Source organism: Nycticebus coucang, chromosome 7 (assembly GCF_027406575.1).
Source record: "Nycticebus coucang isolate mNycCou1 chromosome 7, mNycCou1.pri, whole genome shotgun sequence".
In the NCBI taxonomy this organism is placed as follows: Eukaryota; Metazoa; Chordata; class Mammalia; order Primates; family Lorisidae; genus Nycticebus; species Nycticebus coucang.
Window position 1 is genome coordinate 7,975,451 of NC_069786.1, and position 144,179 is coordinate 8,119,629.

Below are 144,179 nucleotides of genomic sequence, written 5' to 3' on the forward strand. Positions count from 1 at the left end.
ACATCTTTTGTATTAACCTAGATAGAGATGGAGAACATTCTTCTTAGTAAAACATCACAAGAATGGAGAAGCAAGAATCCAATGTACACAATTTTAATATGCAGACAATAGATGAGCTAATACGTGGTGGGGGTAGTGGAATGAGGGAGCAGAGAGAGGGGAGGATGGAAGGGCTGGGAGGTCACGGTGTACAACATTCCTCTTGGGGGCAGGACACAATTATAAGAGGGAATCTGCCTAACAAATGCAATAAGTACAACCCAGTTCTTGTACCTTCAATGAATCCCAAACAATAAAAATCAATAAATAAATATCTGAAAGAACCGCAAGGACCAATCAATAAATCTACAATTACAGTTTAAGGTTTCAGTGCCCCTTTCTCAATAGTTAATGAAATAAGTAGATAGAAAATGGGTTAAAAATATAGATGATTTTGAAACATGCTGTCAACCAACTTGACCCAAAAGATATTAATAGAATACTCAGCGCAACAAAAGCAGAATATACCTTCTTTCTAAGTCCACTCAGAACATTTACTTAGATAAGCCATGTTCTAGACCAGAAAGCAAGTCTGTATAAATTTAAGAAGAGTCAAGGAATATAAAATCTCTCCTCTGACCACAAAGGATTTATGTTAGAAATCAATAACAATCAATAACATTGGTACATGCATGTAATCTCACCTTTTTGAGAGGCCAAATGGGTAGGATTGCTTGAGGCTAGGAGTTTGAGGCTAGTGTGGACAACATAGCAAAACCCCATCTCTAAAAATATTTTTTTAAATATCAGCCAGACACGATGTCACATTCCTATAGTCTCAGCTCCTTGGGAGGCTGAGTATGGAGGATCTCTTGAGCCCAAGAGCTCAAAGCCATAGAAAGCCACTGCACTCTAGACTGGGTGACAGAGTGATACCTGTCTCAAAAAAAAGGAAACCCCAGTGACAGAAAGATATCAGGAAAACATTTAAATATCTGGAGACTAAGCAACACATGAATAGCACACGAAACAAAAAATAAGATGAAAATACATTAGACATGATTTTGAACTGATGAAAATTAAATCATAGGCACAGTAAATCAAGATTTGTGGGATACCATGGAAGGGGTACTGAGATGAAATTAAAGAACTAAACACCCACATTTGAAAAGCAAAATATTCTCAAATCAGTAACATCAGCTTCCACCTTTTGAAATTAGAAAATAAGAGAAAATTAAACTCAAAGTAGAAGAAAGGAAATAAAAGAAATAGAAATATAGAAAACTGAAAAAATAATATAAATAAACAAAAAAAAGTTTCTTAGAAAGATTAATAATATTATTAAACCTGTAGCCTGAAAAAAAGAGAAAAAGAGAGATCACAAATTGCCAAAATCATGAAGGAGAGAAGTGACATTACCATATACATTAAAAGGCTAATAAAGAAATATTATTGCTCTGGATTAAATAGTATTTGAAAAACAATCATGTCTACCTACAACCTGGAATGAGACATTATCCGGAAATAGTATCTCTGCAGATGTAAAGAAGTTAAGATGAGTTCGTGTTGGATTGGGGTGGACTTGAAATCAACAACTGGTGTCCTTGTAAGTGAAGAAAACTTGGGCACAGAGACATGCAGGGAAAACAGCATGTGACAATGAAGACTAAAAGGACAGGAATTCTGAGGATTTCTGTCAACCACCAGCAGCATGGAACAGATTCCTTCTCAGAGCCTCTGGAAGAAACCAACCCCGTCCACACCTTGATTTTGGATTCTAACCTCCAAAAATGTGAGACAATACATTTCTGTTGCTTTAACCCATGAGTTTATGGTAATTTTCTCTAGAAATCCTAGGATAGTGATATAATTACAAATAAATTTATGCATATAAGTTGAAAACTTTGATGAAATGGACAAATTCATTAAAAGAAACAAACTACCAAAGCTCACTCAAAATTGGTAACCTATTTATCCCTATCTCCATTAAGAAAAAATTTTACCTAAAAATTTTCCACAGAGAAAACTCCAGGCACAAATTTGTGAATTCTACCAAACATTTAAGGAGTAATGTCAGTTCTACAAAAAAACTTATGCCAGAAAACAGACAAGGAAGGAGTACTTCCAAACTGATCGTGCAAAGCATTATCACGACACCAAAACCAGAAAAAGAGTTTACAAAAAGTAAAACTATACATTAATATAAATGTAAAAAATGTTTAACAAAATTTTAATAAACAAATCTAACAATATGTAAAAAGAACAGAACAGCATGGCCAAGTGGGGTTTATACAAGGAATACAAGATCAGTTTAGCATTCCAGATCAACAAGGTAATCTTCGTATTAACAAACTAAAGCAGAAAAACCATTATGTTTAGGGTGGCACATATGGCTCAAAGGAGTAGGGCGCCGGCCCCATATACCAGAACTGGCGGGTTCAAACCCAGCCCTGGCACAAAAAAAAAAAAAAAACATTATGTTTATCTCAATAGAGGCAGAAAAAGCATTTTAAAAAATCCAACATTCGTTCTTCACACAAACACTCAGCAAAGTATAATTAAAGAGGAGCTTCTTCAACTAGATAAAGAGCGTCTTTTAAAAAACCTAGGAAAACCTCATACTTAATGCTCTGAAACTGAACCCATAAGATGAGGAACAAGACAAAATGTCCCCTCGTCACTTGTGTTCTTTTCAATATTGCACTGGGGCATCAAGTCAGTACAACAAGGCAAGAAAAAGAAATAAAAAGCATCCAGATTGGAAAGAAAGAGGCAAAAGTATCTCCATTTACAGATGATAAGACCACCTATGTAAGAAAATTCAATGGAAATTGTTTTTAAATGACTCAAACTAATAGAGGGTAGCAGGTTTACAGGTCACAGAGTGCCACACAAAAACAAAAAGGTATTTCTATAAACTAGCAATAAAAATATCACCAAATAAAATTTTTAAATAACATAAAAGTAGCATCAAAAAATATGAAATACGGGCGGCGCCTGTGGCTCAGTCGGTAAGGCACCGTCCCCATATACCGAGGGTGGCGGGTTCAAACCCGGCCCCAGCCAAACTTCAACCAAAAAATAGCTGGGCGTTGTGGCGGGCGCCTGTAGTCCCAGCTACTCGGGAGGCTGAGGCAAGAGAATCGCTTAAGCCCAGGAGTTGGAGGTTGCTGTGAGCTGTGTGAGGCCACGGCAATCTACCCGAGGGCCATAAAGTGAGACTCTGTCTCTACAAAAAAAAAATATATATATATATGAAATACTTGGGGACAACCTGACAAAGGTTTGGAAAGTACAGAACCCTGTTGAGAGAAATTCACGGAGATCTACATCATGTTCAGGGGTCAGAACACTCCAAAGTTGTTACGATGTCAGTTCTCTCCAAATTCATCTACAGATTCGACATGATCCAAATCAAGCACATCTTTTATACATGTTGAAAAAATAATTCTAAAATTTGTATGTAAATACAAAGGATCTAAAATATGTAAAACAACTTTGCAAAGAAAGACAAAGTCAAAAGAACAACATTTTCTGATTCCAAGGCTCAGTTTAAAACTACAGTTATTATATGACAGCATGTCATTGTCATAAAGACAGACTAATAAGTTGCAAGAACAAAGTAGAGGTAGAGCCACTCCTGAGAAGCTCCTTGGCAGCAGGTGCAGGACGGCCATGAAGCCCTACTTGACTCACACCAGCATATGTCTGTGCCCTTGGCCCAGTCCAGACAGTCTCTGGCCCAGGTACAGCTCAAACACCTCGCCCAGGGCATCCCTGGAGGCCAAGGGCAGGGACTGAGCTCTCCTCCCTCTGTCATTTGGTCAGCATCCTTGACTAGGTATTCAGGAGGCCAAGAGACCTGCCTGGGTAGGTGAAGCTCCAGATGGGCTGGTCTAGCCTACCCCAGGTCCCGTAACAAGTGATAAGGGTGAGCAACTGGCCCTGCTCCCACACAACCTGTTTCTGGTAGATGCAGGAAGAGTGATGGGGACACGGCCACAGTTATGCAGCTAGGGCAGGTCACCTGCCTCAGAGAGTCTACAGTTTGGGGCCATTGACAAGGCTGACAGGCATGTGCTCTCGTGACACCCAGGGTGCCTCACCTGGCCTCAGGTACTCACAAAGGTAGCCCAGAAGAAGTGGCACTAAAATGCATCCTGAAGGACAAGTAGGAGTAAACCCAAACTATGTCTAACTCCTCTGTCCAGAGAGCTACTCTGGAGGTTAATAACAAGGATGAAGATGAAGTCCAGGGGGTTAGGGGTAGGGGTGAAGCAGGATGGTCTGGTTCTAATATAAGAGGTACCCGCATCCTGTGCCAAAGGAGATGCGGCTATAGAAGCAGAGAACTGCCCAAAGAAAGCAGCACAGTGACCTGCAGTGCTGTCCAGACGGCCCTCCAGGGCCACTGTAATATGCCCTGTGTTTCACTGCTGCCCCACCTGGGCAGTCATGCCCCAGCTGCAGACCTGTGCTGGGACTGACACCAGGATGGCATTAGGGCTTGAGTTAAGGGCACATGGCCTCCAGAAGTGCTCCCCAGTCCTGCCAAACTCAGGGGGATTTCAACAGGCCTGGTAAGTCTCTGCTCATCCAGAGCTTTTGACCCCCTGCTTAGCCTTTGGAGAAGGCCCTGAAGTAAGCCAGCCCATTAGATTCTGGGTGCCACAAGCTCCCTGGGGAACACCAACATTCCAGGGTTAAAAGGAGAGTGACTCTGCTGAGACACGACCATCCTTACTGTCTTGCTGGCTGAGACTCACACAGGCTCTGGTAGGAGCCTTTGGCAGGGAGCAGCAGCATGGGGGTGCTTGAAAAGCAGAAGCAGGGCCTTTTGCCTGGGCAATGCCATCTCCCCATTTAGTTATAGTATGTTCCCTTAGCACAGGCATGAGGACGAGCTGTCACCAACAGAATCATGGAGCGGAAGCCCTGAACTGCTCCCAAACCCTGCCAATGTCCCGGACTTGAGTGAGCAGATGAATGGTACTTCTAGGGCCGTCATTTGATCTTCATTAAATTTGAGAATTGAGCTTACCAGCTCAGTCAGAAATAAAATACTGTTTGCATATGGCTAAGTTCCTGGAGATTGGAGTCTGGGATTTCCTCTCTCATCCTCTCCTGATATCAGGTTTACATTTTGGGAAAGTGAGTTATTTTCTACCTGCCCTGGAGCCCTGGACAACTGAGGAGGCTGCTCTTCCCAAAGGCCGTGTTGTCTGCAGCTACCACTTTTGGTATTTTATTATTTGAACATAGTAGGTCCATTTGTAGATAGCCTTTGAGTAATATTTGATACAAAATTTCAATTCCACCTCTGTGGGTAGAAGCTTAAGATTGCACTGGGAGTCATGTAAATGATTATTAAATATACACATATACAAGCAGCATCATACTAGCAAAATACTAGAAGCAACTCTAATGTCCATTGCACAGGGAACAGATACATAAAACATGGAATATTTGTTTAATGAAACACTGTTCAGCACACAAATAAAAACTAGATCTGTGAATTAACATTGATACTTCTCAAAAATATAATGTTTCATCAAAAAAAGAGGGCTGCAAAATAAAATTTTAGTACAATATCATTTATATACCTTCTTATAATAACAGACCATATTCTAAATCACTAATGGACACCAGGACATAATATACAAGCCAAAAAAAAAAAGATACAAGTTGAATCACTATGGCTGTTGGAACGGACTGGAGTGGGGGCGGTATGCTGTACGCCATGTTTTAATTCTTTAGAAAATAGAAAAGGATTGCAAGAAATGCAACCTATATTAACAGTTGTTAATTCTACATGGTGGAGATACAGGCACTTGTTATATTTGAAGCTTTCTGTAATTTTAAGTTTTCTGTATTTGAATTTCTATATCCTATAGAAAAGTTTGAAACAGCATACGTACAACATTAAAGTCCTCTGGGTGGTAATGTTATGGGTGGTTTTTGTTTCTTCTTCAGGATTTTCTGTAATTTCCAAATTTTACCTATTAGAAAATATAACTTTTATAATCAGTAGACAAATAGACCCTCCTCCCAATTTTTCAATAGCAAATGCATTTCTTTTTTTTTTTTGTAGCGACAGAGTCTCACTTTACTGCCCTCGGTAGAGTGCCGTGGCGTCACACAGCTCACAGCAACCTCCAGCTCTTGGGCTTATGTGATTCTCTTGCCTCAGCCTCCCGAGCAGCTGGGACTACAGGCGCCTGTCACAACGCCCGGCTATTTTTTTGTTGTTGCAGTTTGGCCGGGGCTGGGTTTGAACCCACCACCCTCGGCATATGGGGCCGGCACCCTATTCACTGAGCCACAGGCGCCGCCCAGCAAATGCATTTCTTATTTCTGGGAGTTTGATACAAGGCAGAGCATATTGCTGGAGCCAGGAATAGTGGAAAATCAAGAAGTAGATAATGATATGTGATAGAAAAGGGTCTTTTAAAAAAGAGGAATTCAGGAGGTACAAACTTTTGAGGGTAAAGGATTTTAGCATCACTTCTCTATCCCTATTCTTTTCTACGGTAAGTCTGTTCTGTGGCAACGCGCAGGCAGGAACCACTTCCTGTACTTCTGGATGCTTCTCACACGTGGCATAGTTCATCTTTAACTGTTAGAGATCATCTGGCACAGCCCCCTGTGTTACCAAAGGAGAAACTGAGTCTGGGCACCATCAGCTCAGAAGACCTGCGTCTTGTGAAACTTCACTGCTCCGAGTGCTGTGTCCCCAAAATGGGCAATAAGATAAAAATGCTAACCAACTAATGAACTAATGAACTGACATTATCTTTAAAAGCAAACTTAAATGGTGTCAGATAAAAGCTAACATGGCTGTCTTCACTGAGGTCCACATTGATATTTCTATCCTTAAAGGCTAATTACTTGAGCAGGAGTCTCCTCCTTTACTAAATGTTTGGATACTGACAAGCACGTGTAAATCCCCAGCTGCCGTCTCCAGCAGCGCTGTGGCATCCCATGCAGTCCCCACCCCCAAAGACAGGAGCCTCACTAAAGCCAAACAAGAAGTACCTCTCAGTAGCCGTCACAGGAGAGGCCTGGTCCACCAGCCTGTGCTTGTTCTTCCCTACAGGGCCACCTCCTGCACCCTGTCCCCTGCGTGATCAGCTTATGGTCAATACGTGAGCCCAGCCCATTTTCAAAGGACAGCAAGGGAACGGGCCCATGTCAGTCACTCGGGGGCGCACCCTTACAGGCCCATCTCACATCCGTGCACTTACTCTCTTCACTGCCCCTGGCGCCAGAGTCACCCTGAGGAATGGTCATCAGAGTTGGAAACCTGTGGAGAGCTGGGAGTCAATCTCCACCTCCCAGCCTCCTCTGCCCTCTGTGCCCTACCTGTCAAAGTTAAAACACAGGACCCCGACTCCAGGGTCCATGCCCTCCTCATCAGTACCCTCCCCCAGGCCACACAGCCCCCAGCATCCCCCTCCCAGTTCCTCAGGCACTGGCCCTACCAATGAGAGGCAACTCAGCCTCCTCTCCAGGGACGCCAAAGTCCTTCAAGCCCCACTCCCTGCTTACCTCTCCAACCTCATCTGCTAGCACACCCATCCCAAGCACAGGCAAACACTCTTAAACATGCACACGGATGTGCACACTCACACGTGCAAGTGCACACACTCATGCCTGCGCATTCACACTCATGCGCACAAACACACATACACATAAGTGCATTCACAGTGCACACACACGTATGCACAAGCATGTGCGTGTGTGTACAGCCACACTTGAGCTCAAATGCACACAGGTACACACACATACACATTGGCAAACTCACGGGCACACCCTCATATGCACGTACTCACACACGCGCACGTGAACAGGTGCACACACACTCCTGAAGCCGGCAAGTCTCTGAGTACGCTCTGCTCTCCAACCCCGCCTGGCACACAGGCCACTCCCTCTGCCTGACTTCTCCCTCCAGGCCTCACCTGCTCCTTCTAACCTGCCTCTGGCTCCCGACTCAGACGTGGCTGCACCAGCAGGAGTCACTCGCAGAGACCAGGGCTGGGGTGAAACCCTCCAGGGACCCCTCCAGTTCTCCCAACACCCCCAGCAAAGGGCCCGATGCAGAGCAGACACAGAGCAGATTCCCAGTGCAGGAATTAATGAGTGGACAAGACGTGTGACTATTTATTTTTAAACCCAGAACCCATAAATACAGAGCCAGAAAAGTGGCTTTCCTCCCAGCACTGCCCGTCCAAACCCTGCCACACCTCCTCAGGGGCTCTAGGATGAAGGCCAAGTCTTTATCCAAACTTCCCACAGAGGCACCGTTCTTTATCTCATCCCACGGCTGGTCAATGAAATCAGCCCCCAGGGGCCTGAGGACATCCCAGGTACCTTACGGTTGCACACATTTTGCACCCAGAATCACAAGGTTATATCATTATCGCAGACATTGTTGTTGATGTTTCTGCTGTTATTTTTTCTTTCAAAAATCTAAGTCTAGGGAAGGCAGCTGAAGCACTGTAAAGCTCGTGCCCATGTCCCTGAGGCAGGCTGAGAGATAAGGATTCACTGTCCTGAGACTGACCCCTCCAAGGTGTCCCCAGGGGCATTGGGCCTGGGACAGCAGCTAGGCTGTCAGCACACACCCCTCCCCTTCCCAGGCCATGCCCCTGCAGGCACAGAGGAGAGGCCTGACCCTCTGCAGGACCCTGACCCATCCAGTCCACAGACATGAGTGGGAGTCCCTCTCAGCCAGGTCCCAAGGGGGCACCAGCACATTGTTTCTACACTGGGAGCAGGCAGGGAAAGAGGACGTGTCACTGTTTTGCTCATTGAGTAACCAAGGCATCAGAACCAGGAGCATGAGCCAGATACTCGTGCAGCTTAAAGTTGTTCTTTATTACCCAGATTCAGAATCCCAGAAAGACAAGGAGGTTCTTCTCAAAGCCTGCCTGCCTTTGACAGTTCCACAGTTCTTTCACCCTTGCAAAGTCACTGTCCTCAGCTGCACGTCAGCCAGCCCTCTAGCTCCAGCTGAAGGACTCGGTGTCTGTTACTGTCCCCAGCTGCACATCTGGTGTTTGTGCTCATCCCAGTGTCATCCCATTCCTTCATGGTGTCAGAGCCAGGGGAGGACTGGCTGACATGACTGACCGATATCTACTTAGACCACTAAGTAACTTTTATAGCTAACGGAAGCCAGCGGGGTTGAAGCTGCTTCTTTTCTTACGAATCCACACAAGACACCGGGGGCAACTGCTATTAGTATTTTCATAGCTGCCTGGGAGTTTAAAGGAACAAAATAATACAACTATAGCTGCAGCTTCTCTGTACCTCCCCGGTCCCTTCTCCTTCCTTGCCTTGACATGCAAACCTATCCTGCAGGTGGTACGTGTTTTTCCTGTCCTGAGAATAATACTTCACTCTGTGGACCTACGTCAAAAGAGGGCAGAGCGATGCTTTGTTTATTTTTACTATTTACACAAAGTCACATGGAGTTTGTAATTTCTTCACTCACCATTGTAACTTTCAGCTCTCTCAGAGTGGGTTCTTATAAACTTAGCTCATTTGTGGTAATGGCTGTTAGCATGTGTGCACAGGAATGTCTCATAATTTATTCATCCGATGTGAATCTTTCACTGAGAAAAGCAGCGCTCCCAAAGCCACCTTGCTCATAGCCAGGTGCGCAGGTGGGTCCCCTCTCAGCACTTCGCCCATCATCTTCTGAGCTTAGACAAGGCCCCCAGGAAAACCCAGGTGGTGGACTCCATCCAGCTCCATTAGGATTCACCTGACCAACCTCTGAAGGCCGGACTGTGTCCGTCCTCCCTACAGCAAGGGGCCTACGCTCTGGTCATTGCTGCACCCCATCTAGTGCTGCCCTGTGGCTACATGAATGCACAGCCAGGGCAGCTAAGCATCTTTGCCTATGCTCATTAGCCACTAAGGATTTTTCTTCTGTGAAACTCGGAGTCATGTCCTGTGACTATTCTCAAAGATTGCACACTTTCTTCTTTCACAAAGCGTCCCTTGGGTGAGAGGCTCATACTGGAGTGTAGGACACACAGGGCTTTTTCTCTCTCCCTTCCTGTCTCTACAGATCCCATGGTGAGCCCCCCACTGCTCACCACACTGCAACAGTGTCCCAAGGGGCCTGGGTGTGAGCACTGTCCCCTCGGGGTGGGGTAAGGGCAGCTCCATGAGCATCTGTGCCTGGCATTTAGAGCTCTGTGGAGGTTCCCCTGTTTGTGGATCTTCAGATATAGGTGGGATCACAAACATCTCAGTCCATCTGAGCAGCTCCAGGGGGCTGGGACTGCTAGAGTGGGTCATCAAGCCTCATTGCCATCCCTCTCTCGTTGACAGCAGCAACCGTGGCTGGCTCGTGTCACATCCAGCAACTACTGCATGAATTTTTATGAAGTTGAGGTATCTTCAGCATGAATTTCAGAAAGTAACGGTAGTAAAAAGAGAAAAGCAAGGTGAGTTGGAACCACCCTGGGAAGGCGGGCACAGCTCTGTGTAGCTCCTTCCCAGACCCTCAGTGGGGAGGAACAAAGACTACAAAGTGCTGAGAGGGGACCCACCTGCACACCTGGCTGTGGGACAGGACACGGAAGAGAGATGTGCAGAAGAGCCTGGTAGAGCAGCGCTCTGATTTGAGTTACAGTTTCCTGGAGGAAAAATCTCTGCAACCAATCTCTCAGCGCAGAGCAAGGCGGAGGCAGGCTTAGGCCCACGACCTCAGCGCAGAGCAAGGCGGAGGCAGGCTTAGGCCCACGACCTCAGCGCAGAGCAAGGCGGAGGCAGGCTTAGGCCCACGACCTCAGCGCAGAGCAAGGCGGAGGCAGGCTTAGGCCCACGACCTCAGCGCAGAGCAAGGCGGAGGCAGACTTAGGCCCACGACCTCAGCGCAGAGCAAGGCGGAGGCAGACTTAGGCCCACGACCTCAGTTGACTACAGCTGGCCACCCCCTCGCTCAGCACCCACCCTATAGCCAGCTCCAGGAAATCACACCGAACATGACGTGCCTCAAACTGAAGCTCTGAGGGGAGGAAAACATGAGTGTTCAATAAGCAGAGAAATGCTCAGAGATGTGTCCAGCATCGAACTGAAACCAATAGGAAGTCTTGATCCAGCTACATATATTAAAAGGAAAAGAGTTGGCATAGCAGTTGTGGTGGGGTCTGGGAAAAGTGTATTATGAAAAAAATATGCATGATTTCTATTTTTTGGACCAAAATAAACTACTAACTTGTCATAACATGTTTGAATAGGATCTAGTTTTAGTCACTAAAAAGACAAGACATCAGTTTTTAAAGGGCATCATGAATTCTTCTTAAATTAAAGTAAGAACAAACATTAAAATTCTGCTAAAACTTAGGAGCAAGAATGGTGACATCAGTGATGCTTTATGGAAAGTTTGTGGGGACAGTGCCCCAAAGAAATCTGTAGTTTGCAAACAGATAACTTGTTTTAAGGAGGGACAAGATAATGTTGAATATGAAACCCTCATTGGCAGACCACCTACATCATTTTTTTGAGGAAGAAATTCAACTTGTTCATGCTCTAATTGGAGAGGACTAATGATCAATTGACTTATGCATCACGTTCCATTATTGGAATGGTAGCGATGTGGGTGTCATTTATATCCTACTATTCAAGGTCATTGCCAAGGTCTGATTTTTTTTTTAATTTTTACATATATATGTGTTTATTAGGTTTCCAATTTTTTGCCTTCACAAAATTAAAAAGGCTTAAAATTTAGTAACAATAACAATGTTTAAGATAAGGACTAGAAACAAAAACCCGATAAAGAACGAACAAACATAAATACATTCAGAAATGGAATCAGACAATTGCTACACTGAAATATTAAGCAATAATAATAATAATAATGCAAAGAAAGCAATATTCACATTGTCAAATAAGAGTATGTCTATTATGGAATGCTCTGACTCTGAGATTCAGTATGGAGTCATCAGTTAACTTCTTCTTATTATTTTTTTAAATAATTACTATATTTTTAAAAATATAATACTTATTATATTTAAAAATATTATATTTTTAAAAATATAATAATACTTATTAATATAATAATACTTATTATATTTTTAAAAAATAGACAACTAATATTTATAAATAAAAGTAAAAGATAATTTTGAAAAACAGATCATGCCAAACTTTATAGACAATAGAAAAAGACAAAACACTTCAAAAGCATTCTACTTGATCTGGGTACACTTGATATTAAAATTGGAAAAAATATATTATTATAAGGGGGAAATTACAAACATATGTCTCTTATAAATGAGGATGCAATATCCTAAACACCATATTAATAAGTTGAATTAAAAATTAATGTTTAAGTAATGTACTTTGGTCAAAGTTAAATCCAATTTATGTGAGAATTAGTCACTATTTTCTTTTCTTTTCTTGTTTTGTTTTTTTTCTTCTTTTCCTTTCCCTCACCCCCTCCCTCCTTCTCTGTCTGGTCTCCCCTTCTCCAATGCCCCACCGTGTCATTAATTGTCATTAACTGCTCTCATGTCAAAGATGAATACATAGGATTCATACTTTTCCATTCCTGTGATGCTTCACTAAGGATAATGTGTTCCACCTCCATCCAGGTTAGTACAAATGCTGCAAAATCTCCATTTTTTATGGCTGAATAATATTCCATGGTATACATGTACCACAGCTTACCAATCCATTCCTGGGTTGAAGGACATTTAGGTTGTTTCCACATTTTGGCAATTGTAGATTGGACTGCAATAAACAGCCTAGTACAAGTGTCTTTATAATAAAAGGGTTTTTTTTTTCCTGCTGGGTAGATACCCAGTAATGGGATTGCAGGATCAAACGGGAGGTCTAGCTTGAGTTCTTTGAGGGTTCTCCATACTTCCTTGAAAAAAGGTTGTACTAGTTTGCAGTCCCACCAGCAGTGTAAAAATGTTCCTTTCTCTCCACATCCACGCCAGCATCTGCAGTTTTGAGATTTTGTGATATAGGCCATTCTCGCTGGGGTTAGGTGATATCTCAGGGTGGTTTTAATTTGCATTTCTCTAATAACTAGGGAAGATGAGCATTTTTTCATATGTTTGCTGGTCAAATTCATCTGTCATCTTTAGAGAAGGTTCTGTTCATCTCTCTTCCTCATTGATGTATGAGATTGTTGGTTTTTTCCCAAGGTCTGATTTTTCACATGTCTGCCTCCTGAGACTACATTTTATCACACTGCACAGAGTTAGTCACTGCTGCAGATACTGGCAAGCTGGGAGCTTGTCAAAAAGTCATGCAAAAAATTCAAAAATCTCTACCTCCAGCATAATTGGGTTAACAGTTGAAACAAATTGAAGTTGAGCACATTTTGGCACTTGGTGGGTGTCAAAACTATGGTTCCCAGATTAGCTGAAGACAAGAGCAGAGCCCTCAATGGGAAACTGAACCAAGTGGGATCAAGATCCTGAAGCATTTCCTCAAAGAATTGTACCAGGAGATGAGACCTGGCTTTACCTGGATGCTGAAGACAAAGCACAGTCAGAGCAAGGGCCACAAGAAGTGGCAGGGCTCAGGCGAAACAAAAGCGGAAACCAGTCAAGAGCAAAGGTCATGGCAACAGTTTTGGGGGGGATTCTCTAGGCATTTTGCTTATTGATTTTCTGGAGGACTAAATAGTGATAACATCTGCTTATTATGAGAGTTTTAAGAAGCTTAGCCAAAGCTTTAGCTTAGCCCAGCAAAGTTTCGCCAGAGTCCTTCTCCACCACCACAATGCTCCTGATCATTCTTCTCATCAAACAAGAGTAATGTTGTGAGAGTTTCAATGCACCATTGTTAGGCATCCACCTTACAGTCTTGATTTGATGCCTCTGACTTCTTTTTGTTTCCTAATCTTAAAAAAAAAGACTGTAAAAGACACCCATTTTTCTTCAGTGAATAAGATCAAAAGACTGCATGACTAAATTCCAAGCATCCTCCGTTCTTTAAGGATGGATGAAATAGGTGGTACCATTTCTCATAAAAGCATCTTGAACTTGATAGTGCTTGTGTTGAGAAATAAAGTTTATATTTTTATTTTTATCTTTTAATCCCATTTTCAATGAACTTTTTAAAGTTCTCTCATACAAGATCATAAAAATAGATAAAATTTTAAAATACACCAGGCCAAAGGAAAAAAACAAATGAGATGAATAATCTCCTCTTGGGCAGAGAGGAGGGAAGGACAAGAAACAGTAGGAAATTCTTCAAGAGTGCTTCATGTTAAAAAAAATCTTACACAGAGCAGAACAACAATTGAAAACAAACTCAGTAATAAATGATTTTGCTAAGTGTTTGGGGGTGGGGGACGTACACTGATGTCTGCAACTTTAAACCCACAAAAATAAAAGAGATTAAAGGACAGAAAGAAAGGGAGGTGACGGGGCGGCGCCTGTGGCTCAGTGAGTAGGGCGCCGGCCCCATATGCCGAGGGTGGCGGGTTCAAACCCAGCCCCGGCCAAACTGCAACCAAAAAATAGCCGGGCGTTGTGGCGGGCGCCTGTAGTCCCAGCTGCTCGGGAGGCTGAGGCAAGAGAATCGCGTAAGCCCGAGAGTTAGAGGTTGCTGTGAGCCGTGTGACACCACGGCACTCTACCCGAGGGCGGTACAGTGAGACTCTGTCTCTACAAAATAAAAAAAGAAAGGGAGGTGACAAGCAAGAGTAATAAAATCTTGAGAGTTTAGGTGGTAGGAAGATAATTGTATTATCTTTTCTGTATAAGAAAATGTTTATAATAAAATGTTAAAGAGAAAAGATAAAACCCATCCTTCAAAATTACCATAAGGATTAGATGAGATAACAAATGTTTGAGGGCATCGTACACTATAGTATTTACATGTTTTAAAGATGATTAAGATAGCATAATGGCATAACAAGGGGAGATTAAAGAGCTAATAAATAAATAAATAGGGAGTCTTTACAGCACTAACAAGTAAATAAGGACTAGAAAAGACCTGGGTGGTAGCCAAATTTCTGGCATAGAGGAAATACTGAATATAATCAAAATGGATGCAGCATGCAAAGTGCTTAAAAAGATTTTTTTTTAAAAGCGGACATAAAGAGCAAACAGTCAGTATCCAACTTACAGATAATTGGTATACCTAAAACAGGGACACTACCAAGTGTAAATTTAAATAAAGTAAATCAGAAGAAAGCATTTCTGAAAAAAGGAAGAATTATATCAAAATATTGAATGTGTGCGTATGTATATACACACGTTATATGCGTACACACAAATGTGGAAGTAAATCCTGTCGTTCATGGCAACGTGGATGAAACCGAAGAACATCGTGCTAGGTGGAGAAAGCCAGACTCAGAAAGAGCAGCAAGGCACAGTGATCTCACTTCCACGTGAAGTGAATCAGCCAAACTCACAGAAGCAGAGAGGAGAAAGGTGGTTACCAGGGGCTGGGGTGGGGATCAGAAGATGTTAGTCAAAGGGTATACACTTCCAGTTATCAGACAGATAAGTTCTGGAGATCTAACACACAGCAGTGTAACTACAGGGAAATTTGCTAAGAGGATAGGTTTTTTTTGTTTGTTTGTTTGTTTGTTGGAGAAAGAGTCTCACTTTGTCACCTAGGCTAGAATGCCCTGGTCTAGCTCACAGCAGCCACAAACTCTGGACTCAAGTGATCCTCCTGCCTTAGCCACCTGAGTGGCTGGGACAACAGGCTGCCAACACCACGCCTGGCTAATTTTTCTCTGTTTTTAGTGGAAATGAGGTCACGCTCTTGCTCAGGCTAGTCTCAAACTCCTGAGCTCAAACAATCCACTCACTTCAGCCTCCCAGAGTGCTAGGATTTCAGGTGTGAGCCACTGCACCCTGCCTAACAGAGATTTTAAGTGTTCTCACCACATACACTCACACACACACAAAGTGTCACCATGTGAAGTGATGAATATGTTAACTAGCTTAATTGTGGTGAATGTCACAATGTATATGTACATATATACATATCAAATCATCATATATATATATATATAATCAAATCACCTGGAAAATATACAATTTTTAATCATCCACTATACCCCAATAAAATTAGGGGGGAAACCTCAGTAATGTAACATTAAGAAGATAAAAGTAAAACAAAGCTTTCTAACATATTAATAAGCATACCTAGATAAACTCACATTTTAAAAATTACTTTTGAAAAATTTGCTTACTGAAAACAAAGAGATCCAACTGAAACCAAGTTGCTAAGAACCTGAAGGTAAATGTCCAGCTGAGGCTGCCCCAGACCAGCCATGGCAGACAGAGCACAACCAGGCTGTAACAGGGATGTCAGTCAAGGGGTGGGTGTCGAGGGGAGCCCCACATAGTGATGAAGAATAAAATGCAATCAGTGTAACCTGGCTTATTGTACCCTCAATGAATCCCCAACAATAAAAAAAAAAAGTTAAAAAATAAATAAATATATATATATATATATAAACAAATGTTTTAAGCCAAAAAAAAAAAAAAAAAAGAAAGAAAGAAAAGAAAGTTCTAGCTGGCAGGAAAGTCTATGTGCCAGATAGTGGTGCACCAAATTATGAAAGGAAAAAAACTACAGTAACTCCGAAGACAAATAGAAATGTAACAGTAGCAAAAATATTTGACTTATCGCTCCTGGCCTGTGAGCAATAAATTCTTATAAACAGCAAAGAAACTGAGGGTGGGGTCCACATGAAAAAATGAATGAGTGTATCTCAAACTATGCCCAGCAAGCAGAATAGGGTCTCCTTTCCAAAGCCCATGGGCCCCCGACCCCCATGGCCAACCTACTTGCAGAGCATGGGCAAGGTTGAGGAAAGTGGGAAGGGAAGTTTAGGCACCTGAAGACTGGGGCCAACTAGAAGCCATCCCCTACCCTAGGACTGAAGACCAAGGAGAGGACATGCTGCCTGAGCCCAGGGAGGCGAGCTGTGCTCCAAGAGGCCTCCCTTTCTCTCCTGAGCTCTGCTCCCTTCCCTCCTGCTGGCAATCGGTCAGTCCTGGCAACCATGCCCAGGTGACACAGCCACAAAGGGCAGCCTCCTGGGGCCCAGAACAGGGCAGAAAAGGCTAAAACACAGATCAGAAAGGGCAAATGGAGAATTTGCAGCACATTAATTCCATCAAATCAGAAAAAAATAGTAATAAATGTATCAAAAGCATATTTTGCTCAAAGCCATGTAAATGCAATTAAAACTTGGAAGAAATGAATGGGTTTCTAGGAAAATATAAGTTACAAAAGTTGACTATACGAAAAAATGTGTAGAATATAGGGAAAAAATCAGATTAATTACCTTAGGAAAATATTTGATACATCAGTTCCATTATTTTTACTAAATTTTCTTCTTTTTCCATTAAGTTTTCAATAGATTCTCCTACTTATTTCAGGTATACAATTAAGGTACCAAAAAATAATGATGATTTTGCTTCCTCCTCCCCAATTTTTATGGCTTTTTTTTTTTTTTCGGTTTTTGGCCAGGGCTGGGTTTGAACCCGCCACCTCCGACATATGGTGCTCAGCGCCCTACTCCGTTTAGCCACAGGCACCTCCGTTTTATTCCTTTTTATTTCCTCGTCTATTAGTTAGTCCTTCTCACATAGTGTCAGATAATTAAGAAATTATTCTTTTTGCCTCATTCCTGCCTTTGAAGGCATGCTTTTAGTGTCTCCCCAGTCAATGAAAAGCTAGTTTCTTGTTTGAGTTTGCCTCTCTTGATACATTAAGGAAATTCTTGGCTATTCCTGTTTTAGATGTTACTTTACACTCTTATCAAATAGCATCTTTGCCTTAATTGACATAATCATAGTGACTCTTTTTAAAATTTTTTTTTAGAAATGGGATCTTGCTCTGTTGCCCAGGCATGAGTGCAGTGGCATAATTCATTATAACTCACTGTCACCTCCAACTCCTGGGCTCAAGAGATCCTCTTGCTTCAGCCTCTCAAGTAGCAAGGACTAAAGACATGAGCCACTGAAACCAGCTCCAGTGACCTTTAAATATGACAAATAATTACCCCCAAATTTTGAATATTAATTATATCCTAAGAGTAAAACATCTTTGCATTTTTAGAACAAGCCCCTCCTGGTTATATTACATTATTTTTAAATTTTACTTATAGATTTGATTAGCTAACATTGTATTTCAAGTTTTTGCATTGGCTGACGTAAGTTTTCATTTTTGTGCTCTTTTTGTCAGGTTTTGGCGTGAATTTCATGCTGACGCCATAAAATCATTTTTGAAGTTTTCCTTTTCTCTCAAAATTCTAGGAGAGCTGAAGTATGCCCTCAAATTCAATACTTTGATGATGCAGAATTCAATTTGGGCCTGGCAATTCGTTATACAAATTGGGAAGAAAGAAGTAAAATTGTTATTATCTGTATATCTGGAGAAACTAGAATCAATTGAAAACTATTTGAAGATAGAATTGATATCCAAAAATTATATCCAGTGAGATCTCTACTAGTTAGAAAATATAAGGGAAAGAAAACGACAGCCTTTCCCACCTCCACACTACCCACCACTCAGAGAACCCAGGACCAAAGAGGGCCACACAGACGCAGGCTATTGGCTGATCAGGATGAGCTAGGGTGCCCACAGACGCAGGCTATTGGCTAATCAGGACGAGCCAGGGCGCCCACAGACGCAGGCTATTGGCTGATCAGGATGAGCTAGGGCGCCCACAGACGCAGGCTATTGGCTGATCCGGACGAGCAAGGGCGCACACAGAAGCTGGCTATTGGCCATTCACAGAAACTTTTCCAAACACTGTGACATACAATCAACATGTGTCTGAATTGTCAGATAAACACCATTTAGAGCATTGTGTAAAGATTTGTGTATTTTTAAATCTATTTTTAAATTCCTTAACAATAGAAATACATAAAACCTGACTAGTTAGCAGTATTTCTACATCATGTGGATGCAAAGAGCGTCCCTGCTAGGAGTCCCCGCTCCACCACTTCTTGCCCCTTCTGCTTTCATGATGAGCATTATCATCAATCTACACTTCACAGGCAGAAATACTTCTGAACTATTTATGCATATCATGGGGAAAGCTTGATTAAACACCGTTAATATCACCTATAAATCCTTTTAACTAGCTCCGTCCAGACCACGGAGACCCATACTGCCTTGAGGACATGGCCCTGCAGAAGGGAGGGTGCCCACGTCCACTTTTCAACAGATTATCCCTAAATGTGTTCCCCATCCACTCTGGTTCTGTGGCCCAGCACACTGCAGCAGCCCCCTAACAGGTTACCTCAGGCCACTTATGATTTCCATGTGTTTGTTACTGGGAGGGTTTACACAGGGAATTCCACCTGTGGGAGGGCTGGAGTGGGGTTCAAGGAGACCACCAGAAATTATCTCAGAAGCCACAGCACCATAGCAGGAAGCTCGAAAAAGCCACTGTAGACAGCCGCCAGTGAGTATGGGTTCCCTTTCTCCTCCACCTTCCAAATCTCCTACAAGTGCCCCTTGTTGGCTGATCTACACGGGCCCCAAGCAAGGGAGTTCTGGGAAGTGTAGTTCTGGGCTCCCCCACCCACAGCAATGCAGAGAATGTAGGCGCCATGATGCCAAGTGACCCACAGACAACCTGACACCATCTAGGCCTCCACCCCCTGGGCCTCCCTGCACCTGCCCTAGACCTCCAAACGAGAGTGCCAGCAGTGTGCAGCCGCTTCATACAAGGCAAGCAGCCCTCACTCAGTCCTAAGTAAGCTCACGCTCTCTTCCAAAGGGAAAGACACAAAGACCTATAAGCCAGGTCTCCATCTCTGTGGGATGTTCGTCCCATTTCCAAGTGAGTCACAATCCCCATCTGAGGTCCTGTGACTTACATTTTGTATTAGCAGATACAAAGTGTAGATAATCAGAGAGAGAGAAAAGAGAACCTGGGAAATACATGCAAAGAAGAACTCGCAGAGAGCTCTCACAGCCCGAGTGGCCTCGGCAACTTTCTTTTCCCACTTTCATATCGTGTCTCCTTTGCCCTCAGCCAGCACTTGGCTGATCACAGTTCTTTATCTTGGATGAATGTCCCCAACCTTCATTCTGAAGGAGCTAAGCTGTTCCCTACATTGGATGGCTGTATTCTTCCATTTATTTGTACCATGTACTAGCACAAAGAGGCACCCTATGTTCCAGGCATGCTTTTCTCAGGGACCAAGCACCCCAGCCAATGTGGAAATCTCTTTGCTTACAGGGGCAGTGATGTCGTAACCCCAAAGTCACCAGGTGCCATTCCCAAATTAAATTCTATAAAGTAATAGCCATGTTTCTTCCTGAAGATCAAGACTTCATGAAAACAAGAAGGGCCCCAAACTGTAGGAACCAAAGCAGATGTTTGAAAGACGGTCATCAGTGCTGGTCATACCCACCTCTGGTTCCCGGACACAGGTGTCTGCCTCTGGAAGAAACTCCATCATGAATTGGCCATTCTCAAGGAACACTTCGCATCCTGAGAAGAGTACCCAGCCCTGCAACATGCAGACTCAGCTGGCGCCATTCCTGAGTTTCAGGGACCTCCTCGGGTTCCCTCAGGCTAGCTGCCCTGGGCGAGCAAAACACAGTGAAACCAGTGCATGCCATGGCAGTGACCCCAGTCCTCCTGGATGCATGAACGTGAGCCCGCTCCTCCTGGATGCATGGACGTGAGCCCGCTCCTCCTGGATGCATGGCTAAGTGAGAAAGCATTGCACACACCCATGCATGGTGCTACTGGCAGAAACTTAGCAGACAGAGAAGGCAAATTGTATTCAGAAAATATCCATTCCAGGGAAGATAGTCACCGTGCTTTCTGTGATGTGAGGAGTCAGGTGGCTGAGGGTCATCCAAGGAGGAGGATCACATCAGGGACAAGTGTTGTTCTCTGTAAAGCAGGTGGGCCCCCGCAGGGGTGGCAGTCAAATCGGCTTCAGGAGAAGAATGTCCTGTTGTGTCCCCTCCAAGACTCAGCTTCCATGTCCCCTGTCCCAGTCTGGCCTGAGGTCCTGCTCTTAGTGAGCTCCACTCTCCTCCTGAGGATCCGAAGCTCTGTGGGTAGCCAGCTGTCTCCTCCTTTGGTTGTTAGTTCAGTCACTCAAGTGAGCTCCGGCTCCAGCCTCAGCTCCCAGCCAGGCCCATCCCATGCTAGAGCACTACCATGGCCAAGCCGTGAGCTCCTTGCCACTCCTCTGGAGCCTCTGTGCTCACACAGGCTGCCGGCTGGACCCTGCATCAGAGGAGCCCAGTCAGAGTCCCTGGGGTTCTGCATGCCTCCTCTCTTCTCAAGATCCCAGCAAATTGGTAGAGGCAAAATATTTCCGTGCATTCCTGCTTCTGGGCCTATGCTCATTTTCTAGAAGACTCTACAATATTCTTCCTTCCCCTCCCTCTCTTCTTCACACAGGTAGAGCCCACTGGGACTCCATCTACCCAGGTTTTCTCTGCAGATGAGCAGACATTTCAGGAAGGTGCCCCAGGCTGGTGGCTGCAGGAAGGACAAGGCCCACAGGGAAGGCCCAGCATCTTCTCAGCCTTCTGGGTCCTGCTGGATTTTGAAATGTCTGGCTACCCACAGAGAAGCCTGGCAACCACACTGATACCTATTAAGTCACTCTCACCCAAGACTGCCCTCCCAGAGGCCACTCTTACCCATGGACATTTGGGTGTGTCCAGATGCTACATGCACAGTTAGGGTTCATGCCTGAGAACACACACTCCTGCTGGTTTTACAAGGACCAGGCACACTGCATGCGATGCTGATCCTTCATTTTCCTCATCAATGTATCTTGGAGACTGCTCATATCACCACATTTAGAGCTGACTCATTTTTTCCCATGGCTGTATAGGATTCCATTGTATGGGAATCCTATGATCTAATTAACAATTCCTCTCTTGATAGATAATTAGGCATTTTTAGTCTTGGGCTACTGTATGATTTCTGCAGAGAACATCCTTGGTAAATGAGACTTTCCCCCAATGGCCTACCTGTAGAGCAGTGGTTCTCAACCTTCCTAATGCCACAGCCCTTTAATACGGTTCCTGTGAATCGCAACCCACAGGTTGAGAACTGCTGCTGTAGAGCAAGTTTTCAGAAAATGTACAGCTGATCAAAATGCCCCATGTGTTTTACATGTTAGATCAAGCAAATTGCTTTACAATATCTCCCACCAAAATGTCCTCCCAACAGGATACAAGTGTTTTTCTTCCACATTCTAAAAAATGCTGTATATTACCAAACTGTCTCTTTTTAGTAATCTAATAGATTAAAAGCTCTGACACATTGGCTTTAATTTGCCCTTTTTAGATGAGTGAAGGAGCCAGAACAGCTTTTCATGTGTCTATTGGCTGTTTATATTTCTTTTTCTCTTTTTTTTTTTTCCATTCTTACGACATTTTATTAAGAAGAATGTGTTCCGATTCCATCCAGGTTAATACAAAAGATATAAAGTCTCCATCTTCTTGTGGCTGACTAATATTCCATGGTATACATACACCACAGTTGGTTCATTCCTTCCTGGGTTGAACTGACTATATATATTGGTTTATTTTTCTAGTGGTATTTTCGTCTTTTTCCTATTATTAAGTAAATTGTCCCCTTACCCATCATAGGTATTGCAGTTATTTCATCCAATTTTAGTATTTTATGATTTTATTTTATGTTTAAAATATTTTCTTGGCCAGGACTTTAAAAATTATTTTGAGAGCCAGCTGTAGTCGCATAGCCCAGCTAGTTGGGAAGCTGGGAAACAAGGATCTCCTATGCCCTTAAGTTCAAGGCCATGTAAGCAACATTTAAAAAAAAAAAAAGTGGGCAGTGCCTGTGGCTCAAAGGAGTAAGGTGCCAGCCCCGTATGCCGGAGGTGGCAGGTTGAAGCCCAGCCCAGGACAAAAAAAAAAGTGTAGTCCTGATGATCAAGACTTTTTAGCGTCAGGATTTTGTGCCTTGCTTAAAAATTCCTCAATGTAAACTTAATTTTTAAGTTTTTTGTGTTTCCTACCAGCTTCCTAAGAAAGAAATATAAATAGGCAATTTACAAGCAGCTCACGTGAGTGGATGACATAGTCCCCCATGAGGAGGGAACTGAAAGTCACACATGGACCACAGCCCCTTAAACATCACCCTGTGCCTCCACCTGTGGTCATCCACTTACCAGTTTCCTTCCACAAAGAAGCCCATCAACCACTGGGGCAAGAAACCACCAAACCACCAGTGGCAGCACCGTGTGGTGTGTGCAGAGCTTGGGGGTTGGAGGGGACGCAAAGTGATTTTCCCTTCCCTGTGCCTAATGGATTTTGATTGGCAATGACCTCCTGGGTTACAGCATTGCACAGTTTGCAAGGCGTCTCCAAGTTCAGCACTAAAATGTGGATTGATTGAGAAGTCTGAGCAAGGGGGTTGGAGGTGGGTATGGAAAACTTGGAACATTTTTTTAAAAAGATTTTTTATAAGTAATGTTTCTAAGTGACTTAGTAGAAACATATTAAAATCTAAAAGCCAATTCTATGTAAATTTATCTGACATTATGTTGGCAATGGATCTTTTAAAATGAGATCTACTACAATAACAGGCTTAACAGGCAAATATGACCGGCCTAATATACCTCCCATTCCAACAGACCATGTGCTTCTTTAGTAGAGGCTGGAGGCCCCCAGGGGCCCCCTTCATTGAGAGATGGGTTGCCTCTGTGTTCTCTCTGCCCCAATAAAATTCGGAGGGTCATTTCCTAACAGTGGACTCCAAGCAACCCTTTGAGGTCAAATATTAGCTCACAACAGAAGGAAGATGAGTTAGCACAACTTTTCAGGGAAGCGATTTGTCAATTTGTAACAAGAGATTTCACAGTCACCCACTGCTATTGCTTTCGCAAAATCTCACAGAGATGTGGCTAAGGACATACACACAAAGAGGTTCATCAAGCCTTCTCGTCATAGCAAGAAATTAAAAACAACTGAGCTGCAGGGAGTAGGAAAGGCATACATTTTCATAATGATGGAATATTATGCAATGATAAAAAATGTTGTTTACAAAAAGCTATTTTAATGATGTCAAGAAGTGTTTTTGACATACTACTGAATCAAAATCAGAATGCAAAATGTTATTTCAAAGATAGCTCAATTAAGAAAAGCATGAAAGCAAGTTTAAAAATACTGGGAAGAAAAATATGATGATGTTCACAGCAAATGGCAGCATTGTGGCTGAGTTTTCCACATCATTACGCTTTTGATTCTCCAAATTGACTGCAATAAGCAGCATCAGACAAAATTTAATTAAAAACTTATCTTAAAAAATGAAGAAGGGGTGGAGACAAGATGGCTGACTGAAGCCAGCTTTCCACAGAAGCTCCTGACCAGAAGTAGAGTTAAAGGACAGAAATTTAGCAAGTAACCTGGTGGATTTGAGCTGCACCAGAAGAGACAGTTGAAGAACGCCTATCAACCCCGCTGAGGTGAGCTGCGACACCAAGGATACAAACAAAAGGTACAACCTCCATCACCAAGCAGATGAGAGTCCCCTCCCACATGAGAACAGCTCAAAGTGCCCCACAAACAAACGAGCAGAGTTCAAAGGTCCTCCCACTACACTCCATGGGAGAGACCCTCTAACAACTGGACCTACCTCCCCTACTAGGGTGCCACAGCATGCTCCTGCCAGGCATAAAACTGTATAAAACTGTATATATTCTCTACCTGCAACTCTGAGCTCTCAGCACTCCCTTCCACTCTCAATCTGAGGTCTGGAGGCCAGTCCTCAAGGAGTCCAGATTCTTGGGTGATTTCTCGAGGGGTGTGGACAGGGCCTAAACTGCAGCTGGTCAGTGCTGACTCTTGGGCATGGGAGTGAGGAGAGGACAGTCAGCTGAGAGGGAACCACACGGGAGCGGCGGTGCCCCGAGGCGCAGAGCAGCAGCCATCTTTTAGCAACAATAGGGCTCACTCCCGGATATTCTGAAGCCACACCCCCTGTCTCCCTGGGTAACCAGAGGAGGCCAGGCATCTACTCAGGTGGCAACCACCAAAGAACAGATCTGGGATGGAAATGCAGGCCCCCTGAGTAAAGGGTTTGCCTGAGGCGGTACCGGCCTGGGTGGAGCACGGGAACTAGAAGCGCATGTGAAGACCTGAGAAGTTCCCAGGGCAGGGCTGACCCAGAGGACCGCTTTACTGAGCCTAAGACTCACCCAGTACTCAGGGGATCGTCAGCCTATAGACAAAGGAAGAAAAGAGGCAAGAACTGACAGGTAACCAAATACAAACCTGCAGGAGCAAACACAGGGCCTGAGGCGCAGGCTCTGGGAATTCAAAACAGCTTCTCTTCTGCAGGGGAATTTAGCAGGGACAGAAACAAATTCCCGCAAAGTTGTTCTGTTCTGTTATGTCATCAATCAGGGGCGGGGCTGGAACTGAGTGAAAACCCCCCAGCCTCCATCAAACGCCTGAGGTTGTCAGGCCTCACCTACCCCTGCTAGATAGAGGCAGAGCACAGTGGCCTGGCTGAGCAGAAATAGATTTCCTTGTGATTCAGGCAGGTGCAAACCCCTGGAGTAGCTATTCACTACAGGCAACTGGGTCAAAGCCCTGTGGGACTATCAGTGACTGGGTGTGACAGAGGTGCAAGGTGGGAAAGGAGGCATCAACCTTCCCAGACTGAGCTATTTGCTGGGTGGGTCCTCCTGACTCCACGCAGCACTGGAGCAAGCCATATCAGAGTAATCACCAGACCCCTGTGATCCAGTTGCCAGAGACCTTTTAAACTCTCCCACCTGAGACAGGTGCTGACTGAGACAATTGATTTGGACATTTTGAACTGAGCCAATCACCCGAGGACTATTCAGGTGGTGCCCTGGGTGTGTGATTGTAGGAAGGATTGATTTTCCTTTTACAATTGTTGCCTATAGGGGGTGTGGTGACTTAATTGCTGGTAGTTCTCGACAGCTGAGACTGCAACCCAGAGTAACTGTTTCACTAGGCTTGGACAGAGACCAGCTGAAAACAAGACAGAACCACTTAGCCCCACCACACCAAACAGGTCCCCAGTTTCTCAGGCCATAGTACTGTACAGGTCCTCAACAAAGCTCCAGGGGAAAAATTAAAGGGAGTAAACAATCATGGGGCGGAATCAGAGGAAAAACTCTGGTAACATGAATAACCAGAATAGATCAACCCCCCTAAGGAAAGATATGGCAGATGTAACTGAAGATCCCATTCATAAACAGCTGGCTAAGAAGTCAGAAATCAAATTCAGAATTTGGATTGCAAACAAGATTAATAGAATGGAAGAAAATTTGTAATTAGAAATTCAAGGAGAAATTCAAAAGTTGTCTCAAGAATTTAATGAATCTAAAGACAAAACCACCAAAGATTTTGATGCACTAAAGCAAGAATTTGCAACCCTCAAAGATCTGAAAAATACAGTAGAATCCTTCAGTAACAGAGTGGGGCAAGCAGAAGAAGGATTTCTGACATTGAAGACAAAGCCTTTGAAAGCTCCCAAACTCTCAAAGAGGAAGAGAAATGGAGAACAAAAAATGGATCATTCTTTCAGAGAGTTCTGGGATTATTCGAAGTAGGCTAAAATCCGCCTCACTGGAATCCCTGAAAGTGATGAAGTGGCCACGCTAGGCACAAAGGCCCTTCTCCATGAAATTATGAAAGAGAATTTTCCAGACATGCCAAGAGATTCTGAAATTCAGTTAGCAGACAGTTTCAGAACCCTAGCACGACTCAATCTTAATAAGACATTGCCCAATCATATCATAATTAACTTCACTAAAGTTAATATGAAGGAGAAAATTCTGAAAGCAGCCAGACATAAGAAATCCATTACCTGCAAAGGGAAGAATATTAGAATGACTGCAGATCTCTCTGCTGAAACTTTTCAAGCCAGAAGAGGGTGATCATCGACTTTTAATCTCCTAAAGCAAAATAACTTTCAACCCTGGATCCTGTATCCAGCTAAACTGAGTTTCACTTATGATAGAGAAATTAAATACTTTAATGACATTCATATGTTGAAGAAATTTGCCAAGATCAAACCAGCTCTTCAGGATATTCTCCGACCTACCCTCCATAATGACCAGCTTATCCTCTACCATAAAAGTAAACTCACTCAGAAACTTTCGATCAAACACCAACTTCCACAGTGGCAAAAGGTTTAAAAATGTCCACTGGACTTTCGAAAAACTCGATACCCAAAATTTTACCAGACATATCAATATTCTCCATTAATGTGATTGGCTTAAACTGTCCTCTAAAGAGGTACAGGTTAGCTGACTGGATACAAAAACTCAGGCCAGATATTTGCTGCATACAAGAGTCACATCTTCCTTAAAAGACAAATATAGACTCAGGGTGAAAGAATAGTCATCCATATTTCAGGCAAAGGGTAATCAGAAAAAAAGCAGGTGTTGCAATTTTATTTGCAGATACAATAGGCTTTAAACCAACAAAAGGAAGTAAGGATAAGAATGGTCACTTCATAATTGTTAAAGGTAATACTCAATATCATGAGATTTGAATCATTAATATCTGTGCAAACTACCAGAGTGCACCTCAATTTATAAGAGAAACTCTAACAGACCTGAGCAACTTGATTTCCTCCAACTCCATAATAGTTGGACATTTCAACACTCCTTTGGCAGTGTTGGATAGATCCTCCAATAAGAAGCTGAGCAAAGAAATTTTAGATTTAAACCTAACCATTCAACATTTGGATTTAGCAGACATCTACAGAACATTTCATCCCAACAAAACTGAATACACGCACTTCTCATCAGCCCACGGAACATACGCCAAAATCAATCACATCTTAGGTCACAAGTCTAACCTCAGTAAATTTAAAGGAATAGAAATTATTCCTTGCATCTTCTCGGACCACCATGGAATAAAGGTTGAACTCAGTAACAACAGGAATCTGCATACTCATACAAAAACATGGAAGTAAAATAACCTTATGCTGAATGATAGCTGGGTCAGAGATGAGATTAAGAAGGAAATTGCAAAATTTTTGGAACAAAATGACAATGAAGACACAAATTATCAGAACCTCTGGGATACCGCAAAGGCAGTCCTAAGAGGGAAATTTATAGCACTGCAAGCCTTCCTCAAGATAATGGAAAGAGAGGAAGTTAACAACTTAATGGGACATCTCAAGCAACTGAAAAAGGAAGAACATTCCAACCCCAAACCCAGTAGAAGAAAAGAAATAATCAAAATTAGAGCAGAATTAAATGAAATTGAAAACAAAACATTATACAACAGATCAATAAATCAAAAAGTTGGGTTTTTGAAAATGTCAATAAAATAGATAAACCTGTGGCTAACCTAACCAGAAAAAAAAAAAAAACACGAAAATCTCTAATCTCATCAATCGAAACTACAAAGACGAAATAACAACAGACTCCTCAGAAATTAAAAAAAATCTTTAGTGAATATTATAAGAAACTTTATTCTCAGAAATATGAAAATCTGAAGGAAATTGACCAATACTTGGAAGCACGTCACCTTCCAAAACTTAGCCAAAATCAAGTGGAAATGTTGAACAGGCCCATATCAACTTCTGAAATAACATCAACCATACAAAACTTCCCTAAAAAGAAAAGCCCCAGACCAGATGGCTTCACGTCAGAATTATACTAAACCTTTAAAAAGGAACTAGTACCTATATTACTCAATCTGTTCCAAAATGTAGAAAAAGAAAGAAGAAGGCTACCCAACATATTCTATGAAGCAAACATCACCCTGATCCCCAAACCAGGAAAAGACCCAACAAGAAAAGAAAATTATAGACCAATATCACAAATGAATATAGATGCAAAAATATTCAACAAGATCCTAACAAACAGAATACAGCAATACATCAAACAAATTATACATCATGACCAAGTCGGTTTTATCCCAGGGTCTCAAGGCTGGTTCAATATATGTAAGTCTATAAGTATAATTCAGCACATAAAAATATTAAAAAACAAAGACCATATGATTCTCTCAATTGATGAAGACAACGCTTTTGATAATATCCAGCATCCCTTCATGATCAGAATACTCAAGAAAATTGGTATAGGAGAGCAAGATGGCAGCCGAGTAACAGCATTCTTACATCTGGGCACCGGGAGTCTGGGGAGATAGAACTCCGGGCATCTCTGGCTGGTGGGATCTGCCTATCATCACCCCTGCGCGGATACAGGGAGTCAGCGAGAGACTTCCGGACCCCAAGAGGAGGACTAAAACAGTGGAAATCCGGCAAGTGGTCACGTGTGTTTAATTGCTCTAAACCCGCCCGCAACTGTAAGTTCAGTAGCAGCGAGACTGCAAACCAGAAAGGCCTTACCTGTGAACTGTTTTGGTGTCCTTGGACTTGGCACTCAGTTGAACTGCCTTGGGGAGAGCCTGAGCGGGAGTGTGGAGAACTTTGGCCGTTGTCTAGGGTCTCAGTCTGAGCCGCTGAGCCAGACGGAGCTAATGGTGTTTGGCAGTGGGTCACAGGGAGCCATTGTGAGCGATCTGCCCTGGCAAGCTCCGCCCTCAGGGTTGCAGAGCTAGAATTGGAAGGGAGCTGGTAACCCAGCGACCAAGTAGCCTAAGGGTGGGGTCTGAGCCGCCTTGCAGCCCTAACCCTCAGGGGCAGAGTGAGACCAGTTTTGGCACACAGGGTAAGTGGATAGCCACTTCAGCAGTGATTCTAGCGACAAGCACTTTCCTGGGAAAGCTTCTGCTCAGCAAGTAAACAAGTTCAAAGTGCCTTTTAAGTGGGCTGAAGAGAGATTTAGGGTGTCTACCTGCTGGGTTTGAGAAATCAGCAGCCACCAGTCATATCAGAACTGTGATTAACATCTCATAACCCAGAAGACCACGTGTTGCCAAGACAATTTTCAATAACATATACATACTGCTTTGGTTTTGGTTGTGTGTGTTTTTTTTTTTCGGTTTGGTTAGGTTTTTTTGTTTATTTTGATGTTGTTGATGTTGTTTTGTTTTATAAGTTCAACCTTTTCCATACAGATCTTTTTTCTTTCTCAATTTTTCTAGTTTAATTATAATTTCCCATTGCTGTCTTTTTCAATAATTAGAACTTCATTTTTGCTAGTGTTTCTACTGCTATTATTCACTTTTTCACCCAATTTTATCCCATAAAGTTTTCTGTTTGCTTGTTTTGGTTTGAGTTATAGCATTTTTGTCTTTCCTCTCTACTGGGTGAAGGTGGGGTACTGTGTCTGATCAGGTTAGCAAAGAGCTGCTGACCTCAAGGGAACCACCCAACTGGGCACTCCCAGAAGGTGGGGTTTTTTTTAAGGTTGTGTCAAAGTACCCTACTGTACACCTATATTGTTCTGTCTCCCTCTTTCTGTGCCTCTCTTCTTTTTGCCAATATTCCTTTTACCCACCCCCTCCCATTTCTCTATTTTTCTTTTTTTTCTTATCACTCTGTCCTCCCTTCTTTCATCCCTTTTTTGCTCTTCAACCTTCTCACCCCTCTGGTCCTGAAATCCTTAGTCCACAGGCACGAGAACTTAAAGAGCAAGAGGAAGTGAAAGGAAAATGAGGGCAAGGAAACAGATAAAAGAAATCACTCATGAGGAAGAATCAGCAGAAAACTCCAGGCAACATGAAGAACCAGTCCAGAACAACCCCGCCAAGGGACCATGAAGTAGCTACTGCAGAGGATTCCACCTATAAAGAAATGTTAGGAATGACAGAAAGAGAATTTAGAACACACATGTTGAAAACAATGAAAGAAATGATGGAAACAATGAAGGAAACTGCTAATAAAGTGGACAATAACCAAAAGGAAATCCAAAAACAGAATCAAATCAGAGATGAACGATATGAAGAATATAAAAAGGATATAGCAGAGCTGAAGGAACTGAAACACTCAATTAGGGAACTTAAAGATGCAATGGAAAGTATCAGCAACAGGTTAGACCATGCAGAAGAAAGAATTTCAGAGGTAGAAGACAAAGTTCTTGAGATAACTCAGATAGTAAAAGAGGCAGAAAAGAAGAGAGAGAAAGAGTTTGGGAAGATGGCAGCCGAGTAACAGCTTCCTTGCACCTGGGCACCGTGAGTCTGGGGAGATAGGACTCCAGGCATCTCTGGCTGGTGGGAACTGCCTATCATCACTCCTATGAGGATACAGGGAGTCAGCGAGAGACTTCTGGACCCCAAGAGGAGGACTAAAACCGTGGATAACCGGCAAGTGGTCACGTGTGTTCAATCCATCTAAACCCGCCCACAACTGTAAGTTCAGTAGCAGCGAGACTGCAAACCAGAAAGGCCTTACCTGTGAACTGTTTTGATGTCCTTGGACTTGGCACTGAGTTGAACTGCCTTGGGGAAGGCCTGAGCGGGAGTGCAGAGAACTTTGGCCGTTGTCTAGGGCCCCAGTCTGAGCCGCTGAGCCAGACAGAGCTAATAGTGTTTGGCGGTGGGTCACACGGATCCATTGTCAGTGATCTGCCCCAGCAAGCTCCGCCCTCAGGGTCGCAGAGCTAGAAACGGGTGGGAGCTGGTAACCCAGCAAACAAGAAGCCTAAGGGTGGGGTCTGAGCCGCCTTGCAGCCCTAACCCTCAGGGGCAGAGTGAGACCGGTTTTGGCACACTCAGTAAGTGGATAGCCACTTCAGCAGCGATTCCAGCGAGAAAGCTGGGAAAGCTTATGCTCAGCAAGTTTACAAGTTCAAAGTGCCTTTTAAGTAGGCTGAAGAGAGATTCAGGGTGTCTACCTGCTGGGGTTTGAGTAATCAGCAGCCTCCAGTCGTATCAGAACTGTGACTAACATCTCATACCCCAGAAGACCACGTGTTGCCCAGACAATATTCAAGAACATATACAAACTGCTTTGTTTTTGGTTGTGTATTTTTTTCTTTCTTTTTTTGTTTGGTTGGTTTTTTTGTTTGTTTATTTTGACGTTGCTGATGTTCTTTTGTTTTTTTAATTTCAATCTTTTCCACACAGATCCCTTTTTCTTTCTCAATTTTCCTAGTTTAATTATAATTTCCCATTGCTGCCTTTTTTAATAACTTCAACTTCAATTTTGCTAGTGTTTCTACCGATATAATTTGGTTTTTCACCCAATTTTATCCCTGTAAAGTTTTCTGTTTGCTTGTTTTGGTTTGATTTATAGCATTATTGTCTTTCCTCTCTACTTAGTGGAGGTGGGGTACTGTGTCTGATCAGGTTAGCAAAGAGCTGCTGACCTCAAGGGAACCACGCAACTGGGCACCCCCAGAAGGTGGGTTTTTTTAAGGTTGTGTCAAAGTACCCTACTGTACACCTATATTGCCCTGTCTCCCTCTTTCTGTGCCTCTCTTCTTTTTGTCAATATTCCTTATACCCACCCCCTCTCCTTTCTCTATCTTTCTTTTTTTCTTATCACTCGGTCCTCCTTTCTTTCATCCCCTTTTTTTTTTCTCTTCAACCTTCCACCCTTCTGGTGCTGTAACCCTTAGTCCACAGGCACAAGAACTTAAAGAGCAAGAGGAAGTGAAAGGAAAATTAGGGCAAGGAAACAGATAAAAGAAATCACTCATGAGGAAGAATCAGCAGAAAACTCCAAGCAACATGAAGAATCAGTCTAGAACAACCCCACCAAGGGACCATGAGGTAGCTACTGCAGATGATTCCACCAGTATAGAAATGTTAGGAATGACAGAAAGGGAATTTAGAATACACATCTTGAAAACAATGAAAGAAATGATGGAAACAATGAAGGAAATTGCTAATAAAGTGGAAAATAACCAAAAGGAAATCCAAAAACAGAATCAAATAAGAGATGAACGATATGAAGAATATAAAAAGGATATAGCAGACCTGAAGGAACTGAAACACTCAATTAGGGAACTTAAAGATGCAATGGAAAGTATCAGCAACAGGTCAGACCATGCAGAAGAAAGAATTTCAGAGGTAGAAGACAAAGTACTTGAGATAACTCAGACAGTAAAAGAGGCAGAAAAGAAGAGAGAGAAAACAGAACGTTCACTGTCAGAATTATGGGACTTTATGAAGCGTTCCAACATACGAGTTATAGGAATTCCAGAAGGGGAAGAAGAATGCCCCAGAGGAATGGAAGCCATACTAGAGAATATTATAAAAGAAAATTTCCCAAATATCACCAAAGATTCTGACACACTGCTTTCAGAGGGATATCGGACCCCGGGTCGCCTCAACTCTAACCGAGCTTCTCCAAGACACATTGTGATGAACCTGTCCAAAGTCAAGACAAAAGAAAAGATTCTGCAAGCTGCCAAGAGTAAGCGCCAGTTGACCTACAGGGGCAAATCCATCAGAGTGACTGCAGACTTCTCTAATGAAACTTTCCAAGCAAGAAGACAATGGTCATCTACCTTTAATCTACTTAAACAGAACAATTTCCAGCCCAGAATTCTGTACCCTGCTAAGCTAAGCTTCAAAATTGACAGAAAAATCAAATCATTTACGGATACACAAACATTGAGGAAATTCGCCACAACAAGACCAGCTCTACAGGAAATACTTCAACCTGTTCTGCACAGTGACCATCACAATGGATCAGCAGCAAAGTAAGAACTCAGAAATTAAAGAACAGAACCTAACCTCCATCCTGATGCAAAAGATAAAATTAAGCAATGGACTCTCACAAAATAAGATGAATAGAATACTACCACACTTATCAATTATCTCAATAAATGTTAATGGCTTGAATTCCCCACTGAAGAGACACAGATTGGCTGACTGGATTAAAAAACACAAGCCATCTATTTTCTGTCTTCAAGAAACACACCTGGCTTCAAAAGACAAATTAAAGCTCCGAGTCAAGAGTTGGAAGACAATTTTTCAGGCAAATGGAATTCAGAAGAAAAGAGGAGTTGCAAACTTATTTTCAGATACATGTGGATTTAAAGCAACTAAAGTCAAAAAAGACAAAGATGGTCACTTTATATTGGTCAAGGGAAAAATACAACAAGAAGACATTTCAATTCTAAATATCTATGCACCCAATTTAAATGCTCCCAGATTCTTGAAACAGACCTTACTCAGTCTGAGCAATATGATATCTGATGATACCCTAGTAACAGGGGACTTTAACACTCTTCTTACAGAGCTGGACAGATCCTCTAAACAGAAATTAAACAAAGATATAAGAGATTTAAATGAGACCCTAGAACAACTGTGCTTCACAGACGCATATAGAACACTCCACCCCAAAGAAAAAGAATATACATTCTTCTCAACACCCCATGGAACATTCTCCAAAATTGATCATATCCTGGGACACAAAACAAATATCAACAGAATCAAAAGAATTGAAATTTTACCTTGTATCTTCTCAGACCATAAGGCACTAAAGGTGGAACTCAACTCTAACAAAAATGCTCGACCCCACCCAAAGGCATGGAAACTAAACAATCTTCTGTTGAATAACAGATGGGTGCAGGAAGAAATAAAACAGGAAATCATTAACTTCCTTGAGCATAACAACAATGAAGACACAAGCTACCAAAACCTGTGGGATACTGCAAAAGCAATTTTGAGAGGAAAATTCATCGCTTTAGATGCCTACATTCGAAAAACAGAAAGAGAGCACATCAACAATCTCACAAGAGATCTTATGGAATTGGAAAAAGAAGAACAATCTAAGCCTAAACTCAGTAGAAGAAAAGAAATATCCAAAATCAAATCAGAGATCAATGAAATTGAAAACAAAAGAATCATTCAGAAAATTAATAAAACAAGGAGTTGGTTTTTTGAAAAAATAAATAAAATAGATAAACCATTGGCCAGACTAACAAGGAATAGAAAAGTAAAATCTCTAGTAACCTCAATCAGAAATGATAAAGGGGAAATAACAACTGATCCCACAGAGATACAAGAGATCATCTCTGAATACTACCAGAAACTCTATGCCCAGAAATTTGACAATGTGAAGGAAATGCATCAATATTTGGAATCACTCTCTCCCTAGACTTAGCCAGGAAGAAACAGAGCTCCTGAACAGACCAATTTCAAGCACCGAGATCAAAGAAACAATAAAAAATCTTCCAACCAAATAACGCCCTGGTCCAGATGGCTTCACACCAGAATTCTATCAAACCTTCAAGGAAGAGCTTATTCCTGTACTGCAGAAATTATTCCAAAAAATTGAGGAAGAAGGAATCTTCCCCCAACACATTCTATGAAGCAAACATCACCCTGATACCAAAACCAGGAAAAGACCCAAACAAAAAGGAGAATTTCAGACCAATCTCACTCATGAATATAGATGCAAAAATCCTCAACAAAATCCTAGCCAATAGATTACAGCTTATCATCAAAAAAGTCATTCATCATGATCAAGTAGGCTTCATCCCAGGGATGCAAGGCTAGTTTAACATACACAAGTCCATAAACGTTATCCACCACATTAACAGAGGCAAAAATAAAGACCACATGATCCTCTCAATAGATGCAGAAAAAGCATTTGATAAAATCCAGCATCCTTTTCTAATTAGAACACTGAAGAGTATAGGCATAGGTGGCACATTTCTAAAACTGATTGAAACTATCTATGACAAACCCACAGCCAAAATTTTACTGAATGGAGTAAAACTGAAAGCTTTTCCTCTTAGAACTGGAACCAGACAAGGTTGTACTCTGTCACCTTTACTATTCAACGTAGTGCTGGAAGTTCTAGCCAATACAATTAGGCAAGACAAGGAAATAAAGGGAATCCAAATGGGAGCAGAGGAGGTCAAACTCTCCCTCTTTGCTGACGACATGATCTTATACTTAGAGAACCCCAAAGACTCAACCACAAGACTCCTAGAAGTTTTCAAAAAATACAGTAATGTTTCAGGATATAAAATCAATGTCCACAAGTCAGTAGCCTTTGTATACTGCAATAACAGCAAGATGAGAAGCTAATTAAGGACACAACTCCCTTCACCATAGTTTCAAAGAAAATGAAATACCTAGGAATATACCTAATGAAGGAGGTGAAGGACCTCTATAAAGAAAACTATGAAATCCTCAGAAAGGAAATAGCAGAGGATATTAACAAATGGAAGAACATACCATGCTCATGGATGGGAAGAATCAACATTGTTAAAATGTCTATACTTCCCAAAGCAATCTACCTATTCAATGCCTTTCCTATCAAAATACCAACATCGTACTTTCAAGATTTGGAAAAAATGATTCTGCATTTTGTATGGAACCGGAAAAAAACCCGTATAGCTAAGGCAGTTCTCTGTAACAAAAATAAAGCTGGGGGCATCAGCATACCAGATTTTAGTCTGTACTACAAAGCCATAGTGCTCAAGACAGCATGGTACTGGCACAAAAACAGAGACATAGACACTTGGAATCGAAGTGAAAACCAAGAAATGAAACTAACATCTTACAACCACCTAATCTTTGATAAACCAAACAAGAACATACCTTGGGGGAAAGACTCCCTATTCGATAAATGGTGTTGGGAGAACTGGATGTCTACATGTAAAAGACTGAAACTGGACCCACACCTTTCCCCACTCACAAAAATTGATTCAAGATGGATAAAAGACTTAAATTTAAGGCATGAAACAATAAAAATCCTCCAAGAAAGCATAGGAAAAACACTGGAAGATATTGGCCTGGGGAAAGACTTCATGAAGAAGACTGCCATGGCAATTGCAACAACAACAAAAATAAACAAATGGGACTTCATTAAACTGAAAAGCTTCTGTACAGCTAAGGAGACAATAACCAAAGCAAAGAGACAACCTACACAATGGGAAAGGATATTTGCATATTTTCAATCAGACAAAAGCTTGATAACTAGGATCTATAGAGAACTCAAATTAATCCACATGAAAAAAGCCAACAATCCCATATATCAATGGGCAAGAGACATGAATAGAACCTTCTCTAAAGATGACAGACGAATGGCTAACAAACACATGAAAAAATGTTCATCATCTCTATATATTAGAGAAATACAAATCAAAACAACCCTGAGATATCATCTAACCCCAGTGAGAATGGCCCACATCACAAAATCTCAAAACTGCAGATGCTGGCGTGGATGTGGAGAGAAGGGAACACTTTTACACTGCTGGTGGGACTGCAGACTAGTACAACCTTTCTGGAAGGAAGTGTGGAGAAACCTCAAAGCACTCAAGCTAGACCTCCCATTTGATCCTGCAATCCCATTACTGGGCATCTACCCAGAGGAAAGAAATCCTTTTATCATAAGGACACTTGTACTAGACTGTTTATTGCAGCTCAATTTACAATCGCCAAAATGTGGAAAGAGCCTAAATGCCCACCAACCCAGGAATGGATTAACAAGCTGTGGTATATGTATACCATGGAATACTATTCAGCCATTAAAAAAAATGGAGACTTTACATCCTTCGTATTAACCTGGATGGAAGTGGAAGACATTATTCTTAGTAAAGCATCACAAGAATGGAGAAGCATGAATCCTATGTACTCAATTTTGATATGAGGACAATTAATGACAATTAAGGTTATGGGGGGGAGCAGAAAGAGGGATGGAGGGAGGGGAGTGGGGCCTTGGTGTGTGTCACACTTTATGGGGGCAAGACATGATTGCAAGGGGGACTTTACCTAACAATTGCAATCAGTGTAACCTGGCTTATTATACCCTCAGTGAATCCCCAACAATAAAAAAAAAAAGAAAGAAAATTGGTATAGAAGGGACATTTCTTAAACTGATAGATGCCATCAACAGCAAACCCACAGCCAATATCATACTGAATGGAGTTAAATGGAAATCATTTCCACTCAGATCAGGAACCAGACAAGGCTGCTCATTGTCTCCACTGCTCTTTAACATTGTAATGGAAGTTTTAGCCACCACAAAAGGGAAGAAAAGGCGATCAAGGGTATCCATATAGGGTCAGAAGAGATCAAACTTTCGCTCTTCACAGATGATATGACTGTATATCTGGAAAACACCAGGGATTCTACTACAAAACTCTTAGAAGTGATCAAGGAATACACCAGCGTCTCAGCTTACAAAATCAACATTCATAAATTGGTAACCTTTATATATACCAACAATAGTCAAGCTGAAAAAACAGTTAAGGACTCTATTCCATTCACAGTAGTGCCAAAGAAGATGAACTATTTGGCAGTTTATCTAACAAAGGATGTGAAAGATCTCTATAAAGAGAACTATGAAACTCTAAGAAAAGAAATAGCTGAAAATGTTAACAAATGGAAAAACATACCATGCTTATGTCTGGGAAGAATCAACATTGTTAAAATGTCCATACTACACAAAGCAATATACAATTTTAATGCAATCCCTATTATACTTTAAAGATCTTGACAAAATAATACTTTGTTTTATATGGAATCAGAAAAAAACTTCGAATAGCCAAGACATTACTCAGAAATAAAAACAAAGCAGGAGGAATCACGCTACCAAACCTCAGACTATACTGTAATCGATAGTGATCAAAACAGCATGGTACTGGCACAAAAACAGAGAAGTAGATGTCTGGAACAGAATAGAGAACCAAGAGATGAATCCAGCTACTTACCATTATTTGATCTTTGACAAGCCAATTTAAAACTTTCAGTGGGGAAAAGATTCCCTATTTAACAAATGGTGCTGGGTGAACTGGCTGGCAACCTGTAGAAGACTGAAAATGGACCCACACCTTTCACCATTAACTAACATAGACTCTCACTGGATTAAAGATTTAAACTTAAGACATGAAACTATAAAATACTAGAAGAGAGTGCAGGGAAAACCCTTGAAGAAATCGGTCTGGGAGAGTATTTTATGAGGAGGACCCCCCGGGCAATTGAAGCAGCTTCAAAAATACACTACTGGGACCTGATCAAACTAAAAGTTTCTGCACAGCCAAGAACACAGTAAGTAAAGCAAGCAGACAGCCCTCAGAATGGGAGAAGATATTCACAGGTTATGTCTCTGACAAAGGTTTAATAACCAGAATCCACAGAGAACTCAAACATATAAGCAAGAAAAGAACAAGTGATCCCATCGCAGGCTGGGCAAGGGACTTGAAGAGAAACTTCTCTGAAGAAGACAGGCACACGGCCTACAGACATATGAAAAAATGCTCATCATCTTTAATCATCAGAGAAATGCAAATCAAAACTACTTTGACATATCATCTAACTCCAATAAGATTAGACAATGTCACAAAATCCCAAGACCAGAGATGTTGGCATGGATGTAGAGAAAAGGGAACACTTCTACACTGCTGGTGGGAATGCAAACTAATACATTCCTTTTGGAAAGATGTTTGGAGATCACTTAGAGATCTAAAAATAGATCTGCCATTCAATCCTATAATTCCTCTACAAGGCATATACCCAGAAGACCAAAAATCACATCATAACAAAGATATTTGTACCAGAATGTTTATTGCAGCCCAATTCATAATTCCCAAGTCATAGAAAAAGCCCAAGTGCCCATCGATGCACAAATGGATTAATAAATTGTGATATATGTACACTATATATACATATACTATACACTATACATACACTATATATACATATATACATACACTATATATGCAGCCTTAAAGAAAGATGGAGACTTTACCTCTTTCATGTTTACATGGATGGAGCTGGAACATATTCTTCTTAGTAAAGTATCTCAAGAATGGAAGAAAAATTATCCAATGTACTCAGTTCTACAATGAAACTAATTTATGGCTTTCACATGAAAGCTATAACCCAGTTATAACCTAAGAATAAGGGGAAGGGGGAGAGAGAGGGGAGGGAGGGTGGAGGTGGGCGGAGGGAGGGAGATTGGTGGGATTACACCTGTGGTGCATCTTACAAGGGTATATGTGAAACTTAGTAAATGTAGAATGTAAATGTCTTAACACAATAACTAAAAAAAAATGCCAGGAAGGTTATGTTAACCAGTGTGATGAATATGTGTCAAACGGACTATAAAACCAGTGTATGGTGCCCCATGATTGCATTAATGTACACAGCTATGATTATAAAAAAATAAAATAAAAGCAAAAAAAAAAATGAAGAAGCAGAAAGGGTGTTTCTACCATATGCAAGTGGGAGCCCAAACTATAAAGGAAAACAAAGGCAGCTTCCAGTTCTTTACCTGAGTGATTACTTGATCCCCTGGGGCCACAAAGCCAGGTGTAAGGCAAAGGTGGGGCTCAGGCCTGAGAAGCAGCCACTGGCCACCTGCCCAAGGCCTCACCAGGGCCTGGCAGACACTCAGCCAGGAGCAGTGGAACCTGGAATGCCGTGACAGCTCCTCCCAGGCTCCTGGGCACCCTGGCACACAGAGGCAATCCAGAATGGGATAAGAGTGGGTTGGGGGTTAGCATGGCAGGGTCAAAGGCTGCTCTACCCCCTCTAGCCCTAGCATCTTGGGCCAGTTACTGAAGCTTCTCTGCCTGAATACCATCATCTGTTCCTCAATGAGGGGTTATAGAGGGCTTTCACACAGTAAGTGCTTAGTCAACATTAGCTTCACATTTAGTCAGCAAGGGCACTAGCCACAGGAGTGGAAGTGGCACTGTTGAGCACCACCAGTGTCCCATTTTCTCCAAGGCCAGTCGGTCGGGGCATTCATCTGTGCTGGCTGTTGACCCCTGTGCTGGGCTGATGGCCCCAGAGTCACCTACAAACCTTCTGAGTGTCCTATACCCTTGCCCAGAAGCCCCAGTTCAGAACTGAGGGGCCTGGGCCTTTGCATTGTAACAACAACCCCATGGGATTACAACTCCTATCTCAACTCTCTTAGTCCATTTGAACTGCTAAAACAAAATACCAAAGACAGTACAGCTCATGAACAGCAGAAACTAATTTTCCGTGGTTCTGGCTGGGTGCCTGTAGCACAGTGATTATGGCATCAGCCGCATACACCGAGGCTGGTAGGTTCGAACCCAGCCCAGGCCAGCTAAACAACGATAACTACAACAACAAAAAAATTAGCCAGGCCAGTAATAGTGGGCAATTACAGTCCCAGCTACTTGGGAGGCTGACGCAAGAGAATCGCTTAAGCCCAGGAGTTTGAGGTTGCTGTGAGCTGTGACACCATTGCACTCTACTGAGGGCGACACAGTGAGACTCTGTCTCAAAAAATAAAAATAAATAAAAAATAATTTCCCATGGTTCTAGAAGCTGCAATGTGCCTGCCAAGGTGCTGGCAGCTTCTGTGGCTGGCAAGGGCCTGCTTTCTTGTTCAGAGATGGCACCTTCTAGCAGTGATGGTGGGAAAATGAGGGGGCTCTCCAGGGCCTCTTTTATAAGGTCACTAATCCTATTCATGAGGGCCCCACCCTCATGACCCAATCACCTCTCCAAATGCCATCACATTGACCATTAGCACGTCAATTTATGGATTTGCAGGGGACACCAACACTCAGTCCACAGCATAGGCACTTGGCTGCTGAGTGTGCATCATTCCTGGAACAGAAGCCCTTCTCAGGATGAGCATTAGGAATTGTGTTCAGTGAGTAAGGAGCCCCATCAGAGACGTCCCCTCCGCCTCCCCACCCTGCAGTGCCTGAGGTTCTGTGAGGCAGTTGGTTAGACAAGAGCAGGGTAGGTGGAGGCTGTGGTTAGATCATTTGGGACTGGCTTGGGTCACACCAACCTGAGTTGTTATAGGAAAGGGACTAAAAACCTTGAAGGTGCGAAACCTTGAAGGGGGATGTTTTGGGGAGCTGGTTGTTCAGATTAAGGTCTCTGGGACTTTCTGATGTGGAAGGATAGATACCAGTTCTTATGGGAACATGTTCTGTGAACAGAGTTGATTAAGACTCAGAAATTTCCAAGAAGCAGCTGATGCCCCTCAGAAATTGTGTATAAAATCCAGCACCATGCTCTCCATGACGCCTGCAATCTCTAGGAAGAGGCCTGGTGTGCTGTCCAAACTGTTAAAATAAACTTTTCCTCTCTTGCTAAAACCCTATTGTTCTTGTTCTCTGTAATTATTCTAGCAGCTACCTCGAGCCATCACCATGCTGCCCTAACAGTTCCTAGTCAAAGCATCTGTCCTTCTTTTCCATGTGTGAGAAGCAAACCACTTGCTCCCTGCAGGTCCTAGCGCCACAGTGCTGCCTTATTAAACGCAGGAAAGAAATACACCTACACACTGAACTTGGTCAGAAAGACCTGTGCTGAGCAACCGCGTCCATCCAAAAATCACCAACAGGCCCATAAAGGGGCATGCACTCACGCCCCGGGAACCCCCCATTCGGGGTTACTCCCCTCCTGTGGTCAGCCTCCCATGACATTTCCACATGTTTACAGGGCAGGCTCCACCCTGGGAGCCGCTGATTCCACAACACGGGACACATGCCAGGCACAGCATTTTATTAAGCTGCCTGGGTGTTGGTGTCCAGTAGCTCAGTAAACCCAGCGTTCACCACTCTATCAAGAAGGTTAGAAGCTTCCTATCTGAAGGTGTGAAAAGTCATTTGGCCCAGGAGATGTCAAATCATTTAGACCTTCTGTACGCAGAAGATCATGCCATGGTCACTCAGCATCACGCGTCACACACGTGCAGAATGCATGGTTCAAATAAGTGCAGGGGACAACACCATCCTCCTGAGGCCAAGCTGGCAGGGGACAGACCCCTCAGGCAATTATCGTAATCATGCAGTCCACAGGGTGGGCAGAAGTGAGCCCCATGCACAGAAGTGAGAGGTCTTCTCTTCACCTCTCCTGAGAGGTTGCTGCCGGAGGCACTCCCTGGGCTGAGTGTCACACTGTGTAGAAAGTGATGCAGGGAGCTGCAGGGCAGAAGAGAAGACAGGCAGTGCAGGAACAGGGCCACCCTGTGCAAAGGCACATGGGCAAGAGGGGAGGGAGAAACAGGTGTTTCAGGGGCTACGCTGCAACACCTGGGCCCTGCTCCATCCCCTAGCGACAGGAATGCAGCCCCTTAGGGACCGAGACCATCACCTTTCCCTACATGGCAGCGCTGGATGACTGATGGACATAGTGACATAAAGGCTGGCCCTACACTCCAACTCCAGGGTGTTCTGACAGCCCCCTCACCCTGTGGAGCCCTCTGCCCCGCCCTCTCCCCCTCCTCCCAGGGGGTGATCCGGGCACCTCCTAAGCTAATCTGCATCTCCTGGGAAACCTGCAGCAAATTCAAGTCACTTGGCAGCACCTGTAAAATATTTTTAAACAGCGGTGTGCCAAAGAGCACACTCAGTCTTCAGGCTTCTGGAATACATGTAGGGAGTAATGAGCAGTGACTAATCTCAGGCTAAGACACGAAGCTTCGGACACTATTTTATACCCCCTTTTCTGATGTCCCTTATCTCTCCCTCCGCCCAGTGGGGACATACATTGTTTGATTTCAAGCCATAGGAAATGTATAAAGGGAAGACAGACACTCAGAGATCTGCCCCAGACAGATGGGGCCTAGAGAGACGTCACCTATCCCCGGTCACACATATGGAGGAGCCACATTTCCAACCAGTCTGTCTGAATCTCAACTTGCACCCTTTCCACTCTGCTATCTCAACAGTGGATTTTGAAAATTACAAAGTTCTATGGCAGGCTGAATGTATCCCTCTTCCCAAGATGTCCAGATCCTAATTCTAGAACCTGTGAATATTACCTTGTAGTTACTTCCTCAGGGATGAGACTTTGCAGATGTGATTAAATTAAAGCTCTTGAGATGGGAGCGTTACCCTGGATCACCCGGGTGGACCCTAAATGTGACCACAAGGACCCCTGTAAGAAGGCAGGAGAGTCCAGGGAGGGAGAAGAGCTGTGAAGATGAAAGCAGTGGTCAAGACCATGAAGTCAGGAGCCAGGAATCTTCTAAAACAGCAGTTCTCAACCTGTGGGTCATGACCCCTTTGAACTGTATTAATGGTTCACGGCATTAGGAAGGTTGAAGCTGGAAGAGGCAGATTATTCCCTTCTGCACCCACCGCAGACACTGTCCCTGTGGATGGGGTCTGACCACCCCAGCACCATTCTACAAGCCCATGGCGAGCTTCAGAGGATGTGGCTTCTAACAGGAATGTTTGTGCTCCACTCACAGGGCCTCCCCAGAAGGAAAAAATCACCCCGGCAGAGAGCAGACACCATTTAGTGAAAGATGGCAGGCAGTGGAGGGGGTGGACACAAGAACTGGACACCAACAAGACCAGGGACACATAGACAATGTGAATTGGGCAGGCCAGATTGAGAGTCCTCCTGGGCATAGATAGCCCCATGCTGCTCTGCACTGCAAGGGTGACTGGGCTGAGGAGGCCTAGGCTGAGGGTACCCGAGCTGAGGGACGCAGGGGCTCTGGGAGCAGCGAGCAAGCAGCGCCAGATCAACCAAGGAGAGGAGCCAGGGAGGCAGGGATGGGGCCACTGTGCAGACCTCCCTAGATGGGGGGACGTCCGGGTCAGCAAGGCAGGGCAGGAGCCCCCACACACTTCCTGAATGGCTTCCCCGGGAGGCGTCTGTCTGTCTGGATCTAAGCCCTAAAAGTTAAAACATCAGTACAGGATGAGTAAGGGCTGGCTGGACGGAAGCCTCAGGAAAAGGCACTGGGAGGTTTGGGGTTATCTTGGTTTCTGTTTTTCCCCAATTATGTTTTTGGCCCTGGGACACATGTGCATTCGTTGGAGCATTGAGTATTTATTGTCGCCCACAGTGTGGTCTAGGGGATAGTAGCTGGGGAAACTCTAAGTTATGTTCCTGGGTGGCAGGTGGGTTCAATCCAAGCTGGATTTGTCCCTAGGGCTGTGCTCTTCCCTCGCTGCACTGCCACACTCCCAGGTGAACCATCAGGCAGGTGAGGGGAAGATGGTAGATTCTGTAAACCCAGATGGTAGATTCTGTCTGCCCAAATACAAAAGGCCCTTCTCCCAATAAGAGCCTTTCTAACAGTTGGCAAGTTTAGGGAGGGAGGAGGCTGGGCACTGACCTAGATCCTGACATCTAGGGGCACAGGACATCCCACCAACCCTGAGAGAGCTGCTTTTCTTATCTCAGTGTTTGACTCAGGAAAGAAGTGACCACGGAGCAGCCACCCTGACTCCGGGGTCTGCCTCTCTGACCCAGGCATAAGAAGATTCTCACCTACTCCCCTCACCCAAGGGTTTGCAAAGTCCCTCTAAGCCTTAGAGTCTAAGGGCTCCTGAAACAGATTATGTGACAAACATGGGAGAGGAGGGTCCCAGTGGCCTTGTGTCCAAGCCTCAACCTACCTCCAGTGCCCAGGAAACGTGAGGACTGACGGCTGAGCGCTCTTACACTAGGCTGCACACTTCACCCCAAAGCCGCAGAATTGAAGCCCCCCCAGCCCCAGCAGGAGACACAGGTAGGTGCCAGGGCAGGCAGCAGAGGTCTGACTCTAAAGTGGGCAGCAGGGGCCAGAGTGCCGCTATGCCTGGCTCCCAATGGGGACTAAGGGAGGCCCGGGGTGACCCCATCTTGAGAGTAAGCACAGCTAGACATACATTTGACACCTGGGGAAACTGAGGCCAGGAGAAATGAAGGTCCAAAGTCAGCCACACTGAGCTGGGAACAAGAAGAAAACCAGGGTGCTGAGAAGGAAACCACAAGTGACCATCTCAGGTGGCCCAGAGAAAGGCTCCTGCCCAGCCACACACAGGTGCTGGGCACTTTGCTCCATCCAGCTGCAGATTAATAGTCCTCAGGGCACGGCTCTCAATTTAGGAAAGGGAAGGAAGGGCTTTCCTTCCTGAACCCTGAAAAAAACAACAATCCAGATGTTAAAGTCAAAATAACTTCCTCTGAGAAGTGGTATTTTTAAGAGGCACAGAAGGAAGGAGGCCAGGCAGGCCGCTCTGCATGGGCCCTGGCAGAGGGCCAGCAGGCCTGGGAGCAGCCAGCCCCCTGCAGCAGACACACTCCAGGAAAGACATGGCTCCCTGGTTTCTGCACACACACCCAGCACCAGCAAGGACTCCTGTGTGTCCACACTAGGACCGGTTCAAGTTGAAGGTTTCCAGGCCAGCATCCACACTGCCCGGCCACTGCAGACTGTGGGCTAGGAGAGAGCCTCCAGCTGCTCTGGCCCCGGGGTCCTGAAGGCCAGTTTTGTCTATGCAGTTCCTGGGACCCCAAAGTCAGCAGGCCTGGGTGGATCTGCAGGGTTTACATTCTAGACTATGCCACCAGGGGTTCCAGTGCTTTGTCTGGGATCAGGGACCTCCCTCCTGCACTCAAGGCTTCTGCAGGGCTGTCACACCCAACCCTGGATAAACCCCAGGACAGGGGAGTTCCCCCCTGGCAGCCAACATCTGCATGTGCACTGTCTGGCAGGCACAGCTGCTTTCTGACTGGTGAGATCCTGGTGAAAGGGGGGGAGCTCGTTCCTGCCTGGTTAAGTGGGAGCCCCTGCAGAGGTCCTGGGACTCCTGTCCAGCATGTACCCCAGCGATTCTCAGCCAATGGGATTCTCCCTCCCCTTACCCGGGAAGCTCCCTGGGTATAGTGATCCAGATTTTCTACCCTCACTCTGAGCAGGAAGGAGTGACAAGTGATAAAGTCCTGCTGGAGGTGCTGGGCCACCTTAGGCCCAGGTAGCGGACAACAGGCTTCATTCAAAGGTCCCTGGACACCTAACAGCATCCTATTAATGGATACAGAGGCAGGAAAGAGCCTCAGGCACCAAAGCAAACGTCTCTCACAAGGAAAAGCCTGGAACAGTTTGGGGGCGCTCCAGGTTCATCAGGAAATTCAGTACCTTAAATGATCCTTTCTTCTCTATCCTGGCCCAGCTCTGCTGAATTGAAATGTGACATTCTTAACTTCTTTCCAGTTTGCCAGCTTTTGAGAAACTGACCCTGAACTGCGGGCATCAGTCTGAGACAACCTCCCCTTAGCCCAGCCCTGGGGACCAACCTGGGGGGGCCCTTCTGCCTTCACAGCCCTTCCCTGCTCTGCTCCAGGCCTTCCTGACCTTGTGCAGCTGAGACCCCACAGGACCCCGCTCTTCCTAGCTGCCCTGCCCTCCCAGGCATGCCCTCCATAGCTGCCTTCAGAAGGCACACTCAGTGGACAACGGCATAAGCCCAGCTGTCCCCTAAGCTCTGTCCCAAAGCCAAGTAAAGGTCAGATGCGGCCACTGCATGTCTCACCTATTTGGATGGTACTATAATGTGAGCAGAACAAAGAACAGCTTCTCTGATGGAGAACCAGGCCCACGGGAATACTTAGGGACACACTTGAAGGCACAGCAGAAGACCCTGCATCCCTTGCGGTGACAGCACCTCCAGAGGCCCAGGCACAGGGGCACCCCACAACACCACCATGGGCAACTGGTGTCAAAGATGTCTCAAAGACCCTGCATGCTGGAGCTGGGCATGGACCACATCATTGTTCCGAGGCCCAGAGAACTGCACGTCTGCTCCGAAGGTCAACTCCACACTCACCAGCAAAGTGGGGCCGCCCAGACCAGGCAGTGACTGCCAAAGCCCAGCCCTCCAGAAGGTGCCCATGATGGGGACACCAGTGCAGGACCCAAACATCCCAGCCCCCCACTGGCTGTGACTTGGGATTCCCACGCCAGGGCTCTGAGTGTGGAGCCAGCTCCTTGTGAAGAAGAGGGGCTGCTTTACTGCCCTCCACACCCACGGAGGAAAACAAACCCACGCAGGGAAGAAATGAGCAACAAAAAGCCCCCTTAGCCCAAGCTGGAATGGAGCTCAGCTCTGCCTCCACTACCTGCAGTCACGGTGCATCTGTCCCACTGACTCAACAACCACCCAGCTTTATTGATCCTTGACGTTGCCTCACACTATCAAATGATCTTTCTGTGCCCAAAGAAGGGGTGTGTGAAGAGCTCCAGAGAAAGACGTGAGTCTGGGCCTTTACCAACTGTGTGCCAGGCAGTTTCATGTACACAAATGTGAAAATGTCCATGTCCCCATCCACTAAGAGAAAGACCTGGGAAAAGAGACCACGTCCTTCTGACTCCAAAACACCAGAACCAGCGGCAACGTGTAAAGGAGCCGCAGACACCGGGCGTGCTGGTCTCAGGACTGGGTCTGTGACAGAGGGTGTGAGGTTTGAACAGGAGGACAGAGGCTGTCCACAGGAGGGAAGGGAGGTGGAGGGAGGAAGGGGAACGCACTGCCCTCTTCCTTCCTTGGCCCCTCCGTGGCCATTCCCACAAGGAAGCCCTGGGGTGAGGGTGGCCTGGAAACTGATTTCCACTCTTCCTTTAGAAAGAACCCCTCCCTGAGCAGACAGCCACAGCGCTGAGCTTTTGTCTGCAGGGAGTTTTTCTGTGAATTTATGAGACACTAAAGAAATGCTGATGGCGCAGTTTTGGCCGCCCCAGCAGGCAGCCCGGCACCCTAATTAGACCAGCTTCCTGCAGGCGACAGAGGGGAGGGGAGGGCTGTGGGGGCACAGGGAGGAGCAGGGGACTGCCCACAGAGCCCAGGCCTTGGGCCCCTGCACACCCACCACTGCTGTGGCCTTTGAGCTCCTGGGCAAGGTCACACCAGCCTGAGGCCCACAGGAGGCACAGAGATGGCCAAGGGCCATCCTCAGGGCAGTGCGGCCCCCACACGCAGCTTATTTGCTCCTTTTGCTCCAAAAGCAGAACAGGAAATTCCACATGGAAGAAAACACCCTTCTGGTCTCAGGATTCCAATTTGTCTGAATTCCTTCCTGAGTCCCATTTTCTCAATCATCCAACTTCCACATGTTTTAATGTCTTTTTTAAAATGCATAATAATCACCATCATATATTAAGGGCTCAGTATGCAGTCCCAGAGTGAGGCAGCAGGCTACAGGGTCACTGCCTCTCCTCATGGGAGCAGCCCCACGGTCAGAGAGACAGCAACTTGCCCCAGGTCACACAGCTAGTAAATTGGCCAAGGCCAGGGACCTCCAGAGTCCTGTGTTTGGTAACTTAACAGAGTGTTCTTCAAATTAATTCCCTCGTGTGGTGGAGTACACAGGGCAGGAATGACCCCATTTGGCAGATGTGGGCACTGAGACCCAGAGAGAGCCCCTGCTGGAGTCAGGTGGAGAGAAAGCCCAGTTAGAACCTAAATACCCTTGTCCCGATCCCTACAGCATTTCTCCCTGACAGCTAACCTTCCTTTTGAAAGTTGGGGTAACGTGATATGGGAACTGGATCAAGCCCAGGGTATAAGGGAAACCACTGGGGGAGGGGTAAGAAAACAAAGGGGCTAAACCTACGCAGGGGACAGCAAAGAGGCAGCCGGCAATGGAGAGCCTGGTCCCTCGTGCCTGCCCCAGGAAGAGGGGAGAGCCACAATAATGAACATGGTAGCCCTAACCTCACAAACCCAGAGGCAAGAGCCAGGCTTCTCTTCTAGAAAGAGCCCGGAGGCTCCATACACCTTCCCCAAGCCAGGCAGCTTCTGTGGACAAGCCCGATCTGCTCCAGACGTCCATGCCTCCTGCCTTTACTCCCCCATCCCTGGCCACTCAGTGCAGTGGCTCTGCGTCACCCTGCAGGTGCATGTGTGTATATGTGTCTGAGCTCCTGCCCTGGCATGATCCCGGCAGCACCCCACTCAACATCTCACCACCTTCTGCTAGGAGCATGATGGCCACAGCTGGGCTTTGCCCACAGATTTTGATACTAAGTAATATTTCCAACAGAAGTCTCGTAAATTCATTTGTAGGAAATGTGGGTGATGGAGAAAAATGAGACGCTGCAGATGTTGAATTCAATACCAACTAATCTAATATGCCCAATTTCATTTTCTTTTCCTACCTTTGATGTTTGCCAGAAAATCATCGGCACTTTGGTTTGCACGTATATCGCAATGCAAAATGGTGGAGCAGCTATAAATAAATGCATTATCCGGATAAATGGCAGCCGGTTGGGGTGAAACTGCAAAGAATGGTCTGTGCTCCTCCAGTGATTTACAAGCAGGAAATTCATTTATTCTCCCCTGACCCTTGGCTGTTGTCAGCTCTCGTAATTCCGGGAAATGGGGAGAGCAGGTCAGAGGAAGCACAGATAGTAGGAGGAGGAAGCACCGAGGGGTGCCTTGGCTGGGAAAAGAAAGAATACCATTTATTAGGCAGTTATGATGTCTTGGCCTCCAGAACCCCGAGGCTGCCCGGAGCCTCAGCCTGATCTGCTTCCTACTTTGAAATATCCAACCAATCCTAAACACCATGCAGGCCAGCCCCCAGCATGAAAGTTCACAAGGAGAGAGCCTCACCCCACAGACCTCCCTGCCCTTGCCCCTCCTGCCCCCCAGGCAATGTCACCCCTTCTGGAGGCTAGTGGAACACATTGCCAACCATCAGCCTCTCATTGCTCTCTTCTCATCTAGCACACCCAGAGCTACCAAAGACGTGGCCCTAACATGTGAATCTTGCCATGGTACTGAATTCCTCTGTGGCTTTCCTTCTCCACCCTTGGCTTGACTCTAAAAACCTCCCACTACCATTCACTTTCTGACTCTTTCCTTTGTTTTTCCCACTCTCATACATGTTCACCCATGAATGCACTATGAAGTTTTTAAAAGCAGTTGTGTCTATTCATCTGTTAGCTCTCCATCCCCGGTACAGTGCCTGGGATGCAGTGCAAGGAGATGACGGGATGGACAGTGGATTGGTGGAGGGGTAGATATTAGTTGGATGGAAGAGAGATTAAAAGGATGGGTGGGTGAATGGAAGAATGGATGATTGGGTGAATGCATGGATGGTTGGGTGAATGGATGGGTGAATGCATGAATAGTTGGGTGAATGAATGGATAAATGGATGATGGGTGAGTGTATGGATGCCTGGGCAAATGGGTGGTTGGGTGGATTAATAGATGAGTAGTTGGATGGATGGGTTGTGAGGGGGGTGAGTGGGTGGATTGACTGATGGAGTAGATTAGTAGATGGCAGTGGGGGCATGGATGAGTGGGCTGGTGGAAAAGTGAGTGGGGAGCACTATGAAAGAAGAAAGATCCATCCTAGCTTTCAGGATTAACTTCTCTGAGACTGAGAAGTTTGTCCAAGCACTTCCAACTGCTGGGAAGGCTTACATGTCTTGTCATCCTCTCTGCTCTGAGTCCCATGACAAACCTTTTCTTCTTCCACATGGGCACATGAGGTCCACAATTGTGCCTTCAGGACCCACCGTCCTGGCTCAGTCACATTCCAGTGGCTGCTTAAAACCTCTCATCAAACAGAGCAGCTTTCTCCCCCAGCTTTTTCCCACACATCTGCCTTCCACAATTTAAGTCATTGATTAAAATGAACTGCCACAGCCACAAACAGAGCCCTGTAGCCATGGTATAGAGAACATGCCTAAATCAAACACAGTCATCACTCCAACTGCGAGCTCGGGAGCCCAGCCTGCTTTATGTCCACCTAATTGTAATCACCACCAACCCCACCACCACCCCCGGGGCAGTGCCATGTTTCCATTTTGTCCACAGCCACATAATTAGAAATGTTGTCAAATGTTTTACAGAACTCACCATGCCCTGTATTTAAGAGCACCAGGTCTCATGGCCCAGAATATCTTCCCAACGAAACTGAGGTCATGAAGACTTGTTTTTAACAATCCCATACAGGCCCCCAGTAATCCTGATGTTCTTTTCAAACTCGTTTCCTCTGAGTGTTTCTTTTGCCAGAGAATAAATGCTCACCACAGAGATGTAGGGATATAGGGAAATAAGATAACATGTTTAAAATCATACAGAAAACAATTTGCTAAAACTCCCATTGTGAACCCTCCAGCCCAACTTCTGCAGGTTGTCTCAATTGCTCCAAGGACACATATGCGGAGTTGCGACTCACTCAAGCACACCCCAGCTCTGGCTGTGTGGCTGCAGACATGCTGGTTTACCAGTCAAGGCCTGAGCATCCTAATCCTAAAGGGGAGGAACTGTAAACACCTCAGAGGCTCTTGTGAAAAGTGAGAAATCATGAGATCAAGCATGTGCTGGCCCTGAGATGCCATGCAGCCCCAATAAGGAATCTGGGCAGTGGTCTATAGCACAGGGCACAGCTCTCCAGTCTTCTCCAGAGCACCTCCCAGGATTCTCCCAACCAGCTCTGTTCTTTGGAGCACTCTCTCACCCTTTCTTTCCCCAAGGCTAGATGGAGACCCCCATACAGGAAACCTCCACAATGTGCCCATCACAGGCCCACATGCTGTCATGTGCCCCATGGGCCCAGAGAGCACCCAGAACTTGCCTGTTTTTAGAGGAGCAACAGCAGCTGCCCTGTGAACACAGAGTCCCACAGGGTCTCCCAGGGGCTAGATATCCTCCAAAGGACAAGGAGACACAGGACTTCTGACTTAAGGTGGCTAATTGAGCACACACACCTAATTACACTTCCTGCCAACCCTCTCCCTACCCCCTAAAAAAGCACAGTAAGGAAATCTTCTAAAAGGCATAAATCCACAAGAACAAAGAAAATAGGAGGAGATCTAATACCCAAACATTGTAAAAGACAGCGCCTGTGGCTCAGTGAGTAGGGCGCCAGCCCCATATGCCGAGGGTGGCGGGTTCAAGCCCAGCCCCGGCCAAACTGCAACAAAAAAATAGCCGGGCGTTGTGGTGGGCACCTGTAGTCCCAGCTGCTCGGGAGGCTGAGGCAAGAGAATCGTGTAAGCCCAAGAGTTAGAGGTTGCTGTGAGCCGTGTGATGCCACGGCACTCTACCCGAGGGTGGTACAGTGAGACTCTGTCTCTACAAAAAAAAAAAAAAAAGAAGAAGAAGGAAATTCTAGGCCAGCAGGGGAGGAAGTGAAGGATCAACCCACTTGTCCTGCAGAATCCCCCAATGTTCAGAGCTGGTCACACCTGGAGCTTCTAGAGTAAGGAATGACCACATGGCTAAAATGAGGGGTCTGGCTGGAAGCTGCTTGAGAAGAAGTGGGATCCTGGGACCCCTTGCCTTGAGATGGGAAATTTCCGACTGATGGTCACACACCAGAGATCCTTGCTGGGCAAACTGAAGTCCCTTCTATAGGACTTTCCCCTCATCTCTTCCCTCTCCTGCTGCCCCGACCCCTCACCCTTTTCCTTACAGTCACTGCACACAAACCTTCACCTAACCAAGACAGTATGCATATCCAAATAGTGAGTATCTAAAGAAAAAAATAAAAAACATAACAGAAAAATAAAATAAACAAGAAACCCCCTGAACCAAACAGTTCCAGATTGAGGGATCTATTGCATAACTAGCAAAGTAGATGAAGACAGACCCACCCCAGATCACTTAAGTTTAACACAGAAAGAAAAACAGATTCTGTAAGTTTGGGGAAGGAAAAAATAGGTCATGTACTTTGGGCTAAGACTTAAAAATGCCTTTGGCCTTCTCAGAAGCACACAGGAAGCTACAAAACAAGGGAGCAATATCTTCTTAAAGAATAATTATTTCTCACCAGAGTTCTGTGGGAACTCTTTATCAACTGTGGGAGTAGAAAGAACATAATTTCAGACAAGTAAAGTCTAAAAACATTTATCTCACACTTTCTTTCTCAGAAGATACTGAGAACGTATGTCTTCATTGGAGGATCTGCACCAAAGGGAGGGAGTAAACCAACACATACACATGGGATCCATATCCACGGGATCCACGATACAAGAGATACAACATGGGAGAAATAAGAAGGGAATCTCCAGGACAAAGGTCAATGATCCTGACACAGGATGTCGGCCACAGAGGACAACCAGTGCAGACTGAAGCCAGGTGACTCAAGAGACAGACATGGTGAGGGCTACACCACCTGCCTTCTGATAACCTATCCCCTGTGTCTGCTAGAGGAAGTGTCCAGCCAAGGGAATAAATCAAGGAAGAGTGATCTGGGGTCCAAGATTCAGGGGCTACATCCCAGAAAAAGTGAGGAGTCTCCCCCAAGAGATAGTCATACAGCAGGCCTAGAGAGTAACCAGCCCAGAGAAGGAAGCTGGAAACCTTCAAGATGTAAATTAGAACTATAGACAACCTGATATAATTGATCTTGTGGAAAATGTAATGGAAAGACTATGAAAAGGTATGGAAAGCATAAGAACAGAGAAAACTAAGACAATAAAAAATAAAAATAAGGCATTTATTAATTTTGATAAAAAAAGAAAAAATATAATCATAGTATACTATATGGCTCTGCATGAGATAATATTTGCAACAGTATGTGTGGAGGCTACAGTAACTCTGTCTTAGACGTGAATCCACCACGTTCACTTCTGATTAACCCCAGTTTCAGGAATGCCTCTAGTATTCGATCCAGTTTTCCTTGTTTTAAGAGCAAGTATTTACCATAAATTCTGCCCTCAAGCAAGTTTCTACATATTCCCCTTGAAGCATGTATACCTTTTCCCAATGGTATATAATCCTTGGCTCTATGGGTAATGTGCAAAGATTTACCTATCTTGCAGCCAACTGAGACCAAATTTCTGTCTGTAAATTCCCTCCAATAAATCACCTTATACTGACAAACTGGATATGTCTGCCTCATTCTTTGCTTTCTTAGTTCCTTCTGCATTTGGGGCTCACTTTGCAGCCCCTCATGAAAAAGCATATTACAATAAAACCAGAAATTCCATTGAGAAAACATGGCAAAAACTATAGTGGCCCCCACTTATCCAGTAAAGATATGTTTCAAGACCCCTAGTGGAGCGGTAAAACTGCAGATAGCACTAAACCCTACATACACTATGAGTTTTTCCTATAAATATAAATAAACCTTTGATAAAGTTTAATTTATAAGTAAGGCATTGTAAGAAATTAATGATGTCAACCCAAAGGAAGAAACTGAGGCAAAATTAATGTAAATAGAAAGTTTATTTGGGCAAAGTTTGAGGACTGCAACCCAGGAGACAGAGATTCAAGCTGGCTGAGTATCTGCTCTAACCAGCAGTGGCTACAAGCAGGTTTTTAAAAGACAAAAGAGGAAGTTCATAAGCTGAACTTAAGCTATTGATTGGCCATATATTGCTCTTTGTATTACAAATTCCAGAAATATGAAAATAATGAATGAGGGTCACACTGTGCCATTTATGGTAACATTTTAGATAATCTCAGCTAGTCAGAAAAGTATAGGAACGGAGAAGAAAAAAGCCAACATGACTAAACAATTACCCCCAGGCACTTGGGGGAGGTGTGACAGAAATCTCATACTCATTCACACACCTCACATTCTTCAGACTGCTCTGAGTCACTTTTCTTTCTCATTTCTCCTTTTTGATTGAGATTTTTCTCTTCTGAAAGCATTGATGGTCAGCAGTTTAGAAGTAAATTTGTCCCACATCACTGGGGAGGCTCATTCCCAGGTTGCCTTATCCCACATTGGAGGAAAAGAGGAGAGGTACCATGGCTTAAGAATTTAGTGAGTTCTCAAGGCAGAACTGACTGGCAACACCAAGGGACACAGCAATGAATCCATCAGGCCATGCTCTCTCATTGGAGCTGTGGCATGTTGGATCTTTTCTAAGCATCTATCTATCCTTATTTTAGTTTATGTTTTTGACTTTAGACATCTAAAAATGTAAGGCATATTCAATTTAAGAATCAAAAATATAACACACTTAAGTAAAGACAATTATTAACAAAACAAACTGAAGTCCAGACCTACCAAGTTCTCCTGTCCCTGAAGGTAACCAATCAAATAAACCACGTAAGGATCTGTCTTTCTAAAACCTTGGAGCCATTTAACACTTTGAGTTATTTTTTCTGTTTCCACTACTCACTCTTGTTCTAAAGAACAAGGTGACTGGCTGTAGGTCAGCTTCTAGATGTCCAGTAATAGAAGATGTCTATTCAGGCAAGGCTGTCTTTTACAAATATGAAGTTGTAATCCAAAAGTCAATGCCTTTGAGTTTAGCTGCATAAGGATTAATTAATGATACCTGATATGGCCCTTTTCAATGTGGTTGGAGAGAGTCCTTTATTTGATGCTTTTCCAGTAAAAAAAAATCTCTAGGATGGAAGCCATGATCTTTGATGTCTTCATCTCCTGGGAGGTCAAGTTTAAAATAATTTTTTTTTTTATTATTGGGGATTCATTGAGGGTACAATAAGCCAGGTTACACTGATTGCAATTGTTAGGTAAAGTCCCTCTTGCAATCATGTCTTGCCCCCATAATGTGTGACACACACCAAGGCCCCACCCCCCCTCCCTCCATCCCTCTCTCTGCTTTCAAAAATAATTTTTAATTTATTTAGAATTTTTAGTGAGAAGCTTTAATAAGGCCTTACAATAATGAAGGATATCACCTTTAAGGAGAGCTAGTTTGTAGGCTCCTTTATCTAGGTGCACGGGCCTTCTTTTTTTTTTTTTTTTTTTATTTCAAAGAGATAAAGCTGATGGCTTCCAAATGGGATAAAATGTAGATTAAGCAACACCAATGAAAGGGCCTTAGGACAGAGAAAGTTAAAAGTTTCCGGAAATTAAGTCAGTTGACTTTAATTATCTCACCTGTGTGTTCTACCAGTCAGGGAAGACTGAGGATGGAATGCAGAATGGAAATGCTGAAAAATAGGCCATATGTCATAAACAGACTGAATTATTTGACCAGTGAAATAATTTGACCAGTCTCACTGTGAGACTCAGAATGAACTCCTCAAGAAGAAATAGGACACGATTTAAAACAGTCATGGTTAAAGATAATTTTGACAAAGAAATTTGATCTTTTTTTTTTCTTTTCAGTTTACTCAAAAGGTGAACAAAACCTTTTGCAATCTTTTACTAATACTGCACAAAAATATTGTTCAAAAGAAAAAAACAAATTCTACCCTCACATCAGAGTATTATTAATATTAAACCAAATTTTAATAAAACCTTATAAACATGAAAGCACATGAAATGTGCTTTCAAGAATAAATTGAAGTCTGTTAGGCTAGGGCAGATATTACACAACTGGCCTGGTTGTTTTAGGTCCTACTTGACTTTCATCTCCTGTCTCTCATTCTTACTGTTGTGTAAATTTAACTCCCACCCAAAGATGCTCACCTCGAATAGTTTAGGAAGATTGATTTAGGAAACTGACTTTTGAATTAGAAATGTTGTAATAGGTCACAAGTTATGCCAATTACTATTTAAAATAAGGTATAAGGTGGTCTTTGCTTTAGGAGGAGTGATTCAGGAAATTAACTTTTGATAGATTATCACTAAGTTTTACTGATTATTATTTAAAATAAGTTAATGTGGTCTTTGTTTTGAAATTTTATGTAAAAAATTGTGATTTTGGAAATAGAAAAATCTAATAGTCTTGGAGAGGCTACTACTGTCTCTCCTTGTAATAGGTCACAAGTTATGCCAATTATTATTTAAAATATGGTCTAAGGTGGTCTTTGCTTTAGGAGGAGTGATTCAGGAAATTAACTTTTGATAGATTATCACTAAGTTTTACTGATTATTATTTAAAATAAGTTAATGTGGTCTTTGTTTTAAAATTTTATGTAAAAAATTGTGATTTTGGAAATAGAAGAATCTAATAGTCTTGGAGAACCTGTTGTGGCAGGCACCAGGTTCCCCAGAATCGCTCTTGTGACAAACAAAGTTTGGTGGACCTATCCCCATCTCTGCATAGTGGCTGACAGTGACAGGCAGCCAAACCCTCTTCATCTAGTTACAAACAGATATATCTAATCTCAATCATCCTTGACCACATGAAATATGATTTCCATAGCCTCTTACCTTTTTGTCCATTCTCTTTCTTCCCCCTCTTTCTTTTTATATTCATTCTTTTTTAATTCCTCCAACTTAAAGCAACTTTAAAATAACCTCGAAACTAGACAAAATTACCACTTAACAAAAACCACATTCTCGTGTCTTTCTTATAATTTAAACACGGTCTACATTTTTTATACACTGTGTATACAAAATTGTTTCTCTTATGTCTAAGAGTTCTAATTATTCATATTAACTACAATCTTAACTCATGGTAACCCTAATTTCTAGGGAAAACCTATTGTAAAGACAATGTCTGGAAGATCTAACCCCCCTCAGCCTGGCTAGGAGGCAGAGCTGGATGAAGAAGGACATATTAGGTGCGGCTCTGCCCTGCAGCTGGTAGTCCAGGAACATGGGTATACATATGTCTTCAGGCCTTGCCACAGCCACCTGTCTAGTCCCCAGAATGTACAGGCTCAAACCCAAAGGCTTAAGTTCACATTAAGATGTGTGCAAGATATCAGGCAAGCCCAATAGCCTGCCCTCACAGCTTTACCTCACAGACAAATCAAGCAGTCATCAAGCATTTCACAGAAGCTCTAGTTTCATGACCTTAAAACATCCAATAGAGGCAGTATACACATGTCTGACCAGTAGACTCAGGCAAAAATATCTAAAATTCTGAAGACATTTCTATTTTATGTTACCAATTTTAAAATTGATCTTTATTTATCAAAGATTCCTGAAGTCATAGAAATTTGAAAAGCATTTGGCCTAGTTATTTAATTTGTTAGTACTCGTTTATTTATAAGTCAATTTGGCACCATGTAGACAATACACAAACAAAGACATGTACATGTGTATATCTGAAAATAGAGACAGACACAAAGATTTTACAACTTTGATTTTAAAATTTTAGCCACAGGGGCAGCACCTGTTGCTCAGTGAGTAGGGCACCAGCCCCATATACCAAGGGTGGCAGGTTCAAACCTGGCCCTGGCCAAACCACAACAAAAAAATAGCAGGGTGTTGTGGTGGGCGCCTGTAGTCCCATCTACTCAAGAAGCTGAAGCAAGAGAAATGCCTAAGCCCAAGAGCTGGAGGTTTCTGTGAGCTGTGATGCCATAGCACTCTACCAAGGGCAACAAAGTAAGACTCTGTCTCTAGAAAAAAATAAAATTTAGCTATAAGACAGTTAAAACTCACTAGTTTAAAATTGTGAGTTTAAAATTAAAATCCAATTATAATTGGATTTAACTGTGCCTCTATTGGCTAGGTGCTGTGGTTCACACCTGTAATCTTAGCACTCTGGGACACCAAGGCAGGTAGATTGCCTGAGCTCAGGAGTTCAAGACTAGCCTGAGCTACAGCAAGACTCCATCTCTAAAAATAGCCTATATTTTAGGCTATTTAGGCAGGCACCTATAGTGGCAGGCACCTATAGTTCTGGCTACTTGGGAGGCTGAGGCAAGAGAATTGCTTGAGCCCAAGAGTTTAAAATTGCTGTGAGCTATGATGCCATGGCACTCTACCAAGGGTGACAAAGTGAGACTCTGTCTCACAATAATAAAATTAAATTAAAAAATAAACTGTGCCCCTGTGTGTGAAACTGACTTAAAGTTTATCTGTTCCACATGGTCAAAGCTTTTACCTTCACCAAGTTGTAGAGAAAACAGGGTAGTAAATTTACATCCCAAAGCACAGAAAAATTTTAAACATTTTCAAGGAGTTTGAGTGTGTCAATTAGAGAAAGATTTAAAATGAATGCCAAGCTAACACGAAATCCATAAGAATTCATGCCAGGATTTTACAAGGACATCATTTTCACTTAGATGGATAGCTTCTAATGTAGTCTCCATTTCCAACAAGACCACTGAGCTCAGGGCAGAATCCATTAGCAAATAAGGTAATTATGGGAGGCCTACTCTCTGCTGAAATCTGGTAATAAGAGATTTAGAAGGTTTTTTTTCCTAAGAGCTCCATGGTCAGAAGTCAGATTAATTAAAAGTTGATTTTAATCAGAGCCTATAGTACATGAATATGTGAAAGGCTGGGAGGTAGACCACTATACCTTTAAAACTCAAGGATCTCACTTTTACACTGAATCCTGGGTCCCCCCCAAAAAAGGGAAATGCCACAGGACTGTGACACACAATGTATTCCACAGTGCGCCTCACACAGAGACACTCCTCCCAGGCTGTGGTCAACCCAACACCATCAGTCCATTAGGTCACCAGCCTGTCTCCCCGGAAGTTCAGTCCCTCAGTGGGGAGTGTTCCCAAAGCCCCTATGTCTCCAAACCATGCTTTTTTTTCTTTTTAACTTTTTTTCTTTCAAGATAGCCACAGAAGCAGTGACATGGTTTTGTTTTATTTAAACACACAAAGAAATCAGCATCCCCCTACAGTGTTAAGCATTTGTTCCACAGCCATCAGCCACCTCCTATGCTGCAGCTCTCACCAGTAACACCAGCCGACACCCACACCAAGGTCAATTTCATTCTCACAGTACACAGCAATCTCTGATAGCCCCCAAAGAAAAATATACCAGGTAACTCAATTCAAAAGAAAACAGAGCTTGGACCCAAGAGGAACCTGCCTGTTACAGCTGGGGCTCCACAATGAAGACAGAAGACCCCAACAAGGGGGTATGTGATGCCTTTTTTTGTTATTCAAGGGGTCACAGACCAGCCCCTCCAGGGCTGCTAAAAGTTTCTAGATTTTTTTCATGCTATATTGAAGATGGCAAGAGGAAAGAGGACCATAAGCAGGAGGTAATGAGGAAACAGTTCTCAGAGAAGCAAATTTGGGGAGATTTTAAGCTTTCTAAAAGGCAAATGAAGTTTTACATTTTTCTCAGTAAAAATCATGCCAACAAAAAAGAAAGCAAACAGAGGAAATAAATATATTTTAAAGGAGAATTCGGTAAACTGAAAAAACAATCCCAGAAATAGGAGCCAAACAAGAATAAGCAGAAAGGGTTTGTAATTTTCAAAAAAAAAAATCATAGTCTGAACATCAACTTTTAATTAAGCTGACTTCTAACCATGGAGCTCTTAGAAAAAAAACCTTCCAAATCTCTTATTACCAGATTTCAGCAAAAAGTAGGCCTCCCATTTAATTTGTCTGGTTCTAAAGCCTGATTTTTACTAATTATATAAGCAAATATATTAATTTATGAATTTCAAAATACTCCTATTTTGAGTTATTTTGATTTGGGGTCATCACATGCACCCATTTTTCTAGGTGCTGGCCAGATGGAGCTCCATAGGTATTAGGGAGAAACCCAGCTGGTATTCCAAGGGATTTGCCCCTTAAAGGAAAGCAGTTGATGAGCAGTTGCCCATAATTTTAGAAATTTCTTTCCAAAAGCAACCAAGGCTGAAACAGTGTATTAGGTCAAAATATACTGGTTTGTGAGCATCTTTCTCGAAAGGGCCAATCTCTCATCACCCTATAGTGGTAGAGAGCTCAAGATGCCAAATAACCAACCTCACGTGCCTTCCAGCTAGGCTGAACATCCCTTCAGGTATTCTTTTTGTGGAGAGGCACTATGAGACCACTGGATGACAGGGACAAATATTCCAATACCTCCATAAAGTCTCTAGTCACCCAAGACCCCCAGTTGAGTTTGGAGGGAGCAAGTGTATCCTAACTTGGGGGTGAAAAAAACTCACTTTTGTGCACCTTTTGGTTTGATACTAGCAGTAATTGAAGACAAATGAAAATACAAGTCCAAATTACAAGCAATAGGAACCAGGTGGAATTTTAAAACCATGCTGTGTAATTTTAAGCATACCTTCCCCCGCCCTGCAAAGAGTGAATCCTCTGGTATTAGACTGCCAGTACCATAACCCAAACCTCATGGCATGAGGTAGAGGCAGAGACAGCAGAAGGTGTCTTCAGAGGTTTTGACCCAAAATTTCTATCCAGAAACAGACATAGAAGTCTTTTCTCTTAAAGGAAAGAGAGGGTTTGATCAATAGCCCAAATAAATTCTAGATCTCAGATAAAAGGAGGGGGGGTCTGGATTCAGGAGAATTTACCCTTTGCACCCAAGGGGAAACCTCTGGAGTCTAAAGAACACGGCAGGTTTGTGCTGGTACCAAGCACCAAGTCTGAGAAGGGATGCCTGATAGTCAGGATGCATCACTCTGAAATGTTTACCTAAAGTAAAAATCTGAGACAAAATTAATATAAGTAGAGAGTTGATTTAGACCAAGGTTAAGGAATGCATCCTGGGAGACACGGATTTAAGTTGTCCTGAATTTGTATATACTCCTGTTCTGAGTAGCAGCAGTTATATCGAACTGTGCCTAAATTGACACAAGCTATTGATTGGCTGTACCTTGTTCTTTGTATCACAAATTGCAGGAACATGAAGATAATGAATGAGGATCAAATTGTGCAATTTGTGGTAACATTTTAGGTAATTTATCAGCTAGGCTAGAGACTACAAGGAAGAAAATTAAACAAAATACCTTTAAACAACCCCAGACATGGACCCTGGGAGGGGTGAATGAACCCTCAGGCCTGATAAATTTGCATACCTAACATTCTTCAGACTGTTCTGAAGCCTTTCTCAATAACAATAAATAATTATAAAATACAATAATGATAATAATATACTGTGATAAAAATTATGTGACTCTCCCAAAATACCTTACTTCACTCTACTCACCCTTCTTCTTGTGATAATGTGAGATAATAAAATGCCTACTCCATGAAGTGAAGTGAATGACATGGGTGAAATTCAGAAATAAAACATTGAGAAGATTTACATTGCACATCGCTCTGAGTAGCACCCAGGCCCTGAATCCCCACATAGACCTGTATATATGCACTAGCTATATACATAACCTGCCACTAGTTGCTTAGATATTATCTCAGCTATCAGAGAAACTGATGCATTATCACAGTGCTGTGTCCAAGTAACCCTTAGTTTACTTACTAATGGCCCAAAAGCAGAAGAATAGTGATGTAACATTTTCAGGCTGAGGTTGATAGTGAATAACCAAAACGTTGGAAAAAATACTACGGATAATGGGGGGACTGCTGTTCTGTGGACTTGGGGGAGGGTGTGGTTGAGAGAGGATGAAGGTGCAAGAAAAGAAAATCCTTACCTTTCACAGAATAAGTGTAAAGGTAAAGCCTAAATTGATAAAAATATAACAATACATGAATATTGCTGAGAAACAAAGAGAGAGATGTATAAATATTAGCAAAAAAAAAAAAGCAAGCTAAAAGGTAATTGCCTTTGAGAATATTAGTCACAATTTAGCATATCTATTGTACAGGCCAAGGAAAAACTTTCCCTTTGTCCTCTGAAGGTTCACTAAAAATGAGCAGAGTAATAGGAAAAGCCACACAAATATGTTAATGTTCATGGGAATCACACAAAATACAAAAACTAAAAGAAGTAACCAGATGGTTGATGCTTCTAAACTATCTTGAGGTTACAGAAAGAATAGGGGTTCACAGGACAGACAAGCACGGGCTATGCTGGCAAAACAAGTTATGGGAGGGAGAGCCATGGGGGCCTGGCCAGCACAGGGGGTCTTGCTATGTAAATGAAAAGAGAACTGGAGGAGAATGTTTCTTTCAGACTTTTAAAGACTCTCAGTTACATCTTTCCTAAATCTGAACAGGGGAGGGTCTCAGAGAAAGCCAGGCTGCATCTTTGCAGATTTTATGAACATTTCTGCATGTGCAAGCAAATGTCCCCCACAAAAGGCAGCTTTGTAGGGCTACTTCCTCCTGCAGGCCTTCTGAATAGCCATCTCCAAACACAGCCAGGAAGTATATTTGGGGATGCAATATTTTGGTTTCCTTCCTTACCATGAACTAAAAATAAAATCTGGGGAGCAGAGACAAGATGGCTGACTGAAGCCAGCTTTCCACAGAGGCTCCCATCCAGAAGGAGAGTTGAAGGACAGAAATTTGGCAAGTAACCTGGTTGATTAGAGCTGCACGAAGAGAGAAGGTTGAAGAACGCACATCAACCCCGCTGAGGTGAGCTGCGACCCCAAGGATACAAACAAAAGGTACAAAATCCATCACCAAGCAGATGGGAATCCCCTCTCCCATGAAAATGGCTCGGAGTGCCACACAAACAAATGAGCAGAGTTCAAAGTTCCTCCCACTACACTCCATGGGAGAGACCCTCTAAAAACTAGACCTAACTGCCCTACTAGGGTGCCATGGAATTCTCCTGCCAGGCATAAAATTGAATAAAACTGTATATATTCTCTACCTGCAATTCTGAGCTCCCAGCACTCCCCTCCACTCTCACTCTGAGGTCTGTAGGCCTGTCCCCCAGGATTCCAGATTCCTGGGTGATTTCTCGAGGGGTGTGGACAGGGCCTAGACTACAGCTGGTCAGTGCTAATTCCATGGCACAGGAGTGAGGAGAAGACAGTCGGCTGAGAGGGAACCACACCATAGCAGTGGTGCCTGGGATACAGAGCAGCAGCTGTTTTGGGCAACAATAGGGCTCACTCCCAGATATTCCGAAGCAACACCCCTTGTCTCCCTGGGCAACCAGAGGAGGCTGGGCATCTTCTCCAGTGGCAACCACCACAGAACAGATCTGGGATGGCAATGCAGTCCCCCTGAGACTTCAACCCAGAGTAACCATTTCACTAGGGTCAGACAGAGACCAGCTGAAAACAAGACAGAACCACTTAGCCCCACCACACCAAACAAATCCCCAGTTTCTGAGGCCACAGCACTGTACGGGTCCTCAACAAAGCTCCAGGGGAAAAATCAAACAGTGTAAAATAATCATGGGGTGGAATAAGCAGAAAAACTCTAGTAACATGAATAACCAGAATAGATCAAACGCCCTCCAACAAAAGATATGGCAGATGTAACTGAAGATCCCATTCATAAACAGCTCGCCAAGATGTCAGAAATCAAATTCAGAATTTGGATTGCAAACAAAATTAATAGAATGGAGGAAAATTTGGAATTAGAAATTCGAGGAGCAATTCAAAAGTCAAAATTAGAAATTCAAGGACAAATTCAAAAGTTGTCTCAAGAATTTAACGAATTTAAAGACAAAACCACCAAAGATTTTGATTCATTGAAGCAAGAATTTGCAGCCCTCGAAGATCTAAAAAATACAGTAGAATCCCTCAGTAACAGAGGGGAGCAAGCAGAAGAAAGCATTTCTGACATTGAAGACAAAGCCTTTAAATGCTCCCAGATTCTAAAAGTGGAAGCGAAATGGAGAGCAAGAACAGATCATTCTCTCAGAGAGCTCGGGGATAATATGAAGAAGGCTAATATCCACCTCATTGGAATCTCTGAAAGTGATGAAGTGGCCTCGCAAGGCACAGAGGCCCCTCTCCGTGAAATTATGAAAGAGAATTTTCCAGACATGCCAATAGATTCTGAAATTCAGATAGCAGACAGTTTCAGAACCCCAGCATGACTCAATCTGAATGAGACAACCCCCAGGCATATTATAGTTAACTTCACTAAAGTTAATATGAAGGAGAAAATTCTGAAAGCAGCCAGACATAAAAAGTCTATTACCTACAAAGGGAAGAATATTAGAATGACTGCAGATCTCTCTGCTGAAAATTCTAAAGCAAAAAGAGGGTGGTCATCGACTTTTAATCTCCTAAAACAAAGTAACTTTTCAACTCCGGATCCTGTATCCAGCTAAACTGAGTTTCATCTATGATGGGGAAATTAAATACTTTAATGACATTCATATGTTGAAGAAATTTGCCATAACCAAACCAGCTCTTCAGGATATTCTCAGACCTATCCTCCATAATGACCAGCCCAATCCTCTACCACAAAAGTAAACTCACTCAGAAACTTTTGATCAAACTCCAACTTCTACAGTGGTGAAAGGATTAAAAATGTCCACAGGACTTTCAAAAAACTCAGTACCCAAAATTTTATCAGACTTATCAATATTCTCCATTAATGTGAATGGCTTAAACTGTCCTCAAAAGAGGCACAGGTCAGCTGACTAGATACAAAAAGACAGGCCAGATATTTGCTGCATACAAGAATCACATCTTACCTTAAAAGATAAATATAGACTCAGGATGAAAGGATGGTTGTCCATATTTCAGGCAAATGGTAATCAAAAAAAAAAGCAGGTGTTAAAATTCTATTTGCAGACACAACAGGCTTTAAACCAATAAAAGGAAGGAGGGATGGTAATGGTCACTTCATATTTGTTAAGTGTAATACTCAATATGATGAGATTTCAATTATTAATATTGATGCACCCAACCAGAATGCACCTCAATTTATAAGAGAAAATCTAACAGACATGAGTAACTTGATTTCCTCCAGCTCCATAATAGTTGGAGATTTCAACACTCCTTTGGCAGTGTTGGATAGATCCTCCAATAAGAAGCTGAGCAAAGAAATTTTAGATTTAAACCTAACCATCCAACATTTGGACTTAGCAGACATCTACAGAACATTTCATCCCAACAAAACTGAATACACACACTTCTCATCAGCCCATGGAACATACTCCAAAATCAATCACATCTTAGGTCACAAGTCTAACCTCAGTAAACTTAAAGGAATAGAAATTATTCCTTGCATCTTCTCTGACGACCATGGAATAAAAGTTGAACTCGGTAACAACAGGAATCTGCATACTCATATGAAAACATGGAAGTTAAATAACCTTATACTGAATGATAGCTGGGTCAGAGATGAGATCAAGAAGGAAATTGCCAAATTTTTGGAACAAAATGACAATGAAGACACAAATTATCAGAACCTCTGGGATACCACAAAGGCAGTCCGAAGAGGGAAATTTATAGAACTGCAAGCTTTCTTCAAGAAAACGGAAAGAGAGGAAGTTAACAACTTAATGGGACATCTCAAGCAACTGGAAAAGGAAGAACATTCCAACCCTAAACCCAGTAGAAGAAAAGAAATAACCAAAATTAGAGCAGAATTAAATGAAATTGAAAACAAAAGAATAATACAACAGATCAAAAAATCAAAAAGTTGGTTTTTTGAAAAGGTCAATAAAATAGATAAACCTTTGGCTAACCTAACCAGGATAAAAGAGTAAATTCTCTAATCTCATCAATCAGAAACAACAAACAAGAAATAACAACAGACTACTCAGAAATTCAAAAAATCCTTGGTGAATATTACAAGAAACTTTATTCTCAGAAATATGAAAATCTGAAGGAAATTGACCAATACTTGGAAGCACGTCACCTTCCAAGACTTATCTAGAATCAAGTGAAAATGTTGAACAGGCCAATATCAAGTTCTGAAATAGCATCAACCATACAAAATCTCCCTAAAAAGAAAAGCCCCGGACCAGATGGCTTCACGTCAGAATTCTACCAAACCTTTAAAGGGGAACTAGTACCAATATTACACAACCTGTTCCAAAATGTAGAAAAAGAAGGAAGACTACCCAACACGTTCTATGAAGCGAACATCACCCTGATCCCCAAACCAGGAAAAGACCCAACAAGAAAAGAAAATTATAGACCAATATCACTAATGAATATAGATGCAAAAATATTCAACAAGATCCTAACAAACAGAATCCAGCAACACATCAAATTATACATCATGACCAACTCGGTTTTATCCCAGAGTCTCAAGGGTGGTTTAATATACGTAAATCTATAAATATAATTCAGCACATAAACAAGTTAAAAAACAAAGACCATGTGATTCTCTCAATTGATGCAGAAAAAACCTTTGATAATATCCAGCATCCCTTCATGATCAGAACACTTAAGAAAATTGGTATAGAAGGGACATTTCTTAAACTGATAGAGGCCATCTACAGCAAACCCACAGCCAATATCATATTGAATGGAGTTAAATTGAAATCATTTCCACTCAGATCAGGAACCAGGCAAGGCTGCCCATTGTCTCCACTGCTCTTTAACATTGTAATGGAAGTTTTAGCCATCGCAATTAGGGTAGAAATGGCGATCCAGGGTATCCATATAGGATCAGAAGAGACCAAACTTTCGCTCTTCGCAGATGATATGATTGCATATCTGGAAAACACCAGGGATTTTACTACAAAACTCTTAGAAGTGACTAAGGAATACAGCAGCACCTCAGGTTACAAAATCAGCATTCATAAATCGGTAGCCTTTATATATACCAACAATAGTCAAGCTGAAAAAACAGTTAAGGACTCTATTCCATTCCCAGTAGTTCCAAAGAAGATGAAATATTTGGGAGTTTATCTAACAAAGGATGTGAAAGATCTCTATAAAGAGAACTATGATGGGATTACACCTGTGGTGCATCTTACAAGGGTACATGTGAAACTTACTAAATGTAGAATATAAATGTCTTAACACAATAACCAAGAAAATGCCAGGAAGGCTATGTTAACCAGTGTGATGAAAATGTGTCAAATGGTCTATAAAACCAGTGTATGGTGCCCCATGATCATATTAATGTACACAGCTATGATTTAATAATTTTAAAAAATAAAATAAAAATAAAATCCGAAGGTCCCACTTGACTGAATGGAAACCCCTCAACCAAGGGGACCCCACAGAAACCTTAAAACTGAGTTGGAGGAAAAGCAAAAAGAGGGACAGAGGGAGGGGGGTGGGGCCTTGGTGTGTGTCACACTTCATGGAGGCAAGACATGATTGCAAGAGGGACTTTACCTAACAATTGCAATCAGTGTAACCTGGCTTATTGTACCCTCAGTGAATCCCCAACAATAAAAAAAAAGAAAGAAAGAAAAAAAAAGAAAATGTGTCAAACTGTTTATAAAACTAGTGTATGGTGCCCCATGATCGCATTAACGTGCAGAGCTATGATTTAATAATAATAATAAAAGAGAACTTTGAAATCCAAGAAAAGAAATAGCTGAAAATGTTAACAAATGGAAAAATATACCATGCTCATGGTTGGGAAGAATCAACATTGTTAAAATGTCCATACTACCCAAGGCAATATACAATTTTAATGCAATCCCTATTAAAGCTCCACTGTCATACTTTAAAGATCTTGAAAAAATAATACTTCGTTTCATATGGAATCAGAAACAAACTCAAACAGCCAAGACATTACTCAGAAATAAATACAAAGCAGGAGGAATGACGCTACCAGACCTCAGACGATATTATAAATCGATAGCGATCAAAACAGCATGGTACTGGCACAAAAAGAGAGAAGTAGAAGTCTGGAACAGAATAGAGAACCAAGAGATGAATCCAGCACGGACCGTTATTTCATCTTTGACAAGCCAATTAAAAACATTCAGCCAATTAAAAAGATTCCCTATTTAACAAATGGTGCTGGGTGAACTGGCTGGCAACCTGTAGAAGACTGAAACTGGACCCACGCCTTTCACCATTAACTAAGATAGACTCTCACTAAATTAAAGATTTTAACTTAAGACATGAAAGTAAAAATACTAGAAGAGAGTGCAGGGAAAACCCTTAAAGAAATGGGTCTGGGCGATTATTTTATGAGGAGGACCCCCTCCCCCCGCCCCCGGGCAATTGAAGCAGCTTCAAAAATACACTACTGGGACCTGATCAAACTAAAAAGCTTCTGCACAGCCAAGAACACAGTAAGTAAAGCAAGCAAACAGCCCTCAGAATGGGAGAAGATATTTGCAGGTTATGTCTCCGACAAAGGTTTAATAACCAGAATCCACAGAGAACTCAAACATATAAGCAAGAAAAGAACAAGTGATCCCATTTCAGGGTGGGCAAGGGACTTGAAGAGAAACTTCTCTGAAAAAGACAGGCGCACGGCCTACAGACATAGGAAAAAATGCTCATCATCTTTAATCATCAGAGAAATGCAAATCAAAACTACTTTGAGAAACCATCTAACTCCAGCAAGATTAGCCCATATCACAAAATCCCAAGACCAGAGATGTTGGTGTGGATGTGGAGAAAAGGGAATACTTCTGCCCTGCTGGTGGGAATGCACGTTAATACATTCCTTTTGGAAAGATGTTTGGAGAACACTTAGAGATCGAAAAATAGATCTGCCATTCAGTCCTATAATTTCTCTACAAGGTATATACCCAGAAGACCAAACATCACATTATAACAAAGATATTTGTTCCAGAATGTTTATTGTAGCCCAATTCATAATTGCTAAGTCATGGAAAAAAACCAAGTGCCCATCGATCCACGAATGGATTAATAAATTGTGGTATATGTACACCATATACCATGGAATATTATGCAGCCTTAAAGAAAGATGGAGACTTTACCTCTTTCATGTTTACATGGATGGAGCTGGAACATATTCTTCTTAGTAAAGTATCTCAAGAATGGAAGAAAAAGTATCCAATGTACTCAGCCCTACTATGAAACTAATTTATGGCTTTCACATGAAAGCTATAACCCAGTTATAACCTAAGAACAGGGGAAAGGGGGAGAGGGAGGGGAGGGAGGGTGATTGGTGGGATTATATCTGCAGTGCATCTTACAAGGATACATGTGAAACTTAGTAAATGTAGAATATAAATGTCTTAACACAATAACCAAGAAAATGCCAGGAAGGCTATGTTAACCAGTGTGATGAAAATGTGTCAAATGGTCTATAAAACCAGTGTATGGTGCCCCATGATCATATTAATGTACACAGCTATGATTTAATAATTTTAAAAAATAAAATAAAAATAAAATCCGAAGGTCCCACTTGACTGAATGGAAACCCCTCAACCAAGGGGACCCCAAAGAAACCTTAAAACTGAGTTCCCAGTTTTGATGGGATGGGAGTTTGGGCCATCCTCAGGCTTTACTTGCAAAGGGCCAGACCAACAATCTTTCCTGATTAAAAAAATAAATAAATAAGCCATGAAGTGATTTTTAACCCTCTACAGAACATGTGCAGAGATGATATCGTGTCCTTGTCCCACTCTTTTGACAGAGAGCTGCCATTTTTAAACATGTGAAAGGACAAACAGCTCTGTTGCGCAGACACATAGATCTCTTTCCAAAAATATTCTCGACTCTTCCTAGAGGTTGTTAAATATGTGTATTTATCCACCCCACTCAGTATAAAATCCTGTTCCTTTTGTTTCTTCCTTAAAACATCTGTCCCTGGCTTGTGGCCAGGTTCCCTATTCCCCAGCCTGCACCATAGCCACAACAGGCTGAAAACTTCCTGAGAAATAAAGCTTTCCTTTTCCACATTATAAACCCCCTTTTTTTATTATTTCACTTAACACTATAACACCCATGAGGCTACAACCACAATCAAGATTTAAAAAAAACCTACCCATTGTCCCCCAAAGTTGCTCCCACCTCACCCCTGTCCCCAGGCAACTACTGATCTGCTTTGCGGTTTTGAAGATTGTATAAAAAATTAAACCTACAGCAAGCATTCTTTTCATTCTGGCTTCTATGGCTCAGCATAAGTCTTTGTTTTTGTAGTGAAAACATTTAAGATCTATTCCCCTAAAAATTTCAAGTATGAAATGCAATATTATTACTTTCCCCACACTGCACGTCAGATACCCAGAACTTATTCAACCTACATAATTGAAACTTTGTTCTCTTTGACAGACATCTTCCCATTTCCTCCCTCACCCAGTTCCTGGCGACACCACGCTAGTCCCTGGTCTTGTGAGTTAAGCTTTTTTAGATTCCATGCACAAGGAAGATCGTTCAGTATTTGTCTTTCTGTGCCTGCTTTATTTCACTTAACACAGTGTCCTCCGAGTTCACCTTTTTTTTGCAAATGACAGGATTTTTAAGGATTAATATTTCGTGACAGTATATATATCCCTTATTTACTTTATTCATTTATCTGTGGATAGACACTTAGGTTGATTCCGTATGTTGGCTATTGTAAAAAATACTGCAAAACTGCAATGAGTACAGGACTGGAGATACTGATTTTATTTCCTTCGAATACATAACTAGAAGTGGAATTGCTGGATCACATGTTCGTTTTATTTTTAATTTTATAAGGAATTTCTATATTGTTCTTCATAATGGTCGTACCAATTTACATTCCCATTATCAGTGTAAAAGGATTCTCTTTTCTCCAAATGCTCACCAATGCTTTTCCATCTTTTGCTTTTGTTTTTATTATTAATAACAATAACAATGAGATGTGAAGTGGTATCTCACTGTGGTTTTGAATCACATTTCCCTGATGATTAGTGATGCTGAGCACCTTTTCATATACCTCTCGGCCATTTGTAATGGCTCCTTTGGGGGGAAAATGTATATTTAAGTCCTTTGTCCATTTTTTTCATTAGGGTATTTTCTCACTGTTGAGTAGTATGAGTTCTTTATATATTTTGAATATTAACTCTTCATTAGATGGATAGCTTGTAAATATTTCCTCCCCCATTCTGTAAGTTGTTGCTTCGCCCTGTTGATTTGTTTCTTTTCTATGTGGAAGCTTTTTAATTTGATGCAATCCCATTTGCTTATTTCTGCTTTTGTTGCCTGTGCTTTGAGGGTCATAACCAAAAAACCAGTGTTCAGACCTATGCCAAGAAGATTTTTTCTGTTTTCTGATAGTATTTTTAAGGTTTCAGGTCTTATGTTTAAGTCTTTAATTCATTTTGAGCTGATTTTTGTATATGGTGTGAGATAAGGGTCTAATTTTATTCTTTTGCATGTGGGTATCCAGTTTTTCTGATACTAAACAATTCAAGGAGACTATTTTTTCCCCATCGTGTGTTCTTGGAGAACTTGTGGAAGATCATTTTACTATAAGTGCATGGACTTATTTCTGTTTTCTATTCTGTCCCCTTGATCTATATGTCTGTTTTTATGTCAGTATCATACTGTTTTGATTACTATAGTTTTTCAGTAGACTTTTAAATTAGGAAATACGGTGTCTCCAACTTTGTTCATTTTGCTAAGATCACTTTAGTTATTCTGGGTCTTTAGTTCCATGTGAATTCCAGGATTATTTTTTCTAATTCTGTGAATAACACCATTGGAATTTTAATAATGATTGCATTGAATATGTAGATCATTTTCTATAGTTTTGTACAATACAGCACTTTGGGTAGAGCATTTGGGGTAGCAATATTGTTTTGGGTAGTTTCAACAATATTAATTCTTCTAATCCATGAACATAGGATATCTTTCCATTTATTTTGTCTTTTCCAATTTCTTTCACTTATGTTTTATTGTTTTCAGTGTAAACATAAGAATTAGTCCATACTGCTGTGTGTATCAATAGTTCATTCTTTCATATTTTGAGTAGTATTCCATTGTATAAGCACACAAGTTTGTCTGTCAATTCACCTGTTAATGGGTATTAAGAATCCCTCCCATAGGTGGGTTACTGTTGCATTACCTGGCATTCTTTCTCATGTGGACTCGGGAGAAAGCAGAATCCCTGCAGAGCAGGAATCAGGCCTGGGAAGAATGTACACACAATAGTGATTAATGAAAGCAGGAAGTGGTCAGACAAGAAACCAGGGGACCAGTGAATATCTCATGCCCACTGTGTATCAGGCACAGAGTTTCAACTTTACCTTTGTGATTCCTGCATCCTCACAACCAACCATGAAGATGTTACAACTCATTTGGCCCCACAACAAATAGGCTTGAAGGAATGACCCCCACTCACATAGCCAAGGAAGAGCAGAGTGGGGTGTGAGTCCACACCTGCCCACATCCCATGTTGGAAGTCCCTTCCTGACATGTGCTGACCAGGCACAGAGTCCTTAGAACCTGGAAATGGACCTTGGCATCAGGAGGCCCCTAGGAGGCCATGGGAGCTGGAGCCCCTCTCATCTCAGGGTGGGGCTTCCGAGGGCACTTGCCTTCCTTTTCAGAACAGCTGATATCAAAATGCTGCCATTCCACTGGATTTTTATTTTGTAAGGCAGGTGCAAAACGAGGCTTATTTAGAAACAGAAATATGGGCTTACAGAGTAAGAAATCTTATAAAGCAGGATACACTCAACACAGATAGTAAATGAGCTTCCATTGCCAGGGCAAGTAAGCAGAGAGGCCTGCACTTAATTTTTTTTACAATGCCCACTAATTTCAACAACAAACACTTGATAATTATCCTTACAAAAGTTTACAAGTTCAAGTTAACCAATTTTTGTGCAATTTGTTTCACCAGAAAACAGAAGAACAAAGAGAAATTAACCATGAGGTTATTTAAATGTACTTTCTTTTTTTCCTAAAAAATATATATATATAGTTTTATGTATTATCCACAAATGTTCAAGACAAAATGCAACCTAACTCCTACCTCACACATCCTGTCTCCTTTTCTAGCAAAGTGATGATCAGCATTTTCTGTACAACAAAGGTCAGCCCACGGTCCCGACATCTGCTTCAAGCCACGGCAGGTCTGTGGTCAATCCATCTTCAGGGGAGGAGCTGGGGGTTGAATGCTCAAGATCACATGAAAGGGTGTTAGCTCATACCCAGAGACAAGCCCAGAGAAATGAGAGGTTCAGGCCAGTTTTAATGAAAGCAAAAGAAACCTGCCTGGGCAAAGCCAAAGATAGCATCCACAGAACACAGTTGGAGACCACTTTTATATGGGGCAATAGGGGCTAGAAAAATTCCACCACTGGACTGAGGATTCTAGTGGGCTGGGGCTCTGGTGGTGGGAGTTTGGGGAGCAGGGCTAGCTAGGCCATTTGTGTTCTTTGTCGCAAAAGGAAAGGAGGAGAAGGGAGGGGAGGGTTTCTGTGGGGCCACATTAGGCCCCCCAACATTTGCAACTCTTGTTGGAAGGGGTGATAGGAAAGATGGTCAGTCTTCCAAAACTGCTTCTGGTTGAGCAGGGTTGTAGTTGTCCTCAGTGGGATGAGTAAGATGCTCGTAAGACTATACAGGCTTTAGGGTCATTTGGGAAGGTTTTGGGGATTAGTAGAAATGGGGTGGCAATTGTGGTTGACATCTTTTTTACCCTGTCTTAAATGAACAAGTGCGAGATGAGGCAAGAGGCAATGGTTAACAACAGGAGGATTGCAATAAGGAAGCCAAAGGGGGTAGGATCCAGTGTCCCCATGGGCTATCAAACAAAGATCCTTCACTTTGGGACCACAGATAAGTAGCTGGTTCATCACTGAGAGGTGATGTCCTCTCAGACCAGACCAGACTTGTTAGTGTAAAAACAGAAGGTTTTCTGTAAGAAAGTGCAAAGGCCTTCCCCTGCCATCAGCAGATCTAAGCCTCTGTTGTTTTGGAGAACTACTGTCACTAGGGAGTCCACTTGGTCTTGTAGAAGTTGTAAGTGATCAGAGACTTTCTGGAAGCCTTTGGCCAGTTTGGTGGACATTAGTAGGAACTGGTGGGTAGCAGCTCATAGGCCGGTGGTCCCAGTGGAAACTCTTGCTGTGATGTTTAGTCCCACTAGGAAAAGGATTAGTTAAACGGCGCATTTAGCTCCAAATAAGGTGTAAAGGGAGACTGCGATTTGTTTGTTGCCTGGGAGGAGGGCTATACCTGGGGAAAGCAGGACAAGCGTGTAGGTGCCAGTCCAGTCTGTTGGGAGACATAGACAGGAAGAGGTTCTGCATTGAAAAAAGACACCGTGTCATTAAGGCAAGTGGAAAAGTTGATAGAAAAGTGCAGTTCTCCAATTTCTGCATATTTCCATTTTGTATCCCAGATGGAAAGGGTTCCTGCTAGAGTTGCTCCAGTGAGAGGTTGTACAGGTAGGGTCTATAACAGTGGGTTCCAGGGAAGAGGTGGACCTTGCGTTGGTCTAGGGGGTAAGTGAGGTTGTCAGTAGTTATGGAGATTAAAGGGCAAGAGGCTTGAGTTTTCTCAGTGTTTTTAATCTAAGGGAGGAGTGACAACTATACAGTAGGCATGCCTTGGGAAAAAGTGGAGTTCCAGTTTGTGGCATGGAGGACCAGTGAGAGTTGGGGAGAGCTATGGTAGCCTGGCCGAATTAAGCCCAGGATAGTACCATGTAGGGCTGAAAGGGAAGGGTTGATGGTGTGGGTGACATTACATAGTGTCAGGCTGAGAGTTCCTACTGGACTTCCTTGGGGCTGGACTCTGAATGCAGAAAGGAGCCTCAGAGGGAAAGGAGGTTACCTTTCCTATGGGTCCACTGATAGCCCTTTGAAGGAAGGTTAGGGATAGCTCGGCTATACTGCCTGAAGAGGTTGTTAGCCAGTTTTTGATAATTGCCAGGGAATGCATTATATTAGGTTGTTGAGTAAGAAGAGAAAGCTCTCCCTTTATAAATAGTTTACTCTAAGGAGGCAGGCACAGAAGCCCAAGCACAAGGCAAAAATAAGAATTGGGGAAAATGTGTAAGCAGATCCAGCAACTAGGTGCCAAGGTAGGGTTAGACCTTGTATGCTTGGAGTGGCTTAGAGTAAGGGGAAGTGTTTAGGTAAGCGGGGAAAGCGGGGCCTGTTAAAACTGGCAGAATAAAAGGGAAGAGAAGAGGGAGGTGTCTGGATAAAAAGGGTTATGATGTCCTCCGAAAGGTGATTGGATCCTTGGAGGAATTCATCAAAGAGAAATCTGAGGACTGTTCTTTGGACAGGCTCTGGCAGGAAACGGAGGAGGGAAATAACCTGGCTGGACAGGAGCTCTACAGAGGGTGAAGAAGTCATGACATGGTGGCTCATGGTTCTTTGGAGATTATCTGGAGTTTGAGGGAGCTTGGGCCTGTTAAGGTGGACCTGTACCAGACCGTTGGGGTGGAGTAAGATTTTATTCTTGAGAACGAAGAACCAGATTTGGGGAAACTCAGTTAGCTTAGCTACCATAGGGGTAGTAAGAAGGACAGTGTATGGCCTTTTCCATGATGGGAAGAGCCCCTATGGGCACCCATGTGAGCTTTTAAGAGAACCTTGTTTCCAGTTTTAAGTGAGAATGTTGTTTTCATAAAGTGGTAAGAGTTGGGAGATAGTCCCCAAGCAGTGAGGAAAGCTGCAGCAGATTTCCTAACAGGAAAGGGTGGCTGTACATGAGTTCAAAAGGGCTTAGAAGAGAAGGTTTTCTGGGTAGGGCTCTTACGTGGGTTAGAGCTAAAGGAACAAGTTGAGGCCCTAGAGGGGCAGTTAAGCTGTAAATTTAGTTAGGTGTAATCTTAGAAGGTGGCTGACTTTTTCTACCTTTCCAAGGGATTAAGGAAAGTAGGGAATACGCAGATTCTAAGAGATACCTAGGGGATCAGATACCCCTTGGGACATGAAAGTGGGCCCATTGTGGGAAGTGGGCATGCTGAAGTGGGGAACAATTTCTGTTAGGATTTCGACTATGTCTCAGGCCTTCTCTAAAGTGAGAGGCAAGGCCTTGGTCCACCCTGAAAAGGTGTCTACAAGGGTGAGAAGGATTTTTGTCTTTTTCACAGGAGGCATGTGCGTGTAGTCTATTTGCCAATCTTGGCCCATGAGGTGGCCTCCAGCCTGATGTAATTGGGAGAGGGGAGAGGTGAGGCCTCCCTCTAGGGGGAAGTTGTGGCACAGATGGTACAGAAGGAGAAGATCTGTTTTAGAAAAGAGTGGAGATTAGGGAATAGAATCAGAGGCTGTAAAAAGACTTCTGGGGGGGGGGGCGTTGCCTGTGGCTCAAAGGAGCAGGGCACTGGCCCCATATGCCGGAGGTGGTGGGTTCAAACCCAGCCCCAGCCAAAATCTGCAAAAAAAAAAAAAAAAATGGTTTCTAGGGTCTTGAACCTACATGAAATAAACTGTGTAAGGGTTTGAATGGTTTGGGCTGCAGAGGAGGAGGAGTTGATTTTATTCAGCGAACAATCCTTATTGAGTAGTGAAGTTTTCCTTGGTATAATTAACTATTTCCTCTGAAGAGTACTGGGGCATGATTGATGAGAAAATAGGGGAGAGAAGATCAGGGAGAGACTGGGTGAGGTCAACCCAATGTGCTGTGGAATCAGCCTGATTGTTGTCCTAAGTAATAGGGTCAGATGAAGATTTATAGTGAATGACTGCAACACAGGTGGGCCATAGGGCTGCAGGAATTGGTGTATTTGAGGGCCATTGGTTATGGGGGAGCCCAATGCAGTGAGGAAGTCTTTCTCAGTCCAAATGGAAGCAAGGTTGTGTAAGATATGATAACCATATTTTGATGTAGGTGTTATCTCTTAATGTTATCTCTTAATTTGATGTATATATTGATTACTTTTTTTTTTCCAGCCAGTTGGAAGGTCTAAGTGAGGGAAGCAAGATCTACCTTTTGCAAAGAGGTTCCCAGCAGGAGGAGGTTGGCTCAGTGATGGTGGAGGGAGGAGAGGTGATGTCATAAGCTGCTCATCTCTGACCTTTGTGTAGGGGTGGACTGCCATCAATGAATCAGATGTGCAGTGGATCAGGAATGGGAGTATCTAACATACTAGGGGAAAAAAATTGAATGTCTAGCATGGCTTACTCACATGAATGTGTGGGTTCCGAGTGTGGTAAAGGGGGTAAGGAGGCTGGATTCAATGAGTAGGAGGTTCTTTAAAACAGAGAGGTTGACAGTGAAGATGAAGAGAAATTCTTATATTTTGATGGGGAGAGGACCTCCAGGCCTCAAGGGACCATAAGATCCTGGAGGTTATGGGAGGAGTGAATAGTGATGGACTGACCCAAAGTTAGTGTTAATCTTTCCCTCGTTAAAACAGTGGCAGCCACCGGGGCTCAAAGACAGGCACCATAACCACTGATGGTGGTATCCAGTTATTTGGAGAGGTAAGCAAGTGATTGGAAGGACAGGCTTTCATATTTGTCCCAGAACCCCTATGGCCAGGTTTTATTTTTCTATGGGTGAAGGGGCAGATTAGGTCAGGTAGGGTGAGAATAGGGAAGAAAGGAGGGCTTCCTCGAATTTACAGAAAGGTGTGTTGATGGGTTGTGGAAGGTTTAAGGGTTCTTGCAGATTGCCCTTTGAAGCCAGAAAAGGGGCTGAGCCAGGAGAGAAAAATTAGGGACTCACATTCTGAGGAAACCTGCCAATCCCAAAAAGGAAAGGACTTCTTGTTTGGTAGTGGGTACAGGCATGTTTTTTAAGAGGGTCTTGAGAGAGGTGGTGATGGTGCACATGTTGGAGGTTGGGGTTATACCTAGTATGTGACCTGGATGGTCAATAATTGTGCCTTCAGCACTCTAAATGAAAAATAACTCTGATCAGAGAATCCTATGGCCACTACATTGGTTTTCCAGAGCTGCCATAACACAATGTCACAGATGGAATGGCTTAAACAGAAAGCTGTTTTCTTATACTTCTGGAGGATGTCTGAGACCAAGGTGTGAGTAGGTCTGTTTCTCCTGAAGCCTCATTCCTTGTCTTGTGGATGGGTGCCTTCTCCCTATGCCCTCATGTGGTCATCCCTCTATCTGTGTCTGTACCCCAATCTCCTCTTTTAAGGACACCAGTTAGAAAGGATTAGGTACCACCCTAACAGCCTTATCCTACTTTAATCACCTCTTCTAGGGCCTTATCGCCAAATACAGTCACATTCTGAGGTACTAGGAAAGGGACACAATTCAGCCTATAACATCAGCCAAACTAACAGCAGTAAGAAGATAAGATATTTTCTTTTTTTTTTGGCAGGGGCCAGGTTTTGAACCCGCCACCTCCAGTATATGGGGCCGGCACCCTACTCCTTTGAGCCATAGGTGCCACCCAAGGATAAGATATTTTAGACATGCACCTCTAAGTGCTCTCCCATGTGCCCTTCCTTCTAGTCTCTCGGGGAACAGGCTTCTGCAATAGGAGGGCATTGTCCCCATTGGGCTGCAGGAAGCAGGGGTCCCACGTGTCAGAATGCCAAGGGGGTATTGAGGCCAGCAATAAAGGGAGACCACCCCCTCACAGTGGCCAAGCATCAGGGCCAGAATAGCCAGGGAAGCTAGAGAGATCAGGGTCTCCAGGGAGACTTTGCAGGAAAATGAATGGAATAGCTAATGTATCAGAACATAGAGGAAATTGGCACCAAAAGTAAAGAGGAGTTTGGGTCTATATTGCAGATGAGCACAAAAAAAAAAAAAAAAACAAGCAAATGAAAAATGAAGAACAATTGTTCACTCCAGGTAAAACAAAAAAAGTTCAGAAAAGAAAAGAAAACTAAGCAAATGAAAAATAAACAGCAATCATTAACTTTAAGAAAAACAAAAAAGTTATATAAGAAATGGACTGTCTCTGAAAGGCCTTAACATATCCACAACATAAACACTGAATGTTAATCTCACCTGAAATGCTGAACACATCCTCAACTCCAGTGATTTTCAACTGGTATGCTATGAGCAGATCTTAGGTGTGCCAGAAAATTTTTAAAGATCATTAATTAAATTATTTTTAAAGGAAGTTCAAACTACAGTAAGTATATTCTTCTTTTACTTTTTTTTCCCCCTTCTACAGGCAGGGTTTATTACCTCCTCACTGGCTAAAAACACAACATTTTAGTTTTACTTAACATTTTTCTTCCCCTCTTAGATTTTGCTGATAAATTAAAGGAGAGAATTTATAGAAAAGTACAGAAATTTCTCCTAGATGTCTGATGAAAAACAAGGGAAACAGCACATTTAGTGTTAGAGAGCAAGTCTGGAGCACCTACAGTTGGAAAGCAGATTATATTTTTTGCTCCCAGTTATACAATTACATTAAAATATGGGCATAGGAAAATTTTACTATATTGAATATCCAAGCCAATTGCTTGTTCTGCAACTTTTTAAAAATGACACTCATGGATTCTTTAGTTGTTAAAGTCCGATAGGTAACTGAAGCCAAGTTTAACTATGTACCACCAACTATTCCAGAATTGCAACTTCAAGGCCCTCCCTTATCCCCACCCCACAAAAAATAAAAGGAAAGAAAATATTCCCCTAACAACCCACAGAGGCTGCTTAACTCCTGGCAAGACATGCAAATCATATTCGCTAAAAAAATACACCCCTGCAAACTTCAAGGCATTTATCCAACATTCTCGCAGGGCCTAAAGTAAAACCAAAAGATCAGAGAAGGAGTGGGGGGGAAATGTTGAATCATTCTGGGTTCCCCGTGATTAGTGTATCACTTTAGTCACAGAACAAAATACAGAGATCTTTTACGTGGATTTGCCTTTCCTGTGGGTCATTTGTTGCCCAAGTTGATGACAGCATGAACTTTAGAACCACACTTGTAAGTCTGTATTCATTAATCACTTGCATTCACACTTAAAAACAAAAACAATAGAAGAAAAAAAACTATTCGGTACCAGAGATTAAATAACCATGTGTAGTCTCTTGAAATACATTTGATTCTTTAAGAAGTCTAATTACTTTCAGTTGCCTTTTTTTAAATAACTATATATATTTGTATATATTATCCTGTGATTCTACTTTGGTTCCTCTGCTGCGTTGAAGATCTAGGAGCATAAAAGCCTGTGTCCCCCATGAACGGTGGCTCTAATGCTGCAGAAAGGTTGCAAATAGGCAGTCTGGTCCTTCATTGATCTGGACTATCCATAGCTTCATTGTAAGTGATTATCCTTTTGGGATCTTGCTTCTGCAAATTCCAAACAGATTCCATTTCTTTAGTGTGATATACAACAGCAGCCCTCAGGTCAAAAGAACCCCAGCTACCATTTCTTTCTAGGCCTCTCTGGTATCTCTGTTCTTTGGAGGAGCCTAACAAAGTATTCGTAGGACAGGCCAGAGGATTTTGATTTTCTATCTCGTAGTCCTTTGTGAGAAACACTAAAGCACCTTGACTACTGGTGTCTGCCTTTTGCAGGTCACCTATATGACTGGGTTCCAAACATAAGGCTCCACTCTCACTAGTAGTCCCAGATTTCAGAATGCTACCCAGAACTTGAGGACTAGTCTGTTTCTCCAGCTCATAAGCCTTGGGAAACACAGGATGCTCAGTTCCTAAGGGGATTATTTCAGCACCCTGTGAAACCAAAGCGGCAGGATATTCTTCTTGAAATGTCACCTCCATCACTTTATGATCTAATGACTTCCCAGTAACAGTCTCAGGGCCAGCACTGGGCTCATTTATAAATGATAAACCCCACTGATTCTGGAAGATATCCCCCAGGTTTTGCTGCTCTGTCTGAGAGGGCAGATCCACTTGTGCCGTGCTCGACAGCACAGTTTGCATATTTGAAGGGTAGATCAAAAGGCTAGACTTAATTTGTTCAACAGCTGCTGAAGTTAGACTCATGTCCTGGGGACCATGGATGAGAGAGTATTAGCAGCAGTAGTTAGCAGTGCTGGCCCCTGAAGGATATACACTTACGTCAGTCCCTGCTAAAACAAGCCCATTAGAAAAGCCGGCAGAAGTAACCGATTTCAGCGCTGACACAGGAACCTGGGATAACCGACTTGAAGACTGGGTCTGAGTTTCCCCAGTAGATAACCAAGAGGATGAAGATAAAGATGGTGACACAGAAGAGTTCTGCATGGTTTTGTTGAGGTTTTCCTTAACCTTGCTTGCATAACTTATTTTAGCACTGCTATTGTCCACTGGAAAAACTGGGGGTGGTTTAAATAGTGTCCATGAGTCCTCTTTGGAGGCAACAGCAAAGCATGCTTTCCTTTGGATCGATCATCAAACTTTTTGCTGCTTGCACCACGTTTAACATCTGAGCTTTTCCGAAGCACATCACCCACAGCAGGTTTTCCACAACTTGCGCCTCCAGGCCCAGTGTCATACTTCCAAATGGGCTTTGAACCATCTACTCCATTTCCCTTTTGTTCACTAGTCAGGCTTGAAAGTTTCAAGTCCTTGTTTTAAGGTTGGGACAATGGACTCTTGTTGCATTATTTTGTCCTGCACGAAATTAAGGTTTTCACAACCCTTGGCACTATTGCGCCTAGCTTTTCTTCTTTTAGGAGTGGTATATCCGCTTTCAGATCCACTACCATCATTATCTGCTCCTTTACCCCTATAACCCTTAGTAATATAGCCAGAACTATTCGTTACAACACCATTTGGAATTGCTGTAGTATCGGTCTTACCTACGGACTGGTTCTCTCCAGATTTATTTTCATAAGACTTCCCATTCTTTTTGTCCATACCGTTTTTCTGAATGAAATTCTTGGTTTTAATTCCTGCTTTCCCAAAGGTGCTGGCCTTTACAGTCTGTTTCAGGCTAGTATCTACAACTTCCTGGTTGCCATTGAGGACCCAGGAAATAGGGCTGTTAGCTTCATCAGAACCCAGATTCTTTAAAGATATTTCTCTTTCTCCAGCATTACCATTTAGTTCACCATAGCCTGTTTTCTTCTTCGGCGTTTCCTGGTGCTGCTGGAGCGTGTGTTTCTGCTCATGTTTCGGCAGCTTTGGCTGGGCCTTGGGGCTGCCCTCGGCTCCATGCTGCAGGTATTGGTGAGGCTGCTGGTGATGATGGTGGTGGCGGTGGTTGTGGTTATGGTTGTAGAACTAATAATGGTGGTGGTGATGCGGCTGCTGCTGCTGCTGCTGGGGGTGATGATGCAGATGGTGGGGGCTGTGATGGTGCTGAGGCTGCGGCTGGCCAGGCTTCTCCTCCATTGAAAGCGTCTGGGACTCCCTGGATGAGGCTGCGGGTTGCTGCACCGTCAGGATCTGAGGCTGCTTCCCAGGGCTCACTCAGTATATCTGCTTTTACTCTTTTTTTTTTTTTTTTTTTGTTATCAATATAATTTAAGTATGCTGCAGAAGTTTAACTATAGGTTCAAGTGTGCATGAGATTAAAAAAAAGAAAGGTTGAAAAATACTGTTCAACTCCAAAATGCAAAGCAAAGCTGACCTTACTGGTCCGGGTAGCCTCCGGAAGGAGCAGAGCTGGATGCAGAAATCAACTGCAGTCATGGTGGAAGGGTGACATCACCCGCGCCAGACATCCCTTGAAGGCTATTGGGCGAGAGAGACTCTTGTTGATTGGCGAACACTCCTTTCCTTAGTCTAGTGAGGTAGTTCCTTGATTGGCTGAGTTTCAGCGAGGGGCTGACATTGATTGGTTGGCTTGAGAATGCAGTTCCAAGGCCACTGAGTCTTTAAACCAGCGTGCCTGCTTCTTGTTACCATGGCTGCAGAACAATGAGTGTTTTCCTAGGAGCGTGGGAACTTTAGTGTTCTCAATCCACCCAGAATTAGGACATGACTATGGTGTTGATATGGGGGATGGAAAGTGTAGGCTGTGGTCTCGCTACCCCTCCCCTGTGGGGGAGGGGTGTGAGGGAGCCTGGATTCCCAGCTTCCAGGGAGCGGGAGAAGGGATACAGCTGAAAACTGGAAAATGAACCATTGTATGCAAAGTTAGGAACGGTCGAGACTGGCGTCTTTTGCGGAGCTGGAAGGTGTGTCACGGGGGGGGGGGGGGGGGGGTGCTTTGCCTAACAAGCCTTGTAGGGCTATTCCACACTTTCAACCTCATAGATGCATAACTTTGATAAAATATTTCTTAGAGAGAGAGATTCCAGAAGTTTTCACCTGGAAGTTCTCAAAATATACATTGAAATAGTATTGTAAAAATATAGGGTTCTACCCCTAGCACACTGAAGCCAAGAGCTAAATTTTTGTAGCCAATGCATAATCTCTGCCCTGGTGAATTCATGGAGGACGTATCTTTGCTTCCCTATCCACAAAAAGCCCCCTTTCTCGCCATTCCTCATGTGTGAACCAGAAGAGTTGGGAAAGATTTGGGTGCCTGCCTACCCAGGTCGCAGAGCCCACACCCACCCACCAGTGCTGGTCCTATAGTCAGAAGCTCCCCTGTGAACTTTCCCCCCAACTCCGAAGGGACTTCTCAAATGGGAGAAACAAGCTGAACCAAAACCTCACAGAAAACTGAAGTACAGAAGATGAGAAGGCAATTGAAGAGGAAACTAAAGAAGTCTTACAAATCGATATTTTAAAAAACCAAAAAGAACAACTGGAGAAAAATGATCAAAACCCACAAATAGGCATTTAATGGAAGAAGGAATACAAATACATATAAGAAGAGATATTGCTTCTCATTTGTGATCAGAGAAACGCAAATCAAGGCCCCAGTGAAATTTGGCAGAAACTGAGGAGTCTAAAGACAGTGTTGGGGAGGATCCTGGTGGAAGTGTATGTGAGTACAGCTCCCTTACAAAATAACATACCTGAAGACTCAGCAATGCCACCTCTAGGTGAATACCCAGATAAACTCCAGCACATGTACATCAGGATACACAGACCACAGTGTTCATGGCAGCATTCACAATGCAAAACATGGAACACCCCAGATGTCACACAGCAGAGGATGCAGCCATTCACACCCTGGCATCCACACATCAGTGAGCACAATTGTGCCAGAGACACAGGCAATGACGTAAATGATCTGGGCAAGATCTTGCAGAGGAAGAGTTAGGTTCCACAAGATCACACATAGCGTTGTATCCTCCTTGTCACTGAGACTCACACATGGAATGCTAGGTGTAGACATGAGATTTGAAGAAGTATGCTAAATAATTCCTTAATCTAGAATTGATTACGTGACATCCTATGCCCCCAAGAATCTGGAAGAACTTCCTGTGCAGATGGAGGAGCCGCCCTCCCTGGAGGCTACACACTGCTTTCTGATCAATCAGAAGCCATTTATTCCTCCCACACAGACCGCAGCAGCACTCCAGGGGCATGCTGGACCATGGGCCTAAATGACACAGTTCCTGGATCCCTCACCCTGATCTTGTTCCTGATCAAGAATGAGATCAAAAGTGGTGATGGTAGGGAGGAAGGAGCCCACTGTCCAGCCCAGAGGGCTGTGCATGACCCCAGCAGGCGTGGTGGTGGCAGAGCCCACATAGACAATTGTTCAGAGGTGCGGGGTTAGATTGCACTAAGGAGAGGGGAAGAACATGGAACAGGCAATCTGAAATGCTTTTCACCCCACGGGCCTCTGAGGGCCCTGCCCACAGGGCTTCCCACAACACTGTGGCCTGCATCTGAGTCTCTTTAGGTTCCTCAGGCCTAGACAGGCCAAGCTGATAGTCATGTGTCAGTCAAGAGGGGTTCAGAACCATTTAAGCTCCCCTCTTAGACCTCCATCTTTTGAGCACCCACATCACCAGAGAGAGAAAATCTTGAGGAGAATTTGACCCCCAGCAGGGAAATCTGGCCTCGCCCTTCCCTCAACCAGGCCCTGAGCTCAGTACAAGGAGACCCTCATCGACAAGGCTTTACGGAGGTGCAGCTCTGCCTCTGTCATGCACCCTTGGTGGTTTGTATGAAGGTGCTTCTACAATGAGCCCCCAGTTACAAAATAACATACCTGAAGCCCATGAAATGAAGGGACCTCACCCCCAGAGGAGAGTGCTCCCATCCTGGGGAGGGGAGGAGGGGACAGGATGGGAGGCCTTACTTCCCTGCATTAGGCCACCAGGGCAGGGCTGCATCCAAGTCCTTAGGGCAAATCTAATGGTGAGCTCAGCAACCATCCTGTCACTTAGGGACCTCAAAGCCCCAAAGCTGCCAGTGGCCTTGGGAGCATGAGGCACAGTGGCTGTCAGGAGGGAGGAGGTAGCAGGGTCAGGTGGCCAGGCCCTCTTCTGTTCCTTCAGTCACCTGAGGCCAGGACGCCAGGCCTGGAGGTGCTGGCTTGCCTCTCAGGCATGGTTACTGCCGGTGGCGCTGTTAAGGATGTGCACTGTTCCCAGCATGCACTGCATTCAGACCTCAGGACAGGTGCTTCCTATACGCTGTCCTTGACCTCCACATACACCTGGCAGGCCAGCATGGTCCTCCTCAGGTTATAGCTGAGAAACTGAGGATCAGAAGAACAAACTTAACTTGTAGAAGGACCTGACGTGTCTGACTGCAAAGCCCTTCCTGGCAAACCTGAAACGAGGTGCTGAAAGTGCCCTCTCCCTTCAACGGGCTTTTCCAGGCCACTGGTAACTCAGCATGGCCTAGAGAGGAGGTCCGAGCCCCTCTCAGGAGGACTGTGGTCCCCATGAGGACGGCTCACAGAAAAAGGCCAGGGATGGAGGAAGAAGCCGAGGCCATCAATGTAATCCCATGGGGCACCTTGCTGGAAGTGAGTGTCAAAGTGGGCCTGGAAAATCAGTGAAGGGTGTACAGCTGTCCCTGGACTGTGCCCCAAAAGAAATGGCAGTGATTTAGGTCTCCCTGAGTCCTCCCCTAAACCATCTGCCTAGATTTTTAGTTGTATATAGATATGTTTACAAGTGGGATAACTTGAAGAAACTTCCACAAACCCCACTGCTCTCAAGCCTTTTCATTTCTATGTGGGATGGGTTAGGGACTCAGACTGTGCCACAGCCACTGAGAGCAGCTTGGGAAGGGAGCCACATGTCACATCAGGCCTTTTTCCCGTGCTTTCCTGGATGGGGCAGGGCAGCTCTGGGAGCCCGCTCTGAGCCCAGCACTGTTGCAGGCACAAAGATGCCCCATGAGGTCTTGCCACGGAGGCCTTTGTCCACCAGCTGAGGAGGCTCAAAGCAGCATGTCAGGATGGAAGCCCTGTTTCAAGCAGGAAGGGACAGCCAGCAGGGGTGGTAGTGATACCGGAATTTCTTCTTCAGTAGGTCCTTGGTCTCGGAGATTCAAAGAATGAATCCATAGACCACAGATCGGTGGTAAGACCGGATTTATTTTACAGAAAAGAATACATAGAAAAAACACCTAAGCTCCTGGCAAAGAGAAAAACACAAGTGGGAAGAAGGGGCGTGTTCTCTCTCTCTCGCTCGCTCTCGCTCTCTCTCTCTCTCTGCCTGGGTTCTTTGTCCAGGGTGTATATAGTAGCATGGGTCTTCTGTAGTTAACATTTGGCTGGGACTTGGGTTCCCAGGTCTAGAAAACCTACACAAGATTGACGAGGCCTAGGAATCCTAATGAAATTGGCCAGGCCTAGGAAACCTACAGGAAATTGCCCCTCCCAGCTGCAAGTGCAAGGGGAGGGGGACTCTAAGGCACTTGTGTCTCCCCAACAGTTGTCTGGCCCTCTGGCTACTGGAGCCTCCTGCTGCCTCCTGCACCCCACCCACTCTCCAACCCTCTGGCTCCTCTGCCAGCTGTGTGGCACCAACACGGCCAGGACAGAGAGGGCAGGTCCCCCCTGCAGCTCCCCAGACCTGGCTGGAGTGCCACCCGCCCTGTATCTGTAGGTTGCACTGGCTGTGGGAAGTGAACTTCCTCCAGACTGCATTGTGGGGATGACTCTGGATAAAGAGATGCCTGAAGGAGGCGGCCCTGTGGACGCCTGAGGAAGCAGAGGACAGAGGCCCTGCGGCTGAGGCCAGGTGTGTGATGGACAGGTGAGCGAGGGGAAAAGTGGGGTGACATGCTTTCTGGCAGGACGTGAGGCACCTCCCCAGGGCACTGGGGGCCCTTGGAGGACTCAGAGCAGAGAGGGGCTGTAATCTGAGCCAAGAATTGCAGTGCTACTGTGATGAGGAAGGGCTGCCAGGACATCCGACGCACACCACAGCTGGAGCTGTCTCAGGTGTGGGCAGGCCGGTCCCCCGAGGCCTGTCCCCTTGCTGTGTGGACAGCCATCTCACTGCGTCCTCACATGTTCTCCCCTCTGTGTGTCTGTGTCCTAATCTCCTTTTCTCATAAGAACAACTGTCCTCTTCGATTGGGGCCCACCCAAGTGATTTCTTTACTTTGATCACCTCTTTAAAGGTCCTATCTCCAAATACAGTCCGTTCTGAGGTCCCAGGGGTTAAGACTTCCATATATAAATGTTTTGCGGGGGGGACACAATTCATCCCATTACAGTGACAATGGTGGGAGTCCTTGGGAGACATCACATTGGGTCAGCACTGAGGCAGGGAAGATGTCAAGAAGGGGTCAGACCACACAGGTGGTGCAGAGGCAGGGTGTGGAACAGTCCACCCAGGTGACAGCAGTAAGGGGTACATTTTCCAGGGCAAATTTAGCACCCCTAATGCAGGTCATTCATAGTATTATCATCAACACAATACTCTCCCCTCAAAAAGTGCTTTACACCAGCGGTGCATCTTACAAGGGTATATGTGAAACTTGGTAAACGGTCTGTGAAGCTAGTGAATGATGCCCCATGATCATATCAATGTACACAGCTATGATTTAATAAAAAAAAAAGTGCTTTATCTAATTTCTACAACTTGCTGCAGTTATACTGAGTTCCAATACTATGTCTATTAACGTCAAATTAGTGTCTGTGTGTTGCTTTTCCTCTCATCAATACTGTGGTCCATATGCACAATTAATAAAACTCTTAGCAGCACAGGTGACCCCACACAGGCACCAGCTCACACTTCAGAGTTCATGGGCCCCAGAATCACACCAGCCACTGTGTGTCAGGCAGGTCTCCAGCCCCCTAGAGTAAACAGGAAATCTGAAATCAACCTGGACAACACAGCTGTTATAAACACAGTGAAATAGAACCCCATTTCCTTCAGCTCTGTTGATCTGTGGGATGTTTATTTGTGTTTAAAATCTAGACGAGTGAGGCAGTGTGAACTTCAAAGTGCTAACATTTTGTATGATAAGTATACACTATAGTTCATATGTGGAATACTACTGGTTTTAAGTCGTATCTTTAAAATTTAGCCTTTTATAATTATTTGGTTTTTAAAAACTAAATAATTAAGGAAATACAATGTTACATTAGTGATATCTTTTAGCAGTACACTAAATTTTGCCTTTTATGGTCAGTTCTGTTTTATTATAATTCACTTTGCTATGGGTATTATTATATGCACAATGTTCAACTTGATAAAATTTTCACTCTGGATTTCTTTTCTGGGCTTTAGTTTTAGTTTTATTTCATGATTACTACTGAAAATAATTTTGTCATGTAGAAGAGAGGTGTCTTAGGTTAGGCTACTATAATTAAGTACCATAGACTAGGAGGATTCATTTCTCATGGTTCTGGAGGCTGGAAGTCTGAGATAAACGTGCCAGCATGGTTGGGTTCTTGGTGAGGGTCCTCTTCCAGAGGTGCCCTCATATGGCCTTTCCTTGGTTCATGCAAAAAGAGATATGTGATATCTCTTCCTCCTTTCAAAGAACACTAATCCACACCATAGGGGCTCCACCCTCATGACCTCATCACACCCAGAGGCCCCACTTCCTGGAGTATTAGGCCATCAATGAGTGAATTGGGGGGCAAGGCAAACCTTCAGTCCATAGCATGGAGAATTTTTGAAAAATTGTCATCTCTGGGTATCAACTATGTTCAGAAAGCCACTTGGATTCAGGACATGTTTTGAAGGAAGAGCCAATAGTTGGCAACTAACTCCAAGTGTGAGGACAGGAAGCCAGGGGTTGGTCCCAACTGCAGCCTGGGCACACAGAGGCCTGAGCTGGAGATGGCTGCTGAAGGAAATCTGGCTGGGCTGGGGAGGGGGTCGAGAATTTGATTTTTAGACTTGTTCCATTTAAGGTGGCTGCTGGACATCCCAGCAGAGCTGTTAGGTGGGGAGTCAGGTGTCCAGCTCAGAGCCCAGGAGGAAGTCAAAGCTGGAAAGCGGAACTTGGGAAGCATCAGTATTTACACGGAATTGAAACCAGAAGACCAGGTTTGAAACCAAATAATACAGAATCACACATGCAGCTCTTTGTCCCTGAGCCCAAGCAGTGGTCTGAGGGCACAACAAGGTGAGCTAAGGTGCACAGGCCAGGTGCCGGTGAAGGTGGAAGGGGCAGGGGACATTCTGAGAGGACAGACCAAGGACCCCCATCTTATCATCAGAAATCAAGCAGAGATTGAAGAGTTCTAGGTAGGACAGTGGCCTGGTCCAATTTGCCTTTGGGAAAGACACCATGAGTTGCTTTGTAGAGAGTGGATTAGGGAGGTGAAGGAACCGATCCAGGTGAGCAGTGGTGAGTGTGAACTGGAGCAAGCTGCCAGGCAGGAGCAGGCAGGCCACACCGGGCTGAGTGCGGGAGGAGAGGCGACTGGCTATGAAGAACCTTTGAGGGGCTGGAGGACGGGGTCCTGTGATGAGGGCAGAGCAGATCCAGTGCAGGGGATCATTCAGTTTAAACACGCTCAGCGGCCATGCTGGGAGACCCCAAGAACAGGTGTCAGGTCCACATAGACACCTGGCTAGGGGCATAGGCCGGGCAGATGGTGAGACTTGGCCCGGGTTGGAGGGTGAATAAGTGGCGAGGATGCTACGACAGTAGACAAGGTCTTTGAGGGAGAGAGGTGACCCTGAGTGAGGAAGGCTGAGAGCTGTGAGGACAGTGCCTGGCACACATACACAGGCCACGGCGCTTGAAGCCACGTGGTGCATGAGCCCATGGGACAGACCACGTGAATGCCCAGCAGTGGTCAGGGGCCTGGGGAGAGTGGGGTAAGCCTCAGTGAAAGTCTGAGAAGGAAGAGGGGAAAATAGCAAGAACAGAACCACAGAGGCCAAGAGAGGGGACACTTCTGGGGCAGTGGCTTGGGGTGCTGCTATTGCTGCTGCTGAGAAAATGGAGCGTGCAGGTCTGACAGGAAGAGCTCTGGGCCAGGCGAGTGGCAGGGTGCTGGGGAGGAAGGCCAGTGAGCGGATTCGGGCTAAGGCCAGGCGCGGAGGTAGACACAGCCCAGAGCATCACCTATGACACGACACACATGGAAGACAGTACAACCCACTGGAGCCCTCTATTTTACCTCTCAGCTTCCAGTCTATGCGAACTATTGTTACCCACACAAAGAGAACCCAGGAGCTGAGCCCAGTGTGGCCTCAGGACCCTCCTTCCATGCAGGGCTGGGGCCCCAAGGGTGGCTGGAAGCCTGGAAACCCAAGGGCATCTTCACAGCCAGAGGGCGCCCCAGCCATTTGCTGACACCTGTTCTCCCTGCCTGCCCTGGGCGCCATACATCTGCTATCTCACCTGGCTATTTATGAATCCATTTCTTCAAAAAGCCATTATGGGCCTCTGGTCAAACCTGTGCCGAGTCCAAGGATTTGGGTCAGAATTGGACCTTCATCTTGTCCAACAGGACAGAGAAGGGGCAAAGCAGAGGATGACAGCTTCGGGTGGCAGGGGTGGGGGACTGCAAGTGAGGGAGGGGCCTATTCCCCAGCCTGACAGAACCAGATGGGCCAGGGGCTCCCCAGGTAGGTGACCCATGTACTGGCTCTCAACAGCCAAGAGCAGTGGTCCAAATCAAGAGGTCAGTGGATCCCAAGGTCTGGGTAGGTGGAGGAGGGGAGCCACCTAGCCTGATGGGCTGGGGGATCAGGCTGGACCTCGGGTCTGGACCAAGCATTTTTCAAACCTGGTCTTCCATGTGTTTCTCTCTTTGGAGGTCAGGAGAACCAGGATTGTGAACTGCTCAGCAGATGACTAAACGAAGGTGTGGGGCCTGACCCGGCTATGATCCCATGAGGAGCTGAAGGGCTGAGAACCCTCTCGCAGGTGCATAGTAGATGCCAGGATTTCAAACACATGCTCTTCTTCACTCTCCTGGCCTCTTAGCAGAGGTGTCCCCTGGGGACAGGTAAGGGAAGGAAGGTTTAAAGAGGTCACACTGCAGCCTGGATGATATCTGGAGAACCTGGAAATCTGTCCCTACTGCTTGCCACCCTCAGCTCAGGAGGGGGCTGCAGCCTGGGTTTTCTGGGCCCAGCTGGGGGACAGCAGTAAACCTGGCACTTTGGAGACACCAGGGCCTTGACACCAGGATAACAGGTTCTAACCTGGAGCCCTGGCACGGCTGTGACCAGCAGCTGTCCACAGCCTGGGCTAAAGGCCCACTTCCACACATCCCTGAGGTTGGCATTTCTCTTATAAGCAGATTCCAGGCTGTCAATCCCAGCCATCTAAGCCTGGATGTCCCTCAATGGCTCAGCTTCACTGAGAAAGGCTACTACTGCACAGGGTCAGGCCCCACGCCTTGGTTTAGTCATCTGCTGAGCAGTTCACAATCCTGGTTCTCTTGACCTTCAATGAGAGGTCACTCTCCAGCACTACTGCAGAAAGGCTCTCCAACTGCAATGTCACCTCCTCTTGGGCCCAGGGGGTAAACAGTGTGCCTAAGAGGTGAGCCCTGCTTCCTGCAGACTCCCAAGGTCTGGGCAGCAGAGAGAAAACAGGTTCTATCTGGACACTGGGTGAGGACACAATGCCAGGCTCTCCCCTGATTCTTTCAACATGACAAATGCCCTTGGAGCCTGGGCCCTCCCAAAGCTTTGATCCCTTCTAAACCTGCCTTGGTTCAGGAAGTCAGCTTTACCTGGAGCAGCCTGCAGACCCCTGCAGAGCAGAGAGAGCTCCAAACACCTCGCCTCACTGTCAGCCTCAAACCTTCCCTGAAGAGTCAGCCAGTCCATCTGCAACCTTGCAGGCTCCAACTCAAAATGTGCAGCATGCCTGGCGGTGTCTAGAGAAGGAGTCTGGAGGATGAAGCAGCGACGGGGAAGATTGTTTCCCCCACGGGAGAAATTGCCACGCATTCACATGCTGGTAGGAATGATCCAACAGCAAGGGGCAGATGGTGAAGCAAGAAAGGAGGAGAAGTGGGGATCCCCGTACTGAAATTCCCGGCATGTGTGTTACAGGGTCCCTCTCCCCAGCAGACTCATGGACCAGGTGAACCGTATACCATTGTCAGACTCCCCCCAGCTGTGGAATTCAGGTGCTCTTTGAGGTGAAGAAACCACAACTGGAAGATGCAGTAACCTTGGGAACCAGGGGGGTGACTCATCAAATCATAAGACTCACCCTCATGCTTGGGAGAAAAGATACTATATTCCTTTCATTGAAATTATTTCTTTTTTTCTTTTCTTTTTTTTTTTTGGCAGAATCTTACTATGTCACCCTGGATAGAGTGCCATGACATCACAGCTCACAGCAACCTCAAACTCTCAGGCTTAAGCAATTCTTTTGCCTCAGCCTCCCAAGTAGCTGGGATTACAGGTGCCCACCACAACGAGAGGTGGGCTATTTCTTTCTTTTTTTGCAGCAGCAGTCATTGTTCATTTTAGCTGACTCGGGCTGGATTCAAACCCACTAGCCTTGGTGTATGTGGCCAGTGCTCTACCCACTGAGCTATGGGTGCCGCCCTTGTTGAAATTATTTCTTGCCGTGTTAGCTCATGGAAGCCCCTCGATAAAAATGTTAAACAATACTGTGGCACCATAGTTCAGTGGGTAGGGCGCCAGCCACATACACCAGGGCTGGTGGGTTCGAACCCAGCCTGGACCCACTAAAACAACAATGACAACTGCAAAAAAAATAATAATAATAAAATAGCTGGACATTGTGGTGCCTATAGTCCCAGCTACTTGGGAGGCTGAGGCAAAAGAATCGCTTAAGCCCAAGAGTTTGAGGTTGCTGTGAGCTGTGATGCCACAGCACTCTACCCAGGGCAACAGGTTGAGACTCGGTCTCAAAAAAAAAAAATGTTAAACAATAGTAATAATAATGGCTACTGTGGAAAGTACAAAATAAGAGAACTTAAAGGATAATAGCAACAATGTCCGTCCCTTCTGCATTCACGGAGCTGCTAGGTGCCAGTACTATGCTCGCACATTGACCACCACGCTAGAAAAAACATTTTTTTTCCTTGGAGGCCACAGTGTTTTATTATGAAAATAGAACTAAAACTTTGAAAACAAAACAATCCTTTCTAATTTAATTTAAAAGTGTTTTTTTTATTCTTTTCCATGCATGAATTAATACAATTCACTTGGCACTAGAATCAATTTTTACACTATATGCCACATGAGTTGTGGCATACTGAATTTGTTTCTGAGAATTGAGTTTTTTGTCCTTCCACAAGTATTTTGTTGTGTCTGGAGTGCAGCGGACCGTGGATGGTCCTGGATAATAACCTCTGAATCATGCCCCCTAAGTATGTGCAACAATGTCATGGCACTGCATAAAATCGTATCAATTTCACTCAAAGAGCCGCCAGGCAAACACTCAAAGGAAACGCGCCAATGGAAGCTACAGTAACCGGAGAACACAGTCCAGCCCCTCTGGTGTGCTTGGGCAAGCTGCCCAGCTGACGCAGAACAACAAGAGGTGGACGAGACCCCAATGACAGTGAAAGCAACGAGTGAAGGTTCAAGAGGCCCCAGACTCAAACTAGAATGAGTTAAATACAACTCACATGGAAGTTAATGTGCTAGACCCTGTGAATGAAGCAGAGAACCAGACACAGAATAGCTGCTCTCAGGAAATCATTTCGGATGAGACTGATATGACAATGAATAAAGCAAGTGAAGCAGAAGGATGCTCAGAGCTAAAGCAGTTTAGAGTCTTTATAATGTCTGGGGCCAAGGGGCAGGGCTGATCCCTTTTAGACTTCGTTAAGTTTTTTACATGTAAAAAAAAAAAAAGTCAAAGAAGAATGAGTAGAAACAGAATGCATAACTTTATAAGAAGTAGAAAAGAAAAATACAAATGAGAAAACTCTACTGTGCCAAAGGAAGACCAGAAAGAAAGGAGGAAGTGACGGAAAAAGTGAAACAGATTGCACAAAATAGAGGGCAGTAAGGCCCTAGAGCAGTGGTTCTCAACCCTCCTAATGCCGCGACCTTTAATACAGTTCCTCATATTGTGGTGACCCCAACCATAAAATTATTTTTGTTGCTACTTCATAACTGTAATTTTGCTACTGTTATGAATTGTAATATAAATATTTAATATTCAGGATGTATTTTCATTGTGACAAAGGGGTCATGACCCACAGGTTGAGAACCATTGCCCTAGAAAGAAACCTAAGTAGACTGATGATCATAATAAATATACATCAACCGAACTTTTAAGCTTAAAATTAAAAAACAGAGGTTATTGGGTTGAATTTTTTTTAATCCAGAAATAGGTTTGCAGGAATCACACCTAAAATATTAATGAGATAAGAAAATCACAAATTAAGAATGTTATAAACATATCCCAGGGAAATATCAACAAACAAAAATAAACATTATTTTAAAAAGTAGAGACTACACTGTATGGTGGGGGGAAAAAGAAAGAATTCATCAAAACAATGTATTATATACAGCTAAAAGCATAGCTTCATATTTATAAAACAAAAGTTGGCCTAATTGCAAGGTGAAAAAATTCCACAACTGTACTAAGACAGTTTAAATCAATTCTGAGTAATTAGCAGATGGACTGCATCAAAAATTGTAAGGATGTAGAAAATTTGGACACTACAATCAACAAACTTGATCTATCGAACAACTAACTATACAGCACAAAAATCAAAGAATGTACATAATCTTCAATAATACATGGAATCATAACAAGAAATTGGTCATATACTAGCCAGGCGTCCTCAAACTTTTTAAACAGGGGGCCAGTTCACTGTCCCTCAGACAGTTGGAAGGCTGGACTATAGTTTAAAAAAAAGACTATGAACAAATTCCTATGCACATTGCACATATCTTATTTTGAAGTAAAAAAACAAAACAGGAACAAATACAATCACACAGCCTCATGTGGCCCGCAGGCTGCAGTTTGAGGACCCCTGTACGAAACACCAGTCTCAACAAATTTTAAGATGCTACATTATGCAAATAGGTCAGAAATCAATAGTTAAAAAGTAACCATTGGCAGCACCTGTGGCTCAAGGAGTAGGGTGCTGGTCCCATATGCCAGAGGTGGTGGGTTCAAACCCAGCCCCGGCCAAAAAAAAAAAAGTAACTAGAAACAAACAAAAAACATATAAAATTGAATACAAAGAAACATATTTATAATAACTCATGGACTAAAAACAAAGCAAAATGTTAATTAGAAAATACTTAACCTTGAACAATAAAATATTATATACCAAAATTTGTGGTAGTATTTAAACAGAAATTTATAGTCTTGGATGCTTATACCACATAAAAGAGGCCTGAAGATTAATGAGCAGGACAGACAATGCAGTAATGAGAAAAACAGCAGTGTAACCCAGAGGAAGCAGAAATAAAAAAAAATACAAAGAGCAAGAATTGATTAAAAAAAAAAAAATGAAATGAAAAATGGGACTGCAATTTAAAAAATCAGAGGAATTGTTTAAAACCTCAGGTAAACTTAGATAATTTAGGTAATTTCCTAACAAAAAACTATTTACCAAAACTGACTCAAGAAGAAATAAAAAAGCTAAATAGAGTCATAACTACCAAAGGAATTGAATCAGTGTTTAAAAATCTACAGAGAGAGACAGATTTAAAGAAAGATTAAAATCAAGCCAGATGCTAAAATGGTTTTAAGGTATGTCCTAAAAAGCAGTCAAGGAATACATAATGTCATTATTATACAAACTATTCCAAAGACAAGAGAATCTTCTGTGACTGCATTATTCCCCATTGTGCAGGAGGTCTTAGCCAGGACAGTGGGGGGAAAAAGTATAAAGATGAGAAAGGAAGAAATATTTATTTTATTATTTGCAGGTAACATTACGTAGAAAAACACATATAACATCTACATAGAAAAATCTACAAACTGTTATAATTAAGAAAAGAGATCATTAAGTTCACTGGATAAAAGATGATGTGTTTGTGCATGTGTATGAGTGTGTTTCTGTGTGTGTGTGAGTGTACATGTGTATACCAGCAGTATTAAGTTTAAAACTAAATTTTTAAAAGATTCAACTCTCCACAGCAACAAAAACTAGAAGTTACTTAGGAACTATGTTAAAAGTTGTACAAGACTTGTGCACATGGTTGTCCTGGGTAGCCATAAACTTGTATACCATAAAACTCCAGGGGCATCGGTAGACTGAGGTACACAACTTGCACAACTATAGCCCTGTCTTTATAGAGAAAGTTATAAGACATCATTAAAAAAAAATTAAGGAACAGGTAAATAAATGGAGATTTTTCCTATGCTTATGAGTGCAAGATTCAACATCATAAATATATTGATTCTTCCCAAATTATACTATAAATTCAAATAAAAATCCAATAGGGTATTTATGGCACTTGACAAAGTGCAGACTCTGAAATATATCTGGAGAACTAAGATCAACAGTTATCACTAAAATTTTGAATTAAAAATGTCAGATAGGAATATTCTCAAATATCAGAACTCATAATAAAGCTATAATCATTAAAGCAGCGTGGTACTGGACTAGGGACCATCAAACAGAAATGTGAAACAGAATAAACACCTCAGAAACACATACATGGAAATAATGTATGAGGGAATTGGCATTAAAAACGGAGGAGAGGGGACAGATTTTTTTCATAAGTGGTACCAAGACAAACCGTATTTATAGGAAAATATAAAAGTAGATCCTTACTTTGTACTACATACAAAAATCAATTCAAAGTGAATTTAAAATATTTTTGACAAAAATATTGGAGAATAGCTTTTATAATCTTGCTATAAAAAAAGAATCTTTCTTCCAGCCAACATGGTGAACAAGAAGCAGCCAGCAAAGGCTGCGTCCATGGAGAGAAGTCTTGGTAGCGATTTAGATATCCAGACACAAGGTCAATGAACTTTGGGAAGATTTATTGCAAATAGGACGTCACCAAAGCATACAGTCATCAGTCTAGCTAAAGTCAAAGCAAAGGAGAAAATCTTATAAGCTGTGAGTCAAAAGTATCAAGCAATTTACAAAGAAAAACCCATCAGACTAATGGCAGACACCTTGCAAGCCAGAGGGGACTGGGGTCCATTTTTAGTATTCTTAAGTGCAATAACTGCCAGCCAAGAACTTTGATGCACAACTAAGCTTCATAAATGAAGGAAAAAAGAAATAAAATCTTTCCCAGATAAGCAAACTCTAAGGAATTTGTCATCACTAGACCTCCCCTACAGGAAGTGCTCAAAAAAGCTATAAACACTGACAAGTAAGGACAGTACACACCAGTCTAAAAACACTCGAAGTAAAAACTCAGGCACAGTAGTTCACACCTGCAATCCCAGCAATTTGACATGCGGAAGAAGGAGGGTCACTTGAGCCCTGAAGTTCAGACTGAGTGAGCTTCAATTACACCACAGTCCTGCAGCCTGCATGACAGAATGAGACCCCCAGCTCTAAAAAAGAAATAAATAAGAAAATAATAGATTGCTTTTTAAAAACTTGCAGTTTTTATAAAACAGTAACATAAAAGAGAATATAACGTAAATGGGTAATAATCAACATCATGATTAGAAGATTACCTCACTTATCAATATTAACATTGAATGTGAATTGTCTAAACATTCCATTTAAAAGATACAGATTGTTAGAATGGATTAAGAAACATAACCCAAACATCTGCTGTCTCTAACAAGCCCAATTAACTTGTAAAGAGTTGTATAGACTCAAGGTAAAGGAGTTGGAAAACATATTCCATGCAAATGGAAACTAAGAGTGAACAGAGTATCTATTGTTGTATCAGATAAAACAAACTTTGAAACAATAGTGAAAAAAGACAAAGAACAAAGATGGCCGTTATATAGTGATGAAGGGATCAATTCAACAGGAAGATATAATAATCCTAAACATTTATGCACCCAATATTGGAGCTCCCAGATTCATAAAACAAACACTACTAGACCTAAGAAATTAAATGAGTAGTAATATATTAATAGCGGAGACTTCAACACTCTAATGAGAGAAGTAGACAGATCATCAAGGCAGAAAATCTAGAAAACATGGACCTAATACACATTTATAGAACATTCTCCCCCAAAACTGCAGAATCTTCATTCTTCTGATCAGCACACAGAACATTCTCCAAGGTAGATTACATATTAGACCAGAAAACAAGTCTCAGAAAATTGTAAAAAAAAAAAAAAAAACTTGCATCTTCTCAGACCATAGTAGAATAAAAGTAGTAGAAATCAATTCCACGAGGAATTCTCAAAACTATACGAATATGTGGAACTTAAACATCCTGTTCCTGAACAATCTCTGGGCTCAGTGATGAAGTTAAGATGAAGATCAAAAAATATTTTGGAATGAATAACAATGGTGACAGGAGCTACCAAAATCAATACGGAAAAAGCAGTGCTAGGAGGGAAATTTGTAGCAGTAAATGCCTAAATAAAAAGACAGAAAGATACACACTAACAACCTAAGGTCACACCTCAGACATCTAGAAAAACAAGAACAAACCAAACCCTGAACTAGCAGAAGACAAAGATCATAGTAGAGTGAAACGAAATTGAAACAAACCAACCACATAGAGATGAGTGAAATGATGTGGAGAGAAGGGAACACTTCGGCACTGCTGGTGGGAATGCAAGCTAATATGTCCTTTTTGGAAAGAAGTTTGGCAAATACTCGGGAACTAAAAGTAGACCTTCTGTTCGATCCTGCAATTCCTCTACTAGGTATCTACACAGATGATCAAAAATCATTTTACAACAAAGACATTTGCACCAGAATGTTTATTGCAGCCTAATTCATAATTGCCACGTCATGGAAGCAGCCCAAGTGCAAAATTGTGGTATGTGTACACCATGGAATACTATGCAGCCATAAAAAAGATGGAGACTTCACATCTTTTATGTTTATCTGGATGGAGCTGGAACATATTATTCTTAATAAAGTATGGAAGAAAAAGTATCCAATGTACTCAATACTATTATGAAACCAGTATATAATCACCTACACTTTCATACGAATGATAAAACACAACTATAGTCCAGAAAGAAAGAGGGAAGAAGAGGGAGAGGGGGAGGGAGGGAGGGCCGGGAGGAGGGAGGGTATTTGGTGGGACATCACCTGATGTGCACAAAGCAAGGGGACATGTCAAAACTATTAAGAGTAGAGTATAAATGTCTTAACACAACAAATAAATAAGTGAGGTAAAGGCTATGTTAACCAGTTTGATGTAAGCATTTCAAATTGTATATAAAATGAGCACATTGTAACCCATAAATACATTAATGTGTGCAGTTACGATTTAATAAAAAAAGAAAAGTTTTTTCTTTGAAAAGATAAAATTGACAGACCACTAGCTAGATCAACTAAGAAAAGAAGAGAGAGGATTTAAGTAACCCCAATCAGAAATGAAAAAGGATACCAATACAACTGATACCAGGGCAATACAAAAGATCACCTGAGGCTATTACAAATACTTCTTGGCACACAAGCTAGAAAATACAGAGGAAATGGATAAATTTTTGGAGACAGAAAACCTCCCAGGCTTGAATCACAAAGAAATAGGAATCTTAAACAGACCAGTAATGAGTAACAATATTGAATCAGTAAAAACAATAAAAAAAAAAAAAAAAAAACCCTCCCACAACAACAAAAAGTCCAGTATTTAAACAGAACAAATTCACAGCCAGATTGTATCAAACTTACAAAGACGAATTGATATGTATCCTACTGAAACTGCTCCATTTAACATCAAGAAGGAGGGAATCCTCCCTAACTCATTCTCCAAAGCCAGAGAAGGACAGGACACAACAACAACAACAAAAAAAAAAAAACAATAGAAGAAGAAGAAATCTACAGACCAGTATCCCTCATGAACATAGACGCAAAAATCCTCAGCGAAATACTAGCAAATCACATCCAACAGCACATCAAAAAAATAATTCACCACAATCAAGTGGGTTTCATTCCAGGGATGCAATGATTGTTCAACATATGCAAATCAATAAAAGTGATTCACTACATAAACAGAATTTTAAAACAAAAACCATATGCTCACATCAACAGATGCAGAAAAAGGATTTGATCCAGCGCTCCTTCACAATAAAAACTCTTAACAAACTAAGCTACAAGGAACATACCTCAAAATAATAAAAGCCATATGTGACAAACCCACAGCCAAATCATCATGAATGGGGTAAAGTTGAAAGCATTCCCACTAAGAACTGGAACAAGACAAGGATCCCCATGTTCACTGCTTCTATGCAGCACAGTACTAGCAGTCTAGAGAAATCAGGGAAGAGAAAGAAAGAAAGGGCATTCAGATCAGAAAAGAGGAGGTCAAACGATCCCTGCTTGCCAATGACAGGATCTTATGTGTGTATCTAGAAAACCCTAAAGATCCCTCCAAAATTTCCTAGCATTGACAAACAAATGCAGCGAAGGCTCAGGATACAAAATTAATGTACATAAATAAGTAGAATTTTTATATATCAATAACAGCCAAGCTAAGAATCAAATTTACAACTCAATGCCACATATAATAACTGCTGCCAAAAAACAAAAAGTACCAGGAATATACTTAACCGAGGAGGTAAAAGATCTCTACAAAGTGATCTACAAAACACCGAGGAAAGAAATCGTGGATGACACAAACAAACAGAAAATGTCCCAACCTCAAGGATTGAAGGATCAATATTGTTAAAATGTCCAGACTTCCCAAAGTGATTTATAGATTCAATGCAATTCCCATCAAAATATCATTTTTTTTACAGAATTAGAAAAAACAATTCCTAAATTTTATATGGAATAATAAAAGAGTGCAAATAGCCAAAGCAATTCTAGGCAAAAAGAACAAATCTGGAAGCATCATTACCTGACTTCAAATTATACAGCAAGGCTATTGTAACCAAAATAGAATGGTATTTATAGAAAAGTAGACATATAGCTCAAGCAAACATATTTGAGAACCCAGAAATAAAACCATACATCTGTAACAAACTGATCGTCAACAAAGTAGGACAAAACACAGTAGAAAAGACCCCATGTTCAGTAAATGGTGCTGAGAAAATTGGAGACCTACATGTAGAAGAAACTGGACTTCTATTACTCCCTAAAAAAATTAACCCAAGATGAGTTAAATACTTAAATGTAAGACCTGACACCATTAAAATTCAAAAAGAAAACTTAGGAAAATACTCTTCTGGATATTGGCATAGGCAAAGAATTTATGACTAAGACCCTGAAAGCAAATACAACAAAGACAAAAATAAATAAATGGGACTTAATTAAACTATAAAGTTTCTGCACAGCAAAAAAAAAAAAAAAAAAAAAAAATCACACAGGGCGGCGCCTGTGGCTCAAGGAGTAGGGCGCCGGTCCCATATGCCAGAGGTGGCAGGTTCAAACCTAGCCCTGGCCAAAATAAAAAAAAAAAAAAAAAAAAATCAGAGTATATACAACCTACAGAATGGGAGAAAAAAGTCACGAAGCATACATCCAGCAAAGGACTAGCACTTAGCATTTATAAGGCACTCAAACAAATCAGCAAGAAACAAAATAATAACCCCATTAAAAAGTAAAAGTAAACAAAAGACACAAATAAACATTTTTCAGAAGAAAATATACAGTGGCCAGAAAACATATGAAAAAAATGCTCAATATCATGAATCATCAGGGACATGTAAATGAAAACCACAATGAGAAACCACCTTACCCCAGTCAGAAAGGCCATTATTAGTGTTTTTTTAAAGTTTAAAACATGCTGGCACAGATGCAGTGAAAAGGGAATACTTATACATTGTTGGTGGGAATGTAAATTTTTACAACCTCTATGGAAAACATAATGGCGATTTCTCAAAGAGCTACAAGTAGATCTACCATTCAAGCCAGCAACCCAACTACTGGGGAGCTACTCTGTGGAAAAGAAGCCATTGTGTCAAAAAAGATAACTACACTCATGTGCTTATTGCAGTACAATTCACAAACTGCAAAGATATGGAATCCACCTAAGTGCCCATCAACTGATACGTGGATAAAAAAATGTGGTGCTTGTATAAATACCAAGGGTGCCAAAAAAAGTATACACATTTTAGGGGAGGAAAAAATCATATTAAAATTGTAATACTCAATACATCCCAATACCAAAAGACAAATACAAGTCACATTGAGCACCTCTTATAATTGCAAGTCAAACTTTACTTGAGTGTTATAAATTCAACACAGTTTTTTCTCTTCTTAAAATGGGTATACATTTTTGGGCACCCTCTGCATGTGTGTGCGTGTGTGTGTGTATAATATGGAACACTACTCAGCTATTAAACAGAATGAAATAACGTCTTTAACAGCAATGTGGATGGAACTGGAGGCCATTATTTTAAGAGAAGTAACCTTGAAAGAAAAAAACAAATATTCTCATTTATAAGTGGGAACCAAGAAATGGGTATAGCATGGTCATACAGAGAGAGTTAATGGACACGGGAGACTCAGCAGCGGAGGAGGCATGAAAAAGTCCCTAATGGATACAAGATACACTGTTCAAGTGACAGATAAAATAAAAGCCTAGATTTCTCCATTATGCCATTCATCTATGTAACAAAAATCCACTGGTGCCCCCTAAATCCACTTAAATAAAAAATGAAAGAATAAATAAATGAAAATAAAAATTACTTGAGAAAAAAAAATTTAAGGATTTATCAAAGAGCAAACCATAGAGGAAAAGGAATTTGAGTAAAATAAATTGTTTTAATTCTATGAATAAAAGATTATCAGAAACAAAATAAAAACACAAGCCACTACTGGGAGAATATATTTGCAAGTTAATAACAAAAAAATTAGTAGCTAACATATATAAAGAATTTCTACAAATCAAAAGGAAAAGATAACCCAATAGGGGAAAATGGGCGCTATGAATGAGCAATTCACAGTAAGAAGAAACCCAAAGGAGTAATAACCACAGGAGAAGATGTTCAAGATTTCCCCCGTTAAGGCAGGTGTCCCTGAGGGGTCCTCACGTACCACAGGCTCATGCTAAATTCTTGATGACAATTATATGTCATCAAGAGCCTGTGAGGGAAAGCCCAGAGATGAGCAGGCCCAGCGTGTCTGCCAGAACCTCACATTCTAAAGGGAGAGGCATGAACAAACGTACCATGGAGCATGCCAGAGGGATATTCGCACAGAAGGCTATGCGGTGCCATGCTGGGAGCTGCTGGCTTCACTTAAGACATTTAAGGAAAAGTCCCCTGGAATTGGGAAAATCCTGGTTTTCAAATCCCAAAGCAAATATGACATTTATTGCACATGTGGCCTTCTATTATCTAGCTCCCAAAACTACTGGAAGAGAAAAAACTATCATGGAATAATAGATCTGGACAGAGAAATCAGAGAAATTGAAATCCTGGAAGGATTTGGGATCCCACCTCCTTAGTCCCTCCTGGACAGCTAATAGGCATCACACAGTCACCCATCCGGGACGCGGCTCATCTCTCTTCACCCACTCCCGTGACCTGCATCTTCCTAACTGCACTCCATCCCTCCAGTCACTCAAGTCAAAACCCCGGGGGCATCACAGTCAACTCACCGCCCCACTGCACTACACTCCCAAATGATCAGGAAATCTTCAAGGCTCACCATGCAATGCATATCCAGAATCTGACCACATCTGTCCACAGCGGTGGCCCTCCCTGGCTTACTGCAGCAGGCTCCCAAGGCCTCCACCTGCCCAAAGGTTCCGCCACCTCTGCAACTCTTCGCTCAGTGTCACCTTGTCCCTGAGGCTTGCTGTGACTATTCTATATGAAATTGTAACCCAGCTCCTGCCCTCAACACAATCCAGGCTCCTGAATCCCACTTTTTCTGCTGGAATCCTTAGAGCACTATCTCCTTCTAACACAGCACAATGCCTGTAGCTTATCTCATATCTCCTCTCTGCTAGGGCACAGCTCCACCGGGCAAGCATTTTTGCTGATTTTGCCCAGTGCCTAAGCAAATTACTGAATTGAGAAGTTCCCTGACATCCCTGAGTCTCAGCTTGTCCATTCTCTCTTAAAGCTACCTCAGAAGTGCGTATTGCTGGAAAGCAAAGAAAACATTTTAAAATAGCTAACACTATGCAAGAAAAGAATAAAGAGAGCTACAGCCTCTGATTTCAAACAGCTCTTTCATAACAGGCAAGGAGCAAAGACCAAGACTGCAGGGATGGGGGATAGTGCAAGGGGGGTGGGGGGGGCCAGACAGCTGTGGTTCAAGGGTGGAGGCCTCAAGCCACCTGTGTGACTAAGGGCAGTGGCTGCATTTTGTTGGACTTTTGCTTGCATGGAGGTGGAGAGTTGTCCTGCTGGATAAAGACACGAAGTCTGGCCATTGGTGCTTCCTCTGTTGAGCACAGGACCTGAGGATGCAGCATCCCTTTCTGGTGTGATCAGAGCTGAGAAGGGGTGTTGGTGCATGTTTGCCCTCACTCTGCAATGGAATCAGATCCCTACGACAACTCTCTCGACAATACATAACGCCGCTCTAACACACGGGTGGCAGCAGGGCCAGGTGCAGAGATTCAGGGTGTGATGGTTCCAACATTAGTGTGCAATTAATTGAGCATCTCTTCCACAAGGAGTGGAGCTGCTACTACTGAAATGGTGCTAATCAGAAATCCCATCTCGAATCCACTTCTCTCTCTTACTGGTCAAGATCACATCCAAGGTGGACTGCAGTTCCCAGCTGGAACACTGGATCTTTGCACAGATGGGCTGAAATGTGACCCAGTGCTGCCAAGAGCTTCCAAAAAGGGTAAAAGAATTTTGCCTTTTCTCAGAGACAGATTTCCAAGAATTAGAAAGTAGGATTGTGCTGGCTCTGGGGAAGGTCCTGAGCCCTGTCTGGGCTGGAGCCTGAAGTTTTTAGCACCATTCCAAACTAAGATGGGTCATCCAGAGACCAAGGAGGCAGCCACCACCCTCGCAGACAGAAGAAAACTCCCTACGAATCCAAGTCTATCGGGGCTTTGCTGTTGGTCTGCACATGTGGGGGTCCCTGCAGGCCCTGTGCTCAGGGCATTCTGTGAGGTATCGCCCTGAATCTCACACTGTCACTGCTCCCTCCCATCACAGAAGGACACCAGTGCCCAGGAAGCACTGGGACAGGGGTGGAGGCTTGAAGCCTCCAGGTGGACAGTACCACCTAAGGTGTGAGGTGGCAGGCTTGCTCTCGCAGCAGGTCAGCATTGGAGCTGGGAGGCAGCCCCACCTCCTCTGCTGTCAGAGACTGGGAACCCCCAAATTGCCCATGCCCCCTTCCTCCTGCATGCTCTGGTCCCTGGGGGTGATGGGAGGGTATGCACACAGGCGAATACCCCTCGTGTCAGTTTGCAGGGTCAGGACCCCAACAGCCATGGCAGGACCAAGAAGAGGGCTTCCCAAGCCTGGAAAGAAGGAAAGCTGCTGTGCAGGCTGGGAGGTGAGAGGAAAGTGTAAGAGGTCCCCAAAGAAATCCAAATGCTAAAGAGTTAGAGAGCCTGCAATGTCAAAACTGAGTCACTTACAGTCACCCAGCCGACTCCCCAAGCACTGAAAACAGTGTCTTCAAATAGAATAGGAGGACCAGGAGATTTTCCCTGTGCCCACAGAGGGCCAACGGTCCATCCCTGTGCTGCCTGGGCACCTCAAGGTGACCTGTCATCATCTACCCTTGGTGGTGGGGAGCAAGGTGCACAGCTGATGATTCTGGAAAAGGAGGAGAAGGAAATAGGTGTGGTCTATGCAGGAGACAGGGAAGGGGCCTCACCTGGTGGAGCTCAGAAGGAGTCAGCTGGGGGCAGTGGAGCTAAGGTTGGCTGGAAGTGGGGCCACACAGAGCCAGCCTGAGGGTACCAGGGCGGGGGCAGCTACCACCTCTCCTTACCCCCACCCTACTAAGAGCATTGCCAGACTTTCTCCTTCCAACCAGGTAGCACCTGAGACACCTTCTGGGAGGAAATTCGGGGGCCTGCACAGGGCCAAAGAAAAGGATACTTTGCCCACCACCACCTCTGGCTGGCCAGGGCACACAGGAGCTCTGACAAGGGTTCCCAGGAAGGAATTTGGATCCAGATGACTGAGAGGAGGACTCTGCCCACCAAGCTCGTGCTGGGGGACTGTCTTCCCTGGCTGGTAGCTGGACAGGGCTCCTCAACTGCTCCCACAGCCAGTGCACAGGGCCCCCAGAGGGCAGATCTGCGTCCCTGTGCCTGCATCCCTCAGCAGACACTGGCCTGGAACCGGCTCTGCCCACGTGGCCTTGTGGGACTGTGCTGGCACTGTCCCGGCCAGCATCACCTTAGCTGTGGTTAGGGCCATGCTGTACCCAGCCCCAAGGCTAAAAATAAACATGCTGTTCTTGCACCAACTAGTTAAGAAGTCCCCGCTGCATGTGCCAGAATTTCCTTATCTTTCCAGGACAGACGTTTTTACAGGAAAACTTGAATATTTTTCATCCATCAAAATGGCAGGGTGCTGCGCAGGGAGCCCCACCGCTGAGGGCCTGGCGTCAGTCCCACTTCTGGGGGTTTAGTTCTGAGCCTAATCTCTGGTGTGTGGAGGAGCTGATGTCACTGTCCTTGTTCTACGGACAGGGCCGCCTCAGGTCACTGAGGCTGAGTTTCAGAGGCTGCTGGGGACCAAATGTGGTGTTGTGCCAAAACAGCAGGCTCCAAGGTGACCCCTCCTGGGTTCAAATTCTGGCTCTGCTACTTGCGAGCTTGGACAAGTCACTTCACCTCACTATACTTCAGGTACGACTTTTATAAAATGGGAATTATCTAAGTGACAGAGTGAGTAGAAATCACACAAAGGTATGTAAATCACGTGTGGAAATACGTCTGTAAAACCCCTGTGCCTAATCAGAGTCATCTCTAGAGTCCTAAAGGCAATCACTTAGCAAAGCAGCCACTGAGGGGCCCCCTCTGGGTGTTCAGCTCCAAGCCAGACCCTGTGCAGATTGGACAGTGGCAGCTTTGGAACTAAGAGCTACCGAACCCAACCATGAGGCCACGTACAACTGAGGCTGTAATGCAGCAAATTCACAGCCCTCACTGGGGCCTTCACACCCAGAGTACATGTGCCCACACTCACAACCTCACACACTCAGAGCCTGTGCTCTGTCCCTCTGGGCCAACCACAGGTGTTTGGGGTGGTGCAGGGATCCCTGAGGTCACACCTGCCCCATCATCACACCCCCAGCCAGGATGACACTGGAGGTGGCCCTTCCCCTCTCCCGGGGTATCCAGGGAGCATTCTCCTTGTGTGCCTCAAGCCCTTCTGCAGACCACGGGCAGGAGGAAGGAAGAGGGAAAACACGTTAAAGGAATTCTGCTAGGTGTGCCCAGTCAAACATGCCAGCTCAAATGCCGGAAGCTGTCCCTGAGGGAGCCCTGCCCTGTGCCTGGCACAGCCCTGGCAATGGAGGCTGCAAGTGGGTGGTACCAACATCCCATGACCAGGGCAACTGCAGCCCCCATAGCTAAGTCATTCCAGAGGCACAGCCAGAAACAACCAGGCCACCCTCCTTCCCCCAGGCTGCACCCCACATGTGTGAGAGTGACTGCAATCTGGGCAGGAGAGGGACTCTGTGTGGTCACTGCAAGTGGGTTTCAGAGACCCCAAGACATTCTGGGCAAGTGGGCAGGGCCTAGAGACACAGAAGGCTCACCGTGGGTCCACAGTGGGGTGCTGGCAACTGCTGAACAGCCAGCCATCCAGAATAAGGGAGAAAGAGCCTGACTTGAGCATAATATTCCCACTGTGGTCAATTTCAAGCTTCCAAGACTTTGATGACCAGCTTGCAACATTTCTAAAAATTTGTCAACTAGCTCCTGTCGGCCAGTTGGAGTCAGCTCTAGCAAGGCACTGGGTCCTCTCTGACTCGGGCAGGAGAGGCAGGCAGGGGTCCTGCCAAAGGTGCACAGCTGGCGTGCTGTGGGAGCCAAGGCCAGCCACAGAGGGAGGGGGAATGGGCACGTAGGTCTGCTGGCCCTCCTGCTCTCCCCATGCTGCTAAGAAAGGAGCAGCTGGGCACAGGGATGGTGACATCCGCTAGCTGTGCTCTTTGCTGAAGCCCCCACCCTCTGAACCAAGCAAAGAAGGACACAAGGCAGCCCAGGGGCCTTCTGCACACAGCCCAGAGTGTGTTTGCTTGGGCTCCTTTCCCCTCCGCGCTACCCAGTCTCTGCCCAGAATGCTGAGAACGTGGGAGTGGAGGGGGTGATGGAGCTGCAGACCTGGGGGGCAGCCCCCATCTGCCTCTGCCCAGCCTGTAGTCAACGTCTCTCAGCTCACTGAAAACCAGTTCAGACACAAGGAAGTAGCAACGCCCATGTATGCACCACCCAGCTTGGGACAGAAAATACCACAGGACAGGGCAAGTGGGCCCTCCCCTCTCCCCACCTGTTCCCCTGTCCAGAGAGCAGCTGTCCTGAACTGGAGCTTATCTTCCCACCAGCATTGTGCTGTTACTTCCCTATTCAATGCCCAGCGCTGCTTTGAAAATTTTAAACTTTGTCTAAATGGTCTTGGGTCCTCTGCAACCTTCCACAAGGGCTTTGCAGACTGTTTTCATAAAGCTTTCAAAGGAGATGACAGCCGACGTGCAACAATGCCAGGCCTGGGGGCACTTAGTGGTGGAGTGACCTATGCCAAATCACATGGCCTCCCTGGTCTCAGTTTCCCCATCTATAAAATGGAGATGGCAGCCCCCCACCATGGGAGTAGCAGGGATGGGCCTGCCCCAGACACTGGCCTTCCCCTACCCACTCTCCTCACAGTGCAGACAGCAGCTCCCCAGCCTTGTGACGTCTTCTTCCAGCCCAGCCTCAGAGTCACCTCCAAGGGCAGCCCTGCCCCTGCAGCCCAGCCAACCCACAGACCAAGTGGCTGCTGGGCTGGTCACTTTCCCCCAGCCCTGCTCTGAGCAAGAAGGAAGCTGGGGACCCTACTCTCAGTCTAAGACTGATGGGGGTCTTTTGGCCCTTTGGGGCTCCAGGGGCTCAAAATGCCTTCACACAGGACATTACCTGTTCTCCTAGCACCCAGGCCAGGCTTCACTGAGTTCCACGGCACCCTGATGGTCTCTGGCCTGACAGACACTGGCTCCAAGACACAATCACTCCTCGGTCTCTCTGCTTTCATCTCTGGGTGGATGGCAGATGCCATGAGCCAGGGTTTGGATCACATTTGTCTATGCTCCCTTCCATGGGATCCCCTCCGAGGATGCTCAGCCCCACCTCTGCTGCAGGCCTCGCTCAAAGGCCTATGTGTCCAGTCTCCTCTTCCCTCCCCAGATGTTGAGCAGTCATCTGCAGCTTGCCATGCCCCAAACTGGACTCCCGGCTACCCCATCACAGCTTTCCCAATCTCCACCCCTCCCTCTGCTCAGGCCAAAACCTCAGGCTCATTCTCAACCAGTCCCTCTTTCTTATTCCTCCAGAGTAAAGTCTCCTGGCCCAAATTACAATAACCATCCAGAATCCAGTCATCTCTCCTGTCCCTGCTGCCCAGCCTGGTCCAAGTTATCATGACCACTCAGCGGCAGGCTTGCAGCCTCCCTGCAACCCCATCCACCCCCACCCACCTCAGGGTATTCTCGAGTGGAAGTCATATGGTCCTGTCACCCTCTGCTCAAAACCTACAAGGGTTTCCCCCACCCTCACCACCCTCTGCCCCAAGCCACACCACATTCCCTCAGGCCCCTCCCCTTCCCCAGGACCACCCCTCACTTCCCACCATGGCTCAGAGTCCCACTCCCATTAGGCCTGCTCTGGCCTCCTGACCCCACCTGCTCTCTATGCCAGGCACACATTCACATGTCATCTGTTTATGGTCTGCTGACTACCCCACATGAGCTCCTAGCGGACAGGGATTTCTACACAGAACAGGAAGTGCACAGGAGCAAGTCCCAGCTTCGGGGCCACTCCTGCAGCCGCCTGCCCGCCCCCCTTTCTCTGGTGCTCCTGTGCCCCCCACACTCAGCACTGACCCTGCTCTGACTGGTTCAGCGCCTCCTTTCCTACGCCAGCCCCCTTTCTCCTGGGTCACCTTTACCACCTCCTCTCCCAGCCTCCAGGTCTCTCCTGCACAGGTCTGCACCCACTGAGTGGGCTTGTCTGGGAGAACGTAGCTTCCTCAATAGGCCACCAGAGGCCCTCAACAGGGCCTAGGCACAGAAGGGGAAGGAAGGAAAGGAGAGGGAGGGAGGGAGCCGGGGGCTGGCTCCCCAGTGCCAGGCTACACTCAGCCAATGTTCTATGTTCCCTCATAAGAGCCTCCTGCCCCTAGGAGCTGCACATACCTAGTCCAGACTACTTTACACGTGAGGCCACTTGGCCCAGGGTATGCTGAGACATGGGCCAGGCATGGACGGCTTCCCCTCTCCCAGATGGAACCCACTGGTCACAGAGAAGGCAGGAGCATGCTCAGTCCCCCTGTCCACCAGGTCGTCCTGCCACTCCCCACCCCTCCAGGACAACAGTTTGATGCTGAAATCCTAAGCTCTCACCAGGTAGCGCTGCCTCCCTGCAGCAGCTCAGCAGGCTTGGACACCTGCCAGGAAAGGGAGCTGCCTGCTCTCTCCTTCTCCCCCTACCCCGAACCCTTGCTGGCAGCTCGAGACTGAAGAATAGAGACAGGGAAGGGCTAGTGCATGACTCGCAGGGTGCTGGCTGACTTCCCCCAGGTAGATGGCTGTCAGGGTTCTTGGTGGCCTCCAGCTGGGCTGCCCTGCCCCTGGCTTAGGCAACACCCTCTTGGCTGCCTACTTTCAACTCCTCCTCTCACCTGGGCCAGAAATCCACCTGTCTCCTGGGGTCCTCCAGGATCCCTTTCAAGATAGCTTTGCCTGGCCTGGCCTTGGTCCACCTCCTTCATAGTGATACAGGGTTCTCCCATTCAAGGCTGGACAGGGGACCCCCATTTTCCTAGGCCTGGGCGATTTCATGAAGGGAACACCCTAACCTTTTGCCCTGAGCTGGAGAGACTGCATTCATTTGTTTGTTAATAACACTCTAATAATACTCCTTAAGGTTGAAAACATGTTTTCATTTGCCAAGTCCTGTCCAAGTGTAATTCTCAAGACCTAATACCCCTAGACAAAGAGCCCACGTAGAGACTCCCTACTTGGGTCTTTCCCTCTGCCAGAAGCTCTGGGGCTTTTTCATCTTTCTGTATTCATGTCTAATAAAATTCTATCTTAATACTGATACGTGGTCCATGAGTTCATTCTTCGAATCCCCTGGACTAAGGACCTACTGAAGAAAGAAATTCCAGTAACAATACCACAGTGGGTAGAAGGAGCCTCTTTCCAGCAGGCCCGTCCCCTCCACTAACAGCCTCCTCCTCCGCATGCCACGGTGGCCACTAGTGCTGGTCCCTAAGTCTTTCTGTGTCCTCCCACTTCCACTCCTACCCCCAGGTATCTTTTGAAAGGTGTGGTCAAGCAGCCTGCTTCGGACAGTGCCATGGGGCAGCTATGAGCCATGTCACTCCCGGAGAAACTTTTAAGAGCTGATGCACAGTCCCCCACATCCCCTCCCTTGGGGGGCAGCACACAGAGGCTTGACCGTGTGAGCAAAAACTGCCATCAGCCTGTGCTGGACAAGGAAGATGTGCAGAAAGGAAACACGTGGCTCGCAGTCTCTAAGCTGCTCATTATGGCAGCACCGCGGAGTCATCCAGCTGGTGCAACAAGCACGTCAGACCCCATCTCTGCGTGTTCCAAAACCCAGAGCTTCTTCCCAAGCACCTCTCCTGAATCCTGACCTCACCTTCTCAGGGGAGGGCACCTCCCCCCAACCCCCAGGGAGCAGCAGGCACAGCACACAGTGACCCTCCCCAGAAGCACCTTCTACACTGGACTTCACTGTCCCACACAGACCAGAGGTAGGATGCAGACTAATGTGCCCCGAGAGAGTCCTCAGGATGTGGCCTAGCATCTTCTTTAGGGGCCTGCAGAGTGGGCCCAGCTGTAATCAGGACAGGGAAGGAATGACCCAATAGGGACAGCAATTGTATCTGCACGGTTTCCTCTCACTGTCCTGTCACCAGCCTGGGACTGAGGCTCCTCCCCAGGTCCTACTCCCTGGCGGAAACCTCTCATAGGTCCTCCAAGTCTCCCAGGCCTGCTGTATAATGCAACGTCTTCCTGTCACTTTTAGTCCAAAGCAGCATTTCTGCCATAATTAACATATCCCATCTCTTGTCACACTCAGAGCCCACACTTGTTGGAGAAGAGCCTCTTTCCCTCCCGCAATCCTGGGGCTGCAAGCAGGGTGGGGTCAACCCCTCCCCTCTCCCATAGGTGTCCTCCTCTCTGGTCCTTTAAGGGTGAAGATGAGGCCATCCCCACTCCCTGTGACCATCTGACCCCGGCGGTTCTGGTGTTTGGCGATGTACTTGCTCTGACTCTTAAAGGCCCTCTGCCTACTTGAGGTGAGGAACAGCCCTGCACCCTCCAGAGCAGTGGTTCTCAACCTTCCTAATGCCGTGACCCTTTAATACAGTTCCTCACGTTGTGGTAAACCCCAACCATAAAATTATTTTTGTTGTTACTTCATGAAGCAGTGGCATTAGGAAGGTTGAGAACCACTGCTCTGGAGGAATAGCCGAGGATTTTCATGAGCTGCCCTCCACCACATCAAGCTTAGTGTTCAGACTAGGCATAGCAGGAGACATGGGGAGTGGTGCCCAGTTTGGACTGGCAGAGTCCAGGTAAGCTCTGGGCCCCGGAAGAAGGGGAAGAGGTAAGAAGGGCCACTGTCAGAATGTATCTTCAAGTTCCAGTCTTCTGCTTCATTCAGAGTGGTAGGGAGAGAAGGGGAAGCAGCCGGGACAACACCAGGCTTTCGGGCTGAGCCCTGCAGATACCAAGCAGGTGAGCAGGGAAGGCCAACAATCTCTGAACAGCATCCAGGCAGAGGCACTCCCATCTGCAGCCATTCGGGAGAATGCCCAGGCCAGAGCCACACTCAGGGACTCAGCATCAGCCTAGTAAAGTTTTTGTTTGGCAGAGGCCATGAGGAAGCGAGCATATAGAACAGGGCGCCAGCCCAGCCAGGTGCCGGGCAAGGGAGGCCAAGGAGGAGCTCTCTGAGGAAGGCATTTGTCTGTGGGCTGGGAAGCTTAGGCCATCCTGACTGAGCAAGCCCACCCAGAGAGCCTGGCCACCCCTGTCGAAGGTGAGACACTTACCACCCACACCACATCCTCTGTCTTGTGGGGTCTCAGCCAGAAGCAAGGGAGAGTCCTGTGCAAATGCCTATGTATAGGGCCACCCCCCGCCTTTGAGATCGCAGCCCAAAGGCCCCAAAGGCCTCCTTATCACCCTGGTACATGGAGGCAAGGACATTAAGGCTGGGCTCACTTACAAGTGTGAGTGAAAACCACACAGTTGGCCAGCCGCAGTGCTGGACCTCCAGCTCCATCTGTGTTTGGGGGGCTTTTCCCTCCCATACTGCCTATAGCAATGCCTGCCTCCCACCCGACACCAGCTCAGAGTCTCCTGAGAGTCCTGCTACTTGGCTGCACCTCTGCACTGTACCCCAGATGGGAGAACCAGAAGCTGTACCCCAGATGGAGCACAACAGGCCATGACCTCCTTCAGCGTCTGGCTCCTGTGAATAGGCCAGGATAGGAGTCATCGTTATGAGGATGCCTGTATCCCTATGCTCAATTGAATGGAGCATTGAAGGCAGGTCATCGGGTTCTTTTTTTTTATTATTCAGTCATTACACATAGATCATGAATACATTTATGCATATGTGGGATACATGTGTTGAATTTTTATACAATCTGACGTGCTTACATCAAACCAATCAACATAGCTTTTGCCTCATTTACTTGATTATTGTGTTAAGACATTTATGTTCTATACTTGATAGATTTGACTTGTACCCTCGCCATATGCTCCATAGGTGTGAGGTCATCAAGTTCTTATGGGGCTGTGGTAGGGAGAGATGGGGAGGCAGCCAGGACAACACCAGGGCTTTCGGGCTGGTGAGCAAGGAAGGCCAATAATCTCCGGACAGCATCCAGGCAGAGGCATGATATGCCTGTGCACACACACCCTTCACGAGCCTGACCCTCCACCCGGCTCCTGGGCCCTGGCTGACAGCTCCTCAGGGCCCCTTCGTCTCTCCCCTCTCCTTTACCCTTTGCATCTGACCTCCATCACCAAAATTCCATAGTGCTTTGCAAGAAGCAGCCTTCCTAGCATTTGTGGAAATTGATGGTGCATTCTAAAAGCAGTGCCCCAAGTCCTGGCAGCCTGCCCAGCATGACAAGGCTGTCTGGCCCCGAGACAGCGAGCCACCCCGACCAGTCAGTGAGCCATACTAACCCCCACTTCACTGATGGAAATTTAGCGATTTCTACTCAGATACAAGATCCCTTACCGCTTAGCAGAAAAATTATAGGAGGTGGCAAAAATGAATGTTAATAAAATGTGAATGCCATCCCAGGGATGCAAGGCTGGTTTAACATACGCAAGTCCATAAACGTTATTCACCATATTAACAGAGGCAAAAATAAAGATCCCATGATCCTCTCAATAGATGCAGAAAATGCATTTGATAAAATCCAGCATCCTTTTCTAATTAGAACACTGAAGAGTATAGGCATAGGTGGCACGTTTCTAAAACTGATTGAAGCTATCTATGACAAACCCACAGTCAATATTTTACTGAATGGAGTAAAACTGAAAGCTTTTCCTCTTAGAACTGGAACAGACAAGGTTGTCCTCTGTCACCTTTACTATTCAACACAGTGCTGGAAGTTCTAGCCAATACAATTAGGCAAGACAAGGAAATAAAGGGAATCCAAATGGGAGCAGAGGAGGTCAAACTCTCCCTCTTTGCTGACGACATGATCTTATACTTAGAGAACCCCAAAGACTCAACCACAAGATTCCTAGAAGTCATCAAAAAATACAGTAATATTTCAGGATATAAAATCAATGTCCACAAGTCAGTAGCCTTTGTATATACCAATAACAGTCAAGATGAGAAGCTAATTAAGGACACAACTCCCTTCACCATAGTTTCAAAGAAAATGAAATACCTAGGAATATACCTAACGAAGGAGGTGAAGGACCTCTATAAAGAAAACTATGAAATCCTCAAAAAGGAAATAGCAGAGGATATTAACAAATGGAAGAACATACCATGCTCATGGATGGGAAGAATCAACATTGTTAAAATGTCTATACTTCCCAAAGCAATCTACCTATTCAATGCCATTCCTATCAAAGTACCTACATCGTACTTTAAAGATTTGGAAAAAATGATTCTGCGTTTTGTATGGAACCGGAAAAAACCCCGTATAGCTAAGGCAGTTCTTAGTAACAAAAATAAAGCTGTGGGCATCAGCATACCAGATTTTAGTCTGTACTACAAAGCCATAGTGCTCAAGACAGCATGGTACTGGCACAAAAACAGAGACATAGACACTTGGAATCGAATTGAACACCAAGAAATGAAACTAACATCTTACAACCACCTAATCTTCGATAAACCAAACAACAACTTACCTTGGGGGAAAGACTCCCTATTCAATAAATGGTGTTGGGAGAACTGGATGTCTAGATGTAAAAGACTGAAACTGGACCCACACCTTTCCCCGCTCACAAAAATTGATTCAAGATGGATAAAAGACTTAAATTTAAGGCATGAAACAATAAAAATCCTCAAAGAAAGCATAGGAAAAACACTGGAAGATATTGGCCTGGGGGAAGACTTCATGAAGAAGACTGCCATGGCAATTGCAACAACAACAAAAATAAACAAATGGGACTTCATTAAACTGAAAAGCTTCTGTACAGCTAAGGACACAATAACCAAAGCAAAGAGACAACCTACACAATGGGAAAGGATATTTGCATATTTTCAATCAGACAAAAGCTTGATAACTAGGATCTATAGAGAACTCAAATTAATCCACACGAAAAAAGCCAACAATCCCATATATCAATGGGCAAGAGACATGAATAGAACTTTCTCTAAAGATGACAGACGAATGGCTAACAAACACATGAAAAAATGTTCATCATCTCTATATATTAGAGAAATGCAAATCAAAACAACCCTGAGATATCATCTAACCCCAGTGAGAATGGCCCACATCACAAAATCTCAAAACTGCAGATGCTGGCGTGGATGTGGAGAGAAGGGAACACTTTTACACTGCTGGTGGGACTGCAAACTAGTACAACCTTTGTGGAAGGAAGTATGGAGAAACCTCAAAGCACTCAACCTAGACCTCCCATTTGATCCTGCAATCCCATTACTGGGCATCTACCCAGAAGGAAAAAAATCCTTTTATCATAAGGACACTTGTACTAGACTGTTTATTGCAGCTCAATTTACAATCGCCAAAATGTGGAAACAGCCTAAATGCCCACCAACCCAGGAATGGATTAACAAGCTGTGGTATATGTATACCATGGAATACTATTCAGCCATTAAAAAAAATGGAAACTTTACATCCTTCGTATTAACCTGGATGGAAGTGGAAGACATTATTCTTAGTAAAGCATCACAAGAATGGAGAAACATGAATCCTATGTACTCAATTTTGATATGAGGACAATTAATGACAATTAATGTTATGGGGGGGGAAGCAGAAAGAGGGACGGAGGGAAAGGGGTGGGGCCTTGGTGTGTGTCACACTTTATGGGGGCAAGACATGATTGCAAGAGGGACTTTACCTAACAATTGTAATCAGTGTAACTGGCTTATTGTACCCTCAATGAATCCCCAACAATAAAAAAAAAAAAGACAAAAATAAATAAATAAATAAAATGTGAATGTGCAAGTTCCCATTTGTAGATGACACTTGTTCTTCCCCTTAGCAGCTAGACACTTCTCTCCTGTTCCCACAGCTCCACTTCCCTCCTGTCCATCCATGGGGTCTCAGAAGTGGCTCCTCTTCAAGCTCCAGCATGGAGCCCATATCCTGGCCTGAGACAGTCTGCACATCCTGTGTCAGACCTTGGAACCAGGATGGAGGTGAGCACCCCACCTCTGCTTCTCCCAACAGCGAGTCTGTGGCTGTGAACACCAGAACCAAAGTTCCTTCTGGCTGAACATAAGAGAAGACTCCTGTCACTCATGAGGCTACAATCTGCCATCTGGGATCTGACAAGAAGCAGCCTCCAGATAGACTTGCCATTGTGGAAGGCAGCTTGGAGAAATGGGCCCTGTGACACTACATGGCCACAGGAGCAAGCCTCACCTGAAGCCCACCTCAGTCTAGGCTTTTCACTTGAGTCAATCGAAGTCTCTGTTGTTTCAACTAGTTGAGCTGCTTTTCCTATTGCTGTGGTCAAAAGCACTTCACAGACACACCGTTGTAGATCAGAAAAGGGCAGCAGGCCACAGCGGGGTGTAGCCCCACTGACATAACTCTGGGTAGAGGATGGGGAGATGGGAGGAGCTGGGCAAAATAGCATAAGCTAATCTATTTGTATGTAAGAACTGCCAAAGTCAACATTGGCAGGGGCAGCTTGCTTGACCCTAGAGAAAAATTGTGGTATGCAAATTTGATTTGAATAATTGGGTAAATATTCACTCAATTCAGGATTCTGCTTACTTCTCCTCAAGAAGTATTAAGCACGTGCTTGCTCGGCCATTGACCCCTCACCTTTTACTCAGACAAGGGGGGAATAGGGCACTGGCCCTTCTCTGTGACTCCCTCCATCTAGGCTTCATCTACATCCATCTGATCATCCTCCCCATCAAAACATGCCCCCTCGGGTGGGGAAGCTGCTGTTACACCACCATGCAAGTTTCCCAACGTGACTTTATGCTACAAGTCTGATTTGCTATGCTCTTCTCTTTCAGAAAGCCTGACTCTCTCCATCAAGCACCTAGACTTTCAAGATTATTAATATATCTCTGCCGTGTAATTTAGGGGCATATATAGGAATCAGGTTAAAATTTAACACTTCATACATCAGGATTCTCCAGAGAAAACGAAACAATAGGATAAACAGGGCGAAGAGTATAAAGAATTGGTTCATGTGATTATGGAGCCTGCCAAGGCCTAAGCTCTGCAGTTGGAGGCTAAGTAACAGGAAAGCCGACAGTGTCATCCAGTCCAAATGCCAGCAGGTCTAGACCTGGAAAGAGCTGACGTTTCAGTCCAAATCCAAAGGCAGGAAAGAACAAACATCCCCGCTCAAGAAAGTCAGGCAGGAGGAGTCCCTGTTCCTCAGCTTCTCTGTTCTATCCAGGTCTTCAAGTAATTAATTAGATGAGACCCACCCACACTGGGGAGAGGAATCTCTGCTTGGTCCACTGATGCCCATGCTAATCTCATCCAGAATCTCACTTACAGGTGCATCCAGAATGATGTTTAATTTTTTATTTTTTAATTTTATTTAATAAATAAATTGGTGGGGGGCGGGGTTGAATGCCAGGCAGGGGGAGCAACCTACCTCTGTGGTAACGTTCCACTTGGTGCTGGCCACCCACCTACTGCTGGGGCCAGAATGATGTTTGACCAAATGTCCAGGCACCTGTGACACAGGCAAGCTGACAGGTAAAATTAACTACCATACTTGGTTCCAACCACATCCAACTCTGTGCAGCGGACACAGGGTGGCTGGAGGGCAGCCACTTCAGGGAGAATGGCACAAAGGTGTGGATGGTATCTCCTAATATTACCTTGCTACACGGATTTGCATCTCTGGCTTCTTACTACAGGTTGAATAATCCTAATCTGAAAACATGAAATCGAAAATGTTCCAAATCTGAAACTTTTTGAGCACGAACATGACACCACAAGTGGAAAATTCTACACATAAGTACTTGAAACAAACTTCACTTCGTGCACAAAATTATTTTAAAATCTTATATTAAAAATTACCTTTAAGCTGTGTTTATAAGATGTATATGAAAATGAATGAATAGATTTGAGTCCCATCCCCAAGATACCTCATTATGTATATTCAAATATTCCAAAATCCAAAAAAATCTGAAATCTGAAATACTTCTAGTCCTGAGCATTTCAGATAATAGATACTCCACTTGTAGAAGGCTCCCTCAGCCATGAATCCCTTCTTTCCTCCCTGTGGTTTATCCTCACCCTCAAGACCAAGCACACAGGCACCCCTTCTGTCTGAATCCCCTACTCCGCAAAAAGGTAGCAGGCAAGGATGATGGGGGGTAGTATCCACCCAAAGCCCTGAGTGGAGAAAAGCCCAGAAGCCTGCATCATTCTAGATAGATCCTGATGGTAGGAGGAGCAGGCAATAGAGAGACAAAAAGCCAAAACGGGAAGGCAGGAGTGGGAAGCCCATGGATCAGAGTGCGCACCCTCACCACAGCACATGCATTCAAGATGTTTGCCTCCTTCACTATCTACTCAGAAACAACCAGCCAGGGCATGGGGACACCATTTCTCAGCTGCCGTCAGTAGGTGACCCAAACCTGGCCCCTTTGGCACTGTCAAAGAAGACAAACAGTGCCCATTTATAGGGCTGGGCCAAGGGTAATGATTATCTTGCCCACCGATGGCCCCTTTCCCCATGAAATGCATAACGCACCATAAACACTGCTCAGAGGCAGATAAAAATAGCTTTGGATCAAAGAGGTAGTTTCCTTATTTTGTCTCCAAGGACAGATCAGAGAGCTGGACTGCATGTGGGCAAATCAGTTTTTAGTCTTGGCAAGAGTTTCAATGCTTTCTCTGCACATGCACAGAAAACTCTGCCAATGTCGATATCTGAAGCTGAGATAATAGGCTGTAAGCTGTGCTTTGTCTTTTGTTGACGCGCTCCCAGACTTCAAGGTCTCTGTTAATGTTTTGGAGACAGACAAGCTAGGCCCAGACATCAACAACAACAGCAGAGAAGTCCACGGGTGCCCTGGAAGGATGAGGGAGTATAATAATGATAATGCCCTCCAAGGCATGTGCTGCCTGCCGCTCTGCAGACCCATAGCATCAACCCCATTTTACAGGTGGAGAAACTGAGGCTCAGAGAGGTCACCAATGTTCAACCCTAAGTCCACCTACCCCAGAGGCCTGAGGTCCATCAAGGCTCTGCAGATTTGAAATCAAATAGCCTGGGTTTGACTCCCATCTTACTACTTACAAACCCAGGCTCTTAATCTCTCTGAACCTCAGTTTCTTCATCTGTAAAATGGGAGTCAAAACAACTTCCAGAGCTATCTGTGTCTCAAAGGAGTTTATGTAAAAGAGCTATAGATGTAATTTGCAAATTAACTTGTAGCCACTAGTTACCATGATGTTGTTCTTACAGTGGAGCACTGACACGTGCAAGGCGCTGCTCTTCTCCCACCCCGCCGCTAGGAGGCAGGTGTTATTATACCCACTGTACACCTGAGAAAATGAGGTACAGGAAAGTTAAAGGCCTCACCCATAAGTGAAGAAGAGGTGAAGCCATCATGGGACCTGGCAGTGACACCTAGTAAATAAACATGGTGATGGTTATCATTCGTGTATTTTTCTATGGTGAACCCTGTTAGGCGCAATGGTGCTTTGCAAGAGAATCTTCCCTTCCCTTCAGATTTTTCCAGAAGTCTATCACCTAGCACAATTCTCAGTCTGGGGAAAAAAGATCTGATAAAGAAGTCACGCTAAGGTGGTGCTGCTGATAATGCTGCTCAGCCTGTTAACCCCACTGGTTGTTTGCATCCAAACCAAAGCCCAGAGGGGCTATGTTTCATTCAAAGAACTCAACCCAGACCAGACAGGCAGCGAGGTCAGTGCCAGTCGAACCACCTCCACAGTGCACCCCCCTCCTGGGCTGGCACCCAAGGCTCCCCAGGCAAGGAGCCCTGAGAGGAAGAAGGCCCTGCCTCCCGGCAAGGGGTCCTGAGAGGAAGAAGGCCCTGCCTCCCGGCAAGGGGTCCTGAGAAGAAGGAGAAGGCTCTGTCCCCCGGGCTTCTGAGTTCCCAAGTTGCCCGCTCAGCCCGGCACTCACCCAGGAGCAGTGAGCGTTCCGCAGGGCCCAGACCCAAGGTCCAGCTTCTACTAGTGGACCTGGACGTGAGAGGGGCAGGGAACGGCACGCCCCTTAGCCCTGCAGAGCTGGTCATCCCCGCGCCCCACAAGCTCTCAAGCCCTTCCTCTAGGAGGTGGCCCTGGTGCCTGCCTCTGGTTGGTTGTCTAGGGCAGGCCAAGTGTAGCACAGGGGTAGGGACTGCAAGGTAGACGGAGCTGTCCAGGCAGCTGTCCATCACCGCCCATGCGCCCAGGTGAGACCCTCCCCTGACTCCCACCGCACCCGCCTGCCTGTGTCCTCGCGCTCCGTGGTGCCCTCAGACGGTGCTGAGGGCGGCCCAGACCCCCAGCCAAGATTCCAGCAGCGGCTCTTCCTGGCAGAGGACCTGCACTTGCCGGATGCGGAGGGCGGTGCATACGCGGGTAATGCCAGGGATGGGTGTGCCCTCGAGAGCAGATGAGCCAAACTGAGCGGACTCACCTCTGAGCGAAGTGAGGAAAGTTCCCTTTTAACTGGGAGGATGGACTTGCTCCGCAGTGAGCCTCGGGCCATCCTCTGAGCTGCAGCAAGCAGTGAGGGAGAGATGTGGGAGCAGATAAGGGAGCAGGCAGAGAGAATGAATTAGTCAGCTTGCAGCTCCAGCCTCCGTATCTAATTACCGCAGACAGGTGGCTTAAACAACAGAAACGTATTTTCTCGCACCTCTAGAGGCTGAAGGTCAAGACCAGTGCCAGCACGCTCTGGTTCTGATGAGGGCTCTTCCTGGCTTGCCATGGCCACCTTTTTGCTGAGTTCTCACATAGTCTCCCCTTACAAGGGTGTTAATACCATCCTGTGGGCTCCACCCCCATGACCTTATATAAACCTAATTCTCTTCCAAAGGCCCCACCTCCAAATAGAGCAGTTAGTGGTCAGGGCTTCCAGGTGTGAATTTGAGGAGACAAACATTCAGCCTATAAAAGATGGACTCAGTGCTGAGCTGTCCTTCAATCAGGCCCAGCCTAGGGGCCCTCCTGGCTTCTGGCTGCACACCCTGGATTCTGGAAACTGCTGAGTCCACAGATAAATCCTCTTGCAGCATCATAAGTGCACCTCTTTTGGCACCTGCAACAACCTTGAACAAACTAACATCTTCCTGGCCTCCCCAGTTAAAATGTAAATGCATCCACCCATCCACAGCCCCATTTTCTGAGGGCCACATGCTCTGGGTCCTTGAAAAATGTGAGGATCACAGAGGACAAAGAGATTCATCCCTGAGTGGGGAGAGGACAGACCCACTGCAGCCGGCTCAGCACCCACTACACAACCCCAGCCCACAGCACCTCACCAGCAAATGTTCCCAGCAGCATGAGTCTGGCTTCCCAGAACTTGTCCTTGACATGCGATTTAGCATCAAAATGCCTGCACTTATAAAAGTAAACAATGCTCCAAATACCTTAGAAAAAGTCAGTGCTGGGTTTGGCTTGCAAATAATTCATGTTTGGAGTAAATGGGTTTATTCTGCCTCGTTTGAGTGATTAGTTGCCTTAGAAAGCCATAGCACCAAGGAGTGAAGGCTCTGCTAAGCCAGCGAAAGGGGATAAAGCAGGAATTGGAATGCTGAGAGGGCTTTTCAGAGCCAGACTGTCAGCAATTGCTGTTAGATTAAGGGCTCATTTGGTGGAATTTAAAATGGGAGTAGACACAACTCAAGAGAAAGAATCAGGAAGCATATTTCTTCTGACTCTGGCTGGAGAGTGGACAGGAGACAGGCCACAGCCCAAGATCTTGCTCTCCGGAGAAGGCTGACAGCTGGCAGTGCTGGCAGAGAGGTGCCTGCCTCAACCATGCATCTCAAATGCCACCAAGCCTTCAGCCCTCCCACACTGGTTCCAAAGGCTCAGTTACATTATACAGTAGAAATGCAGACCCAGGCAGAGAAATAAACCAAAAAGAAAGTGTTAGGAGGAGGAGGACACTGCAGCAGAGGCCACAGTGTGCTACCAAACCCAGGGGGACAGGTCCCAGCAGCCACTGTGTACAGGACCATGCAAGAGGCAGCCCAGTGGAAGCTTCGACCTTCGCTGACAGGTAGGGCCAGGACCAAGCCCACACCCAGACCAAAGGTCAGCCCTGTTCCCCTGTTCTAAGGTGCCTACTGTCAGGCACTGTCCAGGACTGTCAGGCCAAAGGCTGTGCCCTCTTCCTAGAGTGACCATCCTCACACGGAAGAGCAAAGCCATGTCCCAGGCTGACCTCATACTTCACTTAGAACCTTGACCCTCAAATCAAGGGGCAGTTCCCAACCTAGACAATAAGAGCAATGATGAAGATGTATCACATGCCGCCCGCACTGACCCCCAGGCTGAGAGCTTTATGTGCATGATCCATCATACTGAATCCTCACAACAAAGGAAACAATCCTGGCAACCAGGCTGACATCACACCCATATTCCAGATGAGAAAACCAAAGTGCAGGGAGGTTACAACCAGGCCAGGGTCACACACCCTGCAGATGGAGGGGTGAGGGCATGAAGGAGGGGAGGAATGGGATGACCCCTAGCCTAGAGCTAGACAGTAGGTGGAGGGCATGCCTTTTACCCAGGTCTGCAGGGTTCCAGTGCCTGTCAAGTGGAAATGCCATAGAGATGATTGGACACAAGTCCGCAGCTCAGCAAAGGACTAGAAATGTCAATGAATGTGCCAATGGTGAGTGGTGTCTATTTAAGCCCCTGGAGTCTCCATGCTGGGGTCCACAGCTGCCCTCCATCCCCAGCTAGTGTTTTTCTGCTCCAGCAGGGGTGTGGGACTGCAGGAGGCAGGTAGGGAAGGTTCCCTTCAAACCCTTTCCCAAGGCCCTGTCCCCCTGTTCTGAGGTGCCTACTATCAGGCACTGTCTAGGACTGTCAGGCCGAAGGCTGTGCCCAGAGCTGCAGGTCAGGGTGGGTCACATCCCTGAGCCCCTCCCACTTGAAGGACTGCTTCACCCCATGTACTCACAAACAGGAGACAGGTAACTCAAAGCCTCTGCAGACCCCTTCTTCTCTCGTTCCAGGGCTCCTTGGCCTTCCCTCCCTTCTTTCTCTTTGCCTGCTCTGACCTAGCTCAGGGAGGAAGAGGAAAATCTGGTCCTACAAGCTTGCTGACCTTTAGAGGCCCTTCTGTTTGATCTCCGTTTCCAACTCTTTCTTCTCTTCTGTATGAAACAGGGAAAGAAAATGGCTTTAGGGTCCCACGGATAGAGAAGGAGGCAGCTAGGGCCCAGCTAGGATCCCCTCAGGAGCAGTGAAGCCAGGAAGGAAAGGGTCTGGGTTAGAGCAGCTGGCACCTCCCACCAAGCAGAGCAGGAGGGGAGAACCCCCAGAGTGAGTGGGTGCCCAGAAACCAAGAGAGGAGGGTGTTCAGAGAGCGGGGCTGAGCAGGGCTATCCGCTCTGCTGAGAAGTAAAGAGGGGCACAGAACAGTGGTCATGGGTGCCTGTGACAAACCCAGCTTCCAGAAGCGGTGACAGCATGGGGCCACAAAGGAGCCAGGGCTCGTCCCAGGAGTGGCCTGTGCCCTGCCAAAGAGCCTAGGACATTGTCCCGAGAGAACAAGGAACCAGCAAAGGTGAAATCTTGATTTGCCGCTTTTCAGCCATTGCATAGTTGGCTGGGTCCATCATGATAATCCTTCTTGTTTACCTGTCATCTCTCATCAAAGAATATTTGCAAATTACAAGTCTTAATCAGTTCTCTCTTCCTAGTTTCTTCTGGTGGAAATAGTTTTATTGTTGTTGTTTTTTCTGATTACAAAAATAACATCTGCTGGGTAACAAAATAAAAAATGGTCTAGAAAATGCATAAAGGAGAGCATAAATTTCCCCCTCAGTTCTCCTTTCTGAGGTTAACCACTTTTTGGTGTAGATCTTTTCAGATCTGTATCTTTATTTTAGTAACAAAAATAGATACATTATATACATTGTTCTACATGCTGCTTTTATATCTAACAAACATCGATGTCTGAGGTCTTCATGACAGTGCATAATGATCAATTTCGTTGTTTTAACAAGGTGAAAGGATTCTGCTGTTTGCAAGGGCTATCATTAATCTTATCTTCCCCATAGCCATATGCATTTAGGGTGTTTCCACTTTTTTCTTTATTCTTGGCACTGCCGAAATAAACATTCTTGTACATATTTAATGCATCTGTGGAGGTACAATACATTCTTAGAACTTGTATTATTGAGTCAATGGTAAGCACATTTGAAATGTTCATAACAATTTCCATATTTTCCCTCAAAAAGAGGGAAAGCCATACCGCTGACACTGTATAAGAGTGCCTTTTTAATCTTTACCAAACTTATAAGTGAAAAATGACCCCCTGCAGGGACTGTTGACGGTGGGAGGTTATGATGTGTGGGCTGGGGGATATGGGATTTCTCTCTACCTTCTGCTCAGTTTTGCTTTGAACCTAAAACTGATCCAAAAAATAAAGTCTATTAAAAAATGATTTCTTGGTGTCATTTTAATTTTCATTCCTTCAATTAATTATGAGGTTGAATAGCTTTTGAATCATTTATTGGCCAGGTGTGTTAATTCTTCCGTAAATTTTCTGTTCATGTCTTTTGCTCATTTTTCTATTAGATTTTTCATCTTATTGGGTTATCTGAACTTTTCATACACTATGAAGAGTCAGAAGTTGTCATTAAGTAGAGGAAAAATGCTGGTTCTTAAAACAAAGTCCCGGAGTGCAGTGATAGGAAAGGGTGGGAGGCAGGAGGTGCTGTCAGCAGATCCCAGCACAAGCCTGGTGTGGCACAGACACGGGGCCACCTTGGCTGTCCTTCCCCTTTCCAGCATCCACCCCTCAATTTTAACTGTTCTTCCCTTTTCCTCCCCTATCTTCATCTTCCATTCTTCACTTTACAAAAATCTTCCTTTCAATCTCTTGTTCCTGCTCTGAGGTTTTTTTGCATTGATGCAGGGGACACCTGGGTTGGATAACAGGAGACAGGTTAAGGAGTCCCTTGGAAAAGGTTTAATTTGTCTTTATCATTCACTCACTGAGTATGGGGTGGTTGGCATGCCAGGCTCTGTACTATAGCAAAGTGAAGTCAAGGGTCTCCCAATCCAGAGGGGAGTTACACTCGTGGGCAATTAAATTAAATCCAGTGTGACCAATGCTAGGATAGAAAAATGTGTTGGAAAGGGGAGAAGGAGGGAAGAGGACCCCGCAATGGGGGAGAGAGGGCGATCAGAGAAGGCTTCCTGGAGGAGGTGCTCCTGAATGAAGATTTCAAAGATGAATAACTTCATATGACAGAGCTGGACTGGTTCCCCTGTTCTGCTCTTCCTTTCTCTCCACGGTCCGCTGGATTTGAGACCATTTAAAGCAGCGGTTCTCAACCTTCCTAATGCCGCGATGTATTTTAATGCCGCAATGTATTTTCATTGTTACGTAGGGGTCACGACCCACAGGTTGAGAACTGCTGATTTAAAGTGAAAATCCATTTTCCAGACTGTGTTGCTGCAGATTTGTTCATGTGAGTAATTTTGGTCAGTGGGACCGTAAGCAGACGTAACGCCCAATTTCCAGGATGCAGCTTTGAAGGACCGATTGCTGCCTCCTCCATTTCTCCCTTTTGTCTCGCTGAGTGCAGACAGGGAGGAGCTGCCCACGGGAGCTGGAAAGAGCTGCTGCACTGGCTATTCTGTTAACATGCACACGTGTGGAGGCTCGTCCTGCGCTGGACACCTGGCTACGTACCTACAGATATCACCAGGTTTAATCTCAGCAACCTGAGAGATGGGTACCATTATTATCCTGACTTTACAAATGAGAAAATGGAGTCACAGAGAGGTTAAGTAACTCATCCAAGTCACACAGCTCACAAGATGCAAAGCTAAAGCTTGAGCTCTTTCTCTAGACCCTGAACGCTTAGCTCCTGCATTCCACAGCCTCCCTGCTTTCCTGCATCCCTCACAGATAGGCAAAGTTCCTGCCCTTATAGGACTGACGGACACAAAAAGTGAGCAAGTGAAATAGGTAGTGTGTCACACAGTGGGACACACTGCAGAGATTAAAGCAGAAACGGGACAGGCTGGGCAGAGTCAATTTAGCAGAGTGATCAGTGTCACTAAGAAGGGGACACCTGAGCAGAAATGTGACAGAAGGGGGGATGTCTGGGGACACGACGACCTGCTTTCAAATTCCAGCTTGAACACACATCAGCTCCTGCCCTTGAGTTCTTGACACAGGGTCTGAGCCTCAGCTTCCTCATCTTTAAATCTTACCACGGCAGGTTGGTATATTGGAAAAAATAGGTGGGCCCCACAGCAGAGAATGCATGACAGTGTAATTCTCCACGACAGTTACAGTCACATCTCAGTAGCGCCTACCAGGTTCCAGGCTCCATGCTCAGATGCTGGCTGCATCTGCAGGTCCATGCAGTTAGTTCCCCAAAGCAAGCACCCCACAGCACCGCCTGAGGGCACAGATGGTGTCACTCCCTCCAGCACGGATGTCCCTCTACCAGGTTCATCAGCCACACGGCTAATGTCAGAGCCGTGCCCTCACCCACCAGCTTCCTGCCACTGAGCACCAGCACCGTCCTCCTTTAGCAGCACCTGTGTGCTGAACTGCCGTGTACTGTCCAAGTGAGTCTGACCATCCGGGCTGGTAGGTCAGCAGAGATCACCTCTGTGGGAGGGACATTTAAACCCAAAAGAAGTGAGGAGTGAGCCCCTCAATGATATGGGGGAGGCAGTGCAGGGACAGGAAGAAGCCAGTGACAAAGCCAAGGCCTGAAGATACAGGATACATGTCATCCCATTGTGGCTGGTGGGAGGCCTGGGCCGTACCCCAGCCCCAGCCACAGCCAGCGTCTCCCTGTCCTTCCTCGCACGGGTGCAGAGCACTTCCATCAGCACCTACTTCTGGGCTCCTGGGCTCCCTACATCCTAGACACTGCGAGTCTTCAGCCACACTGGACACCCTGCCTTGCTGCCATCTCCGACAACCTCAGGAGGGGGTTCCTGTAAGTCCCCACCTTATAGGCCACAGAGGGAGCTCAGAGAGGGCAACTAACTCACCCAAGTCCCTCAAACTCAGTGGAGTGGAACCAGCACACTCCCAGCCCTCCACATCAGACTGTTAAACACTCAGAAATGTGTGAACCAGTTGTTAAACACAGCCACCATTCAAAATTAAATTGTATAAACTTAAACACATTGGGCAGCCTCAGTAAGTAGGGCACCAGCCCCATATACTGAGGGTGGCAGGTTCATACCCGGCCAAACTGCAACAACAACAACAAAAAATTAGCCAGGTGTTGTGGCGGGCGCCTGTGGTCCCAGCTACTCGGGAAACTGAGGCAAGAGAATTGCCTAAGCCCAAGAGCTGGAGGTGCTGTGTGCTATGATACCACGGCACTCTACTGAGGGCGACAAAGTGAGACTCTGTCTCTAAATATATATATATATATAAACACATTATTTCAGAACAAAGGTAATAAATACACAGAACTTCCCCCTCTGCACCCCTCTTCCCAACTCAGCACTCAGTGACATCATGGTGGTATCTTTAAATAGGCCTCAGTGGGAACCTCTGCACCATGGAAATCAGAAAATGCTACAAATTTGGACTTGGCTTATAGTATTATTGATTTTAGCAGTAAAGAAATGTTAAAAATGCGAAGTGCACTTAAAAGTGTGTTGTGTCTGTAGGTGTGAGTTCGAATATAGTACCAAAAAAAAAAAAACTGCCAAGAAGAAACAGCCTTTTAGTATTCAACAACTGCAGTATTATCCTATTCAGGAAAGGAGTCACTCGGGTCTTGGACAAACAAGTGGAGGTGTGACAGACATCCAGGATCCAGGCCCGGCTCTAGCTCTGGGCCTCACAAACTCCCCAGAGCTCGCTCAGTCTAGGGGTCCCTCACTGGGACCTCAGCTCCTAGGACACAAGGCTGCCTTGGGGACCACCCAGAACTCAGAGCAGCAGGGCAGGGCTCCCCCAGGTCAGGGAGTGGCTGAGCCACCTGCGATTCCGGACACTCAGCTCTGAGCCTTTCACAACAGCCCACTCTTTCTGCTTCCTCTGACCTCTCTCCCACACCCTGGGGTCTTCACAACCTTGGAAGACTCTTGTTCTTTTTGACATTTGGTGACATTTCATTTGATGTCAGCCCCCACAATTGGAAATGTCTTGCATGTTTAGCCACATCTCTCCCCAACCAAAGTTAGGGGTTTAGTTACTAACAGTAGATAGTGACCTCTTCGGTCCCTCTCTCCTTTTCTTTCTCCCCAATTTCTCTTTCCCTGTCTTTTTGAATTTTACTAATATTTGTTTTTAATAGCTTTATCAAGAGAGAATTCACATACCTCACAATTCGCTTTGAAGTCCCCAGTGCAATGGTTTTTAGTGCCCCCACAGACACCTGCATTCCGCACATCAACTTGAGAACATCTTCCCACCTCATAAAGAAGCCTGTACCCTTCAGTTCCCACCATTAACACCCCCTCTGTGAGAAACCCTGCAAATGTGAGGAATCTGACAAAGCCTTTTCATGTTCACACCTCTTGAAACATAAGAGAATTCACACTGGAGAGAAACCCTACGCATGTGAAGGATGTGGAAAAGCCTTTACCTGTTCTTCAAGGCTTACTGCACATCAGAAAATTCACATCATTAGGAAAACCTAAAAATGTAAATACTGTGGCATATTCTTTCCTTAGTATTTAGGCCGTAGAAAAAACCAGGAAATTCATACTAAAGAGAACTCCTCCCAATGTGAAAGAATCAGACAATTCACACTACAGAAACTTTATAAGTATAAAACATGTGAAAAGAGTTTTATCTCAAATATACAACTTAGGCATCTGCCTAAGTTGGCAACTTAGGGCGTTCATACCAAGAGAAACTTTATAGTTACTATAAAGGTGCAGAAGAATTTAATTAAAACTTAACTCTAAGTGCATCAGGGGAGTCACACAAATAAAAACTAAAGGATATTTTCAGACTTTACCTTGGCATTATTTGTTGTAGAGAATAATGTGAATTCAAGATAATTGGATCATTTTGTCAAATGTTCAATAACTTGTATTTTGACAGGTATAATTATTAATGTATTCAGGGTGCTTTGTCTTGAAAGCATTAAAATTATTCAAAAGCAAAAAAAAAAAAAATTACCCCCCTGCCTGCTCTCCCCACCCCAAGCAAGTACTGATCTACTTTCTGGCCCTATAGATTTCTCTATTCTGGACTTCCATATCATGTCATTGATAAGAAAAGACTGTCTTCTTTCACTTTGAGTGATGTTTTCAAGGCTCAATCATGCATCAGTAATTAATTTCTTATTATGGTCAGATGATTTTCTATATCACTTTTGATTATCCGTTCAGTTGACAGGCATTTAGGCTATTAGGAATAATGGTGTTGTAAACATTCACATACAAATGTTTGTGTGGACAAATGTTTTCATTTCTCTTCGATGTGTGTCTAGGAATAGAATTGCTAAATCACATGGGAACTGTGTTTAATCATTCAAAGAACTGCCAGACTGTTTTCCAAATTGATTCTATCATTTTATACCAGCAGTATATGAGGGCTCCCATTTCTTTACAACTCTCTGACACTTGTTATTAGCTGATTTTTTTTCTTTTTTTTTTTTTTGCAGTTTTTGGCCAGGGGCTGGGTTTGAACCTGCCACCTCCAGCATATGGGGCTGGCACCCTACTCCTTTGACCCACAGGGGCCACCCTAGCTGATTTTTTTTTTTTATTCTAGCCATCCTACTGAGTGTGAAGTGGTATGTCATTGTGGTTTTGATTTGCATTTCCCTGATGACTAACGATAAACATCTTTTCATGTAAACTGGCCATTTATAAACCTAATTTGAAAAAATGTCTGTTTATATCCCTTGCTCATTTTAATTGGATTATCATTGTACTATTAAGTTGTAAGTGTTCTTTATATACTCTAGATACAAGTCCCTTATCAGATATGATTTGCTAATATTTCCTCCCTTTCTATGGGTTCTTTTTTCATTTCCTTGACAGTTTCCTTTGAAGTACAAAAGTTTTCATGTTTTATGAAATCCGATTTTGTAAAGTTGCTCTTGTTTTTAATGTCATACCAAAGAACCCTTTGCCAAGTCCAGAGTCATGAAGATGTACCCCTATGTTTTCTTCCAACAATAAGATCTTTGATTTTTGTTAATTTTTGTGTGTGGTGTGAGGTAAGGATCCACAAGTGGCAGCATTATTTGTTGAAAAGAAAACTTGTCAGCAAAGGAAATAGCTGGTATTCAGATAAGGATTGTAGTGAATAGGTAGATCAAAGAGGGGAACACTGCTACCTGATACAGTTTGGATATTTGTCCCCTCCAGAGCTCACACTGAAATTTGGCTCCTGGTGTTAGAGGTGGGGCCTCCTCAGAGGTATTTGGGTCATGGGGCAGATTCCTCATGAACAGCTTGGTGGCCTCCTCATGATAATGAGTTAGTTTCTTTATTATCTCTTTATTAGTTCCTTTGAGAACTGACTGTTAAAAAGAGCCTGGCGTGCGCTCGCGCTCTCTCTCTCTCTCTCTCTCTCTCTCTCTCTCTCGCTCTCGCTCTCGCTCTCGCTCTCGCTCTCTCTTTCTCTTCATCTTTTTTCTACCCTGAGTGGAAATTCCCTAACCTCTCCCCAGAAGCAGATGCTATCACAAAGCTTCTTACAGCCTATAGAACCATGAGCCAAATAAATTTCTTCTCTTTATAAATAACCCAGCCTCAGGTATTTCTTTATAGCAATGTAAATGGACTAAGACACTTTATTAGCAATATTAAGTCTTGTAATCCATGAACATGGGATGTTATTTATTTATTTATTCTTTAATTTTGTTCAATAAACTTTTATAGTTTTCAGGCTATACTTTTTACACTTTTGTTAAGTATATTTCTATGCATTTTATTCATGTTTGATTCTTTAAATGTAATTGATTTCTTAATTTCATTTTTGGATTGTTTACTGCCAGTATATAAAAACACAATTGTTTTTTTTTATATATTGAGCTTGTGTCTTGTTAACTTACTGAATTCACTTATTAGTTCTTGTAGGTTTTTTAGTGGATATCCTAAATTCTTCAGGATTTTTCTGTGTATCAGATTATGTCATCTGTGAATAGAGATCATTTTATTTCTTCTTTCCCAATGTAAGTGCCTTTTTATTCTTGTCAAATTTCCTGGAAAGACTCTCTAATACAATGTTAAATAGAAGTAGCAAGAGTAGACTTTTTTTTTTTATTTCTGATCTTAGGGGGAATCTAAGAATCTAACATCCAAGCATCTAGTCTTTCACCATTAATTACAATATTAGATGTGGGTTCTTCATAAAGGCCCTTTACCAACTGAAAAAGCTCCTTTATATTCCTAGTTTGTTTAGTGCTTTTATGATAAAAGTGTGTTGAATTTTGTCAATTTTTCTTCTATGTCTTTTGAGAGATTTTTATTTTTATTCCATTGAGATAGTATATTAGGCTAATTAACTTTTTCATGCTGAAGCAACCTCACGTTCCTGCTCTAAATCCCTCTTGTCATGGCATATAATTATTTTACATGTTGCTAGATTCAGTTAGCTAGCACTTTGTTGAGAATATTTGTATCCATATTCATAGATGATAATTGATTTGTAGTTTACTTGTGATGTCTTTTCCTGGTTTGGGTATCAGGTAATATCAGCCTCAAAGTGACTTTGTGGGTTTTCTTTCTTCTTCTGTTTTTTGGAAGATTTGGTGAAAGATTGGTATTGATTCTATTTTCAGTGTTTGATAGAATTCTGCTGTGAAGAAATCTGGACCTTGGCTTTTTTTGTGAGTAGTTTTTTGATTACTCATTCAGTCTCTTCATTGTTTGTATATTTCTTTTTGAGTTCGTTTTCATAGTTTTTGGCTTTCTAAAAATTTGCACATTTCATCTTAGTTATCTAATTCTATTTTTTGGCATACAATTGTTCACAGTACTTTTTATGATCATTTTAATTTCTGTAATGTTGATAGTAATGTCTTCTCCTTCATTTCCAATTCTAACAATTGTCCTCTCTCTTGTTTCCTTGATTGATCTAGCTAGATCAATTGTTTTTCTTTTCTTGAGACAGAGTCTCATTTTATTGTCCCTGATAGAGTGCCATGGCATCACTCACAGCAACCTCAGACTCTTGGACTCAAGCAATTCTCTAGCCTCGGCCTCCCAAATAGCTGGGACTAGGCTATTTTTAGAGACAGGGTCTCGCTCTTACTCAGGCTGGTCTCTAACCTGTGAGCTCAAGCAATCCACCCACCTCGGCCTGCCAGAGTATGGGATTACAGGTGTGAGCTGCCACTGCGCCCAGCCTTCGCTAGATCAATTTTATTGATCTTTTCAAATAACTACCTTTTGCTTTCACTGTATTTCTCCATATTTCTTCTATTCTCAATTTCATTAATTTCTTCTATAATCTTTATTATTTCCTTTCTTCTCCTTGCTTTAGGTTTAGATTGCTCTTCTAGTACAAATGTCTTGAGGAAGATTAAGTTATTGATTTAAAATCTTTGTTCTTTCTTAATCTTGACATTTATAGCTCTACATTTCCATTCTAAGCACCACTTTTCCTGCATCTCATAAGTTTTGCTATATTGTCTTCATTTTCATTTATCTCAAACTATTTTTTATTTCACCTTTGATTTCTTATTTGATTCATTGGTTATTTAGGAGTGTGTTATTTAATTTCTACATATTTTCTAGTTTTCCAAATCTTTTTCCTGTTACTGATTTCTAATTCCATTCTATTGTGATTAGAGATCAAACTTCGTATTATTCCTATCACTTTCAATTTATTAAAGTTTGTTTTATGGCCTATGGTCTACCCTGGAGATTGTTCCATGTGCAGCACTTGAAAGAAATACATATTCTATTGTTGTCCTTGCGTGGAATGTTCTGTAAAAAACTGGTCTATTATTTTTACAGTGTTGTTCAAGTCTTCATTTCCCTGTTAATCGTATGTTTAGTTCAATACACTCACTATCAAAACTGAATTTATTCAACACAGTTAAGTTGTATATTTCTCTCTTCATTTCTGTCAGTTTCTGCTTTGTGTATTTGTCTATTATTAGGTACATATATGGTTTATAATTGTTGAATCTTCTTGACAAATTCATCCCTCTATCATCATAAAACATCCTTCTTTGTCTTTAGTAATATTTTCTGTTTTAAAGTCTATTTTCTCTGATATTAATATCTCTACTCCAGCTTTTTTGTGGTTGCTGTTTGTATGATACATCTTTTTCCATCCTTATACTTTCAATTTATTTCTAACTTTGACTCTAAACTGTGTCTCCTTCAGAAACAGATTGTTGGATCATGTTTTTTTAGTCTATTCTGACAATCTCTGCCTTTGATTAGATTGCTTGATCCATTAATTCAATATATTAATGATATATTTGCATTAACATCTTCCATTTTACTTTTTATTTTCTATATGGCTTATGTCTTTTTTGTTTTTCTATACTTTCTCTATGGCTTTCTTTTATATGTAGTATTTTTAATGTAGCATTTTAATTTCCTAGATAATTTTTTCACTGTACTTTTGGATTATGTTTTTAGTTATTGTTCTAAGGCTTACCATGTGTATCTTTTTTTCTTTTCTTTTCTTTTTTTTTTTTTTGAGACAGAGTCTCACTTTATCACCCTTGGTACAGTGCCATGGCGTCACAGCTCCCAGCAACCTCCAACTCCTGGGCTTAGGTGATTCTCTTGCCTCAGCCTCCCAAGTAGCTGGGACTACAGGCACCCGCCATAACACCCAGCTATTTTTTGTTGCAGTTTGGCTGGGGTCGGGTTTGAACCTGCCACCCTTGGTATATGGGGCCGGCACCCTACCCAGTGAGCCACAGGCTCTGCCCACCATGTGTATCTTAATTTATCAAAATCAGGTTCAGATTTACATTAGCTTAATTCCAGTGATATATAGAATGTTATCCTGATAACACTCTATTTTCTTTATCCCCTTTTTTGTGGTATTATTGTTGTGTATATTGTATCTAATATTAGAAACCAAATAATATATTGTTATAATTGTTACTTTCCTATCTGTAGTCATTTTAGACAAATGCATCTTTGCTCCCACCTACCTCTTTTGGGCTATTATTAGCAAATATACTACATTTCTATATGTTACACACCCTATAATACACTGCAAATATATTATTTTATACCATTGCTTTTTAAATCAGTTAAGAGAGGAAATGAGAAAAACATGCATTTATGTTGTCTTTTATAATCACACAATTGCCATTTTCTATTTTTTATGCTTATCTGTCCCTTTTTTTTTTTTTTTTAAGAGACAGAGTCTCACTTTGTCACCCTGGGTAGAGTGCTGTAGTGTCACAGCTCACAGCAACCTCCAGTTCCTGGGCTTAGGCAATTCTCTTGCCTCAGACTCCCGAGTAGCTGGGACTACAGGTGCCCACCACAGTACCTGGCTATTTTTTGTTGCAGTTTGGCAGGGGCCAGGTTCGAACCCACCACCCTCAGTATATGGGGCCAGTGCCCTACCCACTAAGCCACAGGTGCTGCCAATCTGTCCCTTTTTTACCCTTCCTTTTCCCTCCCTCTGACTCCCTTCCCTTGACCCCTTATCAGGCATCTGCGGTTATTCTTAAGACATTCAGGACTAGGAGCATTCAGATGCTTCACTCCAATAGCTGTGAGAGCTGTCACTAAAGTGGGAGAAACAAAGGAGGTCACAGTGATCTCTCTGTCTTTGGTGCCTGCCTGGAGGTTTTCACAGAAAAAGCCCATCATGATTAAACCCCTACTGTGTATAAGTTGCAACGTGTGCTACAAACATGACCATGACCCTGATGACAGCCTGGCCAGGAAGGTATCATCCTTCCCACTACACAGATGACAAAGATTCAATGGCTTGCTTAAGGCTAAGAGCTGAGACAGCCTTTTTAACTCTATTTTGTCTTATTCCAGTGACAGAGCTGGATAAGCACCCTGCGATATTGGAGGGTGTGGATTTTACCCGTGTTGGGTCACACTTTTTGAATGCAAACAAAAAGTGTCTCCAGTTCCTCCTCCAGGGTATACTCTGACAAATCCACCCAATTTTATTCTCTTCTCCAAAGGAATACGGAAATTAGGAGGGGAAATGTGGCTTTTGGGGGCTGAGAGTTCTGGTTTAGTTTTTGTTTTATATTACAACTTGCTTTACCTTCCCATGAAATAATAAAACAGCTGGCTAAGGGCAAAAAACTAAATCACATTCATGTTCCATCAAGCTGGGTAGGTGAGAATACAGATGGTTCTGTTACTTTTCAATAATTTTTAAACATTTTTTCTCACTATAAAAATAATACTACATATAAGCATTAAAATGGAAAAATATATACATACATATGTATATGTGCATATGTGTGTATACATATTTATATATAATCCTTGGAAGAAATTTGAAAATGAAGAAAAGCATAAAGAAGAAAATATACATCACATAAAATTTGTCTATTCAAAAACAATTACTATTAACAGCTAGGTGGATTTTCTTGGATTTTTGTTAAGCCTTCTATATAAACATAGTATGTGTGTATAGAAGGCGTATATATATATATATATAGATATAGATTCTATATATAGATTCTGTGTAAGGTTCTACTTTTTAAATTTAACATCCCATGAGCATTTATCCACGTCATTAACACTTTCTCATAAACACATAAACATGATTTCCCCGGCTGCCTGAGTTTTCCTCGTAGAACTACACTACGCTCTGGAGCTCCCCAGGGCAGCATGTGCACAGATGTCCATTTCATCACTATCATATGACCTCTTCTAGGCCCTGGGGGTTGGAGCAATGACAAGAGGGAAAGACAGGGAGCAGGGGAAGACGTGGTCTCTGCTCTGGAAGGAACTGATGACCAAGTAGATGGCCTCAAAGGAGTGGAATTTTCGGGCGGCGCCTGTGGCTCAAGGAGTAGGGCGCCAGTCCCATATGCCGGAGGTGGCGGGTTCAAACCCAGCCCCGGCCAAAAAAAAAAAAAAAGGAGTGGAATTTTGGAAAGGGTGGAGCTCATGACACTCCAACTCAAAACCAAAAAAGAAATAACAAACCCAGAAGAAAAGATAAAATGCCTCAGTCCACCATCATCTCCAAAGTGGGGACATACAGACCCCCTGTTCAGATTCTAGCAGAGTAAAATCCCAGAGACTCCTCAAAACCTAGTCTGCCTTGGTAGAGGGGAGGGAGGACAGGAGCCAGCAGCTGTGCTGACAGATGTCAGAGTCAGAGCTGGTGGGGGCAAAGGCAGGACAGAAGTGTATAAGTGCGAGCAGCAGATGAGAGTGAAGGCTGGGTCTCCAGTCCCTCTCCTTGGCCCTCCAAAAGCATTTTTAAGGAGAATAACAAGATGTAAGAGGCAGATAAGAAAGCTTGATTAGGCAGCTGTATGCAAGACCAATGGGAGAGACCAGCAGGGGGCAGTGGACTGGGCTTGGTCTATTCATGTTTGTTCTACTTCCAGTAACAGGACCTCCATATTTCTTGGGGCACCACCTCTTCCCTAGAGCCAGACTTGGTGGGATGGCCAACCAGGAGCCAGCCTCTCTCAGCCAAAAGAGGATCCTCTGCTCTCCCTCTGAGACCAACTTACTCATCTGCCTGGTCCCCAGAACAGCTCTAGCTCCTGTGCTGGCTCAATTCAAATCATTCCTCAATTTTATTGGTTGTCTGGAATTTCCCAGAAATTTCTCTTATCCTTGAGTTGGTCAGCCACAGTTGCTATTATTTTTCCTAAAGAATCCTGCCCAGGGCAGCAGACCCACAAAGGAACTAAAGTCACAGTTGTCTAAGCATCTCTGTGCTCCGGGCCCTGTGGACACCCAGTCATCTGGGTGGAGGACCTAAGTCCCTGCGACTCCCCCCAGGTCATGGCCAGCTGGTGCTGGTTATCCTAGAACTCAACTGTGTGGACCATGGTCTTTTTCCCGATCACAGAGTTTGGACTCTTTGCATGCCAAGCAGCAGATGACCCATACACTCCAACCTCTCAGGCACTGAGGCCCCCAGGACTGCTAGCCAGGGGAGCACAGAGTCCAATCCCCAGAGACAACAGGATCCCAGCACCTCCTTGAGAAACCCCCATTCAGAATCACACCGGGAAGGCTAAGTGGTCTCTTAGTGACAGGTGTGGGCACAGCACACACAATTGCAGCTCGCTTGCCCTGTCTGAAAATCCCCTCCACAAAAACAGACATTAGAATGAACCAGAGAGAGGCTTTGGTTTGGGGTGGGGGTAGACACTGGGGCCACTGTCTCAGAGCTGATCTGCGCTTTTCCTGCTCCTGGAGGTAGGATGCCAGGCCATGATTTTATACCACTTTATATTCCTAGAATTTAGAAGACAGTGTGGCCCATGGCAGCATTCTGTATGATTTTGTCTCAAAACTGGTAATGATGATGATGATGCCATTTTATTCACACTTCACAACACATTTTGCCACAGAAATGTTCATGCTCAAACTTTTTTAACAGTATGTTGTGTATTTTAAAGAAACCTCATGTGTGCAACCCAATATTTCAAAGAGACAAAGTGGCCCTCAGGGGCGAGGAGGTCAGAGCCCACACACCACCCTCTCTCCTGCCCCTGCTACATCTCTGTGGCACTGTGGGGCAGGATTTGAAAAATACTTTTAAAAAATGCTTTGCAAACCAGTCTCTTAAGCAGAGCACATCATTTTCATGTTAAAATCAGCTGCTGGGACAGAGCACGGGGGAGGTGGCTCCAGCTCTCCCAGGGCTCCATTCAATGGCCAGTCAGTCATTTCCCTAATTCCTGCCTCCCCAGGAAAAGAGGGACTGAGGCAGGGATGGTGCTGCTGAACCCAGCTGCCTTCCCAGCCTGTGCTAAGTCTCTAACATCATTAATCCTTACACCACCCTGGAAAGTCAAATACCATTAGTGTGCTCATTATACAGATTAAAAAAAAAAAAAGAGTAGGCGGCGCCTGTGGTTCAGTGGGTAGGGCTCTGGCCCCATATACCAAGGGTGGCGGGTTCAAACCTGGCCCCAGCCAAACTGCAACAACAACAAAAAAAAATAGCCAGCTGTAGTCCCAGCTACTCAGGAGGCTGAGGCAAGAGAATCGCCTAAGCCTAGGAGTTTGAGATTGCTGTGAGCTGTGTGATGCCATGGCACTCTACCAAGGGTGATAAAGTGAGACTGTCTCTACAAAAAAAAAAAGTGAAAACTCAGGAAAGTTGAGTCAACTTGTCTATATCAATAGCCACTAAGTGGCCATTCAGCTGAATTCAGTCAAAGTTCATGCTTGTGGCCCAAAACAGCCAAGCTGGAAGACACCAGGCACATTCAAAAAGAACCATGGCAGAAACACCATGACGAGTGTTGAGGCCCCATTCCCTGGCAGTGCCACCAGTGGACAAGGGAAATAATGATAAAACTCTCTACCTTCTACCTGATTTGGGACCCTGAAAATGTGGGGTGGAGCCTTTCCCAGGAAGGCCAAGAGGCAGGCAGCAGGATGGGTATGGGAGGGGCAGGGGCTGGGCTCCCAGAGGCTGAAAGGATCACCCCAAGATCTTGGCTGTGGTGTGGCCCTGTCACCAGGCCAGAACACACAGAAGACCCCAAGGAAGCTGCTGAGCTGGGGAGCCCCCGAAGGGGAGCCAGGCTACTCGCTGGATAGTGTGTGGGGCCCTTGTCTTGAGGAGGTGGCCAGGTCTCCTTGGCATGATGACAGACACTGCTGCAGGGCAGCCTGGAGGCCCTGAACATATTTTTAAAATAGTATTGGGCACCTACTGCATGCCAGGAGCTTCACTGCAGGCTGGGTGGACAGTAGGGGACAGCAAATGCCCACATCACACAGAGGAATAGACTAAGGACAAAGCCCTACAGACAGGCTAAGGCTCAGTGCTCACCAGGACGCTGGGTACTTCCTGGGGAAGCCAGAACAAAGACCCCCAAGGGACACACAGGTGCACTCGGCACTCCAGAAGGGGTCTCCCCTGCATCCTCAGGGACATTGGGAGAGCTTGAATCCAGGGGAAGGGATTGACAGGACCCCCTGGACACACAGGGGCAGGGGGGTCGACACGGATGGAGGTGAGAGGGTCAGAGAGGGCCCCGGGGCAGGAGTGTGTGGAGCATCCCCTGGTCTGGGTCAATGTACCCACCCCTCACCCAGATCTCCCAGAAGAATGTGTCAGCATCCTTCAGAGTCCCCCATGAACTCAGAATAATCTTTGCACCACACAGCAAGGCCGCTGGCCCCTCACCACCCACCCCTGCCTTCTTTTTAATTAGTGACCACCACACTGCAATAGTGCACACCCACTGCTCAGTCCAAAACCAGCACCATTGAGGGTGAGCCCTTTCCCATGTGGGCCAGGGCCCTGTCCTCCCCGGCATCCTGGGGACAGCGCATGGACAGGAGAGCTCTGTGAGCCGACATCAGTCAGGACTCGCTCATGGAGGAGCAGGTGCTACAGAGCAGGCTGACTGGGGCCCAGGTGGGGGAAGGTGAGACTGTAGGGTCCCACCAGTGATGGTACTTTCCAGCTGCCATGCCTGAAGGGCTCTGTGGAAGGCGCTGCCATGGTCCTTCCCTTTAAGATGTCTAGATGATGTGGGGATCACCCATCCAGAGGCCTGCTCTGCACCCGACCCTTCTGAGTGCCTAGCTGTTGGTGGCCCTGTGAACAGCCCAAAACCAAACCTACTTTCTCTCATGCTGTTTTAAGGCCATGCAGACACAGAGGCAACACCCTCGGTTGGACTCCCAAGCCCCTTCTGCCTGGGTAAAACACACAAGGGCCTGTGTGCCCTGACTGGATGTGGTCAGCGCAACAGGGAGGGAGGCTGCCCCCACCCCTGTTGGTCATGTCTTCGGAGTGCCCTTTGCAAAGACAACAGCTAGGGGAAAGGATAGTCCTGTAATCAGCAATAAGGCCAGGCATTCCATACAGCAAATATAAAGCAACCTGCAAAATCTGGTTTGGGTTCTCTAACACACCCAACAGTGGAAATCACATGCTCCGTTTTCAGGAAAGCCAACCATCTGACATATGCATTGTGTGTGATCAAGAAGGACATCTCTTTCCACCCTCCCGCACCACAGCATTAATCTCCCTTAACGGCCTGGAGACTGGAGAAACCATCTGCAGAAAATGTGATCGCGTGACGGACATCCACTGGTCTTCACAACCACAAACCCCTCACAGACAGACATCAGCCTCAGAATGAGGAGGAGGAAGAGGAAGAGTCACCCCATGCAGGGCAGGAAGCCATCTGACAGGTTGAGGTTGGTTCAAATGAAATCCATCACAGTGGGCAGGGGTGGCAGATCTGCCCATGAGCCATGGGGCTGGGCAGTCGTGGCCCCCCAGGTCCAGCAAGGGTGGAAGTAGGGAAGTGGGGGGAGAGAAGGAAGAAGGAAGCCACCTAGCCCAGACCAAGAAGGTCCTACAGACTCTTGCAAATGTCATTCCACTGACATGCACAGGCTTGGAAGGGAAGGAAACTCAGAGATCATTGGCTGCAACAACTTGCTGTTTTCTCAGAAAAGAACCAAAAGCAGATGGGAGTGAGCATGCAGCTTCCTAGGCATGTTAGTGACAGCCTGGAGTGGAATTCAGGACTCTTGCCCAGGGCCCGCGCCCTCTCTCTTAGACAGAGTCACACTCAGATTCTCCGCCCAGGGCTGCCACACATACTACACCTTCAGCATCACTGTGTGCAAAACCCCATACCAGGTGCCCTTTGGATCCATCCAACACACGAATCATCTCTCAAACAGTGATTTAGTCTGAATTATGATGAAAAGCAGGTGGGGCAGAAGACCATAAAATCAGTGTGGCCTGAGACTGGGGAACAAGGTGAGCATTCCTAAGGATGCGATATTTCAGCTGAGACTTGAAGGGTTCCTCAGACAGGAAGTCTTCAGAGATAGTTGGGCAGAGATAATTGCAGGGAAGGGGCTCCTTCTCCGATTTTATGACTCCCCCACCCCATGCAAACTGCTTAGGACAAGCTGCCCATACTTCTGGCCTGAGGCACAATGTGGTCATGGCCATCCAGGGCCAAACCTTTGTCTAGGCAGTGCCCCTTTTCTGCTCCTCTTACCATAGCCCCAGCACCCCAGCCTCTTCTGGCCCAGATGCACAGCAGACTCCCCCTGTTCCAGAACCCCAGGCCCCACCCCATGACACTAGCCACAGCACCTGGCACATCATGAACTTGCAGCAAAGAAGAAATGCGGCACCCCAAGAGGCAACACAAGGGGGGCTCTGAGAGCCCCATGCTTCTCTGGCCAGCAGCCCACAGCAGCCAGGCCTGTGGTGTCCTCATGAGCCCTGAACATGAGCTCAGATGCTTCTCCCAGGAGAGACTGGAGCTGCTTTACAGCCTGTCCCCTTAAGGTGCTTCCTGATTCAGTGGTCCAAAAATATTGCCCATTGAAATACCCTCCCCATTCATTCTCCTAACATGCTTCCTTTCATCAAAGCCTCATGAGAAAGAGAGCAACTCCAAGGTCTTGGGTCCCATCCTGGAAAGGTGGACAAGGGGATCAGGGAGGGAAGGGATTTAATTCCAATGATCTCTAAGCACCATCCCACTCTTGAGGCTCCCTGACAGTGAGTCTTGGGGACAGGTCGGTCCTGAACATGGGCAGTGATGTGGGAGGATTCCATGGCTGATGGGCAGCAGAACTGGGATTCTGGCTTTGGCTGTGGCTCTGAGAGCACTGCCCCATCTTCCCAATAACTTTCCAGAAAGGACATTAAGGCTCAGCCCCTGCCAACTTAAGTCTCCAGGCCAGGTCACAAAGAGCCCTCTGTCTGGGGACTCACATAACCAGTGCTCCAAGCACCATATCCATACAGCCAACCCTACGGGTTCACATCTCACCCTGATGGAACAGACTCCAAGCAGAAGGGAACATATTCGTCTTGCCCAGGCCTGGTCTCCTCTATCTGAGGAGCTCCAGAGCTCCCAGGCCCTTACTGCAGCAGGAAGATCAATTGATAAATATCTTGGACTCTGCCAGGGTCTCTGATGCAAGCTGCGGCCTGTCAACTGACCCCAGTGAGAAAAAAGGGAACAAAGTCATATTAGCTGACCAATCGCCACGCACCAGTCATATGAGCTTAGCAATTTATATGTGAAGAGGGGCTGATGAGTTAGCATTTTAAAAATCAAGACAGTTTCCAATATCTAAAAGTAGAGATAAATCACTTTGTAGTCTATTATTGTTTTCTGGAGAAATCACAGAAGTGGTCCCTGTCTAGTTCAGTGAAGTATCTTTGGCCCCCAGGAAATGCTTGCAGAGGACCTTTTGTTTTGTGTGTTGTACAATCTCTGGAAAAGGATTT

The 144,179-nt window shown here is 44.4% G+C and overlaps 1 long non-coding RNA gene and 1 pseudogene across 1 annotated transcript; both read right to left on the minus strand.

The window, feature by feature from the left end:
• Window positions 1-5,906: 5,906 nt before the first annotated feature.
• LOC128590227 (uncharacterized) lies at window positions 5,907-75,385 on the minus strand. The gene is made up of 4 exons (XR_008381246.1): window positions 73,683-75,385; window positions 72,771-72,832; window positions 7,015-7,098; window positions 5,907-5,978 (listed from the first exon to the last, which is right to left on the minus strand). It is a non-coding gene; the product is annotated as an uncharacterized LOC128590227 (long non-coding RNA).
• A 5,305-nt stretch (window positions 75,386-80,690) lies between these two features.
• LOC128590359 (FMR1-interacting protein NUFIP2-like) lies at window positions 80,691-82,921 on the minus strand (annotated as a pseudogene).
• Window positions 82,922-144,179: the final 61,258 nt, after the last annotated feature.